The sequence below is a fragment of the Xenopus laevis genome, chromosome 6S (genome assembly GCF_017654675.1).
Source record: "Xenopus laevis strain J_2021 chromosome 6S, Xenopus_laevis_v10.1, whole genome shotgun sequence".
In the NCBI taxonomy this organism is placed as follows: Eukaryota; Metazoa; Chordata; class Amphibia; order Anura; family Pipidae; genus Xenopus; species Xenopus laevis.
Genome location: NC_054382.1, coordinates 39,652,472 through 39,796,650, shown reverse-complemented (window position 1 = coordinate 39,796,650; position 144,179 = coordinate 39,652,472).

The following is a 144,179-nucleotide window of genomic DNA, read 5'->3' as shown; positions in this document are numbered from 1 at the left end:
ATAGCTAGTACTAGTTCTAGTTCAGTGTAAAGAGTCACAGTAAAGGGACCACGGTTACCATATTGACATATTTTAATCTATGGAATCATCTAGCAAAGCCTATGTATTTTATTAACCCTGTTCACAATACTGTGAGGGCTGATATTATTTTGCAGCTAATGCCTGGCTGGATTAATTCTGCAGTCCTTTCCTTCTTTACTTGTTCATAAATGACCTTGTGGTGGACATTGTAAGTTTTATCTCTGTTATTGCTAATGATAATAAATTGCGTAAATTTCATGCAGGATGGTTTGGCTTTGCTGTGAAATCTGACTAAATTGGACCACTAGCAAATAGGTCAATTAGAGTTGATAGATGCAAGGTTATGCAGTTAGTTCAGTCATATTTAATTTGTTGTCTAAGCAAAGCCCACAAACTCTTTGTAAAGAAGAGATTTAGATCATACATATTCATGACTTGACTCAAAATGACATATATTAAACAAAACTGATTCTTGTAAAGCAAAACTGTAAAAGTAAGTAATTAGTAAAATATTATTGTTGTGCGAGAGAGTATATATTGCCATAAATTTGCAAAAACCATATATAAAAAAAACACATATTTTAAGACTGTACTCTAGGAGCCCCATGGCATTAACAATGTTATTCAAAAATGGGACTTTTAAGACCGTAGCAGTAGTGAACACCAACGCCTAGGATATCTGATTAAATTTATAGGGGCATTATAAGGTATTCCATCAAATTGTTGCAATAATTCATGCTATGATTTGTTTTTATACAAACATGTAAACACATTCACAGCACAGTCTGCAGTACATCCTGGCAGATATTATGATTTAAAATTTGTTTCGGTTTCTGTATAAAAGATTCAACATCTTGCATCAAGAGAACAAACTAAGCAGAAAATTGAGGTTTAATTAACAAAACATGAGCCTTAAGTTAGTGAGCTAAAAACAAAATGGATGTCTTCACTGACAGAATGTGAAAAACTACATTTCTGCAGCAGCCTTAACATTATTATTATATCCTGTAGTATATTTTCTAGATGAATGGAATGGTCTTATATAGGATATATGACATGTGCTGTACATTTGACATGTGTGTGTTTACTGGCTGATGGCAGAGGAGGTGAAATGTCAGAATATTTTAAACACCACTGTGAATGTCTTTAGGTATTTTTATGTAGCACACCCATAGTTGGGCCTGAGAAGTGTGTGACTTGCTGACAGTGTACCCTGGATACCCTTAGGCTGTGGGCAACTCCCAGTGACCCCTTTAAACACCTTATCCTCAGGTGGATCCTGGTTGTCTCCTGGTGTACAGGTCAATCAGGTTGAAAGTAACAGTAGTCCAGGATAATTGCTTCAAACAGATAAACTTCTTTATTGGACAATGGAAGATGATATGGCTCACATCAGTCAGGCAGAATAGCTCTCCAAATACAATCACAACACACAGTGGTAAACCTTCACACTTTCTGATATTGCCAGTAGATCCCTCTCAGGGGGTAGTGCAAGCCTGTCTTGGTGATTTTCCCAAGCACTAGGGATCCCATGGGGTATCTTGCTCCTTGACACTTTCCCTGAGCTCGTCCACTAATTTCCCTGTCTGGCGGCTTGAACACTGCAAGGGTGCTAACCCCAACTACTCTCCTTGTTGGAGCCAGAAAGCTGCTCACTAAAATAATCTGCCACTATCTTTCGCTCCTATAACAAAAACTCCTACCACTAAATAAACTTTCCCCACCTTGTGGCTTGATACTGTCCAGACCCACCTCCCCACAATGTGGGATCCAGGAAGAGCCATGAGCATATGTGTGCTCTCCTTGTTTCAGTTGGAGATGAAACGTTCTGGGCATTAGAAATAAAAACAGAACTTGGACTTCGTAAATATGATTTAATTGTAGAAGTTAAAACCAGTTAAGATATTAAGCCTTGTATCCAATAATACTGTCAAGATAAGGAATAAAAGTAAGGGATGTATCTTCATAACCCTATATTAAACTGAATGCCATAAGGTTAACTCATGCAAGTCAAACTCATTTATGATGAGAATAAATAAGAACCAAGTGAATAAGACCATATATTGTTGTATATTACTAATTGTTATGCCTTTATAAAGGCAAAATCTAGTTTTTCCACTAACGTTGAGCAAACAAAGCCTAAGCTCCAGCCTTTGAGCATTGTCAGGGGTTTCCTTATTAGTTCTTCAACTACTCTTTGGGACAGTAAGTGCTAAATTGAAACTGGTTTAGTGCAATGACACATGGAGCTACTTGTCAGTGTTTTGTCATGACTACAAGATGCAAAAAATGTACAATATAGACAATATAGACAATACTGTGAACTGTTTGTGTTAAAGCACTCAAATTGTTTAATCCCTTAAAATGCCTATGTAGGCACTTTCAAGCGATTATGGGATTTGAGAGTTTTTAGCAGAGACAAGTGGTAGTCATACGTGTCGGACATGGGCGAAAAAAAATCTGTGTGTGCAGTCTCTAGTGAGGGAGCATACAAATCATATTTCGTTGGTACTATACTCCTACACTTATCAGCAGATTTAGGGGAACTCAGATTTTCCAGTTTCAGAGGGTGTGGGGCATGAGAATCTTCTTACATACTGTACATTCCCTCTCCTCCCTCTCCTTCCATCCTTCTCATTTTCTCCCCTCGCCATTCTTCCCAGCTGATATATTATAACCCAGGATGTCCCAGGCGGTGACCAGATAAATTTAACTGAACTCTATGATATGAAATTAGATTAGGATTAGAATGAGATTACCTGGATACATGCAATGCTTCAAAATTACAGTTTCCATGAATGTGAATGGCAGGCCTTCCAATTGTATCATCTCAGCACATCCCATTTCTATGGTGGTCCTCCTATTTTTTTGTTTCCTTATTGTGGGGACAGGGGCAACCACTACTGTTTCATTAACATGCTGTGTCTAAGTTACAAATTGCTTAAAAGAAACATTAAAAACGTACCTGCAGCTGCAGCTTGCTATTGTTGTGTAACTGCATCAGTTGACCTCTAATTTAAACAGTTGAAAAATGACTGAGAAGGTGACAGACTGAAAATTAGAGGATACAACCTGAAACAAGTCCATATAACAGCCAGTAGTCAGGGCATGAAGGTTTCATTTAACTGAAGTCTTTTCTCTCCAGCAACCGAGAGAATTACTTTAGATTTTTGACTGGGCTGTTGAGAAGGACATGCCTTTATAATAGATAGATGACAATAGACAGAAAGTAATATGTCAATACGTCTACCGCATATCCTTGAACTATCCTCTTGGGGGGGGGCTAGGAGGAATCTTACAGTTAATCTGAGAGACTGGAAAATAGAATCTATTGTATTTAACATAATACAAGATAGATGTATTTAAAAAAAAAGAATCAACTAAAGGAGAACTAAACCCTAAAAAATGAATATGGCTAAAATATCATATTTTACACACACAACTTATTGTATAAGCCAAAAGTTTCAACTTCTCAATAGCTGCAATGATCTAGGACTTCAAACTTGTCACAGGGAGCCACCAGCTGGGCTCTGAGCAGCGGTTGAGAAGCTAAGCTTAGGAGTCCCTGCAAATTATCAAGCAGAAAATGAGGTTGGTCTGTAATAAAATTCTGATGCTACTTGCACTGGTTTCTGTGCTGCCATGTAGTGATTATCTGTATTAAATACTAATCAGTCCTATATTGTGACATTTATATTCTATGTGTACTGTATATTTTGAGTCAGTTCCTAAACTCAGTAAGTGACAGCAGCACAGAGTGCAGTGACTTAGCAGAAAAAAAGATGGGGAGCTACTGGGGCACCTTCAGATGCACAGATCTTCCCTTCAGGGCTGTGGTTGCCTTGGTTGGTACATAATGTACAACATTTTTTAGCCTACTTCTTTTGGTGGACTTTAGTTCTTCTTTAAGTCTGCCATCATTGCAGTTCCAAGACTAGCTGGAAGATTACTAGCTAGCAATTGCAGTAAAATTCCCCATGCTCAAATCATGAAAGAATAAATGTACAGTAGAAGAGATGGTAATCATCCTGAGTGACAGACTCCTCTTTTTTCTAGATGTCTGCAAAACGTAGATAAAAAAAGTATCCTGTAGCTCAAAATCCATAAAAATCCAGTTTTATTTAATTAACATAATACAATTGTTTACATACTGTCCCCTCAACAGGTGGGATAAGGGATGCTTTTTTTGTAAAGCACGCAGAAGTGGTGCCTTGGGAACTGGGGCAATATCCCAGTAGCATATTGCCCAATATAGACTGGCAAATGTATTTTCCCAAATTTCTTTTGAATATATCTGCAAAACTTAGAAGCTCAATTGTTGTATTATGTTTCTTATATTGTCTTGTGGGTTGATGACTTTTCTTCTGTTGAATTTTTTATCAGGAGTCTGTTTCATCTCAAACAATATCTTATAACTAAAACATGTGTCTTCGGTGAAAAAAACAAATAGATCAGAATTTTGGAGACCTGACAAAAGAGTGGAGATGATAAATGGCAAGACTGAGAGGTTTAAGTGAATGGGACGCAAGTTCTAGGTATTTTCTAGGGTTATTGGAATATGTTAATATGGTACCAACCAATTGATATCTGTAATTTTATACATAATTGTATTGTAAACTTGCTCGATCCCCACCATACTTTACAGTGCTTTCTTTTAAGAACTGAACCATTTCAGCAAGTCACTGACTCTCATTGTCAGTTCCCTCTTTTTAATCATTGCTGCACTTGGAAGTTTTCTTCAGTGTTAATTTCCTGGGAACCACACATTTTGGCTGAACAATTTTCAACTTGACAGGGAGGAATTTTACATGAATCACCATTATTCATATCTCCAAGTATTCTATGGTTAACACCAACACCAGTTGTTTATTCTCATCAATATATATATATATATATATATATATATATATATATATATATATATATATATATATATATATATATATATATAGTATATTTTGACAAAAGGAGTTGCATTTTAAAGATGTCATGGCTAAGATCTTTTGGAACATTATTTCATTAGTTACTTTGCAGAAAGAGAAAGAGTAATTGAAAAAGAGAGAGAGAGAGGGGCTCAACATAAGAAAACTCTTCTTTAAAAACACATTGGGGTGGGCACTAATTCAGCAAGTAATGAAAACATACATGGGATATATCCAAGGCAACATAAGTATGACATGGGCCGACTGGAGTGACTAAGATTGTATATTAATCTGCCACTTCAGTTAAATTAAAAACCACACTTGTAGCTGATTTAATATGCTTTGTATCACCTATAACTATTACAGAACAATCTAATAGTTGCCTGAATACTGTCCCCCTATACCAGTAGTTCTGCAGGCTACAATTACAGCACCATGAATGTGTCAATATTTTCTGTAGATACATGTAGCCAAGTCTCAGAGGAGTTACTCTCATTGGGATTTCATTGTTGCACTCAACCATCAAGTGTATTGATCCTGGTAAACTAATTTACCTCATATCTGCAGGTCCTGTCTGTAATAACACAAATTGTGCTCTGAGTCTTTCATACCCAATGACCAAAAGAACTTAGATATGGCAAACCTCTATAAAATGTAATATATTTAAATAACGAGAAGTTTAACATATGCCTGATTTTAATGGCATTTTGTTATGTATAACAGCCAATATATTAAGCATAAAGATTAAATTTGAGATTTTTGCTTGGTGAGCAAAGTATTTTTTATGAATGAAATCAAGTGCTTCAGCTGTATGTAGAACTAGGGACCATTTCGTTTTTGCATGTGATACCATAGAAGTGATGCTAGTTTTCGCAAGTTCTTTATAACAAATAAAAACAAAGGGCTGATTTATTAACTTTTTGAGTATGAATGTTGCCAAAAATGGCAAACGATAAAATCCCAATCACTTTTTTTTATACAAATCATGACAGCTCAATGTCTTAGGTTTTTTGTTGACTGCGTTTTTTCTAAAGTAAACTGGAAAAACGAAACTGCGATAGTGGGATGCAATTTTTGCCTTTATTTGCATGAATTGTTGCAAAATGTAATATTGAGCACAGTCTCTGCCTTCCTCTGTAAAAGCAGAAAGATGAGTCTTTTTGCAGAATAGATTACTCTTATTTTATTTTTACAATTTCAAATTCAACATAGAATTCTACGTAAACTGTTATTAAATATTAGTATGATGCAGCAAGACCGCTGAGTTGTGGTTACAAACATGGCTACTTGCACCAATTGATAACACTTTTAAAAATAAGCAGTTATGTGTCTCCTCATTTTCCAGGTTTGGCGCCATCCTCAATGATAGAAAACACAGGTTGCTATACATTTATAGATAAAAGTCCACTACCATGTAATTCTTACATCCTATTGCATCCATAGATAAATGCACAAAAGCATATAAAAAAGACATCCACCAAGATCTGCAAATTAAAGTAAAAGTTTAAAACAGAAAATATCTTCTGTATCCATAGTCTTATTGTGTTAGTAAACCAAATCTGCCCTAACCAGTAACCTACAGCAAGCAATCTTTTTTATGTACAAAATATTGTAAATAACAAATATGTTATTGTGAGTAAAATTGTTTTCCTTAAAACAAAAAGGCACATTTAAGTGTTTTCACAATCTGTTCCTTTAAATCTTTAAAATGTCATAAATGCAGGTCCTTTTCTTCTCTGCTTTTAAAATGTGCACAGTTCACTGTAACAATCAATCAATTACACAATAATAACAAAGTTAGAGTAGAAAAGATGGGTGAAGATTGATCCTGTACTAAAGTGTTAGGAAATATATAGCAAAAAAGAATGTGAAAGGTGATGACCAAGTGCTGTACAATATTCCTGGAGCCAAAGAGGCAATAAATTATTTGTCTCAGATATAAGGAACAAAGAGATTTATATGTGCAATCATTTTTTTTTTTTTTTAAACCTCCACATCACATCCGCAGCATTAAAAAAAAGTGTTAAGCTGAGGGATACTTTTTATTTTTAAAAGCATTTATGTAAAAAAAAAATAGTGTCCCAATATTTAAGTGAATAAAGATATGGCCAGCAGAACCAATGGCTTCTAGGAGTTGTAGGTGTATAATTCTCCTCATGGGTCTTAATGGATTGAGGGATCTAAAATGATTTTGCAACAATAATATTAGAAACAATTCAATATATAGACTATTATCGATGTAATAAATGTTCCTAACACAAAGAGAAAATGAGAACTAGATCAAGTGAATCACTCACAAAGTATAGTGTGTATATGTGTGTGTTTATATATATATATAAATATCTGCCCATGTGTGGGGGCTACCGACGGTATCAGGCCAAAAAGTGGCCAAATATCGATCGGTCAAGTTTGATTTTTTTTGTACGATCCAGGACCGCATCGGCTAGTTGATGCGGTCCTGCGACCCTGTCGGAGTCCATTTGGATTCATCCGATATTGCCCAGCCGTTAGTGGGCATATCGGGTTAAGATATCGGGTTGCTAAACAAGGGGATCTTATAATGTATGGCCACCTTACCTTACTTTGTGTTTTATTTTAAAGGAGAACTAAACTTAACAAACAGGCTAGTGATGCTGCACATTATATTTTGATGTTCTGTACCAGCCCAAGGTGCTGGGGGGTCGTTTTCCCAAGTTTTACGTGACATGTTTTCAGTTATACTTCGCTATATTTATAATTGCAAATTACTTTTATAATCCCTTCATTAGGTTATCAATTTGTGTATTTTAGCATAGATTACCTGTAAATGTCTGGATCAAAAATAGAGCTTCAGCACTGAATTTATTCCTCCACCATTAACATTTTTAAAGACCTGAATAATTTATCAGTAGCAAATAATTATATAAAGGTACACAATGCTGTTCTCTCATGGTAAATTTTAATGATATTTGTCTAAATGATATTGAACCATTTGTTAAGAAAACATAGTAAAAATAAATAAGGAGACAGAAAAAAAATTAAAGAATCTCATTGGAATCCAGTTTTCCTCCTAAAAATACTCGAATTTTGTACATCAAATTTTTTTTTTGCAGTGCGACATCTTTTTCTCCCATTGGAGTCTATGGGGCATCATTTTTACAGTGGAAAATGAATTGGCAAAAATTTGGCTCATCACTGCTATTAACATTTTCAAATAGTTCAAGGGACCTCTGCCATTGACTTTTACATGAACTTGGCAGGTTTTAGGGGGGAAAATTCAAATTAGAACTATTTCCAGGGTTGAGGAGTGATAAATCTGACATTTAAATTGAATTTTAAATTTGAAACTGTCGATTTTGACCTAAATAAAAACAGTCTCTCCTTCTCTTGAATCTCAATAGGTAGGGCTCTCTCTTTTGTGAAGCTATTTCTACAAGTATAGTAATGTATCCCATGTGTTTTGTATGGCAGGACCAAGAGTGCATCATATTTCTTACCTTTTCTTTTCCCCTGTTTTTGTTCCCCCCTTCCTCATCCCTCTTGTCTTTTTTAAGGATGTTGTGCAACAACGCTTATCTTACATTGTTGTCACTTTGATATTCTGAAATGATAAAAATGAAAGTTAAAAAGAAATTAATAATATTTTGCGATATTTTTTTTTCATGACAACAGGAACAAATCAGTGGCCTTAGTACTGTGCATTGTTAAGAATGTTCTCAGTCTGTTGGCTCCCTGCAAATAGCCACTTATACACTCAGTTCTGTTTATAGGATAAATCTCTGGTGTCTACCTCAATTGACTAGAAAATCTCTGTAGTTAATTTCTTTGAAACTCCAGGGAAGCTTAACGTTCCGGTGCATCCTTAATCCATTGCTGTTTTGCGAGTTGTGAGTTGATCTCATTTGCTTTGTAGCCAACATTTTTGCTCAGTTTGATGTAGCAGAAGTAATTATTATCCTCTAATGCAAGATAACCTGTGGAACCTTTAAAGAATTATGATTGGGGGACCCAACATGACACCTTACCTGCATTTATTTTTTTAGTAAATTATTTATATTTTCAAAATTTTGGGGAAGGGACTTACAGAAGGAAAGGGTGGGTAGGGTGTGTGTGTGGGGGGGGGGGTAAATATGCATACATATACTTAATTTTTTGATGACACAATTATTCGCAAACCAATTATCATGAACCATTCCTTTTGCATATCAAACGTACATTCAATATTCTTAATATTCCATCCCCTAACATGGGGGTTAAGTAATTGTATCATCTCAGGGGTTGGGGAGGTAAAGGGGATTACCTGAAATCTGGATAAAATGGGGGGAAGGGGGGGAAGAAAAACAAAAGAGGGGGGGAGAGTTCTCAGTGCATTGTTCACAGTTTTCTTTTACTAATCTCCTTTATATGCCTCACTACTTTCTCTTCTTTTTACCACTTTTTTAATATAGTTCACCCATGGTTCCCAAATGCTTTTGTATTTATCATAAGATCCTTTTCTCATTGTTCTGATTTCCTCATATTCCTCATATTTCTCCTCCATAGCTGCTAACCATTCTTGTAGTGTAGGGGGTAATTTGCTTAACCATTTCTTGGGGATTAGTGCCTTAGTTGCTTGGATCATAAAAAGAGTCAGATGATTTGTTACCACCCATTTGTTATTTCCATTATAGTGAAGAGCCACCAGGGAAGGAATACACACTTTATTTGCTATGGGAGTCACTGTTTGGATTGCCTTACCCACCTCTACCCAAAATTTTTGTGATCACCGGACATTCCAACCATATATGTACTATTGATCCTGTATGCTTAAAACATCTCCAGCACTTGTCTGACACCTTAGCATATATTCTACTCAAATTTTGCAGGGTATAGTACCATTGTGTTATCAATTTGTAGTTAGCCTCTTGGGTTATGGATGCTACGGATCTTTTTGCGGTATTTATACAAATGGCCTGTAAATGTCACTGTGTTCATACTTATACTGTGCATATTTCCTGGTAGCTTAAAAGTGAAAGTGAAAGTTACTGTTGGGTAATGCCTGCATGACTCTGCTAATAAAGCACTGTTATACTCTACTCATCCTCAGCTACCCAAAACATAACAAATGGCGACGAGGATGGGATCTCTTTTACCTCTGCAGCAGCCTGCACCTTTTCTTCCAAACCCTGGTGAGCCTACCATACCTTTTACTGCTTGGATCCGTATGTTTGAAAATTACATTATTGCTGCTGACCAAGGGGAGATTTCTGCTGCTAGAAAGCGTGCTTTACTCATTCACTGCCTGGGAGCAGAGGGACAGCGTATATTCTATACATTAACTTTACCTGATGATACTTATGAAACTGCTCTTACTGCTATAAAGAACTTTTTTGTGGCAAGAGTATATGTGGTTGCTGAAAGATATAAATTCTGCCAATGTGGACAACGTAATGGCGAATCCACAGAACAATTTGTAGCTGGTTGTTACCTGTGAGTTTGGGAATCTAACAGATGAAATGCTAAGAGACCAAATAGTGGGAAAAACAAACTCACCTCGCATTAGAGAGAGACTGCTCCTAGAGCAGGATTTAAACCTTGCAAAGACTATTAAAGTTGCTTGCCAAATTGAAACAGCAGTGGCAGAGGCTACAACTCTCAGCCAGGGAACTTCTGGGAATATACAGATTGTGAATTCAACACTGTGGCCTAATAATGCACAGGCAAAATACAGTGCTAAGGAAAGGGATTTACCTACACTGCAAAACCGTGCAGCAAATACAAATAGAAAATACTGCTTTCGCTGTGGTACAACACACTGCAAATCATGTCACATGTCCTGCAAAAGCTAAACGGTACCGTAAATGCACAAAAGTAGGAAATTTTGCTAAGATCTGCCGTAGTTCTGCTAAAGATGTTCATGAAGTCACTACTACAAACGGAAAGTATTTACAACAGAGTTCTTACATAACTACTGTCAAGTATTGCTGGGATTCGAGCCGGGGACCTTTGGGTTTCTGGCTTGATGCCTTGACCATTTGGCCAGGTGAGCAGCCTGTAGGGTTGCTCGCTATGTGTAACCTGGTCTCTCCAGCCCCAGCCCAGCTGCCGCCTGATTGGCCTCTCCAGCCCCAGCTCAGCTGCAGCCTGTTTGGACTCTGCAGCCCCAACCCAGCTGCTGCCTAGTTTAATCAGCCAATCAGGGCTGACTCTTCCCTATTTAAGGGCAGCACTTAGAACACTCCTTGCCAGAGCATTGCATGGTTTCTCCCTAGTACTGTGGCAGTGCCCCTAACTAGGTAGTTCTAGCTCTTGCCCCTTATTCCTCTTTGCCTTGTCTGCCTGTCCTTGTCTTGTCTTGCTTTACCTTATCTTGTACCTTCCCAGCCTTGACCTTGACCTGACCCTGCCTTGCTTGTTCCTGATTTCTGTTTCCTGTTCCACCTTGTACCTTGCCCTGACTTCACCTTGTACTGACCTTGTCTCGCCTGTTCCTGATTCTTGCTTTCTGTCCCTACTTTGTACCCCTCTCTCTATCCTCGGGTCCTGTCTTGCTTATCCGCTCCGGTCCTGTCTTGCTTATCCGCTCCGGTCCTGTCTTGCTTATCCGCTCCGGTCCTGTCTTGCTTATCCGCTCTGGTCCTGTCTTGCTTATCCGCTCTGGTCCTGTCTTGCTTATCCGCTCTGGTCCTGTCTTGCTTATCCGCTCTGGTCCTGTCTTGCTGCTCCGGTCCTGTCTTGCTTATCCGCTCCGGTCCTGTCTTGCTTATTCGGTGCTGTCTTGCTTATCCGCTCCGGTCCTGTCTTGCTTATCCGGTCCTGTCTTGCTTATCCGCTCCGGTCCTGTGTTGCTTATCCGCTTGGCATTTTGATAGGGAGCATTTGCAATACAGATATAATCTTTGGTAATAGTGTAATTTTGATACTACTGTATCTACCTAATCTCCCCAAATCTGCCCGTGTGTCTTTACCCTTAAAGTAGCACTCTTCCGTGGAAAATACAACAATAAATTGGACTATTCCATCATTCAGCCCCATGATAAGCTAAAGCTACACCAGATGCAAGGAAACACCAACATTAGTATTATCTTTATCATGCTTTATCTTTGTATCCTTGATAAAGCCAACTGAGCAAAACATACTTCAACACAGATCTGTTGAATATAAAGCTAATGTATGATGTTATTTTTCCTCTAGAGCTGAATTCTGACTGTGCTGAGGTATATTTCTTGTTATAGTATTATATTTATTTTTATAGCCCCACAAATGTAGGGAATGCTTTACAAGTTGTAAACACAAACAGGAGTATAGTTTATATACATGAAATAGTGACAATAAATAAAATAATAATTAATAGAAATAAAATAGAAATACTGGTACAGTTAGAATAAGGTCCCTGCCCTAATGAGTTTACGACCTATTTATAGGCACACTTCATAGTGCAGTGTAAAATTGCACCTAATCTATCATTTTTTGATTTGGTTCAATATTAAATTCTCTACAAAAGATTAGGCCAAATAACTAACCAAATCAGTGTCCCATTTAACATGAAAACTCTGTTTGCAGGTTTGTAACTGAATATAAACTGGACAGATGACAACCCTAGTCTGAACATTTCTATTGGGTTTAATGAATCTTCAAATAATTTCTTAGTAGACTTAAGCAGTGACTGAACTACTGGGGAAGTGTGATTACACCTGGGCCTGCACCCCCTAGGGGCACACTCAGCATCAGACTGGGCCAGCGGGATGCCGGGGCAAAAACCCGGTGGGCCCAGGCCCTCATGGGTCCTGCCGGCCCATCCCCCTCCCCCCATGGGCCCCCAAATAAAAATGAATCAATGTGCCGGTAGCGCATGTGCGTTGGTGTTCATGCATGCGCACCGGCGTTTTCGCACACACGCCGGCGCTCGCCCAGCCGTTCGTGCATGCGCGCTGGCGTGTGCCAAGAAGTTTGCATGTGCGCGGGTGAGCCTGGAGTACAGTAACCCGGTGGGCCCCCCCATGTCCAGTCCGACCCTGGGCACACTGGTGGTTCATGTGCATGCAAATCTGCTGCAGAGATCACATCAGGAGGGGTGGGGGTCCCGGTTGCATGGCCTGCACCTGGGCCTGGAGATAGGTAGTTACGTTATTGGAGGTATTTTGGTATATATTTTGAGATCTAAATTATGGACCCCTTATATGGGCAACCCCACGTCCCGAGCATTCTGGAAAACTTGTCCCATACCTGTAATACAAACAAAATCATTATAAATGGTCTGAAAACAATGCTGGAAATGAATGGTTGCTTCTGGTATCTATAACTAAAGTTAGTGCAACATATTGTAAGGTTGACACTAGAGCAAGATACAGAAGATTTTTGATAGTCAAACTCAACAAAGGTATTTTTGTGAATTATCGCTTTTTATTAACAATAGTTGATCAAAATTGTTAAGTAAGCAAGGGAAAATGAAGAGAGCTGGGAGGCAGTATTATGGTGCAAAATGTACATTTATTAGTACAAGACACTACGGGGCAAATTCACTAAGCGCCGAACGCTAGCGTTAATTCGCTAGCGTTTGTCATTTTCGTCACTGCGCAAATTCACTAACGAACGCTGGCGTAGTTTCGCTAGTGTTACTTCGCACCCTTACGCCAGGCGAATCGCTAGCGACGTAACTACGCAAATTCACTAACTTGCGCAGTGTACTGAACGCTACCTTTTACGCTAGACTTCCTTCGCCACCTCAAACCTGGCGAAGCGCAATAGAGTAGATAGGGATTGTTTCAAAAAAAGTCAATTTTTTTCTAAGTCCCAAAAAACGCTGGCGTGTTTTCTACATGATGGGTGATAGGCTGAAAAAGATCGTAAATTTTTTGGGGGCTCCCCTCCTTCCCCCCTACATTTCCTGACTCATGGCAACTTACCTAGACACTGGGCACATGTGTAGGGCAGAATAAAATTTTTATTTGCTGATTTGAAGGTTTTCTAGGCATTTGTAGTGCTGATACGTATTCCTCCATTGAAATTTGAATTTCGCGCCGTATGTAAATTAGCCTTCGCTAGCGTAACTTCACTTTACATAGCGAATCAACGCGAATCAACCTTACGCTACCCCTGAGCGCAACTTCGGATTTTAGTGAATTTGCAGAGCACTGGCGAAACTACTGTCGAAGTGCGGCGAAGTTGCGCCTGGCGCAACTTCGCATCTTAGTGAATTTGCCCCTACATGTTTCTGGCTCACTTGCACTTTTACAAATTAAATATATGTCTGCATTCCTTGGCCTCAGTAATATATACATTGGGTGATGAACTTTTTCCTAGAGAATTATTTGAGTCCACAAAGCAACTGCAGTCAAACATATTTCCTCTGCATATCCATCAACAAATCTGCAATAAGCTAAGCAAATTAGCCCAGTTATCATTTTCCCTAAAACAATGAATCCTTTTCTGCATGTGACCAGATTTTAGATAAATGCTTCAGTATTTCCTTATCTTTTAATTCTGAACATTTCCAGGCATTTATATGGTTTCCCTCTATGTTTACTTGGCTCGATCATCAAACATTTTAAATAATTAACAAAAATATGCTGAATGCAGGAAATTAGCTATTCGCATTACCACAGAGACAGGATATAGCTTTATAAACTTGAATTGTGCAGATTGTGACATGGCATTGGAACATCTTTTAATGAAGTTTGCTGAATCATCTTTGAAAAGTGCTCAAGTTAATTTATTATATTTAAAGAGAGAGTGAAATACACAGTGTATGTATTGAATGCATCTGCATGCTGTCAAACAGTTCTGTAAGATCAAATATATATAGGAGATGATGGGTCCAAAGAGTAAAGTTCAAAACATGGGCACAGTTCACAATGCTTTGTACCCACATTACAAGATTCATACTCAGAATTCTAGGGTAATTTTGCCCACTGCAGTGCAGCTTTTTCTGCCAGATATTAGAGAACCTTTATTGTCTGCGTGTTATGAAACTGGGCAGAAGTGGTGGCATGAAGGGGAAATAGCCAAACACTTACACTATTTCACAATCCTAAAGAAAACACAGACCCAGTAAATAGCACTTAGACCATCTTTACACAGAAAAAACATCTTCCATTTTTTTAAAGTATCTGGAGAAAACAACTAGTCCATATACAAGAATAACTTTGCTACTATCCAGCCTAAAAACATGTTACAGTTACAGCTCCGTTGAGCTGAAATTGCACTCTAATGTTTACATGACTTACTGGTAAAATCGCATGACCCATGCACTTTAAAGAAATTCAGAGAACTTTGGATGGAAGCAATCTTTATTATCAGCAGAGTTATGGGCTTGAATGTTTGCTTATTTATGAAAAAATCAGAATGCCAAAAACTCAAATACAATTGCGAGAAAAAACAAAATTTTTTGAATCTATAGGCTTTCAATCTCGAATTTGTGACTTTACAAACTCAAAAATTAGAAATTTAAAAATGGCTTGAATTTTGCCTACATGAACGCGTCAACTTTTAGATGCAGATTTTTTTACATTCGAGTTTTACTTGCTTAATAAATACCAGATATTCAAGTTTTGAAAATACAACTAGAATTTGGAAGTTTTTGGGCAAAAAAATTAAAACTGTGACAAAAATTATAATTCGAACCTTAAGAAAAAGCCTTCTTAATTGAAGGTCAGGAAGTGCACCTCACTGCGCTTATAATTAAGGTTGCTTCCATCTGTGTAATATGACTGCACGATAGTTAAAGCACTGGAATATCACTGGATTTTGGTGGACACATGTATAGTGAGTCCATATTTTCAAGTTATATTGTGGTTGCCATCAAGTACTTACATGCTACTAAAGGATAGTTATATTTACATTTGTGTTGCACTAACTGTGTGTAAAGATTCTATGGTCATTGATCCTAGTATGCAATTCTTCGTATTACATTACATTGATGGACAGCACTTGTGTAGATGTGTTATCTGTCCTGGACTTACTGTATGTACCGTTTGTTCTCAACTAGACATTGATGAACTAATTTCTACTGGTTTAATATCCAGGGTTAGGGTAACAAGTACATGACATTCAGCTTCATAAATGTATACCCTAAACAGATTCTATGAGTACAACACATGTTTTTATGGTGGATAGTAGGATAGTTATTGTTGTACAAGGACAATTTTTTCACTGGATGCTCATAAAGATGGAGCATGATCTGAGTGCTATATATTGGGTCTAATTTGTCTTTAGGTTTGTGTACTATTTAACTGCTAACCCAGTAGCACCATCATCAGCATTTTTTGAGCTACACTGTATATGTAACTATTTAAATCAATTTAAGGAGCATGACACTAATAATATTCTTATGTTACATAGATTCATAGTTAAGTTGGGTTGAAAAAAGACCAAAGTCCATCAAGTTCAACCCCTCCAAATGAAACCCAGCATCCATACATACACACACTGACCCCTCCATACACTCACATAAACTAAATATATACTTATACACTTTTATACTATAGATTCTAGTGTCACTATAGCCTTTAATATTATACTTGTCCAAGAAATCATCCAAGCCACTCTTAAAGGCATTAACAGAATCAGCCACAACATCACAACATTAATCAGCAGGGCATTCCACAACCTCACTGCCCTTACCTTGAAGAACCACCTATGTTCAAATGAAAGTTCTTTTCCTATAATCTAAAGGAGTGGCCTCTGATGCAGTGATCCATATTCTGGAAAAAAAGATCTCCTGGTTTTTTTTTTGTCTATAATGCCCTCTAATGTACTTATAAAAAGTAATCATGTCCCCTCTTTTTTTCCAAAGAGAACAACCCCAACCATGACAGTCTACCCTTATCACTTGTACAAATAATAGCATTAGAGAACATGGATATATTTCCCACTGTATTCTTGGTAAGTAATTCCCGCAAACCTCAACTAGAAGTTCAGCACATATCATATGAAATCCTCAAGTTTTTCAGGGTATTAATTATTTCAGTGCATTACCCTGTCACTAAGATGTTCCTAGGTTAGGCCTTTTCTGCTAGAAGAATCCACTGCTACAATAAATGCGATGAACTCAAACACATTATTGATGTAGTAGCCTCTTGCAAGAAAACAGCTTACAGGCAGACCGGGGGGCACTGGTTGCTGACAAATATCTTAGTCACACAATATTGGTTCATTACGCACATACACAACATTCTTCCTTCTGAAGCCTCCAGGGCGCTGTCATGTAAGATGCATTGGCAGGAGTGTCATTAGCTTTACAGGGGCCCCCTTTTGCTAAGGAACTCTTACGCCCGATTGTCTGCTGCAACCTCAAGTGTAATGCCCAAGCTTCTTCCATAGGCTCTCTACTAACCTACACCTGAATGCTCAATTCCCTATATCTGGTGCACAATCACCTCAGGGCTCTAGTCCAACTGTTACTCCTTGTCATGTACTGTTATTCCTTGTCTGTGCTCGCAAGCCCTCTCTACCTTTCACTCCTAAAGTAAACTCACTTGCCACTGCTATATACTAGCTAGCCCTAACAATGCCAACCTTCCCAAGGGTCTGGCCACTCCGGTCTGCTGCTGCTGCTGCTAGATATTTCAGGCCAAAAGAGTAAGTGCCCCAGTAAGGCACAGTCCTATATAGGATCTCAAGTGGACTTGGCACCACCTGCTGGCTGCACTATAGCATAGATAAACTATTTACATGATAAAGATAAATTCTTTATTTTTACCCCTTTACATGCTCATTAAACACAGCAACATTCATTATATATACATATAGTCACAGACAGTCTTGCATATTACACTGAGCAGCTACCAAACAATCCTGTTGGCTAAATCTGGCAATCTATACATGTGCTGATATTTCTTTCTGACTCAGCGGTGTACCTAGCCCCTACAAAAAAAATCTTCAGGCCTGGCACTCACTGTAGCCGCAGCCCACCCTCCAATACTCCCCACCTACTTGCATCCTCCGCTCCCAGTCAGTAAGAGAGCTGCTGGTGAGACGGATTTTTGTACATCTATGAAGTTGACCTTCATATTCAACATCTGACCAAGCCACATGCATATATTGGTCAGAGAAACCTCATACACAAGCCAAAAAATCACCGACTTGTTCAGGTGTGGAGAAGTCAGAACAGGGACATAACTATAGAGCAAGCAAACACCGCAGTCGCTGGGGGCAGGAAGGCCCAGCCCTTGGGCTCTACTTGCTCTATTATTACGTTGCTGTTCTGATTGGTTCACAACTGAAAAAGTTGGTTATCTTTTGGGTTGTGTATGGAGTCTCCCTAGCCAATATAAGTTTGGAGCTTGGTCAGATATATATATATACATATAATATGAAGACTGGAAAATCTTGTTGGACCAGAACTGCTTAGGATCAGTCCTTTCCGACTAGGTCTGCACATTTCCTCCATGTAATCCTTATACTAACCTGGGGGGGTCAAATAATCTGCAGGGTTTGTAGTGTTAATCGTCAAACAACTACCTACATGTAACCTGAAGTGTAGAGGAGGTTTGCCATTTGCCTCTTTCCACTATTCCTTAGCCAGGGAGTAAGGTTCATACTTGGGTGTTATACAGTTGCTCTCATGCGGTTTTGCTTAGCTATTACTGAATAAACATGAAACTGCTGCTCTCTAGCAGGTTGGCTAAAACTGTTTACATTTGTATCTCACAACTGAACTATAAAATAGGGGTTATGTAGTAAATGGTGCAAAGTTTGCTATGGGTATGCTATGGGTCTATTCACCTATAGCAGCCAATCAGCAGGTGGAGCTTACAATATAATAGATATGGGGAAAGGCTTATAGCAAATGTATCAATTTCTCTGCAGGCTTTTTTTGTTTTGCTTAAAACCATGGTACATTTTTAAAGTTGAATATCATAAAAAAACAGTTTCACGTTTATCCACAAGTGGGCAAGTGGGCCCACACTCTCGGTGCAGCTGTTTATAATTGTTTGGTCTAAGTGGTTTTATGAAAATAGTGAGAAATTTTAGTAAATAACACCCTATAAATACATTTTTAAATATATATATTAAAATTATATTTTTAAAATATAAATATTTGCCTGTAAATATACAGGAAATGGAAATAGTAATAAAGTTGGTTTTAACTTGACCTTCTAACCACAAAAACATCTCTTCAACAGAAATTGGGTCATGAACTTGAGTGACAGAGCTGAGCCAATTATCTCTTGCCAGATACAGTATCTAAAGACTGAGAATAGCAGTTCCTAAAGACAAATAACACGTCTAAAAAAATTATACTAGGCTGAAGAACATTTCTCTGTAGTGCCACAACAATGGTTTCTTAGATAAAATTGGTTGATAATGCTCTGCCATATCTTAGGAAGTACTTTGAATAAATATTATGAGGAAAACATATCACTCTAGTTTTATTTGAGTGTTATTACTAGAGACAGACATTAAATTTAAATTAGTGCAATAAAACAGGGCATTAAGCATAACAAAAAAAAATTCATGGATCTTGTTGACATTGTACATGCATCACTGTAATTATAAACTACAAATCTTTTCTTTGCTGTAAGCTAAGGCTTGTTAAAATCTGATTGTTTAGGCCTCGGAAAGACATTAAAGCAGCAAGGTGCAATTATATTTGTAGCAAAATTGGAACACTTGACTTTTTATTAAAGGGAACACTTAGGGGTCTTTGTATTAATCTCACTGTTGTGTCGCACTGACATAGGACTGATTCCAAGACAATCAGAGATGCCAAACTTTACTTGCATGCAGTATGCTGAATGGGCTAATATAAAAAACAGAATGATACAGAGATGCTTTATTTATTACTTTAAATACTATAACTGTGCCTAGGAGGAATATCCAATAGACTTGAGTCATCTTAACTTTTGATATTTTATTTAAAATGCAGACTGAACAATGGAACATAAATAGGGATGGTTTCCTACTATTTTAATAAGAGTGAATGCTGGTTAAAAATTATTTGATTATAAATGTATTTTTTATGTTTTCATTTTGGGACACATACAGGGCATCGCTGCATGGGGGAAGCATTTCTTTGTTATTTGTCTATCGAAACTAATTAGTATTGTTACAATAAGAAAGTTCTGATTTACAATACTTATAAGTTTTCATTCATCCCTCTTGCATTGTTATCAAATCATTGCAATGGGGGCTACTGAGAGGGATTAAATTCAGCCATAAAACTAGTCTTACATAAAAGCGCTTTTCTTAATCTTGCAAAGCTAATTTTAAAGAAAAATATCTATTTCCATTGTTAATTGACATCATAAATGACTCTGCTGAAATATCAAATAATTACTTTACAACAGATGCTGAAAGCCGGTATTGGAAATATAGAGAAATGCAGGGAGAAGAAATCTGTGTGCTAACAATAATGAATTGCCTAACAAAAAATTAACCAGTGCTGCAAAGCAGGAATAGCTACAATGGTTCAGTTGTGGCATAGTCTTAATAGAGCCCAGAATTACATTTTTACGTGTACATATATGAGAAAGAGGGACAAAGAGTGAGATGGAGGGCGAAAGGGAGAGAGAAGAAAGAAAAAGGTTGCACTCCAAATAACCAATTGATGCTTTTTGCAAGCGCAGGTAGAAAAATAGTAGAAAAATGCTCTGAATACCTTCATAACAGTAGAACAAAGCTCTCTATATATGGAATATCTATGATTCCCTTATTTTGAAGCCCATTATCCAGAAAGCTCTGAATTACTGAAGGCCATTTCTCATAGAGTTCATTTTTAGCAAATAAACATTTTTTTTTAAAAATGATTTATTTTTCCTCTGTAATAATAAAACAGTACTTTGTGCTAGATGGTAACTAAGCTGCATGAATACATACTGGAGTCAAAACAATCCTACTGGTTAAAAAACAAAACCGTGGAGGGCTATAGCTGCTATTAGTTCTGCCAAGTTATGACTTGGGGGTGAATATTTATGCAACCAACAAATGACTAAGTTTTGTGGCACATTAAAATATATTTTGGAGCTATGGAAGAGGTAAGTATTGTGTATAAATCAAATGGTAGAGACAATAAATTGTAACACAACAAATATGGAAATATCCAAGGAGTTGAAAAATTATGAAAGGCACTGTACCGGTACTTTAGAAAACTAAGGGGTCTAGTACATATTCCATATAAGTATATGGTTAAAATACCTGCATTTGCTAGATGAATTTCAATGCTATACTGGATGAGTGTAAAGTAATTGGGCATGCAGCTGTTACATAACCATTTCCTGCCTCCTCACTATATTTTTTAAATCATCAAATCTGTTCTTAGATCAAGGAATGTTTTTGTGAATTATGTATGAAGTAAGCAGGAAGATCCAGTGGTCGTTTAAATTATAAATAAATCTACTGGGATCTGGAAAATTGCTATAAAATGCAGAATTTGGATTTTTTTATAAAAATCTGCTCAATGCTGTTGCATGTGGTAAATATGTTAGGGTTAACTCCTTGAGATGCACAAATATACATAGTAACATAGTAACTTAGTAAGTAAGGTTGAAAAAAGACACATGTCCATCGAGTTCAACCTTTTTTTTTTGTTTTTATTAACTACCTATCTGCCAGTTGATCCAGAGGAAGGCAAAAAAACCCATCTGAAGCCTCTCCAATTTGCCTTAGAGGGGGAAAAATTCCTTCCTGACTCCAAAATGGCAATCGGACTAGTCCCTGGATCAACTTGGACTATGAGCTATTTCCCATAACCCTGTATTCCCTTACTTGCTAAAAAGCCATCCAACCCCTTCTTAAAGCTATCTAATGTATCAGCCTGTACAACTGATTCAGGGAGAGAATTCCACATCTTCACAGCTCTCACTGTAAAAAACCCCTTCCGAATATTTAGGCGGAACCTCTTTTCTTCTAATCGGAATGGGTGACCTCGTGTCAGCTGGAAAGACCTACTGGTAAATAAAGCATTAGAGAGATTATTATATGATCCCCTTATATATTTATACATAGTCATCATATCACCCCTTAAGCGCCTCTTCTCCAGCGTGAACATCTCGAATTTGGCCAGTCTTTCCTCATAGCTAAGATTTTCAATACCTTTTACCAGCTTAGTTGCCCTTCTCTGTACCCTCTCTAATACAATAATGTCCTGTTTGAGTGATGGAGACCAAAACTGTATGGCATATTCTAGATGGGGCCTTACAAGTGCTCTATACAGTGGAAGAATGACCCCTTCCTCCCTTGACTCTATGCCCCTTTTAATACAGCTCAAGACCTTATTTGCCCTTGATGCTGCTGACTGGCATTATAACTCACAAATTTGTAAACTTCATGTATAATAAGCACCAACTAGATTTTTAAGAAGAAAGCTAATTTTTCCAAGCACTTTTAATCAACATTAACTAAATAAAATGTTCCTTTATAGAAATTGTTTTTGCATGTGTTTTCTTTATTTTTTGTATTAGAAACTATTAATTGAGTTTTCTTTTGTTCTAACTCTTACTAACTCAACCATCCTCTTCCTGGAGTGTAGAAAGTAAGGCTAAGCATCTTGGAACTTCTACCATGGCATGAACACATGCAAACTTGTTATTTTTGTCCAAAACCTGGTTAAAATAAATGCTGATTTTGAAACCCATTTTTCAGCAATCCAAAGCAACCACCATAGGCCTAGTGTTTTTATATGGCGCCTTCTACTATCCTTTACTTAACAGGGAGTATTCCCTATATGAGCTACAGTTTTGGTAATTTTCCTGTAGACCAAACTGTAAATTACAGTATATACTTATGATGTCAGAATACACAGTTAATATGTTAAAGACACATGCATGTCTCTTTTTGTGTCTCTTTTTGTTTCCCCAACTCACCTCATCCCCCATTGCCAACAGCACTATTCAGGTATCCACCGCTCACTGCATATTTCAACTAGTCGCCTCCCAGCCTGCCTTTTCTGGATATGCAGGGGGGGGGGGCGATCTCTCGCTCTCTCTTAGTGGCTAAATTAACAGAAAAACAGTAGATTTATTTGACTTAAGTCAGTGCTAACTTTTTAGGTAAAGTGTATTTGCTGTGTTAAAGGAACAGTTCAGTGTGAAAATAAAAACTGGGTAAATAGATAGGCTGTGCAAAATAAAAAATGTTTCTAATATAGTTAGTTAGCCAAATATGTAATGTATAAAGGCTGGAGTGAACAGATGTCTAATAAAACAGCCAGAATCCAACTTCCTGCTTTTCAGCTCTATAAATCTGAGCTAGTCAGCTTGGGGGGCTTCAAGTCAAGGGGGGCCACATGGTACATATGTGTTCAGTGAGTTTGCAATTGATCCTCAGCATTCAGCTCAGATTCAAAAGCAACAGATATGACCCATGTGGCCCCCCCTCAAGTCTCTGATTGGTTACTGCCTGGTAGCCAGGGTAACCAGTCAGTGTAAACCAAGAGAGCTGAAAAGCAGGAAGTAGTGTTCTGACTGACATGTTATACAGTACATCAAATCACTCCAGCCTTTATACATTACATTTTTGGCTAACTAACTATATTAGAAACATTTTTTATTTTGCACAGCCTATCTGTAAGGAACTTACCCTGGTGGTCTAGCGGCAGCGGGGTCCACGCCGTGTCCTCGGCGTGGACTGCCGTCGAGCTGCTTCCTTCTCTTGTGCCGGCTTCCTCTAGGGCACGCGCCGCGCGCACGTTCGTCATTTAAAGGCGCAGTCACGCTGGCACAATTGGCGTGAAATTCAAATGTATATAAAGCCCATTTAGATTACAGGACCTTGCCCGTTGTTAGGTTCAATTAGCTTGTTCCTGGGTGTTATTACTGTGATTCCTGTCTTGATCTACTGTGTTTGACCCTTGCCTGCCTACTACTACTCTGACCTCTCTAATCCTGACCTTATATTCCCTTGTCTGAAACTACGCTGATCTCTCCAATCCTGAAACCTTTGCCTGTCCTCTGACTATTCTACAATCTCTATCCTGATTTTGGCCTGTCTGACTATTCTATCTGCTTGTGCTCGCCCGGCCTGCCGGTTCCTGGTGGCTTCCTATCTTCCCGCATCCTTGTAAACAGTCGTGCCCCATTGCCTGCCAGAACTTACGCTTTGCACCTCTCGTTAAGTCCAGGTGGCATCTGAGTAAGCCGAGGGCTCATCCCTAGGCCAAAGGCGGTCACTTAACTGGTGAAGTCGAGCCGAGAACAGGGTGCTTGGCATCTGTTCTGGTGTTGGGTGCCGAACGTGACACTATTTTCTATTTACTATTTTTCTATTTATCCAGTTTTTACTTTTACACTGAACTATTCCTTTAAAATTAAAATACATACATCCACAAGAGGTAACCACATGTGGTGGGCAAATGACTGGAAAACCTTTCCAGATGAATTGAATGGACACTATTTAGTAATACCACAAAATATTCACAGCTATCAAAACCTGAAAAAAATAAGAGTGGGAGACTAGCAGCGGCAGCTCGAAAAACTATACTCAGGGTCGGATTTAGTGGGTGGGCACCCCGAGGCCACACGGTCCTAGCGCCCTCCCGCTTACTCCCAAACTTGGCTGCCCTTGTAGCCCCCACCCTTCCCAGCTATAGTTGATCCCACTGGTGTCTAATACAAGGGCAGCCAAGTTTGGGAGTTTTACTTTGAAAGCAGCTAGTAAGTTTCAGGTAAAACTTAGTCCCTTTGTAAAATGTATAATTAAGCAATTGAATTCTTAATGAATCAGATGAAAATTGAGCGTAGGACTGGCCAGATATGGGATGACTTTGACGTAGTTGGCCAGCTTAAATATATTGCAATATATGGACAAACAATCCCTGTGTTGTTTAAAGGGTAAGGCATTTTTCAGTAGCAGTATGCACAAAATATCTCAATGTCTTAAATATATTGATAATGGGTTGAGTGCAGAGGACTCTTGTATTTGTCTATATGTATTTTGTGGTCACAGCCTCATTGCACCCCAGCCTAATGGTTTTAAAAATGAGTGGTGAGCACAACTTTGCCTTGTTTGTTATTGTTTTTAATTTTGCCTTGTTTAAACCTTATAAAAAATATTTATTAAACACTTTATATGTGAAATTTTACACTTTATGATGGTTAGACTATATCAAATAATGGTTTTGGGTCTTGCAACTGAATAATTAAAAGTAAACGTATATCAACCAATAGCAAAGCTTTTCTATGCAATAAAGTGTCTGTGAAGGTCATCACAGTGAATGATTAATTGAACAAGTTAATAATACAACATACAATATGAAATGATTCATGCACGCTAAAACTTAAGGAAATGATTTGAAATTAATTTTTAGTGACTTTTCATGTAAACAATTTTGATTGAAGACATAAAAACTTATATACAGCTTAAAGTCATACAGTTGGAAGGACAATAAATATGACAGATCAAGGTCTTTATAGCTTGAATGGTTGAAAATAAAATTACTTACGCAGCCTTTCTTTGGCTTAGCAAAGCATCAAGTAAATATGCGTGACAAAAGATAGAGGACCAAACTCACACACTACTGTTGCATTCTTTAAGCACAATTACTTGCTCATGAAGAGGAACAAACAAAAATCAATGTGATTTTCATTTCTGTGTTGCAAAGCAAGTTGTTTAGAAACATTGCTATAAAAGCTGCTCAAACTTTACAATATTTTTCTTAAAGCAAGAATTAATTAACATAAATAATCTCAAGCAATGATCTGTTGTGAGCCATGTAGGGAAACTTAATTTACAAGCAGGACTAATTATATTTTATGTCACCTTAAAGGCGGGAAGGTAAATTGAATAGCAGCATGCTATAATCAATTAGCTAGTGTTTGAGTTCATAAGAATCTGTTGAAAAGCACAATACCATACACAGTTTTTTTGATCTTTACAAGGGATTGTGAAGGAAATATGGATTTATTATCTCATAGTTAATTAGACAAGACTTTGTAAGTTATACGTACATTATGTAGATATTTATTTCAATAATAAATTACGAAAATATGTTTTACTACCGTCTGTTGTTAATGCGTAGATCATTTGGATTAGTGCAGTCTTTACAAACAAAGCTCCAAAATATTTAATCACCTGGTTAAAAACTATTTAGGTGTCCCTGTTTCCGACCATCAGACTGTCAAGTAACTGACAAGTAAGTTACAGATTTGGAATATAGTGTATATCCACCAAGTCAAGGAAGCTAGAAATTCCACAGCATTTCTGCATTTCTACTAAATATTAGTGCCCACTCCCTAAACCTAAACTCCCTGCACTTACAGACCCTGAAAAGTCATATATGCACAGACTGCATGCCTCCCTTTAATACAAGTAGCTCACTTGCACCTCCACACTCCTCCCCTAGTCCCACTCTTTTTGCTTCTTATTCCACCACTTTTTCTTTCCAGTACAACACAATGAATTTATGCATATTAATCTTCACCAAATATTTCTGGTTTGCTAAAGGTCAAAGGAGTAATAGGAAGGAAATCCTTTGGGCTATACCAACACGCATACCAAGATTTGCAATGAAAACTTGCTAATGCAACTGTTTATTAGGACCAATACAGGTTACATATGGTTTCGGACAGAAGCTAAACCTGATTGTTGTCAGGGGTAGGTAGGGGGCACTAAGGAGACATTGTTAGGAAAGGTGAGTCTTTAAGGCAGTTGCTGATGCTGTGCAGACAGGAACAAGGTGATGAGGGTATAGAGACAGGGCTAGGCAGAACAGGACAGGAACAGCGTGATGAAGGATAGAGGCAGGATTAGGAAGATTAGGACAGAAACAGGATGATGAGGGCATAGAGAGAGGACTAGGCAGGACAAGAACGGGATTTGGCAGAGCAGGACAGGAACAGGACTAGGCAGAGCAGGACAGGAATAGGACTAGGCAAAGCAGGACAGGAACAGGACTAGGCAGAGCAGGCCTGAAGCAGGAGCAGGAACAGGATAGAAACGAGGCAAGGCATGGTCAGGGAACAGAGTTAGGGACTGTGCCTCAGTGCTCAGTAAGGCCAATGCTCAGGCACTGTGATGAGGAGGGCTGGCCTTATAAAGGGCAGGGTGAGCCCTGATTGACTGATCCCAACCCATCAATAAGGGTGCTGTGGTGAAATGGCTAAACTTGAGACCCAACAGAAGAGCAAATAAGACCATGCTTGCTGCTTTCTTGGCCCGGTGGTTAGGGTGAGCAGCATACTTCAGTCCCCATTCATCTCCTACTGCTACGCTGAAACCCCCTCTTCATTTCCCTCCCCCCCCCCGTGTCATCCAGCATTCGGATCAGTATGTGTGTGTGTCCTTGCCACAGAAGCTGCTAGAAATGCATTTGGTTAATGGGGGGCTTTTACGTCATACATTAGTCTTTAGCCCACTAAAGAGCTTTTACATCATACATACGTTTAAATAAATTTACATTATACATTTCATAGCTTTGGGTATACCAAGAGAACTGATGAAGTACGAAAAAAATGATTTTGAATATTGTCAGAAATTATCCAGCAAATGGAATGTAGTGGGGAAAGAGAGTCACCTGGTTATTTAGGAGGCTCATCTGCTCTGGTAGGAGCTAAATCTAAGGATTCTGTACAGAGCAGAGCAGGGTTATAGGAATGGTATCTTTAAATGCTGGGAGCCAGGTGAGGCTAAAATGACAAGTGAATTGTAGACAAAGAGATGATCGATCATAACTGGGATCAGGAAGATTGGGGTTACTGGAACTTTCCCTGTGGCATATTAAGGGGTTTTCAAAGTGAGGGTGATCCAAAAAGCAAAGATAAAATCCAGACAGTGATGGGGCCTTGTAAGGAAACATTTGGAAACAACTTTTCTTTGAGAGTACTTGAATCCAGTAATCTGAAATTGACCTGTGAAACCAAGATCACATTTTGATCTGTCTTTATAAATCATTCCTTACTTGATGCTGCAAAAAAATATACTAGCACTGTGGTTAAAGATCTTTGTCTGCCTCTGGGCCCAGTTCAAACAAGCCTGGTAGAACAAGTACCTAAAATCTCTGAACTGCTGTGTTTATGACTCAGCAATCCCAGACCATTTCAAACACCACCTATACAAACCCAGAGATAATGCAAAGGGAAGCAAATCTACTCCTCCAGACAACAAACCTAAGCTGCACTCACATTTATCTTCAGGTCAATGGTTTCTGAAGGTGCAGCTATTTTTCTTTTTTCATTGGAGCCTCCAGTTTCTTTGGTAGGAGGAACAGACTACTCCCCAACTCATAGTCAGTGCAGTCAAGAAAGCTATCAGTATGGGAATTCTTTATGGATTTTTATGGACATTTATTGGAGTTAGAATTTGGCAAGAGAGCCCACCCTCAAATACACCAGTTTACTGAGGTAGAGGGAGGACATGGATTTGAACTCTGGTTAGTGGTGCTCATATGTGGCCCCAGAAGTGGGTTTACCTTGATTACAATAAAAACATAACATTGCTTAAACGCTTTTCTGTTGAAGTGGCAAGTAAGTAGCATTTTGTTCTGATGAGCATAGTTTCAGCAATTAACAACCTCTCATCTAGCTCCCAGTACTCTATGTTAAAGGGATCCTGTCATCAGAAAACATGTTTTTTTCAAAACGCATCAGTTAATAGTGCTACTCCAGCAGACTTCTGCACTGAAATGTGTCTCAGTGGGACATGGGTTTTTACTATTGAGTGTTGTTCTTAGATCTACCAGGCAGTTGTTATCTTGTGTTAGGGAGCTGCTATCTGGTTACCTTCCCATTGTTCTGGGGGGGGGGGAGGGAGGGGGGTGATATCACTCCAATTTGCAGTACAGCAGTAAAGAGTGATTGAAGTTTATCAGAGAACAAGTCACATGACTTGGGACAGCTAGGAAATTGACAATATGTCTAGCCCCCATGTCAGATTTCAAAATTGAATATAAAAAAATCTGTTTGCTCTTTTGCGAAATGGATTTCAGTGCAGAATTCTGCTGGATCAGCACTATTAACTGATTCATTCTGAAAAAAAAACATTTTTTCCCATGACAGTATCCATTTAAGGAATCTAGTTTCTCAAGTTCTAGTCTAGAATACAGGAGAGGTAAAACATGGATGGAATTACTGATACACTGTTTAGGGGCAACTTGACAGTGTTTTATAGAGTGGCTCCTAACTTTCTTAGATTACCTTTTTCTAGTAAAATATCTCATTAAAGGGACTGTTCACCTTTCAGTTATTTTATAGTATGTTATAGAGTGTGCTATTCTTAGCATTTCTTATAGGGGACTTTTCTTTGCCAGACTTCCGCCAGCCAACACTACCAGTGCAACAAAAAACCTTGCTGCAGCCACTTGGCAAGCATAATTAAAACACATGCTGGGGGATATAGTAAACATTTTTAAATTTGTGTATCTGAGTTATTTCAAGTATAGAAAAATATTGCTACAAATAACCCATTTTTTTGCATGTCTGCAGTCTAAAAAATGTATATAGTACCATTTCATGTTTTATTAGAATCAAATTGTAATTATTCCTCATTAACAACTGCTTTAGCATTAAGTTTATATTGTAGAGACAGATACAGTACAACTAATTTACAAGGTTACTATAAGATAATTAAATGACCTTTCATTAAATACATTATAACAGTGAAACTATTCCTCAGGGGGGTTCAAAAGAACTACAGTTAAACATCCATAGCTTTATTTCAAATAAAATATCACACCATTTTTATAAGAATTAATTGCAAGTATCCCTAAAAATGTTTTTAAAACAAATACAGGCACTGTAAAGTGATAATTAAATTAAAATTTGATCTGTAAGTGATAGTAACTCGTTTGCTATTATGCTGTTTGAAAGCAAACATATGATTGGTTGGACTGAGAGCACACTTTGGGGCAAATTCACTAAGGCGCGAAGCGCCGAACGCTAGCGTTAATTCGCTAGCGTTTGGCATTTTCGCTACTGCGCAAATTCACTAACGAACGCTGGCGTAGTTTCGCTAGTGTTACTTCGCAACCTTACGCCAGGCGAAGTTTCGCTAGCGACGAAGCTACGCAAATTCACTAACTTGCACAGTGTACTGAACGCTACCTTTTACGCTAGACTTCCTTCGCCACCTCAGACCTGGCGAAGCGCAATAGAGTAGATAGGGATTGTTTAAAAAAAAGTCAATTTTTTTTCTAAGTCCCAAAAAAACGCTGGCGTGTTTTCTACATGATGGCTGATAGGCTGAAAAAGATTGAAAATTTTTTGGGGCTCCCCTTCCTCCCCCCTACATTTCCTGACTCATGGCAACTTACCTAGACAGTGGGCACATGTGTAGGGCAAAATAAAATTTTTATTTGCTGATTTGAAGGTTTTCTAGGCATTTGTAGTGCAGATACGCGTTCCTCCATTGAAATTTGAATTTCGCGCCGTATGCAAATTAGCCTTCGCTAGCGTAACTTCGCTTTATATAGCGAATCAACGCTAGCGCAACTTCGCAACCTTACGCTACCCCTGTACGCAACTTTGGATTTTAGTGAATTTGCGGAGCCCTGGCGAAACTACGCCTGGCGAAGTGCGGCGAAGTTGCGCCTGGCGCAACTTCGCATCTTAGTGAATTTGCCCCTTTGCATCTGTTATAACACTATTGAATTCACTATTGTATGGACCCTGGGAACATATTATATTTGCAAAAAAACCTTGCCGTATTACCTAAAATATAGAATCTCAATTTAAACAAAGAGCAATTATTAATTGCTTAGTCAAAGTGCTCATGTGAACATCACTGCCATACTGGAAAACTCAGGTTGATATGGTCAATACAGAAGAACTGTAGATGTTGGACACCAAGCAATGCATGTGTAACTCATTCCAGCATAGGTTAGGTAGCAATGCTATTCATTAGAATGGAGGAGAAGTCCCTATAAAACAAAATGAAAAGTAAAAAGTAAATAAAAATGTGCTCTTCATGGGGATGGAGGAGGAGGTCCTAATATTGAAAAAATACTTGAAGGGTCTTGTATAAATGCAGTGGTGTGCAAAATACATCTTTTAGATGAAATTGCCTTATTGTTTAATAAAATGTAGCATTTCCCCCAGTATTTTTTTTTTTTCAACTTTCTGTTTATTGAGGTTAACACAAATATTTGACAGAATGCAATATTGTGTCCTGCTATTTCCCCCAGTATTTAAACGTGATTGCAATCATATGGACAGTTTGCCCTGCCAAAATTGTATCTGAAGTTGTATCAAAATGAAAATAATTGTGAGGGTTTTTTTGGTTAAACTAATCCCTCTCATACGAATAAAGAATAAAAGTTATTATTGGTATTATTGGTAATGTTGGGGAAATTTACTGTATGTTCCCTAAAATACAGTAATAAGACTAGATCTCCATTCTAGGGTCCCCATTGTCTACCAAAATCCACAGTGCCTGACAGTTTCTGGAAAAAAACACACACAACCAACTCCTCTGCAGAGAACTGCACTATCCTGTGTTTTTTATTAGTGCACATTTTCTCTTTTTATCTCTTACTTACTTTCAGAGTTAATTTACACTGGCAAAAACTGATAAATATCATTGGTGTCTGTTTAAATACAGATAAAATGTCTACAGAGATTTTTTTCTCATCCAGAGAGCATTCATCCTAACTACATAGCTAAAGACTGTCAGCTAATTTAGGAATATTTTGTGCTGCTATATTTTCCAATTAAAAAGGCTGCCACGTTACGTTCTGCAGAGAAATGCAAATGAACAAAGTTAATGAACTCATGTCACTTAATAAGAATATTTTCAACTGCTAATGCGTTTGAAGAAGACATTCAAGAAGACACCAAATGATTTCAAGCAGTTAGCATACAGGAAGTACAGCGCTAATGTAAGAGGTGCAAACTCCTAAAATGTACAGAGTTGCCCAGATGCACATAGAAGGTGCACCAAGGTTATATGTTTACTGGAGATGTACATGAATAAGTAGTATTTCAACTCAAATTATTGCAGTACTGGAGCTTAAAGCTGGAAACAAATTGCCATTTTAAAACGTATACATTTAAGGGCTGATCATGACTCTTCGACAAATTCTGATTTACTTTCTTTGCCTCTTAGCAGAATAGCACTCCTATAATATATTTTATTAGGTCAGAAAATATGTGACAAAAATTGGAGCAAAATCATTTGGGTGAAATTTTAATCTTAGGTAAACCTTATTCTCTTAGGTACTCATATCTTTAATGCTCCTCTAAATTTATAAACGTGCATCAAAATGCTGGTTGCTTTCCTTTTTTTGAATAAGATGTAAGCTGCAAAGTATTGGGTGCACTGACACAATGGAGGCCTGGAATGTACGTCTTGCATATGATAGAACTGACTTTGCACACTAATGCATTTTTTGCCATAGCCTTGCTGGAAATGAAATTTTGCACATCCACTGATACCATCAAATGTATGTACGATTTACTGATGTATATGTTTTTTAGGGCCTTATTTATCAAAATCCAATTTTTAAGTTAAAAAGACCACCCAAACTAGAATCCATGACTAGACCTTATTTATTATTAAAATTGCACAATTTAATCAGATCAGGGACAAACTTGATAAAATCGAGCAAAAACCTGAATGCAACGATTTTTTAGGGCTTTTTCCCGAAAAGCCCAAATGTTTAGAATAGGGGACCTCTCCCATTGACTTACGTATATACAGTACAACCTTGGCAGGTCTGAGATGCTGGATTTTTGGATTTGAACTTTTTGCAGAATTGGGATTTAATAAAAAATTTAATTTTATAGAAAGAAAAACTATAATTTTTTTGAGTTTTTAAAGGACAAGGAAAGGCTAAAATTAAGTAAGCGTTGTCAGAAAGGCCTATATAAATACACTAGTAAACCTTCAAAGTAATGCTGCTCTGAGTCTTAAGACACAGCATTGCTTTCCTCCTGTTGTGTACACATGGGCTTCTGTATAAGACTTCCTGTTTTCATCTTAAATCACCAGGGCAGGGATTGAGCATGCTCAGTTTGCTCCTCTCCCTGCTGTAATCTGAGCCCAGAGCTATCAGTGAGCAGGGAGAGACACAGGCAGGAAGTGATATCACACCAAGCTAATATGGCAGCTGCTATCCTAAACAAACAGAGAGAGCTTCTAGAGCTGTTTAATCAGGTATGGTAAAGAAAGAATAAATATAGTGTTATAGCTTGCACTATTGTGGCTAATCTATTGGCAATAAACTGATCCGGTAGCTTTCCTTCTCCTTTAACATACGAACATTAATAAACAACCCCCTAAGTGTCCATGATGGCCTCATATGCTACTTAACAGGTCCCTGCAATATGCATGAATTTTGGCAAAAACACTGCTTTGTAAGTTTAAATATTGGTATTTGTGTGCAATATCTCTTTAGCTCATAATGGGCATGTCTATAGCATCTGTCATTAGCTCATGCGAACACTTAAAAAAATACATAAATATTTATACAGCCCTGCAACAGCAGTATTTGCTTTCTTGCAAATTGCTTTATGCAGTTGAAATTGCTAATATTTTTCATTCTGCATTTTTACAGTGTCTGCTACAGCTAGTGTGATTTTTAGTGATGATTTTTCTCCAACCATGGATTCATGGCGAAATTCCGCATTTTACCATCTGCAAATATGCAAAAAAAAGTCGTCAAGACAAAATTGTTGCTGAGACAAAATTGTCACCATAAGAAAAAATGCCCTTTGACTTTAATGCATTTGGAGTGAGAAAAAGTTGAAAGCGTAAAAAAATTGTAGCTTGTAAAAAAATGTTGTCGCTTATTGACTTCAATGCATTTCCTGAAATTTTTGGCGTTTCTAGAATTTTTTGGTGAAGAGAAATAGGACAGATTCGCTCGTCACTAATGATTTTAAATACTCTTCAATGTAATGACTGCAATTAATCTAAAACTCTATTTTGTTGATTTTCATGCATACAGCGATACTTTTAAAAACCACTATATTTCTATAATTCATAAAAGTAGTGATTTCACTGGACATAACTAATGTGGTGTAATGGTGAAATAAAAAATCAGTAATGTTTTTTAAATTAAAAAAAAATCTTAAGTAAATACAGCTCTGTTAGGAAAAAATGAATCCTAAAGAAGTCAGCCTTTCATGCCAGCAGCGTATTGGTAAAGATGTAACGAGACTCAGAAAACTGGCATTCACTGTGTAAACTGCCATACAATAAATAGAATGCAGTTTTTGTGACAATAAACTAGCAGTGAATACTGTTAGTGTATTTCTTCATGAAACATGTTTATGTTATAGTCTACCATTTTTATGGCTGACATTTATCAGCATAAGGTGCATTTCATGACAGTGGAATAACTACATTCAGTTAGAGTTGTCGCCATGTGCCTTTGGTATCAAGACACATGCTGATTGTATCAAATACAGTTGACTGTCTTAGTGCTGCAAATAGACAAGATGATTACATTGTTCCTCCAAGATATGATGTAACATTATTCTCATTGCAAGGAACTGAAGGTCAAGGTTGTCAAAGTAGAGGAAAAATATGATGTATTTTAAACTCATTGTAACGTGATGAACATTGTGAGCAAGGAGAAAATGACTCAGGATTATGTTCATAAGGTTTCCATTTGAAAACCTAATGTAAAATCTAATCCAATTTAAATAGGATTTGCATAATGGTAAAAATCAATATTTCACAGTTCAGGTTGCATTCGGAAATGAATCACAAACAATAACAGATGTAATGTGCAGTGCAAGAAAATATTACAACTGTTTTATATGCCATTTTCTATATACAGCATATATTTTAATTAATATTATGAATTGTTACAAGCTACAGCTCACAGAACTGCTCCTGAGACTTTGTACAGAAGCAAATTAGACCTAGGTTTAATGATGCTTGGCTGCAGTGGGAGGCCAGCCTCCTAAAATGAGACAAGTTAGTAATAGCATTGACACAATTTAACTGCCTAGTCCCAAATCGGTATAACAGAAACAGAGGTGACCCCTACTCGTTGATAATTTAAAGAGGTATAATCTACTGTTTAAAGGGGCAGCAGTTGCCCAAACTGTTAAAAGAGAAAGTAGTAGTGTTGCAGACAAATACCTCTAAGAAATAAGATAAGGATTTAGAAGCTGTAGATCAATCAATATTATAAAAAGGGTGCTTTTACTTGGTGTACAATCATACAAGGCTAATGACTACTTGACATTTAGAGGCTACAACCAAGAGAAGAGAAATCAATCACACACTAAGGGGGTTATTTACTAAACTCAAAATCCTGAAAAACTGCAGATTTTTTTTAATAAAATTTGACTTTTAAAAAATCATGAATTTTTCGCTGGGTTTTGTACAATACCCCAAAGTTTTCAAGCAAAAAAGCATAAGAAATCTGAGTTTTGGGTGAAAAATCTGAAAAATCCAAAAAAATCGTGACAACTTTTCTGAAAACATTTAATAGTAAATAAGCATCAAAAACCTGATCAGAGTTTGTAGCAGAAAATGTTGAGATAAAATCAGATAAATAACCCCTAAGTAGGACCTGATGGCATTGTTTTTTTCTGCAGAATTGCCCTTTAAGCTGTGAGTCTAACTTTTCCCAAGGGACCTGTTATCCTTTATTGTTACAATTACTTATTTTTTTAACTAGATTGCTTACCTAGATACATTTGAATTGTTACAAATGGATCTTATCTTTTGCTGTGGCTGTTCTGGGCTCTCTGTCAAAAGCCGATTAAGTTAGAAACTTTGCTCAGTGGTTATCATTTGTGAATCTGTCACTGTGCCTGTCGTCCTGCTATGAGCTCTATGGTATTTATACATGGAATAGTCTCTGGGCCATTCTGCTATGAGTTCTGGGGTATTTATACTGTACATGGAATTGCAACTGCATTCATTCTTCTAAGTGTATTGGGTATTCCAAATAAAATAACCATGCATGCATCAGTTACTTTGCCTGCGAATTATGTGATTTATACTTTAGCCTAAATTTGACAGGAACAGGAGGTGATTGCTGTCCCCCATACTGCGCAGCACTTGTAAAGGTGGGGGGCCCCAAAAGCATTACCCTGCCTAGGGCCCCATCTGGTCTTAATCCAGCTCTGCATTCATTTATGCAGCCCCTTCAGTGTCCCTCCATACTTTTCACAATTTGGATTTATTAAATAGTTGGATATATTAAGCTTCAGAGTTGTAGGCACACACATTAGGATAGGTGCTTTCATTTCAGTATAAGTTCCTAAAAGGTCCTGAAACAAAATTCATGTCACGGCATAGATATTACAACCTGTTACAGTTCTAAGCTCATACCAGGGGCGTAACTACAGAAGAAGCATTTTTTGCAAGTGAAGCTGATATAGAGACTGCCCATAAAACATCTTCTTTATAGTTAGCAAAGCGATAATAGTATAATATTGTCTGTAATGTAATAAAAGATTTGGTCCAGGTCTTGTAACCATTAGCAACCAATGTAAGTTTTCCTTTCAGACAGCAAATCAGCAGCTGCCTATTAGTTGCTATGAGTAAGTAGAACTGCAGGAAACCTTCTACCTGTCACTCAATGCCCCAACACATTTCAAATCCATTGGCTAATGCAGTTAATGCATTTCTGCTGGCAACGTTAACATGTAGCAGAGATCGTTATGAGAGAGAAGAACAGAGCTATTTAACATTCCTTATACTAATTTGCCTATGCAAATTAGTATAACGAAGGGACTGAATCTGTGTGTTAAAAAATGTGTAATTTCCTTCATCGTGTTACCTAAAGTCACATGATTTTAATGGCTTGGATTCATTTCAGCCAGGCACTTGACCAAAACCAACCTAAATGGCACACTAAAAAGGAACTTTGGAATTACTTGTAAAGTTGTAATCATCTTAACATAAGGTAGGGTTACCTTACAATTCTTTAATCATTTATTTTTATATAATTTATAAAGATAAATTATGTCAGAAACAGAATTTTTGCCCTTCACAACTTGAAACAACAGCATTATGGAGTTAAAACCTAGAGCTTTCATAGTGGTGAACTGAAATGATAAAACTGGATTTAATAACATGCTTCCTAATAAAGTAATTTATCTTTCTGCACCGGTCAGTCTTATTATGCAGTTGTTCAAAAACCATGGGTATTTGTGCCATTGTTCAGAAAGGTTAATGAAAGAGCACATCGACGGACACTTTGGAGATAAATGGGCTAATTAGATGGAAATTTCACAGTTTAAATCAGTAAACCAGCTCAGTTGCTCTCATTCTTAAGTGGAGGAAAAAAACTATTGATCAGTCATGTAGTGTTTTATCTTTTCAGTTTGCTTTAATTACAAGAGTTCTGCTGCCTGAACAGTACAGTATAGAGATTTTAATATTATTGCTTACATTTATTGGTTAACCAAAGATTCATATTATAATTAATATTAATATTATAAGTTACCCAATGAGGTCTCTTCCTTTATGCAGGGATTGATACACATAACTTAATCTCCTACTCTTAAACACCAAGCAAGGCAAAGTCATACCTGAAAGTGTTATTGTACAGGAGCTCATGTTTATGTATATTTATAAGGAATCCTGTTGTTTTTCACCCATATGCATTTATAAACATGCCCAACTGCAATTGGGACAATTGAGCACATTTAAAATTACATGTATGGGACCTATTACCCAGAATGCTCAGGGCCTGTAGTTTTCTGGATGAGGGATCTTTCTGTAATTTGGATCTAAATAGCTGAAGTCTACTTAAAATAATTCAAATATTAAACAAACCCAATAGGATTGTTTTGCCTTCAATGAGGATTATTTTTATTGGAGTTGGGATAAAGTAGAAGGTACTGTTTTATTATTACATGCCATCCTACTAAAAATCGGAAACCTGGGTTACTGGGTAGGGCGAGAAGGGCTGAAAGGAGCCAAAAAGCCCTTCACAAGCAATTACATGCAAAGTGAAACCTTCTGAAATCAAATTTACTTGTCTCATGCCATATACACAGCACTGCTTAGATACCAAAAATGAGAGTTTTGATTCTCCAATAAGGCATCATGGGCTTCACTTTGCATGTAATTGCTTGTTAAGGGGTTTTTTTCAGCCCTTCCCACCCTAACCAGGTTTGGTTTCCCATTTCACTACTCTCCGAGTCCTACCCCTGAGAAGCCATGTTCCAATATCTTGCACTGATGAGATCTAACAAGATAGAAACAGGTTGTCTGCAAATTTGGATATATGGCTTTGAGCTATTAGGCTGTATCTGTGCTATAAACCAGCGGTTCTGGATGCATGTCTCTGCCCATGATGCCTTATGGGAGAGTCAAAACTCACATTTTTTGTATCTAGGTTGTACTGAGGGGCACATTTACTTAGCTCGAGTGAAGGAATAGAATAAAAAATACTTTGAATTTTGAAGTATTTTTTTGGCTACTTCGACCATCGAATTGGCTACTTCGACCTTTGACTACGACTTTGACTTCGAATCGAACAATTCAAACTAAAAATCGTTCAACTATTCGACCATTCGATAGTCGAAGTACTGTCTCTTTAAAAAAAACTTCGACCACCTACTTTGCCACCTAAACCGAGCATCAATGTTAGCCTATGGGGAAGGTCCCCATATGCTTTCTAGCCAATTTGTGATCGAAGGAAAATCGTTCGATTGATGAATTAAAATCCTTTGAATCCTATGATCGTTTGAACGAATGAATTGCGGTAAATCTTTCGACTTCGATATTCGAAGTCGAAGGATTTTACTTTGACGGTCGAATATCGAGGGTTAATTAACCCTCGATATTCGACCAATAGTAAATGTCCCCCTGAGTGTATGGCATGAGATAAGTAAGTACCTTCTGATTTCAGAAGGCTTCACTTTGCATGCTACTAAAAAATAATGTAAACATTAAATAAACCAAACAGGATTGTTTTACCTTCAATTTGGATTAATTATCTCTTAGTTGGGATCAAGTACAAGTTACTGTTTTATTATCAGAGAAAAAATTAAATATGTTTTAAAAATTTAAATTATTTTGGTTATAATGGAATTTAAGAGAGATGGCCTTCCCATAATTTAGAGTGTCCTGGATAATGGATCTCATACCTGTACAATTTACAATTAGCGTTCTAGATTGATTAAAAATGGCCCCATGTGACTATCTAAGAATCCACGATTTTACCTTACTTATTGATAAAAATAGCACGATTTAATCGGATCAGAGTATAACTCGATAAAATCGAACGAAAATCCGAATTACACTATTTTTTCTGAGATTTTTTCCAGAATCACTCGATTTTTTCATGTTTTTTCACCCGGAAAGCCAGAATTTTTCAGATTATTGCCCGAAAAGTCATATTCTATTTCTTCCATCCTCAGGATATAATACATCTTGAAAAATTTGACTTTTTTTCCAATAAAAATTTGGATTTTATAGTTACATTTTTTTTTAATTTTTTGAGTTTTTGACATTCGAACTTTAAAAAACAACTCCCCTAGTGTTAGATCAGCTAAGCACCCTCACACCAGCCTTGCTGACTGTAAACTTCACATATAACACTGAATGACAGATGAATTGACAAAACCCTATAATGTTTTTTATCTTTTTGATGAATTTCACTCTTTGATAGGTTTCCTAAGCTTTTCCAAACAAACCAAATGTACAAAAACCTCCAGAGAAAAATAACTGTTCATTGTAGAACATCTTAAAGTAAAACAATAAGTAGCAATATTACTACTTCGCTGAGGCATTGCTCTACCTGATGCTGCTATTATATGAATCATTTCTGTCCTACAGTTACCGATAAACTGATTCTTTGTCTTTCTGGAAGAACACTAAACGCCTGAAGGGATTAAAAAAAAAAAATGCTTAAAATAGCTGGTTTGCCATTCCCAGGAAAGTAAAATTGAACCACTATTTTTTTATTGGAAACATCTTTTTCTCATTGTCATAACTCTGCCTCACCTTTAAAGTTTAATTCGGTACATCTATGAAGAACATTAAATATGGGGCAGGCAATAAAATATGTACAATAAGTATGCATTTACATATGTAAATTTATAAAAGGCTATATTGTAGGTTTTCTGTAGACTAATCATTTTTAGGGAAAAAATTATGCCTATAGACTTGTATGGCGTTGTGCGTCAAAATAAAAAAGACGCGTGTCAAAACAATTTCGACACGTGGCTTTAATGGGCGTCGACATTTCGCCGGCGGAGACTTTTTGGTGAAACAAAACGAGACAAATTCACCCATCCCTAATCGTTTTTGCAGTTGGGTAAAGTAGATCTCTTTGATAAGTGGTAAAGACATATGCTGTACACTTTTATCCTGCTGATTGCTTACATAGGGTACTGGGAGTTCTGGAACAGAGTTCTTTTTCTCTGCCTTTTAGAAGAAAGAGGTAATGCCTTACTAATATAAAATCATTCTCTGATAGATTCATAAAAAAATGTCCATGTGACAAATGAAATATAGTACAGGTATGGGATCCGTTTTCTGGAAACCAGTTATCCGGAAAGCTCCGAATTACGGAAAAACTGTCTCCCATAGACTCTGTTTTATCTAAATATTTAAAATTTTAAAAAATGATTTCCTTTTTCTACATAATAATAAAAGAGAACCTTGTATTTAATCAAAGCTAAGATATAATTAATCCTTAATGGAAGCAAAACCAGCCTATTGAGTTTATTTAATGCTTACATGATGTTCTCGTACATTTAACGGATGAAGATCCAAATTACAGAAAGATCTGTTATCCAGATGACCCGAGGTCCTGGGCATTCTGGATAACAGGTCCCATACCTGTACTGATGTACTGGTGTAGAAATTGAAAATGTGAGCATCAACAGCAAAATAAAAAACAAATATTTGATATGCTTCGTGTTAACTTATTGCCCTGGTTTCTGTGGTACAGTCAGGCTTCCCATGGAAAAAAAGTGCAGGGTAAAAAGTTGGGGATTGGGGAGCAACTCACAGGGGCTCTATTAAAAACACTGGGCAGTTTTGTAACTGTGCAGTAATTCACCAAATTGTCTACTGCAGGTTAGAAACCAAAAGCAACATTCAATTGGTTGCTTCTGATTGCAGCCTTCTTCCAGAATTGGCCATTGTTAGAAATGCCAGTGGTTGTGGGTATTCACACAACAACATGTTTACACAGAGGTGAGATATGGGTAGAGATGGGAGCCTTGTGAATGAAGTCATCCCCTTACCAGTTCATTTTCCTGAAATGCAGATCCTACACTGAGATTGTGTTCTCGATTACATTTTTACATTAAAGCATTTTGTGTTTTTTTAATGTAACATTGTTTTACGATAGAAAAAATAAAAAAAACTAAAATATGTTTTTTTGAAAAAGCCCCTATGTATCTTAAATCACTTTTGCAGAAACAATAATGGCTTCATACCTCCCAACTGTTCGCATTACAGTATTTGATAGCTCCTTCTGCAGTACCTGGTTTATTACTGAAATGTCCCAAGATTGGCGTTGATCTCTTGACGCCAGAATAAGATAAAACCTTAATTAAATAAGAGGCTTTTGGCTTCATTATTGTTTCTACTCAGCACCTGTACTTTGATACAATTGTAACTATATACGATAAACAGATCTTTTTGGTGAACTGAGACTTTCAGCTGAAAGGACAATTCACCTTTGTTTGCAAAACTGTTATAACACATAAAACATGATTCTAAAACCCCCAGAAATGTGTTCAAAACATGTGTCCATATACTGCAAAATTTTGTAAACTGAAATGGCCCTAAGTCTTTTCTTAGACTGTTTGGGAGTAAATGTGGCCCATTTTTCCTGGCAGCTTTTATTCATGCCATTTACTTTAGTCAGATGCCACTTGTGCACCTCATTTTTCAAGTCATCCCACAGATTTTTAGATGGATTGAGATCAGGATTTTGAATATTCCATTGCAAAACATTCACCTCTTTTGAGCAATTCCAATGTTTCTTTGACCCCTGCATTAGACCCTGTATGTGTGGATTTCCAAAAACACACACACACAAAAAATACAAGCAGGTTTATTGGCTCTTGATAAAATTGGCCGTAGCCTGTGTAAATATGATTGGGAGTTAGATTGTAAGCTCCGCTGTGGCAGGGATAGATATGAATGATGTATAAAGTCAGTCAATACATGGCACATTATAGTATAATTATCTCAATGCTGGTATTTGTGTCAGTAAAGTAGCTTAACTCCTACACACCATAACATGTGGTACACACTATCCATGAAAAAAGAATCCATTGATGAGTGCAAAGTATCTCCCAGGTACATCTATGATAAACTCTCATATAATGAGATGAAGTATACTTGAAATTAGGGATGCACCGAATCCACTATTTTGGATTCGGCCAAACCCCTGAATCCTTCACGAAGGATTCGGCCGAATACCGAATCTAATCTGAACCTATTTGAATATGCAAATTAGGGGTGGGAAGGGGTAAACATTTTTTACCTCCTTGTTTTGTGACAAAAAGTCACGCAATTTCCCTCTCCGTACCTAATTTGCATATGCAAATTAGGATTCGGATTCGGTTCGGCCAGGCAGAAGGATTCGGCCGAATCCGAATCCTGCTGAAAAAGGCCGAATCCTGGCCGAATCCCGAACCGAATCCTGGATTCGGTGCATCCCTACTTGAAATATCGATAAAGAGGTATAAAGTGGATGAAGTCTCCAGTATATAGGGTTGCCACCTGGTCTGTATTTTACTGGCCTGCCCGGTAAAAATGATGGTTATTAATGTTATTAATAGGGAAAAAAGATAAATATATAGGAAGGCCGGTAGTTTTTTTCCAGAAAAGGTGGCAACCCTAGCTGTATACCTGTATTTTTCCTTTCCTTCCATGTATCTAGTGTGCACAGTTGTTAAGCATCAGAACCTAGGCTGTCCTCATTAGCTTGTCTAAAAGGATAAAATTCAAATCTAATAAAAATGTATTTCAAGAGTGGGGCTGTCCAAGGAAAAAAAATAGCTGGGAAACAAAACAGATGCTAAAAATGCATGTGGAGAAATATTGGAATTGTCTCTGAATATTCTCACTACAAATTAGATTTAGTTGCCTTAGGCTTGACTGCCACTGTACGAAACAGTAAATTTGTCAAAACAAAAAAATCCTGGAAAACAGTAAAAGAAACGATTGGTGGTTAAACCGTAAAACACACTGGTACAAACTAATAAAATGCTTATTAAATTAACTAACTGTCTGCAGGTCCTTTTATCACTTGTTTTCAAGTTTAGTTCTGATCTGTTTCACATGGTTACTTTTTGTTGAGTTATTCCCTGGGCTATTGTATTTCTCATGTTAAAAGCGTTATGATGTTATGGAAGAAACTGTGCGCTGCTAGCTTCCCTTTTCGTGCTGGTCTATTTCAGATGTTCCCTATGGTAAAATATTTTAACAATTGACAGTTAGATTAAACCAAGGGTGTTCCACAGCTTCAACAAGATGGTTGAATGGCCATTAAGCTCCACACATCTGCGTGCACAAACTGCATTTTCTCACAAAAGCTGGGATGGGAAGACTTTCTAAAGCTGCCGTTGTCACATATGTCAGCTAAATAGAGAAATATTGACTTAGTTGTTCCTTGTTGAGGTAGCATAAGGGTAAATCCGACCTTCGTATATGTTTAAGCCCTGAAGCAGTGTCATTCCATTTGCTCCTCTGATCACCAGAGCAGTCATAAAGCAAGGGAGGGCTTGATCAATAAAGACTTACATTTAACCCCTATCATCCCTGACCAGCATTAAAGCTAAACCCCAAAGGAAGGGTTCACATTAACTGAAAGAAGCAGACGTGATAGAGTAGAATTAGTTTTTTTTTTAGGGATGCACCGAATCCCGGATTCGGTTCAGGATTCGGCCAGGATTTGACCATTTTCAGCAGGATTCGAATCCTTCTACCCGGCGAATTGAATCGGAATCATAATTTGCAATTTGCATATGCAAATTAGGGCCAGGGAGGGAAATCAAGAGACTTTTTGTGACAAAACAAGGAAGTAAAAAAGGTTTTCCCCTTCCCACCCCTAATTTGCATATTCATATTAGGATTAGGATTCGGTTCGGTATTCGGCAGAATCTCTCGCAAAGGATTCGGGGGTTCGGCCAAGTTCAAAATAGTGGATTCGGTGCACCCTAGTTTTGTTGTGTAGATATTTGGTTCTTTGCAACTAAGTATATTTAAAGGGTTTAATGGAATTATTGAGGTGTCAAAAGGTGAACTTACTTTTGCACACAGGAGTGGCTTAAGGTATGTCAAATAGGGCATTTACCCTGGCCTCCCCACTCACAAGGTTTTCTTGGGAGAATAAACACAGTTAAAAACACAAAGGACATTATACAGTAGATGGTAATAAGAGTTTGCTCCATAGCAAGTTAAATGCTTGCTTTTAAACAGGACCACTACCTAACAATTCCTGATTGGTTCTAATGGGTTATCATAACTGGCACCAAGTTTTCCTGTGTTATGATATTACCCTCCTACCCTGGCTCAGACTACCAGCATCAAGACACAGTTCAATCCAATACAAAAAGGCACATTGAGGGGCGGTTCACCTTTTAACTTTAGTTATAGAATAGATAATTCCAAGCAACTTGACCTTCATCTTTTCTTTTTTTTAATATTTTTAATTATTTGTCTTTCTTCTGACTCTTTCTAGCTTTGAAATTGGGGTCACTGACCACCATGTAAAAACACATGGTCTGTAAGGTTAAACATTTATTGTTATTGCTACTTTTTATTACTCATATTTCTATTCAGACCCTATCATATTTCAGATACATTCATGGTTATCATGGTAACTTGGACCCTAGCAACCAGATTGCGTAAATTGCAAATTGAAGAGCTGATGACTATAAATTAAAGGCAAAAAAATACAATCCCATTTTTACTTTCTTTAATGAAAAAGAAACCTATCTCCAATAAACTTTAATTAAAAAATGTGTACCGTTTTTATAAGAAACCTGACTGTATGCAGTGAAATTCTCCCTTCATTTACTGCTGTGGATAGGAATTGTCAGACGGTCACTAACTGCTGAGCAGGGAAACAATCATACTTATGAACAGCAGGGGGAGCCCCCGCTTACTTCCCAGCCATGCAGAACTCAAGCAGCTTTGTTTATGACGATCCCTAAGCAGCCCAGACCACACTGAGCATGTGCACTTAGTCTTAGTCTTGCAAAAATGTTTAACAAAGTTACAAGATGACAGCCCCCTGTGGCCAACTTTGAAAGCATAAATCATTTATTTGATTAGGCTTTGTGGTGCAGTAAGTTCATGTTAATGTTTAGTATACAAAATACAGCATTTCTACCCTTATTTTAGACTTTCCTTGTCCTTTAAATTAACTCAGAAACCACCAATAATACAAAATGAAAACCAATCGCAAATTGTATCAGAATATTACTTTCTATATCATACTAAAAGTTAATTTAAAGGTGAACAACCCCTTGTATAGGGTTGCCACCTTTTCTGGAAAAAAATACTGGTCTTCCTATATATTTATCTTTTTTCCTTATTAATAACATTGGGATCAACCATCTTTTTTAACGGCCAGGCCCCCCAGCAGAATAGAATCTTCAGGTAGGGCTGGCAATCCTTGATTAGTAATGGTACCTTGTAAACTGCCAGCGAGACAGAGGTTGTGTTGTGCCAGACAGCTTTCATATGTCAGAGAGAGAGAAAGAGATTGTGAACCCCGTTTTATACTTCTGGGCTACTCTTCCAAAAGGCTGTACAGTAAGTTGTGTTGAAGAGAGCTGAAGCACAACTGAAATGTATGATAACGTGTGACAATGGGATTTGTTTTATAACTGTAAAAAAGGTGCTGCAATAAAGAAAACATTGCTGGTTGTGCCCCCAGTGACACTAATTGCTTACTGTTTACCATTTTCTTTTTAAAAAGCGCAGTGGCCTGGGGATAGTTTTCTTTAGGGCATGCCTAGTCTTCCCATGCAATTCTTTAGACTTTAGACACAACTGTTTGGGAAACACTGGTTTGGGATGCATTTTATTTATATATTTTCTTAATTAATTCTACAATATTATGTAGCATTGAGATCAAGGGCAGGCCTGTAACTAAACCTACAGAAGACTATGGCCCACAGTTGAATTTGTGATGATGTTGGGAACTGTAATTCTGAAACATAGAATCAAATATTGTCTGTGCATTAAAATGCTGCCATATTCATTTTAAAATGTAACAATTGTGGTCAAAGGCTTTCATGCAAAAGCTGTGTGAGGTTAGATATATTCATCAGCTTTAATCTTGGAAACTGGACTGTACCACATCAGAATCTTGTTGCTATAATCAAAAGAAATAATTGATTTGCTCTTACAGCTCTGACACTGTTTTGCATTTCATCCTCTAGTTTGCTCTTGCTTGCAAGCCTTCCAATGTGACTGGGATTGTACCAGAAAATGAAATATAAGGAATACATATTTCAATACAAGGCAGCAATTCTATATTTTTTCTTGTTTCTCTGCACTGTCAATTCACTCCACTCACTTCTAATTGTACTCTGAGGCTTGTCAGTTTTCTGTATCCATATCTTGCTTAAAAATTGCATTCTCAGAATTGGAAGGAAGCCTTTGCAGCATATGAGATGAGGAGGACAATTACAGAGTCACAAAAGGACAAATAGTTCTGGCTGCACATTTTCCTAGGCAGCAGAATTTAGGAATATTACTGAATGAATGTCGTTCCTCCAAAGTAACTGACTATGCAGGCACTGGTTAGAACTCCAATAGGCACTCCCATTAGCCCCAATAGGCAGCATATTCTTTGCTGTCTTGCATATTTACCAACCTAATGTCCCTCTAGATAGCCTATAGTTAGTATGTGTAATTGTAATAGGCTACATGAAATTGCTGTAGTAAAGACCTACTGCTGAGAGATGACAAAAAAGGCTTTTTATGACTGCTGATCTGGTAGAAATTTCACTTATTGTAGTTAACTGCTTGTTCACAATTAGATGCTTACTGATTAAGCCTGTTTGTTGAGTCTGATTATACACTGCATAAAATGGCCACTTAATGGTCTATGTTTAAACAATTAGGGTGATGGGTGCATCAGCAAAGCAACTAAACACATTCTGCTCCATAAAGTTAAAAATGCAAGGGACGGAAAAAGCAAACTTCATATCCACAGTGAAGGAAGTATAATAATGCAGATTAACAATATGATTCGGCCACAGGAAGCTCCATAGAAGGAGAAGCAGGGAACGAGGAGAAAAACAATAAAAGCAAAATTATGACTCCAAATTCAATATTGGACAATATATCCTATAAAGTATGTAGTTATAACCGACCACACAGGGGTATAATGTTGTCATAAAATGCTATAACAGTTACTGTAAACCTTATGATGAGCCATGGTACTTCTGGGCATCCAGTATTGCAGCTTGTGGCAACACCAGGGTCTGACTGGACTGGATATATATTACATGATATCTTGCAGGTATATATTTAAACAAGAGGCTGTTTTTAACCAGCTTTTGCTGCAATTGCATTCTGTTTGCAGATGTCAATTGTCATCTTTTTATGGAATTTCAACATTTATAGCACTTTTAAAAGAAAGAGATTTTTGGACCTGGTTAGCAACTCTTCAGAAACAGGCAGGTTTCCTTTACTATAAAAAGACAAGAAAAGATAAAAAACACATAGTAAAAGCCATGGTGTATAGGATGCATGTGGGTATACAAATAGTGCGATACCATGGCTCAACATACCAGCTTGGCGTAGGCTGGCTCCATAATAAACAGGGCAAAGTTTATAACAGTTCTATTAAACCATAGAAACCAATCAGCAACCAACATGTATTTTACCTGCTGTTTGACAGCAAACATTTGATTGCCTGCAGTGAGTAACTAGGCCTAGACATAACTTTTACTTTTTTCTTAGCTTTTCTTGCTATATTGCCTTTAATCTATGTGTGGGGATGTCATTCAGGTGTACCGGGAGATTCTGCAGCAGTTAGCTTTTCCAAAATGACCTGACACAAGTGCACCTGTAATAACAGACACTTGCCCTTTGAATGTAAACAACTGTCCTTGGTTGCTGACCTAGCTGCCTCGCACCTCTCAAGAGAGCTTCACTTGCTTGACTAGCATGATTATATAGAAAGCTCAGAATAATGGGAAGACCATCTCTCACAAAGTAAAGCCTTTGTTTTTCAAGATGTTTAGCAGCAATACCAACATCAGACACCCAGCATAGTAAATGGTGAATTTACTTTTGCAAAATTAAATTAAAACCACCATTAAGTTATTATTCTAGATATTTTTAAATCAGCTCTATTTTACCAATTTACAAAAGGCAGTTGGAGCCATCTTGTGGTTGAGTCTACAACACGTTGGGATACAATTCTTGTGCATTGATCTGTAAATCAATGATCATCAAGTATTCTCATAGCACAGAACTACAAAGTATTGATTAACTAATTCACTAAAACTAACTCACTACAATTAGGTGACACTATCACTTTACAAATACATTTCCTATAAGCCCCAGTTGCTATGTCTCTAAGTGAACACTTTAGATGCAAAAGTACAATTTAATTTGGAAATTCTAGCTTTTACTGTACTGTGGAAATGAGAAGCTAGAAGCCATAATTTGTCAGCTCATGTACCATTATAGACTATACAGGTATGTATATATATATATAACATCAACATCTGGAAGGATATTCTGATACACCATGGTAGAGAGAAGTTTTACACATATAAAGATTAAAGGTAATATTCATCCTTAAAATATATGCATTCATGTTAGATTTTATTAAGCTACTGTAGGCTACCCAATGAAGGCTAGTTAAAGAACTTTCATTTATATTTTCAGTATTTTGTCTACTTTCCATGATTCTGTTTAAAGCTTGTCAATATCACCTCCCATACATTATGGTGTTATTCACATTTGAAATATTTATGTCAGGAGTTTTGGATTGCGTTTTACCCTACTGGGTAAAAAATCAGAATTTGACATTACTGGGATAATGTGATCATTCATATTTTTTTTTTACCGATTATATTATAGACTTGATTGGGTTATGTGATAAATGGTTTAAAACCCTATTTTATGGAACTGTGGGCAAACTTAACTTACAACATTACCTGAAAAGTCATAGTGGGGACTAAAACTTCATGGTAGAGTCCTGCGCAGAACCAATTTCTAAGACCCAGACCCGAACCCGTACCTGCAACCCTGGTTGCACAGGTAACAAAGGTTGGGGACTCCTTGGGGTAAGGCATAGGTAAATGTTTTTATAAACTTTAGAGAGAGAGGGACAGATCAATATCATTAATAAAATAAATAAAAATGGTCTTTGGCAGTGGTGCTGCCCACATGCCAATATTCAGCACCACAAGCATGTTTATCTGCCAGTGATCCCCCTTTACACAAGTTATTTTAGGCATATAGAGAGTGCCATGAACAAAAGCCAGTTGGCTCAGTGGTAAGAATGAATATTGTGAGTTTGAGTCTGGACAACCAGACACACTGCTGCTGATTGTACTACAGTGAGCAAGGCTGGACTTACATAGCAGGCGTCCCTAGGTCTGCTGCTGGTCATTGCCCCCGTCCCCTCCCTTTCTTTTGTGCATCGAGTCTGGAATACTGGGCATTGGTGCACAAGAAATTTTAAAAAACGATTGTATCTCCTGCAAATCCCCAGTGCTTCCAAACCAATGTAGGTGTGGTTGGGTGGCATGCTGCCCCCCTAAAGTTATGCCACCCTAGGCCTGGGCCTTTGTGGCCTTTCCAAAAATATGGCCCAATCAGAAGGAAGGACTTGCTTCTGGCCCTGTCAAGTCAAAAAGATATGTGGAGTCTGCACATTAGTACATAAGAGAGCTGGTCTGGGCTTCCTACTTCTCTCCTGCTGATCTGTACCAGTAGGGATCTAGTACAATTACTAGCTGTGCTCTGTGCTCTGACCCATAGTCAGAGCACAGAGATTAAGGTAATCCTTTTCATTCAGGGATCATAGTAAATGGTAAGTGCAGCTGCTAGAGCTATTGCTAAGGGTAATAATACAGTAGCCTCTGTGACCCTGCAGTGGATCTTCTCAGGATTTCAGGAAGCCTCTCTCTACCCCAGCATTTCAAGCTCAGTGTGAATTAAAGCCAGACTCCTTCCCCACATCTGCTCTGCTTCACAGGATTCCTTCTACTTTTACTTTCACTGGGAGTTGGCAAGACAGTTTGCTTTTAAACACCCTGGGGTGCTTCACTTTGACGTTTGCAACATATGCAGTAACTCTGCTTGGTACAAATAGTAAATCTTTGCAGACTCATGGGGCAAATTCACTAAGGCGCGAAGCGCCGAACGCTAGCATTAATTCGCTAGCGTTTGGCATTTTCGCTACTGCGCAAATTCACTAACGAACGCTGGCGTAGTTTCGCTAGTGTTACTTCGCAACCTTACGCCAGGCGAATCTTCGCTAGCGACGAAACTACGCAAATTCACTAACTTGCACAGTGTAGTGAACGCTACCTTTTACGCTAGACTTCCTTCGCCACCTCAGACCTGGCGAAGCGCAATAGAGTAGATAGGGATTGTTTAAAAAAAAGTCAACATTTTTTCTAAGTCCCAAAAAACGCTGGCGTGTTTTCTACATGATGGCTGATAGGCTGAAAAAGATCAAAAATTTTTTGGGGCTCCCCTTCCTCCCCCCTACATTTCCTGACTCATGGCAACTTACCTAGACAGTGGGCACATGTGTAGGGCAAAATAAAATTTTTATTTGCAGATTTGAAGGTTTTCTAGCCATTTCGTACCGTATGCAAATTAGCCTTCGCTAGCGCAACTTCGCTTTATATAGCGAAACAACGCTAGCGCAACTCCGCAACCTTACGCTACCCCTGTGCGCAACTTCGGATTTTAGTGAATTTGCGAAGCGCTGGCGAAACTACGCCTGGCGAAGTGCGGCGAAGTGCGGCGAAGTTGCGCCTGGCGCAACTTCGCATCTTAGTGAATTTGCCCCATTGTGTAGTTCATTGTCTATTACACTGGGTATAGTAATCTCTGCTGCTGCTGCTGCAGTCCACAGGGAGTTGTATGCCCACCGGTACCTGGTTTTTGCCTTGGGTGGAGGCACTTTACTTTTGCAAACCCTGCAAATTTCCCTTAGTGGAGGCTTGGATTCTATTCTATTAGCACAAAAGGGTTACACTTCTACACATGAAAGTACACATGAGGCCTCATTTTTTGTACTTTGCAGGCTGTGTTCTGTATTGTATAGCTTGCTGCATGACTGTGCTCCTTTTCAGAACACAAAGACCTGAGGCACATTCTGTGGATGGAGCACTGATGGTGATAGTCAGCACTGATTCTAAGAGGCTCAGGCAGTGGTGAGAACCCCTTGAGAACTAAAACAAATAAATAATGATGATACATCAAAAAATATGACATTTAGCAATAACAAAAAATAGAATCATTTCCAGGGTTTAGATTGATAGTCACATGAATACTTAATTAAATCCCCCTTTAAAGGGATTGTTCACCTTCCAAACACTTTTTCAGTTAAGTTGGTTTCAGATAGTTCACCAGAAATAAAGAGTTTTTTTTAATTACTTTCCATTTTTTATTTTTTACAGTTTTTCCAAAATCAAAGTTTAATGTTCCTATCTCTGGTGTTTCAGTCTGGCAGCTCAGTCATTTAAGTGCAGCCTCTAAACTGTTACAATTTGCTTCATTTAGTTGATACAACAAAATGTAACAATTACATTTCTCTGGAGTATTAGCAACTGTTGTGTTGTATTGTAGCTGCCTTTAATGAAACTCAGGGATTCTGTTCAGCCGGACTAAATATAACAAATGTATAGATTAAATGTATCAATTTAGAACAGTTTACGGGGTTTGTGACCCCCCTCCCCAGAGCTACTTTAGAAGGTGAAAAATGACATTTCACATTTCAATATTAGAAAAACAGTCAAACACAGAAAATAGAAAGTAACTGGAAAAGTCTTTGGGGCAAATTTACTAATATTCGTTGTTGCGCCATCGTCCACTTCGCCGCACTTCGCCAGGCGTATTTTCGCCAGCGATACGCAAATTCACTAAAATCCGAAGTTGCGCTCAGGGGAAGCGTAAGGTTGCGAAGTTGCGCTAGCGTTAATTCGCCAAGCAAAGCGAAGTTACGCTAGCGATGCTTAATTTGCATACAGCGCCAAATTGAAGTTACAATGGAGGTATATGTAGCAGCACTACACAAGCCTGGGAAACTTTCAAAACAGCAACTAAATTTTTTTATTTTGCCCTACACATGTGCCCACTTTATAGTTAAGTTGCCTTGAGTTAGGAAATGTAGGGGGGAAGGAGGGTAGCCCCAAAAATGTTTTCGATCTTTTTCAGCCTATCACCCATAAAAAAAGAAGAAACGCCAGTGTTTTTTGGGACTTAGATTTTTTTTTTATTTTTTTTTAAGCAATCCCTATCTACTCTATTGCACTTCGCCTGGTCTGAGGTGGCGAAGGAAGTCTGGCGTAAAAGGTAGCATTCAGAAAAATTTGCATGTCAGCGAATTTGCGTAGTTACGTCCGTTGCGCAAATTCGCCAGGCTTAAGGGTGCGAAGTAACACTAGCGAATTTACGCCAGTGTCCATTTTAGCGAATTAGCGAAAATGCGCTACGCCAGCGAATTAACGCTAGCGTTAGGCGCTTCGTCCTTTAGTGAATTTGCCCCACTTTCTTTCTAGTGAATAATCTGAAACCAACTGCACTGAAAAAAAGTGTTGGAAGGTGAACAACCCCTTTAACTGAAAAGCTTTTACCTTACTGGGAAAGGGACTGATGTGAATGATGTATTCTCTATGAGAAGTGCTACAGAATAAGTCAGCACTATAAAAATAATGGATAATAATAAACAGTGAACATCTTTTGCCTACCACATTGCTATCTGCTGCACTACTGCTTGGTCAGCTACCTATATCTTGTGTTAGTACTGGTGCACCACCTGCTGGTGTGTTTGAAAACTTCTACAGATCAACTACACTCACACTGACTTATTTTATCATCTGCCACAAAATTAAGCAATATCACAAAGAACTTTCACTTTTATTTTTTACTGCTCAAAATGCATAGTATTTTACCCTAACAAACAAAAAATAAGCTTGGGGCATTTTTAATGCCTGTTATAGGCAGTGGCATAATTTGACTTTTTCAGGACTCCTGACACCCTTCACTGCTAAATTGCATGAGACCCAGCCCTGCACAGATGGTTTGTATAGGTGACGGCAGGAGGAAAGGTGTGTGGGAGGGGTGTGCAGATCATTTGGTTCCAGCTATCTCCCTTCTCTCTTAGTATTCTTGTGCACAATTCATCAAACTTACTTGATGGGAGCAACGGCACTTGCCGAAAATATGCCCAAGTGCAAGTCCAGTTTGCAATTTCAGCAATTTGGTTGATAGGATCCAAATTATTCTAGCAACCATGCATCCATTTCAATAAGAGACTGACATATGACAGTTTAAGAGGGCCTAAATAAAAGATGAGGAATAAAATGTAGTAATAAAAAGTAGTAACAAAAACTGCAGCAAATGATGCATAGAGTTAACCCTGGTACTACCACCTGGTCTGGAATTGACAGTAGCTCCAGAGTTTCACAACAGATATATTCGGAAGGAAGGAAGGACTGGGCAGTGCTGAGTGCAGATATATGGAAGTGCAATAGGGTCTGGTTTTGACCCAAACAATTTGGTTTTAGGAAGGGCTGCCTGAGTCAAAATTGTCTGCCTGGCATATTAGGAAAACCAGACAGGACTCTCTGCCTAGAGTTGGTTTTATGCATAACTAACTTGTGGTGAAAGTATGGGGACCACAACCTGTGGACGTAGATGAGTGTTTCCAGGACTGGCTGGGGGTTGCACTGCTTCCACAGTATTGTCCCTCCTTCCTTTCTTACAGTGTTTCTGTACCTAACAAGTAGCCTTCCTTCAGGGTTCAGGCTGGGGTAGTGATCCTGCTGACAAATCAATGCTATCTGGTAAAGTGCACGTGTTCCTCTTGGCTTCTTTGGTGCTGTTGTTTAAAGGAACAGTAACACCAACAAATGAAAGTGTATTCAATTAATGAAAATATAATGCACTGTTGGCATTGAACTTCTAAAATTGGATTGTTTGCTTCAGCAACTCTACACTAGTTTATATAAACAAGCTGCTGGGTAGCTGTGGGGGCAGCCATTCAAAGCTGAGAAAAGGAGAAAAGGCACAGGATACACAGCACATAACTAGTGATGGGCACATTAATTTGCCAGGCACAAATTTGCGCCAAATTTCCGCTGTCAGCGAATGAAGTAAAGTAAATTAAAGTAAAGAAACTGCAATGGAAATTCGTCGGCAAATAATCCATCATGATAAAAAATTGTTGTGTGTCAAAATTATTCGGACGCCCATTGACTTTAATGCGTTTGGACAAAATAGTTCAGCATATAAAAATTATTTTGATGCCCATTGACTTTAATGCGTTTCGTGGATTTTTTACCTCTTCACAAATTTTTCAGTAAATTCCTGAATTTTTAGGCAAAGCAAAATGGCACAGATTTGCCCATCACAACGGATAACAGATAATTGTGAATAAAAAAACCTTGCAGCACAGTTTCTGCGGTTTTATGTTCCTGTTTGTCCACAACCTTAAAGATTTGGCATTTGCATTGCTTCTTATTTGGAACAGAAGCTGTGGCGCAGGAGCTCTATCGTGACACTGGTAAAACTTTTTCTTCTTTCAGCTTACAGATAAGCCCTGTAGTATACAATGTGATTCTACATAGCTTATCGGTTATCTACTATTTGTTTTGTGCTTCAATGGCTGCCCCCGTGGCTATACAGCAGCTTGTTTATATGAACTATAATAGTTTTTCTGATGCAAACACCCAGTTTTACCAGTACAGGGCAACATTATGTTATTTATTCTTTAATTAAAAAAATTAAATTTTTTGATGTTACTGTTTCCTTTCCTGTGACCTGATCCTATAGAATCTGCCCTGTGGTAGGCCTGGTGACATCACACCCACCCCTTCAGTCTTCGATGTGGCCCTTCTATGTCATTGGGTCCCCCAGCATGTCCACCTGATATTATACAATACAAAAGCTGGGAACTCTATTCGTGAGTAGGAACTGCTGAGCATTGTGGATCAGAGAAATGAGTGGTGCCTTGAAGGTGAGGGGCCTCCTAAATTGTGGGGGCTGGGGAAAGCATGGGACACCACCATGTTCTTGAATGGGGGCATAAATGCACTTGTACAGTGTGTGTTCTGTGCCTAATAATTCAAATTCCCCTGGGGAAGGAAATGTATATGATACTAAACTAGTAACGTTTAAAGCATGTTCTTGTTTCCCAGCATCCACAAAACACTCTTGTCATTTAATGATATAGCTTAGCTGGTATTTGGTTAGATCAGCATGCATATCCCTACTGTTTCTGATATACAGCAAGTGTTTAAATATAACAAAGCTGACCGCTAATCTTTTATAATAGAAATTCAGATGAAACCGGGATATATATTAATTTATTTTTCGAAAAAATGGAACTTTATCTTCTAAAAGCCTTATTATGGGATACACACTTTATGAGAATTTTTGTCTTTATGAACTTCTGAGATCTCACATACACAGGGGTGATCCTGGCAGCTTGCTGCTACCACCCCCGCACTGTCACCTTTTTGCGTCAAAGGGGTCGAGGGGTGGGGTCCAGATGTCAGAGGAGGGGTCCCAGGATGTTAGAACAAAGAATGCAACTGTGAAGTTGAAAGTTAAAAGGAGAGGAATTTTTTGCCTCCCTTGGTAACCAATGAGGTGCTGCCACCTAAGCACCCCTGCACATACTATAACATGTCAATAATCCTATGACCAATGATGAGAAGAATAAGCCACAGCAAAGTTTAGCAATTTGCATTCTTCTCACTGTAATAAGAAGCATTGCATTTTAAGCTAATGCCTCAAGACACCCAACAAATACAATATTGCATCTCTGATGTCATTGAATTTAGAAAGAGAACTACATCATGTAACCCTGTTTTGGTTTTAAAAGACAGTTGCCAACTAGAAGTGTGTTGTTGAACTACACCTCAACCGTGCCAAAAACTTTAAATTACAGAAAAGAGTACACCAGGGGTTTGTTGCAAATAAAATAACACAGGCTTTATTCAACAAAAGTGCCACAGGGTAACTCACAGCACATGAGGTAGTTCAACAAATACCAGGTACAATCACAGGTGTAGCGAACACAGACACAATGGCACCACTGAAGGAATAGCAGGGGGTTGAGTTGAAGTATACACCTTCCAGTTTTTCAGTACCTCATGTGGTCCAAATCCCCTACAGTAGAGATGGAACAGGAACAGAACAATAACCTAATTCCCTTTTCTGTACTGCAATCCCTTTACTACAGGCAAGCAGAGCTGGGGGAGAGCCCATCTATCCTGCTTGGTGGAGTCCAAAGCTGCTCTTACTAGCAAATGTTCACTGACTCACTCACTCTAGAGAGTGCTATAACAGTGGCTATCCTGCACACTAGCCAACCTCTTCTGGGGCCTTGTTAACTCCAGGCTCAATTGACGTCCAAACAGATCAACTGCTGTAGGCCAAAGAGGAAGGAAAACCCCTTGCAATGCACTATGTTACAGTGAAGTAAGAAATGGTCATCAACCTAAGGGCTAATGAACTGGGTATGTAAAATAAGTAGAAATGTTTACATGGGTTTTAATCCAGCAACAAGGAAATGAGGCACTGGTAGGGGAAAAAGCCATAGGGGCCATTGATCCTATGAGTCCCTACAATTAGTGCTGTAACTATCTCCCTCTGCTCATTGTCGTTTCTGGGGCTACTGCCATCTGAGGCATTAGTCCCAATGCACCCCCACCTGTTGCTCTTTGACTTTCGAATGGGTAAATGGGGAACCCATCTTTAGTGCAGAAGAGGAAAGTTTCAGTGAAAAACAGCAATTTGGCTCTTATGGTTAAAAGTTACTTTACTAGTAACTGGTGGCTCACTGACATCTGAGGCAAGGTCTTCTGAATGATGGGTGGAAGGAGTAGGGACTCCATTGTGCTTTCCTCCCAACTGCCACTTATAAAGACAGTACTATATTTATTCAGTTATATTCATCTCTGTGCTTCTTGCAGCCATTTTTATCTGTGCAGAGAAAATGGTTAGCATGGTTAGCACGTTAACAGTGTCAGCGAGGATTCTGAAACTTCACTTGTAAATGTATACAGGAAAACAGTATTTGGGTTGCATATAATACAGTATATTATACTCATATTCTACTCATCTGTCAGTGCAAATTACAGTTGGGAGCTTCCTGTTTACATGTGTTTGATTTCCACTTCTTTTGAAGATTTACTTATACAGGCCACGTTGGAATTGCTTGTACATATTAAAGTAATCACTAAAGGATGACTGTTTTTTTTAACAGATGTTTATGATGTGTTATATTGTTCTTGCGCCAGATACTACAAATTTAGAAGTTTTAAACTTTGAACTTCCTGGACATGCTGTTATATAGATTTAACTTGAGATGCTAAACAGTTTCTTGGGAAGAATTAGTAAAACAATTCATGCAGGTTTTTTAAATGTTGAATTGAAACACCCCTAATTACCTCATGGCAAGGCTTCCACCAAAGAAACAATAACAATATATACTGATGCAAATGAATGACAATTCATAATTTAGAAACAGTCTTTCAAATGTGAAACCATACCAATCCACATTCAATGGTTAGGTCACTACACAATCATCAGTAATAATAGTGAATACTAAAAAAAAATAGCAATAAAAAAAGCTGCTTTATTGAAAAGTGTAAAAGTTACCAAAAGTATTTATTTGCTTAAAACAAAATTAGCCAGACTTTTCCAAATTACTGTTTTAAGAAAACAACCTGAGGATGAAGTTGTGCTTGATGTTGCATGTTCTGACAGTCTCCCATCATCTGGCATGACATCACCTGGGAACCTGAGGCAGAAAGCTAAGCATCCATTCTTTTATAAGAATATTGCATAATGTATATAAAGATAAATAGTTAAGAAAATATTTACAAAGTTTCTTGCCAAATATTGATGATGAGCTATTCATTAGCTTGTTAAAAAAAGATCCACCAAATATGCTGTAAGAAACTACAGTATGAATTTCTTCCAAATTATAGGTCATTTTATTATTTGTCTAGACTGTTGACACTGGAAACATGGGGTAGTATTTACCAGACAAAACTGATCTGTAATATGTGAGTGGAAAAAGACTATTAACACAGGGAGAGCTTATATAAGAGCCTCTGCTGCATTATATAGTAATAAGCAATTTTTTTTTTCGAGGGTGCCCATAGACTGCAATGGGTGAAAATAATTTGTTGCACTTCAAAAAAAATGTTGTCACCCATAGACTTCAATCCATTTGTTTTTTTGACGTTTTGCGAATTTTTGACAAAGCAAAACGGGTCACATTTGCCCATCACCAGCAGCATCCAGTCAGAGCCAGAGAGAGGAAACAGAGAGGGTGCCAGTGCTGCTTTGAAAGACTGACCAGGGAGAGCTTGAAGAGGGCTGTGGTGTGCTCTGCTTTGAAAAAATATTTCAGCTTCAGATATTAAGAGAGCACTTTTTCTGTCTCCTGCATGTGGATACATTGCCCATGTTTGATTCCCCAGTGTGAGGACAGGTCTTGCTTGTGCATCTGCCACTTGAAAACAGCTGAAAAAAGTCCAAAGGGAAAGGTACTTTGGGGCAGGTAGCGTTACCTGCAGACATAAGAGCTTTTGGGGAAGGGACAAATTACCAGGAACTGAACTGAGGTAATTTGCATTGGTCCGCTCAGAGTGGAGAGTGGAACTGTGACATTGAAAGACTGTGCCAGGGGCTGTATAGTGACTGTGCCAGGGGTTGTGTCGTCCACACAGATTCCCTAAGGCAGAATTATATTGTGTCATTTATGTTGACAGTTATTGCATTCGATTTTATATAAAGTTATATTTAGTTACTGTAAACTGTGTGCCTGGGTCATAAACATGCCATATTGCTTTCAAAAAATAGACTGCACTCACGGGACTTTTTCAAAGTAAGAAACAGTGATTTATTCAACGTTTCAGCCCTGTACTTGGGCCGAGTGCAGGGCTGAAGACGGCCCGAGTGCAGGGATGAAACGTTGAATAAATCACGATAAAAAACTATAATCAGAGAACCAAGAAATACATCTTAAATAGTGTAATCAATAGTGACATAATCAATTACCAATGTAATATAAAAAGGGAAAGAAATGAATCAATATAAACAACTAAATACTAAGTACTATTAGGAAACTCAACCTGTGTCATTAATACTGAGCAAAGCAAATAGTCAAGCATGTATTCATTTAACTCGATAAATAACATTGTACCAAATAGTGCTGGTTTCCCTCTGGCACCAGGTGGATACAAATGTTTCAATATTATAAGTCCATAAGAGCCTAGCACAATTGTGTATAGTCACAGCTTCTTTAGAAACTATAGAAAAAAGGAAAGTTGTGCTCATCACTACAATTCCAAGCAGGGGTGCCAGGAGCTTCTATAATCTTAATGAATTCAATGAAAGTGAATGTAGGACAGGCCAGGATAGGGGTGACTGATGTAGTAGGCCAGCTTGAAAATATTGTAATATATAGACAAACCATTTTGTTGAGGGGGTGCATTTCTTTTTGCACAAAATGTTCTATTTTGATTAATGTATAACTGGTTGGTGAGTGCAGGGGACCTCTTGCTTATGGCTGGCCCAAAAACCCTGTGCTACACTGATGATGTATAGATCGATCTATATTTGGGATCTGAGGTTAGGGTAGATCATTAATATGGCCAGTGCACATATAATTAGTATATTGTGAATTGGTGTAAAAATAGTTTTTTGTATCCATAGTCTGAAATATAGGAAAATTATCAGTCAAGCAAAGCATTTAAACCAATGACTATTTCAACTACTTTAAGCAAAATGAAATATGAATGCTCACTGGTTTATTGGAAAGTTGTTTAAAAACAAACCCTGCAGATTCTAAACGCAGCACTAGATGGCAGCATAGAAACATCAAAAATATTCACTGTATTATGGACTGCATTTAAAGATGATACAATGAAAGAGTTTGACATGAAATTACTTATTTCCTTATTACCTTATTACTTTATTTTGTTGCTAGGGTTCTAAAAAACAGCAAAGATGTATCTCAGTGTTACCTATTCATCATATTTTTTGCTAACATTAAAGGGGCTCAATGAATAGGGCTTGTGCTTAATAGTTTCTCAGTTTGCCCTGTTATATCAATTATATATGGCCTATTCTGCTCTGTCAAACAACACATCAGTCAATCGAACATTTCAGCAGAGCTGTACTCTCGAGGGGGGTATTGTAGATTTGTCCTACCTTCCACCTTCTAGACCCCTAACTTAAAGCACAAGTTAGGGAGGGCCAACAAACTCAGGCCACATCATAGCCCTGTATTTTTCATGTTCCCTATGGCAGGCAGTAAAAACAATCCTGCTTTGTACCCAGGGCCGCCATTAGGGGGCTCAGGGGGTACAACTGAACTGTGCCCGGGCCTGAAGGGGGGCCGAATGTGCTGTACTTTTCGAAAGAGCCAGGCCCCTTGACAGTGCCGAAGCCGTGCCGCCCATCTGAAGTCCCGAACTGATGAAAAGCCAGGGGGCCCCAAAACTGTTGTTGTACGGGGCCCCGTGATTTCTAATTGTGGCCCTGCTTGTACTTTCCAATGCTGTACCTCATTTCATATTTTATTCATAGCAAGGTGCAGAACACAGCCTGACCCCGAACAAAAATGCTCTCTTGATGTGCACTTACGAGTGTGCTTCTGTGACCATTGTTTGTTTGAGGTCTTTACAAATGACCCTGTACTAGCACTAGCATAACTGAATCAATCTTGCCACTTATGAGGTAGTTCTTCAAACACAGTAAATTACAGCACTTATTGTCCTCCTATATGTAAATAATGCATCCACTTAGGGCAGTCACCTCCTTCCTTTTGTGTATTTACACGTGTAAGGGGGTGAACGAATTAATGTAACTGAGTGATGTTTAAAAGTTAGTCAATTAATGTTAGTTAGTGTGAATGTATTTGTTGAAAGAATTGTAAGTGCAATGTGATCAAACAGTCACTAGATGATGCACAAGGGTATTATTAATTAATTACAATTACAATTATTAACAGGGGCCACACCTTTGGATTGACGTTTTCAAATGGGAGGGAGCTGTCTAGTACGGAAGCCTGGACAAGAAGAGACAAGGAGGTTAGTGGGATAGTACCCCTGTGGATATTCCACGAGATAAGGACCCCAGAGGAAGGGTTTAGGACAGATTGGGTATGGTGGGCTTCGGGGCGGTGGTCTGCCAGTAGTAAAAAAGTAAAGGGGTTCTGCAGAAGTACCAGATTACTGAGACAGGTGGGGAATAGGGACTCCCAGGGACTGGATTTGTTTATGACGATCCCTAAGCAGCCCAGACCACACTGAGCATGTGCACAGTCTTAGTCTTGCAAAGATGTTTAACAAAGTTACAAGATGGTGACCCCCTGTAGCCAACATTGAAAGCATAAATTATTTGTTTGATTAGGCTTGTGGTGCAGTAAGTTCATGTTTATATTTAGTATACAAAATACAGCATTTTTACCCTAATTCTATTTTAGACTTTACATGCCCTTTAAGGCATGATTGGATGTTTCTGTACAATGCGGTTGTGTATGCTGGAAATGAAGAACTGGTAAATAAAACTTTGGAGGTTTCTCTTGCTTGTCTGGACTCTGTGAATGTGTAGGGGAAAAAGAGAGTGACGGCATTTGGTTACCCTCCACCTACACACTAAGCAATCTATAATGAATATAATTGTATTGCTGTATTTCTGCTGTACAGTGCTGCATATAGAAGTATTTGCTATATAAATAACAATACACAAACATACCTACATTTATTTATGTTTTATCATCGTATTGATCCCAGTCTGTTCCATTTATGCATTATTCATAATGTGCAGCACTGCGTATACAAGTAACACTATATGAATAAAAATGTAAACACACAGAAGAAAGACAGAAAGCAGAATATAACGGAGAGCTTTGTCTTTGTAATCCGTCTCAAACCAAAAACACTGGGTTCTTCTCAATATTTTTGATAAGGAGGATGGAATCACCATCAACGCACTGAGCTGACACATTGTCCATCTTACCTGCCTATTCTTCCTTATACTGTTATACTGCAAAAATCTTTGCTGGCAGACTCAGAACTATAGCAATATATAAAGCAGACCTATAACTAAATGTACATTCAGTCACTGGACTGTAGAACACAAACCATTCACTTCTTGAAGGCAGTCAAATTATTGAACCTTTACCAAAGCCAGATAATGTTATAATGTTTGGTTATGACTGAATACTGCCAGGTAAGACAAGATAAAGTGCAATATACGTTTTTCTGGGCCCAGTTTTAGGATAAACCCCTAGATCTGTTTCTATACAACGTGAATAAATTACTAAACCTGTAAAATTTAAGGACCCAAACACTAAATATTTTCTTTGCTAAATGAAAGAAAAAAGGCTACTTTTCAGTATGCTGTATATTTTAATTAAGTGTTTTCACTGATTGTAAAGTTATTTGTAAATTAAATTGCCATTGAAAGCTCTCGCTTTCTCATTTTGCCAGCCTACACAAACAATGTGTCATAAAATCAGCTGTTGTCCAGCCAAGTCTCTGTTTTCAAAATTGCCTTGCATGCCTTTTTTATTCTCCTTCTCAGATCACAGAACATGCAGGAACTGGAAGCTTGGCTGGAGGAGCCAGTTATACAATGTTGCAATAGTTTGAGTATTGGAGAGAAAAGAAGGCATTTTCAAGAGAACATATAGAAACTATTAGTGATGCGCGAATAAATTCGGCTGGCACGAATTCGCAGCAAATTTCCTCGTTTCCCCGCTGACAAATACCTTTGTGAAACTACCGCGAAAATTCGCCGCCAAAAAATTCTGGACGTGCGTCGGAAAAGTCGCTTCCATCAAAACCGTTGCGCGTCAACATTATTCGGACGCCCATTGATTTTAATGCCAGCACCATAGTTGACGCCAGCGTTAGAATTAGCGCCGACATCAAAAATCGTGTTTTGCAAATTGTTTGGCGTTTCACGAATTTTCCGGGAAAAGTCACTCCCGTCGAAACTGTTGCACGTCAACATTATTCGGACACCCATTGACTTTAATGCCAGCATCAAAATTGACGCAAGCATCAGAATTGACACAGACGTCAACATTTGCATTACTCAAATTTGTTGTTTCACAAATTTTGCAGGTATTTTCGCTAATTTTCACTAGAAAGTATTTAAGTTGACTGTGCCTCCAAGTAAAACTCATATCCATTTGTGTGCGCAGCAAAGTTGTTCTAACACGCTAACACGTGTACCTACACACAACTTATTTTAAATGCATTAGGAGATTCATTTTAAAAAACAATATTGAACTCAGCTTGGTCATATGGAATATATTTTATAAATAAACGTCATAAATAACAAAAATGAGGGGCATTCAAGCTGCCTTGCACAAAATTTGACTATAATAAAATATTACATGTCTAAAACATTAAAATACTTGGGAGGAATGACTGCATTTAAATCCATCTAGTGCTCTTTTTTTAGGTAGTGCCAGCACATCTTCTTTGCATATTGAATGAAAACCATCTGGTGAAGATAAAGTGGCGTTCTTGAAAGATCCATAACACTGCAAGGAGAAATAACTAAAATCAGGGGAAGAGAGCATTTGCACACTGAAAGTAGCGATGGGCGAATAAATTTGGCGGGTGCGGATTCACAACGAAATTCCGCATTTTGTCGCCGGCGAATGAATTTGCGAAACTCCAATGAAAATGCGCTGGTGTAAAAAAAAAAAAAGGGCATCAATTTTCGAGTTTCATAAATTTTTCGCCGTTTTGCGCTGGAATTTTTTGACGAATCGAAAAATTCGCCCATCACTAACTGTAAGGTCTACTGTACTGGCACTAGGGCACATCCAGAAAATAGCACTAAATCCAAAAGAGTCTTTAATACATGAATTTGGGTAATCTGATCAAATTAAAGTTCATGGAAAATAATGAAAATAATACTGCTTCACAGTATCTGTTTTGATAAATGTGCCAATTTGTTAACACTTTCTTCTGTTGCTAAATAGGAACATAGATCGAAGTGTTGAAAATCCTTATGGATTCCCAAGTATGTTATTTAATAAATCTGCCTGAGTGTTTGAATGGTGCCTTAATAAAACTGCCAGTTGACCTACTGAGCCCTGTGCAAACATGAGTCCCCTGGCTGGCTGGGGTGATATTACTGTAGAACTATGCTACTGTGTGCTTTGCTTTCGTCTTAACATTTCTTATCCTTGAATCTCTGCTATTGAACAACTGCAGATTCTATTATGCCTTGTCAAAGTACTGCAAGAATTGAATGGCAAACAAAGAACCACTGATTTCACTTTGTACAATGTTATCAATCATGTTTGCTTTCTTTGTCACAATACAGTACAACGGTTTTTTTTAATAGAAAAGAAATCAGATCCTATCGCTACTTGAAAGTAACCTATATATCCGCAAAAAAAAGCAGTCATGAATATAATAGGATTATTTTCATTACTGTTTTTTTGTGGATATATAGGTTACTTTCAAGCAACCTAAATCTAATTTTCACATAATAATAGACCAAATTTACAAATAAACACAAGGACTTTAGTTTCTGCTTTTTGTACTAACACATATAAAGTGATAGACTGTACGGCATTCACAGGAGAATTATTTAGTTCTGCTTTCTATTTCAGGGTAACTGTTGGTTATGCTCTCTGTATAATGTGCCCCTTCCTCACTGGACAGTTTATCTTCCTTATACTTTTAATTATACTTAATAATTAATACTTTTCATTCAGTGCTGGAAAAATATTGAGAACTCATAATCTTAAAAATGTTGAAGCAATGTTCTAAGAGGTATTATTAGTGATGGGCAAATTTATTCGGCAGGCGCAAATTCACGGCGAATTCCTGTGATTCGCCGCTGGCTAATAAATTCGTGAAAACCGCCGTGAAAATTCGCCGGCGTCAAAAAAATGGGGCATCTTTGGAGTCCATTTTTTTTTAGGCCAGCGAATTTTCGTGCCGGTTTCGCAAATTTATTCCCCGGCGGTGAATCGTGGGCGGTGTCAAAGACGAGACACCGGCGACATTTCACCGATTTTTTGCCACAAACGCCCCAAATTCGCCCATCACTAGGTATAATCTTAAAAGTTCTAAAGGAAGAGAGGTCATAATAAAGAGGCCACTCCTTTATACTTGAGGAACAGATTTTCCACCTTAAGTAGTACATATAGCTCAGAAGGCAATGACGCTACATCTGAACGATATAGGTTAAGAAGGAAAACAAAGAAGTGTTATGTTGCTCTGCTCAGGAAAGAGATCAGGAGCCTTGATGGCCTTTTCCCATCTCCTTCCTGAGCAGAGTAACATCAGAACACTTCTCTGTTATTCCTCTGAAGGTATATGTGTTTGACTGTAGAGTTACAGGAATTGACCAGCTGGTGGTGGAGTTGTTTTAAAATTAATTATACTGGCTGTTAATAAAAATCTAATATCAATGTAAACTGCAAAAGTGCTTAGAAAGGCACCATGGACAATTTTACATAATTTTGTTAAGGTTTACTTATCCTTTAAAAGAGAATTCTTGGATAGGCAAAATATAGAAGGTTATAGTAATCTCCAGGGCTACAGATAGTTTTGTGATTATGTGAATGTACTGTTTGTGTATGTATGAGGATTTTTCCCCTGCATTACTAACATTCTACACACCCATAATCTGTTGGATCCTCTGCAATCTGGTTTTAGCCCTGCACACTCTACTGAGACTGTCTTGTGCAGAGTTACAAATGATCTTCAGGTTGCCAAAACCAAAGACCACTTCTATATTCTAATCCTCCTTGACATATCATCTGATTTTGATACAGCTGATCACTCCTTCCTGATGCAGATTCTGTATTCATTGGGAATCCGTGATCAGGCTGCATCCTTGCTCTCTTCTTACCTTTCTAACCAATTATTCACTGTCTCTTATGATAAAACCTATTGGAGACTTTGCATAACACCTGAACTGAGAACTGCCCCTTTTAATGCAGTCTCACTCACTGTACCCCGCAGAACTTAATCTCCTCCTCTTTATGTCTGTAAATTACCCTCTCGCGTAGATTATAAAATCTAGGGGGAAGGGACCCCCTTCATCTGATCTTAATCTTTAATGCAACTATGCGTTGTATTTATTTGTATTCATTTTTGTAATGGCCCCTGTTTGTTCTATTAATTTATTGTTCTGTTCATTGCTGTCTACATACAGATGCAGCCACTTTGGTTTGTCTGTTTGACACAGAATAACTAAACACAGATATCCCATTTATCTCATTTAACACAGAAAACTGTGACACAACATCCCATCTAATTAAAGCATTCACCATTGTGAACAATGGTGCTTTGGTATGCTAATGAAAAGGTTAAATGCATTAAATGAGTTAAGATAACTTTAGATAACACAGTTTCTTCAATTAACTCTGAGTCATGACGCATTTAACTCACAAATCCAAGTGGCTTCATCTGTAAGTAGCACTGTATAAATAAAAATATTCATATATGCATACATTTTATATTCCCCAATGTATGAGAAGGCTCCGCCATTCACAGAAAGAGGCAGGTGGAAGACTTGGCAGTGCATGACAATTTTGTATTACATTTTCAGCTCTGCGCAATCATACTTACTGTATATATATGACCCTCTCACTGACAGCTTGGCATTCTTCACCTTATAAGGGGTGGCATAGCAGCGAGGCTGGTAAAGTCTGGCTGAATTAGTATGAGAAGCTGCCAAATGTCATATGGTAAACATATATTACTCCAGTGAACCTATTTATAAAGTGACCAATAACGCTATGAATAAACCCCTTTCAGAACCAAATATAACATTGGTGAAATATTGATTGTACAAGCTCTGCAACAGCTCCGTATTAACAGTTATGTTAGCAAGTTTGCTAGTTAATAACGTGTAAGTGTTTTACACTCATGCTACTAAGTTTGCTTTCTCTCTACAACGATTATTCTCTTATAATAAAAATAATAATAATAATAATAATTATAAGCACTTTCTTTCTGTTTCATAGACTGACTACACATGGAGTAAAGCAACGTGTGCCTTTGACACGCACCACATTGACTATTACCATTTATAAACAAGCACAAAGTAAAATATTTCACAGCACATCCAATCAATAACAGTGGGAAACAATCCGAGTTAGTTAAAGGGTGTTGTGATGTGTATAACTAGGAAAATAGCGTAGTCTGAAGGAGTGGCCTCTGGTGCGGTGATTCTCTTTATGGATGAAAAGGTCCCCTGCTATTTGTCTATAATGTCTTCTAATGAACTTCTAAAGTGTAATCATGTCCCCTCTCAAGCTTCTTTTTTCCTGAGAAAACAACCCCACCCTTTACAGTTTATCCTCATAATTCAGGTCTTCCATCCCAATAAGCAGTTTAGTTGTACATCTCTGCACTCTCTCCAGCTCATTTATATCTTTCTTAAAGGAAAACTAAAGATTAACTTAAGACATAGGTCAGAAATGTTGTACATTATGTTTTAGGTTTCTGTACCAATCCAAGGTAACCCAGCCCTTTAGCAATAAAGATCTGTGCCTCCAAAGATGCCCCAGTAGCTCCCCATCTTCTTTTCTGCTGATTCACTGCACATACAAAATGTCTCAATGTCTTAAATATATTGATAATGGGTTGCGTGCAGAGGACATTTTGTATTTGTCTGTATGCATTTTGTGGTCACGATCTCATTGCACCACTGCTTAATGGTTTTAAAAATTAATGGTGAGCACAACTTTTCCTTGTATCCTCTGTGCTACTGCCACTTACTGAGCTTAAGGATCGATGCACAATATATTTAATATATATATATATATATATATATATATATATATATATATATATATATATATAAATGTCACAATATAAGGCTGATTAATAATCATCTTATATTACAGGCCAACCTCATTTTCTACTTGATAATTTGTGATTCTCCCTAAGGGTCGGGTCACACAAGCAGATTTCAGGACTTCGGAAAATGTAGCGCCATGTTGCCTTCCCCCAGTCAATTTTCATTCTAGCCGGCGGAGGGCTAGGGGAAGGCAGTTCGGGGAGATTGTCGCCCTGAAGAAGAGGTGATTTGTCTCCCTGAATCTGCTTACTGTATGTGGCTAGACCCTAAGCTTAGCTTGTCAACAGCTGCTCAGAGCCCACTGAGCATGCGAGTGTCGCAGACTCTTTGCAAGATGACAACCCCCTGTGACAAGTTTGAAGTCCTGGATCATTGCTGTTATTGAGAAGCTCAAACTTTAGGCTGGTGCAATAATTTCCATATATTAATATGGCATTTTTAGCCAAATTAATTTTTAGAGTTTAGTTCTCATTTAAGGACTGGAGCTCAAAACTGCACTGCATACTCCAGGTGAAGCCTTCCAGGGACCTATAAAGAGGCCTTTATTGGCCACAAAATGACACTGCCCAGCATTAGACAACTTGTTATCCACAAAACCCCCTAGATCCTTCTCAGTTAATGAAATGGCAAAGTTTACAATTTAGTATCATCAGCAAAAGATAGAAAAATGTCATTAATAAACAAGTTGAAAAGCAAAGGACCAAGTACAGAGCCCTGCTGTACTCCACTAACAACAATGGTCCAGTTAGAAAATGTTCTATTTACAACCACTATTTGTAATCTATATTTTAGCCAGTTCTCTATCCAGGTACAAATATTAAGTCAAAGTCAAAGTAAACTTTATTGTCATCTCAGTAGTATACGAATACACAGTGAGGCGAGATGACGTGGCTCCAGCTAGGACAGAAATCAGAGGTATTCGAATGTGTAAAGTACAAAAGTGTAAAACAAAAGTTCAGTTTACAGTTCAGGTGTGTCTGGAATGTAGTGGGACGGCAGGCAGTGAGTTGAGGAGTACTATGTTCCAGGCCAGCATTCCTCAATTTAACCAGAAACCTTCTGTGTGGCAATGTATCAAATTCTTTAGCAAAGTCTAAGTAGATCACATCCACTGCCTTCCCAGAATTGAGGTCCCTGCTTACCTCATAAAGGAAAGTTTAATTAATCTGCAAGATCTATTACACATAAAACCATGCTGGCACATTGTATTATGATTTGCAATGAAGTCCAGTATCTTATTCCTTAATACCCCTCGAAAAGCTTTACTACCACTGATGTCAGACTAACCGGCCTATAGTTTTGAGGCTGAGAATGGGATCCCTTTTTGAATAGTGGCACCACATTAGCAATACACCAGTCTTTTGGCACCATGCCAGACTTCAGTGAATCCTGAAAAATTAAGTAAAGTGGTTTGGCAATCACAGAGCTAAACTCTCGAGTAGGGCACCAACAAAGTGGTTGGAACTTAGTCAGTGTGTCACTTCTGGTTCATTGATGTCACTGCAAAAACAGACATACAAAGTCTATAGCTGAATACATGGGTAAAATGTTGCATTGTGGGTAACAAACATGGGAATTGCATCCGAAATCAAACTTTTCACACTGCATTTTGGTCACAGGGGTTCTATATATATATATATATATATATATATATATATATATATATATATATATATATATATATATATATATATATATATATATATATATATATATATATATATATTCTTTAATTCTGCAATTTTCTGCAAGTGTTTTGTTCTAAGAATTGCCACAAAGATTTGAAGCAGGACTACTTGCTTGACACTCGGGATTATTTTTTTCCCCCCGTGGTGCACAAAGCACTAACACCCTGGGGAATGCTGTATTCTGGTCTGTCTTGCAATTATAGTGATGGGCAGATTCCTGTTACTACACACAGGAATGATGCAGGGTGTGTTGGTCTTCTCTGTGCCAATGTAAAATGCACAGTGTGACAAGGCTTATTGGAGTAATCATGTGACCATTCCTGCATCTAGTACCAGTACCTGGCCCCCATAGGCCATGCCAACCCAGACCCGATCCCCATCAACAAAATATTGTCTCTGCCCCACTGCCATCTCCCTCCTGATCTCAGAAAAGTAAGTATAAAGAGCGTGGGGGAGGGGGCTGGAGGTGGGTGGGTGAGTGAGCGTGTGGGTGAAGGGGCCCCTACAGTAATAGCCCTGGTGGACCTTGCACACCCCAGTAATAGTTCCTACCAATTCATATCTATGCCGAATATAGGGGGACATATTTCTTGATGTTACTCATAAAACCACTGTATCTGTTTTAAGAAAATCTCCAAAAAAAATCAGTTAGCGTTATTTAATAGCATCACCATTAAATAAAGCAGAAGTTTAGGGCAGCTTCTTCACAAAATTATTTTACTGCTAGAAACCAGAGATAAAAGCTGCTAAGTGCGAAGCCATTTGATACATTTTAAAATTAATGTTCATATGATAGTTGACCTTTCAAAGCATTTTAACTTTTTGGAGAAAAAAATATAAAACTGCCAAAAAATATTAGAGTAACCAATGAATAAAAATGAGAACCTAACTCATTTCTAAACACTAGCATGTGGAATGGATGAATTCTAAAGGGGATGAGACATGGAAAACTCATGACCCGCAAACATGTAAACTGAAGACAGCACTTGTATGTGTGCCAAGTAATGGTAATTTGAGCATCTTTAATAACAAAATAGACCTGGATGGAGTCCAATATCAGGAAACATAATCAGCATACTGGATTTGGCAAAGAATCAACTTGTCTCCTCGTTACCATACGAATCTTAAACTGAATCTGTCAAAGTGATTTAAAAACAAAGTTCAGCTTGTCAAGGCATAACACGGCATGGCAACTGCCGGACCCTATTTGCACCATTACAGCTCAGAACAAGAAAAGTTTACAGTTTTCTAAATCTCAGATGTCTGGAAAAAAATTGGATTTCTAATCAACCCTTTCCTGAAATTAGTCTGTAACACATGAACGTTTTTCTATTTTACTCTTCATGTCCTGAAACATTACACGGCATCAGTGGTCACATGCAAGCTATAATGTCCCCTGAAGGTTGGGTGTTTCCAAAGCAACACTCAGGCACTGACAATGCTTAAGCCACAGATACTGCATGTGTAGATTATTTTTCATGCATACAATTTAAAAAGATGGCTTAAGATATACTGTACAAACCCTTTAGCAAAAAGTAATAGATATTCTACATAATGTTTAAAGTGGCTTCTTCAGCCTGCAGAGTCAATTTACTGACTACTGGCTACTCTCCTTTATTTGTGGAAGACCATATTGTTTTTAAACAATCTGAGACTGTAGGCCTTACCACCACATGCAGTTTATTTATTCTTTCTACTTATAGTTTTATCTGCCACTGCTTCCCAGTTTCAGTTCTCGTAAACCTGGTCACTAACTGTCCACTCCACAGATGGAAGGAAGAAGAAGAAGCACACACATAAACATGCATACCTACCTCTAGCACTAGCAACTCTACTTACCTGCCTAAGCATGAAGCTTGATATTTTACAAATCAAGAACCAACCTCTAAAACAGGAGTGCCCAAAACTTTACTAAGGCAAGGTCTACTTTTAGTGATATTGTCCCATTATGATCTACATCCAGAAAATCATTGTTAGCATTGTGTTCCATGGAACATATTTAATTTTAATTTATGAGAAAATGCATATTGCTATATTTAATAAACATCTATTTCTTATGCAATCTTATGTAATTATGTAACATAATAAATATCTGAATGAAAATAATGAAACAGGAGGGTGATTGAGACAAGCTGTTTGTTGACAGTGTCTTGAGATCTACTGATCACCAGCTAAAGGTCTACTAGTATCCAGATCTACCTTTTGGGCACCCCTGTTAAAACAAATAAACACCCAAGCTAAAAATAACACAATCTTATGCACATGTAGACCAGTCTATCCCTCCAGTGACATACCTTCCACAAGAACATTCACTGGCACACAAGGCAGGAGTAAGCAGGGACAAGCCCTTGCAGGGTTTATTGTGGAAGTGGAATGTTTCGGGGTAACTCCCACAGTAAACCTTGCGAGGACTTGTCCCTGCTTGCACCTGACGTGTGTGTCAGTAAATGTTCTTTTCCTTTATGTATTGGGAGTTTGTCGATCCCTCATTTACTATGCACCAGTCATTTAATTTCTGGAGAGACAGGGTGTGTGAGTGTGGACATATATTATACCACTATCCCCAAACACATTCTACCACTGATGGATATTTCCAAAACCAAGGTCAATCCCATAAATCAAAAACATAAGTCTACAAATGCAATCTGGTACAGTTGAACACATCTACCCCTTCTCCTGGACCCCTAAAACAAGTACCAGCATCCCCTACATACTAATGCAAGAGCATCCAGACCCATCCCACAACATTGCCACATCTGTAAACTAAAAAAAGAGATGCCTATGCTAAAGGAGTGCATTGTAATGTGTGTTTTCTTTAAGGGGGTAATACACTCATTTTGTGTACAGATATACTATACTGATGCTGCCAGAATGTACTGAATTTTATGCCACATTACAAAAGGTATTAGTGCTCACTCTACTCATTATTAACTCTGTTGCGTATTTCTTTACACAGACACATACACAGAGCAGCATATTTCGTAATTGTCATAAGTGACCCAAATTTGCACAGGTAAACAATGTCGGACTGGCCCACCGGGATACCAGGAAAATTCCCGGTGGGCCCAGGTGTCAGTGGGCCCTCCTGCTTCTAATCATTTAGCCAATTTCATGGTTATTCCCTATTTCTTTATGAGAAAAAAATGCACAATAATGGAAGAATATAGTAAGTAGATATAAAAGACTAGTAGAATAAAGAGGTTGAGTGAGGAGAGGAGGAATAATAGTTTGAAAAGCGGGCCCATGGTCTAAGGTTTTCTGGTGGGCCTTTGGCACCCCAGTCCGACACTGCAGGTAAATCCTAAAGCTCAATCTAATAGAAATGCCACAATATCCCAGTACACCCCAAAGGCATTCTTATATGAATCTACCAACCATAGTGCTCTGCGCTCCAAAATGCATTACATAAATCACTGCATCTACAATGTATTACCAAAGCACACTGTGCCACTCGGGAATGGCCTAAGGGCAACACCACACTTTTTAAAACAAGCCCGGGTTTTACCAAGAGGACACCATGACAGGCTCTATAGAACAATACACATGTATTCATTCAGGGAATTGTATTCAGAGGACAATCAGAGCTGGTTTTCTGCTGATGGGTAGACAGAGAATGAAAAGACTGCTCTTGGATTGGTGATTTGGCTGTGGGATTTAGGAAATAAGCACAGGGAGGAAATAGAGATCACGGATTAATTTAGGGAATTCAGTAACACATGACAGATTGACAGGCAGCTGGGGCACTAGGGCTGTGGGGGCCACACAACCTCCCATGTCAAGAAACTACTGTAAAAGTCGCAATAAAGTTAATTAATGTCATTAACTCATGTCACTTCCATCTAAAGATGGTTTTATTATTTTAAACACTAACACTATGCAAATAAGTGTTCTCTGGAGACTAGCAATACCATTGACAAGAAGTATATAGCTGTTATGGAGCATCCAGTTTGTTTTGCAAATATCCGACAAAATATATTTCAGGCTTTACTCTAGAAACAAGAGATTACATTGGACTATAGATCAGTTATTCTTAATATATGGGTTGGAACCCATAATTTAGTCCCAAAGCTGTGTATGGTCGGTCTTTTTGGTGCTGTTAGTAATAAAATGCTCAGCCACAGTAATGAATAAAAATTAAAGTGCATAATTTATTCAAAACCAGTTCTTTAGGATCATAAATTGAGTCCCACATTTTGGAAAATTTGTATGACATGATAAAAAGGTTTTCAACCCTGATATAGATGGAAGAGACATAACATGAACTCCATGGACAGGCTCTGGTTTTGCCTGTGTTTCCTTTAGTATATCTAGTAGTTAGGATTAATATGTTAAACTTATGATGTCTGGTTTTTAACCGGACATAACCTAGGGCCAAAACAAGAAAAGGCAGAAGCCTTGGGTGCCTTATTAAAGGGGGCTTGGCACTGTACCTCGATATATAAAATTGCACATCTCCTTTTGCTTGCCTCTGTCCTGGCACATTCAGCTGCTACTTTACTCAGGTTCACTCCATGCATAGGAAGAGATTATACTGTTTAGTTTACTGCAACATGGTCTCTTCTACTAAAAAAGGAACAAGATCCAACTGAGTGTGCAGAGGCACTAGCATTAAAAAAATGATTGTGTTTTTAATTAATGAATAAATAATGTAGTGTTGCCCTGCACTGGTAAAACTAGTGTGTTTGCTTCAGAAATACAACTATAGTTTATATAAACAAGCTCCTGTGTAGCTACGGGGGCAGCCATTCAAGCACAGGATACACAGTAGATGATAGATAAACTATGTAGAATCCCATTGTTTACTACAGAGCTTATCTGTTATCTGCTGTGTATCCTGTGCCTTTTCTCCTTTTTCAGCTTTGAATGGCTGCCCATATGGCTACACAGGAGCTTGTTTATATAAACTAAGTTTCTGAAGCAAACACATAACTTTTTACCAGTGCAGAGCAACAGTACATTATATTTTAATAACTTAAAAACACAATTTTATGGTGTTACTGTTCCTTCAAAAAGAGTTGGCGTATGGCCATGCCATAATCCAATGCTGTGGTTGGTTTACTCTCACGTCATCTTCAGTACTGATGTGGTTCTGCCCAATATTACCAGGATGGAGAAATCATGCCCCAACTGCTCTTGGCAGGTCCAGAACTAGGGGTAGGCATAAGAGGTTTCTGCCTAGGGCGCAACAATGAGGGGGCAGGTACCTACTGAAGGGTCCTTTGCCTTCTCCTAGTTTGGGTTTGCCAATATGGCCTCTGTCCTGAGTATCCCCCCTCCGAACGTCATTCCACTGTGCATGTGCGCTCACATTAGAACATTCTGTCACCAAGCTCTAGAGTCCAGGCCCTTTTTAAAGCCAGTTTGTCCCCGTTTATATCCCCACCTGTCAAATTAGACCTGGTGACTCCCCCAAAGGGATTTGGACAACTTTTGCTAACATTGCAAGCCAGATTGAAATCAGGGAAAGGCACTGGATTTGACAGCTGTTTGATTTTTAGACTATTTTGGTCCTGTTCAGTATGGCTCCCACACAAACCCATATATCTCCAGATCAAAATCATCATATGTTACCCAAATTCATTTATATTTTCCATTCCATTGCGTGTTTTGACTTTTCCTTTTGACATACACTTCTTTTTCCATGATATGTGGGTAGATTTTTAGCTATTTTATCCCCATGTGGGAACATTGTTTCAATTGGCATTTGATCAGTTTATAGCTTGAAATAAACCTTTTCCACTACTGTTGGATTTTGGTCGGGGGGTTCTAAGAACATGCAGATGTGCACTTTGCCTTAGAGAGCAACAGAAGCACATTGGGGAGAAGGAATTATAGTATGCAGGCAGATTGTGGTATAAAAAGGCACATTAAGTAACATTCTATACCTAAAGTTTGTGGAAACTGATACTAGACATTTTACTGGCCCATTCGAGTTGTTATTAACAGGGACCATGTCTGACTGTGACCTATACTGAATATTTGAAACAAAGCTGTTCTTGCAAAATTGCATAGAGATTTATAAGTACATAGTAGATCTGCCTTTCTTACATATAGTTTTGACCCCAGTGAACCTTGGGAAAATGTAAAATTACATTTTACCAATTTACAATGACAAGTCAAGTTTTGTGCTTAAACATGAACTTTAAATAATCTTATATAGTTTGACTTTTTATTACCAACTTTTCTTATGGTCTATTCATCTTCCATTCTCAATGGCTAACAGCTGTGTCGTCACTAGGGACCAGGCCCGGATTTACGATCCAGGTGTCCCTAGGCCGCCCCCGTCCCCTTCCCCTTTCCCTACCTGTCCACTTCCTTCATGTAGAATGCGCACGCGTATAACTGGTCTGGCACTGGAGACACGCAGAGATTTTCAAATCTACCGCACGCCAGTCTCCAGGGTTTGAATTTGGATGCAGCTGGGCGGCATGCTGCCCCTGAAATTCTGCCGGCCTAGGCACAGGCCTTAGTGTCCTTGCCACAAATCCAGGCCTGCTAGGGACACCATCAACTAGGTAACCACAGAAATTCCAAACTGGGAAGCTAAAGAATAAAACTGCAATAGCTCGAAAACAACAGAAAATAAACAAGGATGGTTAATTGCATATTGTCTTAATATAGCACTGTTTCCAGCATACTAAAAGTTTGCAAACAACCCAGCCAAGATGGTTGTAACAGCTAAACTTTTCACCACCTTAGACTTATGTTCCAGTGGCCTAATACTGGCATAGTGGGTAGAGTAATTACTATCACAATTAAGATAGTGGAGGCAACTTTAAAATCTCAGCTCTTGTGGGAAGAGAACATGCACAACACACTTCTAAGCTACTGTTGTACTGAGATACCAATGGGATTTTTACTCTTTAGAAATTATGAATAAAAGTTATCTTTTAGTGGCAGACTATTCCCGTGTAGTCTGATATCACAATCAGCGCAATTTGGTGCATGGTGCATCACTTCATCGCAGATTTTAAAGGACAACAGCATTCTTTACTGATTTCACTTAGGGCCTTTTGCATGTAAGTTCTTGCAGAACATTGAATTGCTAATAGGAGCAGGCCCCTGTCTCCACTGTTACTTTAACTGGCATATCCATTAAATTTTATAAAAGAAAGACTTCTGCCAGCATTGCCCCTCTATGTGTTTTTGACAAAGCAATTTAGTAAAATGAACGTCAGGCTCCTGTTCAAATATTTTTAATTCTGTCGTTTTGTATTTTTTTTCTTCCTGTATCCACACATGCAATTTTATTTTCTTCAACAGTGCTCCTTGAAAGAAACACCAAGACAATGAGTAAACGTGGTTGGGTGACATGATAAAGCCATTCATTCAACAGTGATATCAATTAAAGGGACTATGCTTACCAGTAGATTATGTGCGGTAAATCTGACTTTAAGTTTCCGCATGTTATCGCTGAGAATATTTTTCCGCCAGAATATTCGTAGCGACTAAGTTTACTAAACAGCGATGCGCTCAGAAGTCATTGCGATCACTTACGTTAACGAACCAGCTTACGTTAGTGGTAATTTTAGTGAGTTGCAAATTTTCTGGCAAAAAATTACGTTTTTGCGAATATTTATGCTATATATTATGCTAGTTATTATGGCAATTTTTACTGTGACATTTATGGCCAGAAATGCATCTTCAAAACTCATAAAATTTATTGACTGATGATTATACCATCCAACAACATTACCAGAGTAACACCAATCAAACATGTCTGCATCATATAAACCCTTCTGCCAATAGAATCATATGAACAAGAAATCATACCAGTCAATATCTTTGCTTCATAGAAATGCACAGTTTAATGTAGCCAATCACAATGAAACCAAAAAAGCGTAGAGGCCGACGAATCCTCGGACTGTGATATCCACTGCCAATAATACGACTCTGAGCTGAAACTGCTGCTATTGCAACAGATAGAAGCAGAAGCCAAAACATCCTGTCAGCAATAGCTACAGATCTCTCTCCTGTCAGCAAAGAATGATGGGTAAAAAAAAACAGCATTATGGGATATTTCCTGCCCCTTGAGAATTTTCTAGTGAAAAAAATACTTTTATGCCACTACATAGGTGGCGGTAAAAGTTTGCGAATATTCTGGCGTTAATTTTGTCTTTAGCACATTTCGGTGTTTAGTAAACTGGCCGTTAATGTGTACGTAGCGTTATTTTCAGCGAATGCGATAACTGGCGAACAATTATTCTTGTACAAGAAAATTCGCAAATTTATATTTACCGCAGGTTAGTAAACTGGCGAGAACATATTTGGCAAAAATTCTAAATATTTTTAACGCACTTTAGTAAACGGACCCCATGGTCTTAATAACTAATGTAATGTTTGCTTGTATTAATGATGTCCCTCTCAACACTTTACAGCAGCTACTCGTTGCATAATTGCCTTGTGTATAGGGCTCTCAGAAAAGCCTGATATTGAAAACTTGTTGGATATTAATGAAGCATGGGTCAGTGAAAGGTCCTCTCCCATAAACAACCACAAAAAAAGTTTTAAAATTTAGGATAACTTAATCAGGAGATGTGAAACTGAGGTTTCACTGTATATACATCTATCTAAAAATAGCTACAGGTATGGGATATGTTATCTAGAATGTTCAGCACCTTAGGTTTTTCAAAACTTTTCATAATTTTGATCACTTCACTTTGTATACTAAAAAATAATTTAAACCTTAAATAAACCCTGTAGGATTATTTTTCCTCCAGTATGGATTAATTATGTTTTAGTTGGAATCAAGTACAAGGTACTGTTTTATTATAACAGAGAAATAACAAATAATGTTAAAAATTGTAATTATTTGCTTTAAGGATACGTAAACTTTTAAAATAAGTGAATGGAAAATTGACGAGGGGGTTATTCTAAGCATTTTTTTGAATGTACATTCATGATTTATTTTGTTTTTATTCCAAGATATTAAGGGATACATGTACTGTTAATATGAATTTGGTGATAACAACGCCACTTGCTGGTAATTTTCTACAACCACAAGTCCCAGTGGCTCCTCGGAGAATATGATGGCAAACCATTTTTAAAAAAGCAGAGAAATAAAAAATAAGTTGTTTGGACTACAGAAAATCATTTTACTTGGCAGACTGATAGACACAATGCTCAGGCACAAACACATTCCAGCAAGCATGTTCATAGTTATTCCGGTCTTTGGCTTTACAATGTGTATTGAGTGACTAACCTCACTGGGGACATCTAGTGGTGACCTTTTGAGTGCGGCTTAGGTTAACTAAATGAGTTATAGTGGGATATTTCAACTGGTTGTAAACAGACACTTTATGGGATAGTTGTATCTCAGCACTTACCCCGGGATAAACTAAAATAACTTGGAGCAGATTGTTCATAATCTTCTTTAGGTCATGAGTTCTAAATCAGACCTGTATAGAAGTAAAGTACAAGTAAACATGGATACGTTACTACTTTGGCATTCCCATTACCCATCAAGCAATAAACATACAGCTTTTTAACCGCAACAAGAGGATATATAGTGAATAGTGTACCATCTATTGTGGAATATAAGCACCTTATAAGTCACCAAAGAGTTCCATGATCCTATAGTAAAAGGATGAGTGTTTTTATACAGGTCATGGAACACCAAGGTGGGTTTGATATCAATAGCCTAACATTATTCAACAGGGGCACATTATATATATATATATATATATATATATATCTTTATATATATATACATATATATATATATTTATACATAAGTTCCAGTAAGTCATGTTTTACAAATCACAAAGCACCAATATTTTAAGGATATAATATGCAGGATCAATTTTAATATCAAGCCCTAACACCAAAATATTCATGCACATTAAAACTTACCTATGGGTCAGAGGGGCCCCTCTGTTCTCTGTCTCAAATAATTATTTGCACAAATCTAATCACAAAGAGATGATAGTAATAAGTACATAACAACCCTCAGTCCAACGGTTGTAAACAGATTTGCATTTGCAGTGTCACATAAGGTGCCTATAAACTATCATGAAACAAACACTGTTTTCCAGTGCTGTAATTATAATAGAGGGTACATTATATGTTACTGCTGCAATACATTAATCCATTCAGTTGTGTTGTTTACATTCATTAGAAACAAAATCACTGGTGGTTTTCCTTGCGTGAGGCCAGATTTTTAGTGTAGCATGTTCAGGACCACAAATTATTAACCTTGAACTAAAGCAAATTGTGCTCAACAACTAAACCATTAGGTGAGGGTGCAATGAGGCTGCAAAGAGACCTTCCACACTTGTCCATTATCAATTACATTGAGACAGTTTCCTAAACTACTTAAAATGCCCTCACTGTTACACAAAACAGGGATTGTTTGTCCATTTATTGGCCAACTATGTCAAAGTTTCTATGTGAACTTCCATCTTTCCTGTATGTAATATGTTTAAAGGGTACCCTTTGCTGTAACTGGGGCTCATTTATGAACACCTGGCAAATTTGAAGCTGGGCAGTAACCCACAGCAACCAGTCAGTGATAAGACTTTTTAATCTAGCTGCAAGTAGAACAAAGAAAGTAAAGATCTGATTGGTTGCTATGGTTTACTGTACAGGTGCAAATTTGCCAAGTGTTTATTGAGCCCTAGTGTTTATTTTAGTGCAACCAACTTGCACATACAAATGTGAATTTACAAGAATATACCTATATACAGTATTCTATGGGAGAGTGTCGTCATACAAAGCCTACTTAAAGGAGAAACAAACCCCTTATTAAAAAAAAACCCTACCCCATTACCCCTTCACTCCTAGCTGCTCCCCCGGGCAAATGCCCCTAACTTTTTACTTACCCCTCGGTGCAGATTCAGGGATCAGAGTTCACGGCAGACATCTTCCTGGTCTTCATGTTTTCTTCCAGCGATTCAGCAATTTCCGTCACTTTCGTTACATGCTCACCGGGAAATTACTCCATGTGCCGACACGCCGGTCTTGTTCTCAGATTACCGAAGACCCAGAAGATGGCTGCCGTGTACTCTTTCGAGCGATTTTTCCTTCGATAATTCGATGCGGTAAATCAAAGTCGAAGGATTTTACTTCGATGGTCGAATATCAAGGGTTAATTAACCCTCGATATTCGACCCTTAGTAAATGTTCCCCTTAATGGTTGAAAAACAAATGTTTGCATTTGCCCACATTCCACTTATTTTTAAAGAATGGTACACTTAGGGGCAGATTTATCAAGGGTCGAATTTAGAGTTCATGGGAGTTTTTTTAAAACTCCCATAAACTCCCATGAACTCTAAACTCGACCAAAATTCGACCAACTGCAATTTATCAAAAACTTTGAATTTTTCAAACTTGGTGAATGGGATTGACCTGCAAACTCGAATCGAATTTGAATTGAATTCAATTCGAGTTTTTTCTCTGAAAAAATACTCTATTTTTAGGAAGGCTGCAAACAACTCCAAATTGATCCCTGGACATCACCCATAGTCTAAAAGCAATCGACAGGTTTAAGGTGGTGAAAATCTAATTTGAATTTTTAATAAAACTTTTAACAATTTTAACAATTCCCTGGTTGGATTTGACAGTTTTGGCCATAAAAAAACTCAAATTCGAAATTCGATTTTGAAATTCAGAATTTTCACTTCGATCCTTGATAAATCTGCCCCTTTATGGGTAATGGAAGCAAAGAATATTGTAAATGCACAGTAAATACTCCACCTACTGCGTCTTGTTGTTTTACAAGATGCATCCAAATTCATTAGGTGCAATATTTTTGCATTCATTCATTGGTCTGATGTCTTTCCCAAATAAAGAACAGGGTCTTCTTAAAGGTGCACTTAACATAGTGCCCACTGAAGGCAAATTACAAGAGCTGCTATGCACAAAAATCTAAAGGGACAAATATACAGCGATACTTGTTATTTCATATATTTAAATCAGATAGGTCTTGTATTTTTAACCGTTAAGGAATCTGCTGTTTAGAAAATATTTGTATTACAAATCAGTTTTTAGAACATGTCATAGATTACATGACTTCAAATATTTATGTTGGCAGATGGAGATATACATTCTGTACTTTTATTAAAAGGTTTGCTTTTTCTTAGATGTATGATAGACATGTTGGCAGGTTTTTCATAAACTGCCATGAAAAGGAATTTCAAAGGTAGTTAAGTATAGTTAATATATATCAAAGCCTATGATTTTACTAATCTATATACAGTGTATATATATATATATATATATATATATATATATATATATATATATATATATATATATACAAAAGAACATAGGCCTGGTGCACACAGATCACTGGTCACTGCCCAGGTGCTGGAACAAGTAATTGTACAATCAATAAGAGGACGGCTCGTGTTTAGGAGCTGAAACATTGAATAAAGACTAAAAAGTTTTTTCTTTTCAACACAAGACCCATGAGTGCGGACTCTTTCATGCTTTATTTTATATATATATATATATATATATATATATATATACGTGTTGACATGTCCGTATGGTCTCATCTATGTAGGTGAAACCACTCAGATGGTCAAATCACGTATATCGCAACATCGTTCTAGTATTAACTTAGGCAATACTACATTACCTGTATCTAAACATTTTGTGGACATGGGTCACACTGTTGATCATCTTAAATTTATGGTGTTAGAAGTAGTGCCTCCCACAAGAAGAGGGGGAGACAGGGAATTAAAATTAAAGAGAAGAGAGGTGCGGTGGATCAATATGCTCAAATCCTTACATCCACTGGGTTTAAATCGTGATTATGACCTGTTTTTGTTCTTATGAATATGTATGTGTTATGATGCTTTACACTGACATGGATACAAATTCTGAGGTCATTTCCTGTTTATTGCCTACATAATGTGATACCTGTGATATGTTGAGAGATTTTTTCTGGCTTGACAAAGGACACACAGGTTGTCCGAATCATTGCTGCTAAGTGATGCACTGATTTTCTAATATATCTTTTTGCAATATACAAGTGCTGCTTCTTCCTTTTACAATTGTGTATTATATGCGGATGTGACGGCGTCTCAGATTGGAGCGAGCACCGAAAAGCACAGCAAGTATACTTTTAAGAGTGCTGGGGCACCCATCTTGTATTTCGTGTATGTGTATATATATATATATATATATATATATATATATATATATATATATATATATATATATATATATATATATATATATATATATATACACTGTATGTAGATTAGTAAAATTATATATATATATATATATATATATATATATATATATATATATGTATATGTATATGTATATATATATATAATATAATTTTTTTTGCATACCTCCAAACTGTCCCATTTTGAGGAGCAGGACAGTCCCAATTTTAACAGCTCAACCTGCAGTCCTGGGTTTGTAACTGAAATGTCCCGACTTTCTCTTTGATCTCCTGCACTGAACAGCAAGAAAAAGATACAAAGTTTCTAACTTAATTGGCTTTTGGTAGAGAGCCCAGAATAGATACTTAAACATTTTTGTAACAACATAAGATAAGAAGGTCTCTTGGGGAAACTGATTTGTAGCATTTCTTTCATAACCTGCCCAGGGCTGGATTTACATAACGGACGCCCCTAGGCCCCGATGTCCTGGCCCCCTCCCCTGATGTCCGGGTCCCCAAATAAAAATGGGTTTTTATGCCGGTATCGCAATGCGCACCGACGTGCGCCCAGATATTCTTGCATGTGCACTGGCATGCGGCCCAACGTTCGCGTATGTGCGGGGGGGAGCAGAGTATAGTTACCGGTGGGCCCCCCATGTCCAGTCCGACCCTGTCCCCAAACCTTTATTCACACAAATTTTCATCATTGAGACCCGAGCAATGCTTCTGAACCAGTTTGGGTTTGGTTGGGCAGCATGCCGTCCCCCTAAAATGTTGCTGCCCTAGGCCTGGGCCTGAACCTGCCAAATTTTGTAAAATGGGCATGGTAATTAGGTGGTGTGGCCATAAAATGGGTGTGATCAAAAAACAAATCTTTTTGTCCCTCTTTCTATTTCCAAAATGTTGGGAGGTATGTTTTTGTTACAAAAAAAGGTAAAGCTCAGTTTTTCACAATAGCTTTATATGATTACATGGAAGGGGCCCAGGCAGACTAGACACTTACAATAGCTCTTGGGAGCAAAGTCCAAAAAAAAATGTCTCAGTTCTTCAAGTAATTCCCACAATGCAGCATTTTCCCTAGAATTATGGTATCATTGTGCCAGCTGTGAGTCAGCTGTGATGTTTTTTTGCGCCTAACCTTATACCCACAAAAAAAATAAGGCCATTATGATCATCAGATATTATATTTTTTAAACCAGTAAACATGAATGGTCATCATTACCCTTTCAGTAGCATTTTGTTCTCACTGCATTACTGAGTAACTAATATTCACGGTTCAGCAAAGCAGAAATGCCTGGTTCTCTCCCTGGTGCCATTGTTAATTCAATGAAGCCGATTGCTGTGTGTTCGAATTTTGTCTTTGGACATTTACATTTTTGTAGTAGCTACACACCCCCTCTCTAGACATAAATGCAGCAGTAATGCAAACAAAGAGGAAGAACAAGGCAGGGTGATAATCATCTGTGAAGCGGAGCAACTAGTTGGCAATTAGGAGACTGGAGCGAGAATGTACTGTAAGTGCAAGTCACAGCATCGCCTTTTTTTAAACACAACGCACAACTGTAAGAGTGATTTTATTGCATTACTCATGTATTAAACATTAAGGATAATTAATGTTGTGCAGAATAGCAGTGTTATGGGGGGGGGTAGAATGGATTTTTACATTTTCAGTGTTATTTTTTTTTTATTAACCCTAAAAATGAATATTGCAAAAAATTTCATATTTTATATTATAACCTTATTGCACCAGCCTAAAGTTTCAGCTTCTCAATAGGAGTAATGATCCAGGACATCAAACATTTCACAGGAGGTCACCATGCTCAGTGGGCTCTGAGCAGCTGTTGAGAAGCTAAGCTTAGGGGTTGTCACAAATTATCAAGCAGAAAATGAGGTTTGTCTGTAATATAAGAAGATTCTACAAGGCTGATTATTAAATTCTGATGCTAGTTGCACTGGTTTCTGTGCTGCCATGCAGTAACCATCTGTATTAATTACTAATCAGCCTTATATTGTGACATTTCTATTCTATGTGTACTGTATATTGTGAGTGGGTCCATAAGCTCAGTAAGTGACAGCAGCACAGAGCATGTGTAGTGAATCAGTAGAAAAGGAGATGGTGAGCTACTGGGCATCTTTGGAGACACAGATCTTTACTGTGGTTGCTACTTCTTTATTTAAGCTTTAGTTGCTGTGGTTGCTACTTCTTTATTTAAGCTTTAGTTCTCCTTTAATGAGTAACCAATACACAGGCTTCGGTAAAGATGGCCAATTCAGTCTGAGGTGCAATTATTTTGGCATTGGTGTGGAGATTTGTAAGTTAAAAACTTTCGTGGTGTGTTTTGGCACTGATGCTTCATTTGAGGACTGGTTTCCTTTGTGCGACGCTTGAGCTGATGTTGGGACATCATTTCCATTTCGGTGCCATTTTGTTCTCGCTGCATTAAAGGACAAAGAAAGCCTTTAAACTAACTTTGTAGTATGTTACAGAGGAGCCCTTCCTGTCCCAGATCGCTGGATTCATTTTCAGAAATACCGTTTATTTAATCTGAGTTCCCCTGTCCAAAATCTAATTTCTCCTTCTATGTTGCAGGTGCCATTTACCCAAAAGTGACATCACTAACATGACTGCTTGAATTGATTCATGCATGTGGATTAAAGGACTGATGAAAAGCACTGTGTTGGGGCTCTTACACACGGGTGGTTTTTCCTCCGCTCCCCTGCGTTGTGCTATCTTCAGTTCAGCCACAGGGGAGCGCAGGAGTAGATGCACTCAAATATTGTGAAGGGGGCTCTACTCACCCAGACACATGTATGTGCCGAACACAGGTGAATTGCTGCGTCCCACAATGCGATGACCTAATTTCTATGAAAACTGTGGCAAAATGAACCAGGAAAGCAGGATCACAGATCGAATCATGCTGTGAGAACATGGTTACTAAAAACTTAGCAAATTTGCGAAGTTACATCCCTTTGCCAGAGCGCAAATTCGCCTGGCGTTAGGGTGCGAAGTATCTCTTGAGTCTAACCCCATCTATTTACGCCAGGGACCCATAGTAAATCGGCGAAGTGGCAAAATTACGTTTTACGGCGAATTTTTGCCAGATTTAGCCACTTCACCCTTTAGTAAATTTTCCCCTAAGTCTTGGTCTGTGTATAGAAGTGATGAGTTGTGTGAATTTTTTAACAGAGTCAGTGTTTTTTAAAAAAAGTAAAGCTGCCACATTTAAACACCATAACAGTGACTGATTTACATGAGCACTGCTGATCTCATTGCAGGTATGCTTATCTACTAAATCTCAGTGTTAAACAGACTTTATTTGTCTTTTAATGATTAACCACTACTTCAGCAAACTCAGCAGGATAAGAAGCCTCTGTCCACCACCAGGTTAAAGCACCTGTCACCAAAGCAAAGCATCTGAAGGTTTGACTACTCTGTTTATGAGATGCCTATTCTTAAACTATGCTCTGTAATAGCCATTTTCATTTTGGTCACAATATATTAACCAGTAACTGATATCCAGGGCCAGGCAAAGCATAAACCCCTGTTCTATCTGTGGTAAAATGGTTAAGAACACTGCTTGCGGTGTGGAGAGCTAATATTTCTTTTTGGATGCAGACTTTTGTTCTTGCTTATCCTATTGATGGCTGTCTGTGAGGCATGGGGACATTTTCTCAAAAAGAACTGTTGCCTTGATGGAAAAAAAAGTATCAGGTTTATTATATTTTTAGACCTTCATAAAAAAACAAAATCCATATTTAACACACTTCAGAGACTTGCAAAGTAAACTATGTTACAAAAAAAAAGAAAACTGAAATTTACAATCACAGCAGCTCTTATTAGAACCAGCACTTCCAACTTGTGCTTTATAATGACTCCATTGTTTGCACATCCCTCCAGTCTTTTATAGAAGTCAAAGCCTCTACATTCACTTTCAATTCCTGGTGCTACTGGCCTGCATATAAGGGCAGAAACACCTGCTCAGATTCAGGGAGATTTAGTCGTCCGGCGATAAATCAACTCTTCTTTTGGGTGATTAATCTCCCCGACATGCCTCCCGCCGGCTAGAATCTAAATCGCACTTAGTTTTCCAAAGTCGCCGGAAGTTTCCTCGTGAGTTTCAAAACATATCAACATATATATATAGATATCCATTGGTAGAAAGCAGCGCACACTGGAATTTTTAAAAGTTTAATTTATTTATTAAATTTTAAAAAATATTTTACATGTATCGACGTTTCGGTCCTGGTCTTGGACCGTTCTCAAGATACAACATATGTTTAAAACCAAGGTTTTATACCCTCCTTTATCACCAAACAGGAAGTGAAATCACCAACACACATAAAATGACTATCACCTTACTAAGCGCCGTTCATTCACTATTTGCAACAAAGTTGCTCATCTGTATCCACTTTTGGCAATATATTAAAGAAACATAATTACACATTTGTATCGGCTCTTCCCTTGTGTTACAGAAACAGCTGCCAAGTAAGGTATTATGTGTCAATCCTAATGTCCTATAAAACAAAAAATCAAAACATGGCAAAATCATATTAAATATAGACATCATCTCTGGTTAAGGAAGCAAGTAAGGGACAACTGTTCATTAAGACCATTAGGCGCCATAGTATTAAGTTTTTTTATCCAAAAACATTCTCTCTGCAGAAGCAATCCGGACCTATCGCCACCTCTCCGGAGGGGTGGTATATGGTCTATGCCAATATATTTAAACGTGGGTAAACGGTGTCCCTTCTCCAAAAAATGTTCTCCGCCGGGTGAATGAAGACTACACCGGCTTTAGAGTCTAACGGTGGCTTACTGGCGAGTTAGTAAGGTGATTTCCTATGTCCGTGTTTGATGTGTTTTGGTGATTTCACTTCCTGTTTGGTGATAAAGGAGGGTATAAAACCTTGGTTTTAAACATATGGTGTATCTTGAGAACGGTCCAAGACCAGGACCGAAACGTCGATACATGTAAAATATTTTTCAAAATTTGATAAATAAATTAAACTTTTAAAAATTCCAGTGTGCGCTGCTTTCTACCAATGGATATCTGAATAATTGACACGGCAGCAGCACCTGGTACTTGATTATTCGAAGGTGTGCGAGAGACTTATTTTGTTTTTTCAACATATATATATATATATATATATATATATATATATATATATATATATATATAACGATCCATGGGGAAGTCAGCACTCACGTAACAAAGTATAAGCGTGCCTGGGTGCAGTGTCCAAAATATTTAGAATAACAATTCAACAAAGAAGGTCCGCACTCTCAGGTCTTAAAAATCAAAAATGGTTTATTATAAAAGACTAACGTTTCGGCCTCTCCGAGGCCTTTCTCAAAGTACAGATCGGTATACAATGAAAGCTTTAAATACCCTAGCTGGCGGGAAAGGTTAATTAGCTGACATCATTCTCGTCATCATCATCATCATCACTACGCGTCAAGTACTAGAAATGTGAAAATACACATATAAAACACATTCAAATTCAAAAACACTTTTATATTAAAAACCCCAATTCTACTGAATAAGGAAATAAAAACATACTAAGTAACAATATTGTTTGTAACTTCTTATTATGCTACGCACAGTGAACCTGGCTGTATTGTTAATGTTACAAAGTATAAAATCTGAGTATAGGTGAAAGGTCTGTTTTTCAAGTTCCCCCAATTGCAATAAAATATAGATACATAAAGTCTAAAACATGAAAACTAAAACATGAATGCAATCCCTTAAGCAGGTCAGGTATTCGTACTATAACTTAATTAATGTAGCACAAGCCCTCTCACTTCAGTATGTCGTTATATTTTTAAAATTAACCCATTGTTAATATATAGTGTAAGTGCCTATAAGATAGCCATTTTCCCATCGTTAAAAGTATGTTGTGTTTCTATAATGTGACTACCAGTGTCTGTTATATAACCCCTAGTGTTGGGGATATTAACCCTTAGTGTGGCCACTCCCCCTGTTTACATTCTATCCCATAGATTTTATGACCGGCCATATATACTAAATGTGTGCATACAAATTAAAAATATAGCGTTACTCGGACTAGATGTGTATCTAGTAAGATATTCAATAGTTATAAACGTGAATAGAGTAAAGATAATTCATCCAAAATACATAAAAAATACATAAAAATAATACCCAAAAGATAAAAAATATATAAATAAAAAAGTCACCATACTGTGTAAAAAATCACCAAAATTAGTGGGACATGTTGTTCAGTCCAAAAGTTCATATAATCATCTAATAGAAATAAATATTTTCCTCTGGGTTATTGTGGTAAGTGGCTTGCACTTGTGGGCGTCGAGACTGTAGTTGTTGCAAGGGTGGATATTAGCACATCGATACATTACATGTTAGCAGATCGAACAATACACACTCCTCGACTCCCGTCACACGGAGTAGAGAATGGACCTCCCGCAGTGCAAGGGCAGCACCGCCTCATCCAACCCGCACCACGGAATTCGAACGCCGCATCTCGACCGGGGAGCAGATGCCAACTGCGGCCATACCGCACAGGGCAACCGGGACCCGGTATAACTGACACACCCAAGGACACCAATGATCGTTGACTCCAGGTATTAGAATACTCACGCGCCATAGTATGGACGCAGCGCTGTAGCGGGATATGTCAATCTGTATCTTGTGGTGCAGTTTTCATGGCTTCCGACGCCATGTGTACGGTACATCTTGTTGTAACACCATCTTAGTAGTGAGTCATGCGGAGCTGTGTCCATGGGTCGATTCCCGTAACTGGAGTACTCGTGTCTGCGGTGCCAGATATTCCTGCTGTGTGTATCTGCTGCGGTTACTTCTTGTGATCTTTAAATGCAGAGGGAGTCTTGTAGGGGGGTTTTATATATCATAGCGTCCAGAAAGTCGGCCATTGTCGGCTCCGACTATTTCCCCGCATACAGACCATTATCGACCTCCAAGAGAAGGGGTAAAAACGTCAGTCCCAAACATGGCCTTGCAACGCCAATCATGGTAGCAGCTTTCATACATAAAAAAGGTCAAAAAACAGACCTTTCACCTATACTCAGATTTTATACTTTGTAACATTAACAATACAGCCAGGTTCACTGTGCGTAGCATAATAAGAAGTTACAAACAATATTGTTACTTAGTATGTTTTTATTTCCTTATTCAGTAGAATTGGGGTTTTTAATATAAAAGTGTTTTTGAATTTGAATGTGTTTTATATGTGTATTTTCACATTTCTAGTACTTGACGCGTAGTGATGATGATGATGATGACGAGAATGATGTCAGCTAATTAACCTTTCCCGCCAGCTAGGGTATTTAAAGCTTTCATTGTATACCGATCTGTACTTTGAGAAAGGCCTCGGAGAGGCCGAAACGTTAGTCTTTTATAATAAACCATTTTTGATTTTTAAGACCTGAGAGTGCGGACCTTCTTTGTTGAATTGTTATTATATATATATATATATATATACACAAGCCTGTAGGAGTGCCCTTGAGACCCATTCTGATAAATCAATCCCTCCTGAATTTCTCATTCAATTGTTAGAATTGACCTTGACCAGGAATTATTTCAGATTCGAGAACACATACTATTTGCAAATATCGGGCACAGAAATGGGCAGTGCCCTGGCACTGTCCTATGCTAACTTCCTACCCTAACCTATTTATGCTGCAGTATGAGCAAGAAAACATTATAAAGAATTATAAAGATTAGGCACAAGCCTATATAGGAAACCAACAGACTGAATCACTGTAACATGCCGCAAGTGACTATTCACCCACCACCATTAGGATTATCTCTTACTCACAATTTCTGCATACCATATGAAACAATAGTGATCCTGAGAAAGCACAGATACAACTAAGGGAGACCTTTAATAGTTTTCTAAATAGGGGCTACAAGTGGGAGATCCTGCTTCAACAACTCAAGAGGGCACTGACACACTCACAAGCGGACTTACTTATAGGGAAACCCAAAGATAACCATCCACATACACAGATGATTTTTACCACAAAATACTCACACATATCGAGAAACCTGAAAAAAAAATGTGCAAAAGAATTGGCCGATTATTACCGTGGACAATTCCTTGTCTTTGTACGAGTCCCCACCCCCATGTTCGGTCACGGAAAAAAACACAATCCAAAAGACATTCTTGTGAAAACTGATTTCATTAACAAACCCCAAATTGGTTGAGTGGACAACAGAAACATGGCTTCTATCGATGTCCCGACTGCACGACATGCAGATCTATGCTTACAGGGAAGGACTTCCCTCACCCACATACTGGCAAACGTTTTAAGATACAACACAGACTGACCTGTACCACATTATTTGTGGTTTATATTGTTACATGCCTGTGTGATTTATATTATGTGGGCAAAGCCACTTCTCCATTACATGACAGAATTGCGATTCGCAGATCAGCTATCAGCAAGGCTATCAAAGAAAATTCGGCCCAACAACCGGTTTCTAGGCACTTTACGCTGTATGTCGATAGATTTTCAACCCCAACTACCGTGCGGCGGTAACAGAGACTTGGCCCTGCTTAGACGAGAATCCAAATGGATCTATCGGCTGTATATTGTGACTCTTTTAGGGTTAAATGAGACCTAAGTACCCTGACTACTCCGAAATAGTTTATGCTAGTTGCCCCAGCAACGGTTAGGTCCTGCACAGACGGGGTACGGTAGCTCCAGTGCGCTGAGGCGCATACCCTCCTCTATACCACTCACGGATTGGGTAATTAAGGTGCTGCTTCAAATCCAATTGGATACTTGGTTTCAGCCCAAATGGGGTAGCGATAATCTGGCACGCTGGTAACCCCTTTTCTCCTTACTGGTTCTTCGATCTAAAAATCTGCTCCTTCATGTCTAACTAATCTACCGCTATGCTCTCTACATGTTCTGCTTCTTCCCTCTATTCCACGTACACCTATATGTTCACTTACTTGACTAACAGTTCCCCGTAAATGGTGGTTGCCTAGCACGCACTTTGGCGCTGAAAAAACGGCTGTGGGTTTAAATTTTGGGGTTGTTTGTTTGTAATCTCCTGACGAAGATCCCCGCGAGGGATGGAAACGTTGAGTGGAATAAATAACTTCTTTGCTTGCATCAAAAAATTGTGAGTGTCGCTATTCCTTGAGCAAATGTTTACATATAGATATATATATATTTTGCAACATCTCGCAACAGAAGATTATGATACCTGCTAGCACTTAAATTGCACATTTTTATTCTTATTTGTGCTCTTTGCGACTTTTATTACGTCCCCAATTGGTTTCTTGTGCTTTGTTCATTTTTGTATTCATAAAATGTTGTGTTTTCTTTCAAGTGTCTCCTCCCCAGAGAGTACATTCAACCTTGATAGTATTTCCTCACAATTTTATTTCTCAAATTGGTTACTGGAGAGATGTCTCTGTTTAACTCTTTCCTTTATCTTTCCTATGCAAAGGCACACAGAACTGTACTGCATACTCATGGGGAGGTCATACTTGAGATCTACAATGAGGAAAAGGTGCCTACTTTTTATACAAGATTACACTTTATTATTCGGACTATTATTTGTACTATTTTCTGTTAAACCCAAATCATGTATTAATTAAAAAGGCCCTTGGCACAGAGAGAACATTTAATCTCTAATTAGATAACCGTTTGTAGGGTTCAGACATAACCAATGCAAGAGCTGGTATAGATATCCTCATTCATAGTATTTTAGTCACACACTTACAGTAGATTCAACATAGTAACATAGTAACATTTGTAGTTGCTAAAGGAACAATAAATAAAACTGTGCCAACCTATAATTTGCATATTTCCACTTTACTTCACATGTAAGTTGTAGAAATAAACTTTTTGGGGAGTTTTAAGAAAAACACAGAAGTGCTGACAATCTGTCTTTTTCTACTCAAACATTACAATACCTGGAAAATACTACTCTGTGTTTCCAGTGTCAAGAGGCCTGACCAGTTAAAAAGGAGACCCATAAAACGGTGGCAGTTAATTTTGTTGTAGCCTCTCTTCTTACAACATATTGGACACCCTAAAAGTTATTTTTTTATAATTAATAAATAGGTCATCAATATGTTCACTTACTTGACTAACAGTTCCCCGTAAATGGTGGTAAATGGTGGTTGCCTAGCAAGAAATACACTTTTAGACATATGTGAATATTTCCCTTTAAAACATGCTAAAAATATATACAGTACATTTATACAGCGCTCTTACAAAGTAGAGGATGATTTGCTTTCTGCCTCAGGGTGACATGATGTCATGCCAGATGCTGGGAGACTGTCGGAGCATGCCATGTCAAGCACATCCTCAAGTTGTTTTCTTAAAGTAGTAATTTGGAAACTTTAGGCTAATGTTGTATAATGTTCATTAATGCTTTTGGCGTCTTACACTTTTTTTAAAATTAATATTAGTATTGGCCTTATTTGCAAATTAGACTGCAACTCACTACAAGTCGATTCATTAGTACCGTGGTTTGTGTAATGACTTAACCATGTTGAGTTCAGTCATGTGGTTTTATATTCCATTTCTAAATTATGAATCTTGATTTGAATTTATGTACTTTGGTAATTGTGGTGCCTTATTCTTTATCATTTCTGCTGTTTATCCCAATAATCTTGCTGCATCATTATGTATCATCACCATTTTTCCTGCGACCAGGAATAGTAGTAGTAGTACAGACATAGTAGTACAGAGGCATTGCACTTAGTAACTAACTTCACTCGTGTATGCTCTCAACCTGTGACACAACTGGTTGGCCACTTTGTTGGGTACTTATCTCCAATCACCTCTGATTCCCCAATACTGTGTCCAGAAGTTAGGGGGCAGACTTGCCTAGGAGAGTAGTGACGCTTGCATCTAGCTTGAAGTCCAGTTGGGGTGAACTTTTAGGAGGATGCCAATTTGAACACCTTGATACTTCTAAAGACCCAACTGAATGATTAATTATGCTGAGATTTGGTGTCCTATATATGGATGCTACAACATTGCTTTCATAAATTTATAACACCAGTCTAATGTAAAGGGGACCCTGAACAAATGACCATAATTCAGCCACTTCATTATGGGCAGAGCAGAGCTTGGAGGAGCAGCGCTGGTGTGCTTTTTTTTAAATTAATTATTCATAAGTAAGTCTATTGCTTCTTTTTCCACCGGTTTTCACAAAAGCCCAATCTGGATACCCACATAACTTCATGCTGGTGGGGATCTTGTCTGCTCTGTGATGTAGAGTTTCGATGACCCCCAGTTTGTGATCTAGTGGATGGTGGGAGTCAAACAGCAGGTACTGGTCTGTGTGGGTAGGTTTCCTGTAGACCTCCATTTCCAGCTTTCCACCCTCTCTGACTCTTACCAAACAGTCCAAAAAAGCCAGTGTGATGTTGTGGTCCACAGATTATGCTGATTGGAGCAACATTCCAGAGGATATATATTCTCGAAGGAAGATGTACAAGTTATTCTGAATTGAGAAAGCCTTTTGGATGACTGGTGAAACATCGTCAAGGAAAAGAACACAGCAAGTCCATGACTTATTTCTATAGATATACCATGACCTGGATGAATGAGAATCTTCACAAACATGTTCATAAGTAAGGTTTAACCAGGGGTTTAACAAGAAGATACAAAAAAGAGGGGGGATTGATCACTGCACATTCCCTGGCCCCCTGTCACATACGTAACCTAGTATCTACTGTATACTAGTGCATTACAAAAACAGGGGTTTTTAGTTACAAAGTTATGATCATAACACTGGTAAGCCACCATACCTGATCCTTTTGCACATAAAGTTCATATAGCTAATGTTTCCAGACCTAGTTTCCTCTTTAAACCTTTCCTTTCACAGTCCTTGTTTTGTGAATATATTTATCTTTCTTCAATGTCTAACACCTTCACCCAATACTGCCTCTGCATAGAAGCACAGCCATTTGAAAACCTTTCCGACATCCCCAATATCTGCCGTTCCTACTTTTACTCATTGATGGTCGATCTAAATTCTGATCTATGCAACATGCCCTGTGCTAGTAACATAACTACCTGCCCCCCCAGTAGAGCCTGCAGGGGGCATCGAGTGCACTACAAGAAGACACAATGGTAAGAGTCTGCATGTGGCGTGTGTCCTGGCAGGGAGAAGACTGGGTAGGGGGACAGGAGCAGTTTTTACACCAGGACCATTGTCCCCTAGTGTCACCACTGCTTTCACCCTTGCATTACATCCTCCTTTGTTTAACCCCTTTCACATTATTTATCCCTCCTAAATCACCTTTCCTCTTCCTACATTCCATTTTCTTGTGTCCTTCTCAATAACTGCAATATGACATTTGCTTTACTCAATGATGACTTGTTTTATATAAAGTAATTTAATCTCTTGATCTTGCTCTTTCTGTCAATACCTTATGTTTAGGAAATCCCATTCAAAAACTGAATACCTCTACTATAAATTTCTCATCCTGTACCTCAGTTCTGCCCTCTGCCAAATGAAAGAAGGTTGCAGTAGTATACTAGTACAATGATACATCCTACTTATAATGATTATTTTGTTATATATGGTACCCATCTATATTTCTCACTTGCATAATCACTTACCTTTTTACATTCCCCTCAGGACTTTGCCAACATGTACTCCATACTGTGTCCACAAGTAGATCTCTATCCTTAAAAACAGTCAACCAAATGAGCCATCCCTTCTTGAACCCCATGCATGCACAGTAGAATGAGAAGCCGAACTTTAACTAAAAAGTCAGCTATTTCGTTCAACTGTGCATGCGTTTGCCCTGGGAAATTTGAAGAAAGAAGATGGCGAAAAAGGATCGCTCCGTGGTGCTCACTGGTATAACCCTGGGACGGTGCAGTTTTCAGCTTATAGGAGCAATGTCCCGGGGTTTCAGGTAAGTAACTACAATCACTTGGGGGTGCCTAACATTTGGCTTTTCCTTCTCCTTTAAACACCGCTTTAAAAACCTCTGAAATTCAGACCCTTCCTCTACACCTTCCTTTTATTATTTCTTATAACTATAACTACTTATTACATATAAATACTAACCAACCACCTAGGCTTTCACCTCTCTTCACTTCAGTCTATCTTGAACTCTGCTGTTGGAATCCTCCAGCACTCAACTAGGAGAGAGCTTGCTTTTCTATTATATACTGCAATGGCTTAACCTGAAGCTGGCACTCCAGTCTCGCTTGGACCATGTGGTGGTGGGACCTTAAAATTTTTCACGGGGTAAAAAATAAAAAAAAAAAAAAAATTTCTGCTGTGGGTACTGAAATTACAACCCTGACTGAGCAAGCGGAAACATTCCAGGACAGCCACAAGGTATAATTGTGAAATCCGTGAGCATAGTAGCATGGTTCTCAAGAGAAAAGTTTTTGGCTGGTGAGTTCCCAGGAGTGCCAATTTACTTGGCACTCTCCAAGTTAATTATGCTTTTCTTGTTCTATAAAACCATTGTTTTGGCTCAAATCTTACAAAAAGTGCTACCGATCATACCTCAAAAAAAGGAAAATGGAGAAAAAAAAACCAAGAAAAAATATAGTGTACTGTTCTTGATAAATTTACGGCTCAAAGTGATTATATTCACACATTATAAGTTTTTTAACCCCACCTCAAAATTTTAGTGAAAGTGAACTTAGTCTCATGTGTACTCAAAACACCATCAAATATAGTGTGCTTGTGTTAATTAGTGGAGAAAAGGTTTTTAAAAGGGGGGTAGGTACCCACACAGTTTCAACCCTGTTTCTGGTAGCTGATTATACTCACAGACGTATAAGTTGCTCCTCGATTCCTTCCTGCTCCGCTCAGTGCTTGCCCGAGTTCTCCCCGCCAGGAGTCAGGAAAGTGAGCGGCCGCTGAGCGCTGCTGGGGAGAGCGTTTACGGGTACGATCAGGCGAGGTAAAGTCAGGAACATTTGAATTTTACTAGAGATTGGAGAGACCTTTTGCCACTACTGAACTGGAGAGCACACTCAGTTTCGGACTTTAATTATCCCTAAATTTTTCTTTAATTTGGCTCCCCATTAAGCTTATAGATAACTTATAAAATCCTACTCTTAATTTTCAAAGCCCTTCACTCAGTATCTCTTTACTTGCATCTCCATATTGTCCCAGTCATCTCTACTATTCCAGTCAGAGCCACTGCCTTTTCACATCACTAACATCCACTGCCCTGTGCAGGGTTAATGTATTAAAGGGCTCAAAGCTTAGTACAGGTCTAGTCACCTATAGCAGCCAATCAAAGTAGCATTTACTGGTCACCTGTGTTAATGCAAATATCTTATAGGGTTACTACAACTGGGCAAAGTTTGCACCTCTTATTACATGGTTAATCATTTATCTTCTTCAGCCTCTTCAAAAGGTAATGCAAATCATACCTCCTGACCATTTCTGGGCAAATGCTCCAAACACTGAAGTTGGTAAAATGTATTACCCTCCTATTTTTAAACCAGAGGTGTATATTCAGTATATTTTATGCCCAAAGTTGTGCTCTGACTATATATTAAAAAAAAAACATGTACTGTAAAAAATTAAAATTCCCTCCAGCCAAACACTGGATATGTGTGGACAAAATTGGAGGTGGCCATGTAATGAAGGGTGGTATATCTGTTCTTTTGTGATTAGCAACTGTGCAAAAACTGTACATTTAGGGATGGGGTAGATGGAGGTGGGAGAAGGGCAGTGTCGGATACAAGTTACCTACTTACTGTATATTATAAGCTTTACAGGCAGGGCTACCCTTTTATTTTGTTTCCTAACGCATGGCATGTAAGATTTGCAATTTTGGAAATAGGGTGTAATATAGTTATATTGCTTTTTACCTCTGCCTCTATTATTAATGTAACTTGTAAAATGTAAAAAAGTCCAGCACTGCATATACCAGTAGTGCTATATAACCATCTTCAAATATACATAGATCACAAACCTTAAAAACGGCAAATCCCCAGGTCCAGATGGATTGGGGGCAGAATTTTATAAACTATTGTTACCTGAAACGACTCCTTTACTTACATCTCTATACAATGATGTACTACAAGGGAACCCATTATGGGACAAAGCGGCTGATGCCAGAATTATTTTACTACATAAGGAGGGCAAGGACCCTACTGATCCATCTTCCTATCGACCAATATCGTTATTAAATCAAGACCTCAAAATTATGACGAAAATTATGGCTACTAGATTACAACGCATTCTTCCCCGTATACTTACCTCTAATCAGATGGGCTTCCTCAAGGATAGGCATCCGGTTCGGGCTATCAGACAAGCTATTGCCACGATCTACCACTGCAACCTAGAGAAAAGAAGACAGGGATTACTGATAAATTTAGATGCTGATAAGGCCTTTGATAGGATCTCCCATGCACACATCCGTAGACTTCTAAAATTCCAACATTTTGGAATTCATATGCTTAACCTATTCAAAACCTTGTATGATGCTCCTCAGACTTTTATTACAGTTAATGGCTACAATACAAAGTCTTTTGAAATTCAACGAGGGACTAGACAGGGTTGCCCTCTTTCACCCCTACTGTTCAACATTGCCTTAGATCCCCTCATAAAACATCTTCTTTTAAATGAAACATTTGCAGGCATACCACTCGGACGTCTTAGATATAAAATAACTGCCTTTGCGGATGATATTTTGCTGTTTATTCATCACCCTCACATTGAACTGGCTACGATTCTAGACACCATACGGACATTCAGTACTTTTGCAGGCTTCCGGATCAATCTTAATAAGTCCGAAGCATTGGAACTTGGGGGCCCGGGGATTGCGACACTTGGGACTGACGAATTCCCTTTTAAGAGGGCTCAATCCCATATAACATATCTGGGTATCAAACTGGCAAGAAACCATACGGAGCTTTATTCACTCAATATTAGACGTACTATTGACAATATTCAACAAGATTTGAATAAATGGGGCTCACTAAACCTATCTTTTATGGGGAGAATCCACCTAATCAAAATGATTTTATTTCTTAAATTGCTCTATCAACTACAAATGCTACCTTACAGCATAAAACCATCCGACTACAAAAGGTTATCTAAACTGTTACGGACTTTTATCTGGCAACAGAAACGTCCAAGGATAAGTTTATTTAAATTACAGCAGACTAAAGCCTTAGGTGGGGTTAACTTTCCAAACATTCGGGAATATAATGAAGCAGCATTATTACGTTTTGCTGGGGACTGGATATATGATAGAAGCACATATACCTCAACAGAGCTTGATCAACTCCTGACAGGAGGCCTCTCCCTTAACTTTCTTTTGCATTCTCCATTAAGGGATATTCCACAAGATCTGCGCGACCATCCCTTATTTATTGACACTTATAGAACATAGATTTCAGTGAGGCACAGGTTTAAATTAACACCTTCTTACTCCACCTATCTGTCTTGGCTTGATAATCCCACATTTCCGATGGGGACACATAATAACACTCTAGTGGAATGGCATAACCGAAATTTGAAAACTGTTAAAGATATTGTCGATAACACTTTTACAGTATTACCCAAAGACAAGCTTCTCCAGAAATTCCCATTCCTAGCGAATGATTATATGTTGCTGAACCAAATTGTCCACTATGCCACGAAGGTGTTGAGGCATCTTTCAGCGACAGATAAAGATAATCCAATAAATATACTGTGGCCCAGATATAATACAGTCAGAAATATTTCCCAGATTTACCGCTTTATTAAGACCTCACTATCGATTGAAGCACAGAACAAATCTTTACTCAGATGGGCTTCTGTGATCCCACAAACTGACGCCTCCCAAATACTTCAGTATCACGCAAAAGCGATGCAAGCTATTTCCGTTAGTAAATATCAAGAAATGGCTTTACAAATATTGCATGGCTCTTATCTCACTCCTCTTAGGAGGCATCATATGGGTACCCTAAATTCGGATGAATGTCTGAGATGTCATCAACCCCGGGCTGATCTTGTGCATTGTCTTTGGCTATGCCCTACCATTCAACAATTATGGGGGAGGTGCAGATATACTGGAAGTCTCTGACTCAACGAGCAGACGTTTTTACGCTACCATGGGTGATTTTTGGGATTCCCCCTCCACACCTGAAACTTTCCCACTCTGACAGACAGCTGGCAGAAAGATTAATGGCTGCTACTCGGAAAACTATCCTACACCATTGGCTTTCCCCATCTACGCCCCCACTATCTCTGGTCAAACAAAAGCTACACCATATATTTCACATGGATTGGGTGGAATCCACTACAAACAAAGAACAATTTACTGACAAATTTTTTTCGACATGGATGAGCTACATCCAATCACTCCCGATTCATACTAGACACCTAACGATGTATGCGTTTAGATACACTACGTGGTATGATACAGAACTTTTACTCAACAATACTAGTGTCCATGAAACAGATCAATATATTCAAGATCTCCTCCGCTCGCAGGAACAAATGTCACGAACGCCCCCCAGGAACCACCACGTAAATCAGATGTTAATAACGAGGTATTCTTAATTGCTTTTCCCTTCCTTTAACTGATCTGTATGTGGGAAATAATGTTGTGTATTATAATACCTTAATATATTCTACATTGTGTCATTAAGAGGAGATTGCTGCTCTGGCTGTCGTTTGTATCCGCTCGAACTGTATTACCGATGGACTTACCCATCATTCTTTCTTTCTGTAATTCCAAATTCCTTTGTGTTTGTTTCTTTTATTTGTTATGAAAAATTTTTTCAATAAAGACATATTTGAAAAAAAAAAAATATACATAGATACATTATTTTTGTAGATTGTGTAGTCTACATGATTTACAGTGAATTTACAACATATGCTGTTTCTAAATTATATTTTTCACATGATGGTTATGCACATAGTGCAGGAGATGGCAGAACTATAACAATTAACACATGGATGCCAGGTTATAGAGTAGAAGATTAGATTTGTTTTACTCACTGTTACTTTCACTTGCTCAGCTCCTCCTTTTCTTCTTGAGTTAACTATTAGTATGATGTAGAGCGCGATATTCAGAGACATTTTGCAGTCGGTTTTCATTTTTTGTAACTTGTGTTTTTTTGAGTTATTTAGCTTTATTCAGCAGCTTTCCATTTTGCAATAAGATACTGGAATATGAATAGTAGAGGGTCTGACTAGAACGAAGGGCAACAACAAGCAGCAGCAACAATAAGGGGCCGATTCACTAACTTCGAGTGAAGGATTCCAAGTAAAAAAACTTCGAATTTCGAAGTGTTTTTTGGGCTACTTTGACCATCGAATGGGCTACTATGACCTTCGACTCCGATTACGACTTCGAATTGAAGGAATCGAACTAAAAATCGTTCGACTATTCGACCATTCTATAGTCGAAGTACTGTCTCTTTAAGAAAAAACTATGACCCCCTAGTTCGCCATCTATAAGCTACCGAACTCAATGTTAGCCTATGGGGAAGGTCCCCATAGGCTTTCCTAAGTTTTTTTGATCGCAGGATATTCCTTCGATCCTTGGATTTAAATCCTTCGAATCGATCGAAGGAATAATCGATTGCACTATTTGCGCTAAAATCCTTCGACTTCGATATTCGAAGTCGAATGATTTTAATTCCCAGTCGAATATCGAGGGTTAATTAACCCTCGATATTCGACCCTTTGTGAATCGGCCCCTAAATGTGTAGCCTATTTCTTTTTAGATGGGGGTCAGCTACCCCCATTTGAAAGCTGGAAAGAGTCTGAAGCCCAATTGAAAAAAAATAAAATAAACATTAACAGAAAGGCAAACCACTTCATTAAAAGAGCAACTTTGTTGTTTATGAATTGATGCCCAAGAATAGAATGGAGCACGAGGAACATTCTACTATACTATATTCATTACACAAGCATTACTATAATATAAAATATTAGGTAATGCACCCAAACGTGGAGATAAAGTGTGCCCCTGTTTCATATTTAGTAACAAGTGCTAAGCTTTCACCAAGCTTTCACCAAGGTTGCTATGGATTGTAAAATAACTTTTTAAAATCCTTATTGCAGTCCTCCCTTTCTCTTTACCTCAGAAGGCGTTTGCTTACAATAAAAATATGTATAATGAGAAAACAAGCATTGTCTCTTTCCTAGCATATACACGTAGTTACGGTTTGTATTTAAATGAGACATTTATGACTTTATGACTAAACACACTCTCAATGTATCTGTTTGAACAAAAAAAATGTAAAAGTAATAAAATGATGTAAAGTTACCAAAAGTGTGCATGGTATAGCAACTCCATGATAAGTAACTTGTATGTAGGTACATATCCACAGTGAAGCAGAGTATTCATGTTCTTCTCCCTGGTAGAAGTCTGAAAGAGGCACATTTCAGTTCTCTCATTACCCCCAAATCAAATTATATAAATAAACATAGGCCTAGCTATTTTTTTCCAAGAACAGCACACTTCTCTGGCACTTTGCCTTTAGCTGTCTATTTGCCTCTGAGTTTAATTAAATAAAATGTAACCTTCATCCTCTCACCAGAGTAGCAAGAGATCTTTGGCACGCAATGCTTTGAAGGCCAACACTGTCTGGTTTGGTTTCTGGAAACCTTTTCCTCCAATCCTACATCAAGAATTGAATTGAGTCACTCTACTGGGAGTTACAAGGGGTGGCAGTTGCCATGCCTGTGAAAAGTGGTCAGCTTCTCTTATGAGGAAAGGGACAGTTTAAAGGAAGTCCAAGTCCAGTATTCATTACAGTTACATGATTGGGAACAAATGTATATATAAAGGGCAACTAAAGCTAAACTAAAGAGACAGGTTCTTATCAAAGTTAGGAGGCTTTCCAGTACTATAAGAAATAGATAATAAAGAGTCAAATCTGTTGCTGACTTGGAGGTGATGTGAATTGTAAGATAGAGAACAGTTTACATTCTGCCCCCAGCCTGGTCCGACATCGCCTTACACCACCCTGCATAATGTAAATGACTAGAATTTAGAACTAGAAACATAAAATATACAACATTCCAAACGTAGTACCTTTGTGTCAGCATTGTAGATACACTGTTCTAATGTATGCAAACAGTTACTTTATTAGAGCCAATCTTTTCTCTTTGCCATGTGCCCAAATAACTGTGTTTCTCTGAAGAGTATTATGACAGGAAAAAAATTTCATTACATCATATGAACTGTTTAGGGTAACCAGTAGAACTCCAAAGTGATTCTATCAACTGATAGGAACCCAACAAATTGTCACGCACAAGATTTATTGCAGGACTGCAAGCAAACCTATAGCTTATTGGCTGCCTAGGCTGAAATAGCACTTAATACCTTTTGTTCTTTCTGACCCCTGGCAATTTCAAAGGGTCCTCTGTAATAAATATCTAATATTCAAAATAAATGACCCCATAGAAAGAGATTAGATAAAATGTAAAATTCAAAACAGCAGACATAATCCTGATTGACCAGAGCTACCCATTATAAATATATCCAGCTGTGGAAGCTTTTCTAGTGCATATCTAGAAATATTTGGGTCACACCTAGGTAGAGACCCCCATGTTATAAAAGGCTGTATTTTGTCAAGTATTCTGATATACCTTTGCTGCTGAATCTTGCACACTCAGGCCTGGATTTGTGGAAAGGGCAACAAGGCCAGGGCCTAGGGCGGCAGGATTTTAGGGGGGCGGCATGCTGCTCAACCACACCCACATTTTTTCAGAAACACTGGGAGGCACAGGAGATATGATAGTTTTATAAATTTCGCATGCGCCAATACCCATTGCTCTGGTCCCAATGACCAAAATTTGGCCGAATAAAGGGGAGGGGGGGGGTGACGAACGGCAGTGGGCCTAGGGGTGCCTGCTATGTAAATCCGGACCTGTGCACACTTGAAGCAAAATTGAACTATATGCGCCGCTCATTTTTCCTCTTTTTCTATTGCTAATATTGCTACCTGGCTAAAACGTGGCTATTTTTTTTGTATTTTTACTACATTTTATTTTGTATTTTAATAACCAAATGCATTCCAGCATCATCTGGTCTTCCAGTTCCCCACTCTTATCTGCTTATCTGGCCAGTTCCCCACCCCTTTACGTGAAAATGCTGCTCATTTACATCCATTTCTTAATTTTGAAAAGAGATGTTAACCCTTTTCATTATAGAATCGTTTTCTTTAAGGAGTCTGTTTATTAAACTTGATTTTTTTTCTGGTCGAGATTTTAAAGGGGAAAAACTCAAATTCCTCTGAAACTGCTATAAATTTGAATCTAAAAATACTCCAGCTAAAACCTGTCAAAATCATGTAGATGTCAATCACAGATGGTCCCTTTAACAATTGGAACATGATTTTAACCTTCAGGATTCCCAATATTTTCAGACTATTTGTATTGGTTTTCAGTTGATAATCCAATAAATTTGAGTTTTTCAAGCGACAATTTGAAAAAGTCAAGTTTTCTGCACATCAACTCGCAAGATTTGAATTGACGCTCAAGTTTGTCGCAACTTTTTTGTCATGCTGATTTTTTGAAGAAGTACAGTATTATTGGTAAATCAAAGGGGATTCAGGTTTGGGAGTTTGGTCAAATTATTTTTTAAATAAAGTGAGAACAAGTTGAGTTTTAGTAAATAACCCCAATGTTAGGCTATGGGGAAGGTCGATCGAACGATCGAACGAATATCGGTAAATCCTTCAACTTCGATATTCGAAGTCGAAGGATTTAACTTCGAGGGTCAAATATCGAGGGTTAATTAAACCTCGATATTTGACCATTAGTAAATGTGCCCCTGCATGTTATGCCTATGACTACATAGCTTCGATATGAAACGCGTCAGGATTGTGATGTTTTTAACCTGCTGAAATAAAGTTGAATGTTTTACCCTACATGTAGATTACAGAGTGCTTGGCAATTTTTGGTTTTAAATGCACATTACTTACAGCTACGGGTTCGGGCGATGCACCCGGGCTCGTCTACTTTGGTGAATGCAGATTTTCCTGAAACCTTTATGCATTGATAAAGTGTGTGCGAGCCTAGAAACGTGGGACCTGGAGTATGTACACCCAGGTCATGGAGATTAAAGGGTGAGTACGATTGGGGCTTCAAGGAGGCTATTTGCTGTTCATAATCATATAAATTTCAAGAGTGTGATAGAGCTTCATTTCTCAGTTGTTGGATTTTGCCATATATGATATATAAAGATCCTAGCTTTAACGTGTTTCTTTCTTGGAAGATTAATATAAAAAAAACCCCTTGCAGTAGCACTATACCTACATGTAGCACAAGGGGTTTTCTATGGAGAAAATGCAGTTCCTTCTTATAAACAGTGCCACACACAATATTTTAGAAATATGTTGAAATAAAACACTTTGGCTGATTAAATAAAAGAGCCTTTATACAATTCCAAAGCAGAGACTTTTTTTTCTTTTGCAGATAAAGAGAATTACAGAGGAGTCATTTGTTCCTGCAGCACTGGTAAAAGGATTATTCTTTTATAGAATCAAAATATGTTCTCTGTTTGTTTTTTTTCTTCTAAAATTTAATATAGTTAATTTCCTACATTCAGGGACGTTTTTCGAGACTCTATCATTTTTATTTCTCTTTCAAAAGAAAAATAACCGTATTGAGAAATTTTAATGCAAAGAACCCTCTGTACTGTATATACAAGTTATAATAAATTGTCCCATTTATACGTTTTCCTGATTACTTTCAGTGTGAGACGGGGTGGGAAGGTTCTGCTACTTCTTTTTAACTCTCCATAGACCCATGTTCTGTGGCACAAAACAATTAAAGGAAAACTATTCCCCAGAACAGAATAAAAATATATTGCATAAAACAGCTCATATGTAAAACCCCCCTTCATGTAAATAAACCATTTTCATAATAATATAATTTTTTTGTAGTATGTGCCACGGGTAATACTAAATAGAAAATAGCATTTTTAAATAATAAGGGCCGCTCCCTGGGATCCTAGGATTCACAGTGCACGCAAACAAACCAAACATGTTAGGTCACGAGCCAATTAACAGACAGAGTTCCGTTGCTTCCACACTTCTTCCTTTTACAGTTAGAGCTGCAGTATTTCTGTTCAGGTGATCTCTGAGGCAGCACATAGACCATCACAAAATGGTGGTTCAAGGCAAGAGATGTAAAAGGGCAATGTTTACTTAAATAAATATTCCAGTTAGGTAAGATTCTTTAAAGGAAAAGGAAAGGCTAAAATTAAGTACGTTTTATCAGAAAGGTCTATATAAATACACCAGTAAAACCTCAAAGTAATGCTGCTCTGAGTCCTCTATCAAAAGAAACACTGCATTTCTTTCCTTCTATTGTGTACACATGGACTTCTGCATCAGACTTCCTGTTTTCAGCTTAAAGCTCCAGGGCAGGGCTTGAGCATGCTCAGTTTGCTACTCCCCCCTCCCTCTTCCTCTCACTGCTGTAATCTGAGCCCAGAGCTATGAGTGAGCAGGGAGAGACTCAGGCAGGAAGTGATGTCACACCAAGAAAATATGGCAGCTGCTATCCTAAACAAACAGAGAGAGCTTCTAGAGCTGTTTACTTAGGTATGGTAAAGCATACTACAAAATAAATAGTGTTATAGCTTGCACTATTGCTTAAGTTAAGAAACGTTTGCTACAAGTACCTTATAGGGATGGAGTCAATAAATTCAACATTTGCATCCTATTGCACTTGCAACAGTGTTCTTAAATGCCCCCAATTGCATATTAATGCTTATATCTATATATGTATTCATTTCTAAGCATGTGTGTTGCGTTACTGCACTGGTTTTCCTTATAACCCTCAGAAATAATTCCAAATTTCCTTTTCCCTTTCATTGGGTTTGTCAAGCAAAATAAACTTTACTTACACTATATACTGTATATTATTTAAATCTTGTTTCCTTCAGTCTTGGAATTACACAATCACAGCAAGCAGCAAGGGTCCTTTTTGTGAACACTATTATGAAGGAGAGCTTTGCATCATGCCAAAATATTATGTTACAGAATTGGGGGCCTGATACCTATGCAATGGCTACACATGTAGGAATGTGTACAGTGACATATAGGAAGTGCAGAATGGAAAGTGAAAGTAATTGCCTGCCCCACCTCTATGCCTAAGTCATAAGGGCAGTGCAGGCAATATGACTGACAGCTTAGATTTTTAATAACCTTTAATAACAGGTATGGATAGTGTAATTTTTTTTTTAAAAAAAAAAAGGATTTTGTTTTTAATTTGAAGAGGGTGTTTATTATAAAGCTTTTTATGTCTTGGTGATAGGTCCTCTTTAAATGTTCTGCTTACTAAATTAACCCCCACATGTAATAAAAGGCACAAAGTTTGCCCAGGAGCAGTAACCAGAAGCAACCAATAAGATGTTTGCTTTTAAACATGTGGCCAGGAAATTCTACCTGCTGATTGGTTGCTATCGGTTACTGCCCCTGGGCAAAATTAGTGCCTTTAATTACATAACCACATTAGTCTGTTAGCCTTTTGACATCTTGCCAGTAGGTGTCAATGTTTCATTAATTATTGTATCTAAAACACATTTTATATGCAAATTTAAGAAGACCAACATTCCCTCTCTCTGGGAGAAGAATGGGGATTTAGTTTTAGAAGAAAGGTCAAAAAGAGTTTCTACAGGGAGCAACCATTGAAATCTTCAACCTGCATAGTGGTAATTCCCCTAGGGGAATCCTCTTAGTCCCTACCTAGGATTAATAAGATTGTACTATAGGCACGGGGTAGCACCCACTTAGTACCAGCCAGGGTAGTTGAGTATCCCAAAGCACCAACAGGAGGTTAGTGGGTTAGTACCCTAGTTGTACATAAGTTTATGCCTGGCAACCAAGCATAGAGGCCTCAGTTATAATGAGGGCATTTCTCTATTGATAGCAGGGCCGGAGAGAGAGAGATAGATAGATAGATAGAATATATATATTTTGAAACCTTATATTTTAAAACAGCATTGCCTTACTTCACTATATCCATGTTGATGAATAACATAGCAAACATGTATTTGTAGAATGAATAGGGAACATAGTTAATTAAAAACTTGATCCAAGTCCAAAGAGGACAAAACAATTAATCTGAGGAGTCAGAGAGAATTTAATACACATGGCAGTTGTATATTTAGTTTTGTTCAACCAACAACATAAGATTGCAATACAGCACAAAGGTGGGTTACCGAGCATGAGTACAGATGAAAGTGGTAATAATAAGAATAACTTACTGCTGCGGAGATATACAGTATAAGCCACTGAGGGTTAGGATCATTACTACAGAACATATAGACCAGAATCCAAGTAGTAATAAAAACAAATGTAAAGGTAAAAAAACAGGCTACAGACATCAATATAAAATTATTGTATATATTAAATAAAAATCTCAACTATTCTTGATTTTATGAATTACAATTAATCCATTTATCAATAAAATTAAAAGCCTCAACCTGATAAAAATCTGCAGCCTCCATAAATAAAACGACTTTAAAAAATACTACAGTACCTCATAGTCATGTCAGTGTGCTCTCACGCTGCTAAACATTTGGCCTATGGAATAATAGATTATAGAATGTAAAGAAAAGAAACTAGGGTTGAGACGAAGGGTTGTCCAGACCAGTTGAATCCTTCCTGTCTGGATTTCCAAATTAGGCAGTAGCTGATTGCCATGTCATCAGTCCTGCCTCCGATGTGACCGATACCTCCCGGATAGCCACGGCCCTGCCCCCACCATGCCTCTGATGTTATCTGCCCTTCCCGGTTTCCGGCCCCAGAAAGAGCGCTATTCCTGAGAGTCAGTGCAATAGTTTCTATGAGCAGGCAAGCAGTTAAAGAATATGCCTAGTGCTCCCCCACATGGCAGCCTATGCATGTGCCTCCTCTGAATACCCCGGCCTTCTCTGAAGTCCGGCCCTGCTCTCAATAGAAAAAATGCCCTCCTTATGAATCTTCCTGTCCGGATTTCCAAATTAGTAAATTTGGACAGGAAAATAATGACATGGTGATCAGTCAATAGCTGATCGCCACGTCATCAGCCCCACCTCCGATGTCACTGGTTCCACCCAGACAGCACCGGTCCTGCCCCGGCCATGCCTCCAATGTTATCTGCCCCACCCCCCATCCAGTTTCCGGCACCAGAAAGGTGGCAACCCTATTCCTGAGAGCCAGTGCGGTAGTATCTATAAGCAGGCAAGCAGTTAAAGAAATGATTGCAAGTGACCATCAGGCCTTGCTGTGAGATAATTATGGGTGTATTTCATTTAAAAACCTTGCAAAAAACGTGGTCCATATTCTTCTCCAGAAACTGTTTAGCATCCTGTGTTTAATCTATATGACAGCTTTACCAACAAGTTCAAAGTTAAAAACTTCTGCATATGAAGTAACGAGTCCTGTATAACACATTGTGCACATCTGTCTAAAAAAAGCCAAAGACCATCCCTTTATTGCTGACATTCAAATGTACATGTGATTGCGACTTGGACTCCATAAAGTAAATCTTCAAAGGAAGTGGAAATCAAGCACATGTAAACAGGAAGCAGAAAAGAACATACTTCTCCTGCCTATAATTTGTCATTAAGTGGAGGCACTGACAGAATGGGTCGGACTTAGTGTTTGCTTTGCTTATACTGTTTCCCTGTACATTAGCAAGTGAAGACTCAGCATCCTTGCTGACACTGTTACTGTGAAAAGATATAGAAGTTACTGCAGCTCTAGCAGATGTGATGGGACTAAAAGAGGATACGTACAGTATATTATTTATGTATAACTTGGTATTTTCTAAAAATATATTTTATAGTCACTCAGAAGCCAGACATTTCTAATTCTATGTCCCCATCTCCATCTCTCGTGTTTGTTTTAGCTGGACGTTTTAATTAAATAGATAAAAACGGTCTAAGAAGATTTATATGGGATTGAATGCAAATCTATCACATTACCATATTGAACTGTTTTGATTTCCATTCCATCTCAGATGATTCCCAAGACAAGCATTTTTTGTGGATTGAAAACAGTTAATCAAAAACTTGATACAACTCCAAAAGAGACCAAGCAGTTAATTCCAAGAACTCAAGAACCGACTTCTCATTTCATACATAGCATTTCTTGTTTCTCTAAATACAATATGATTGCACAGGCCTGTGAAAAGCTCCGTGTCAGTCCTAGGTTACTGCATGAATCCATATTGGTGGCAAAACAAGCCAATTGGGTTTATTTAACGTTTAAATGTTTTTTTGGCACACAACATGTGGTGATCCAAATTGAGGAAATTCCCTTATTCATAAAACCCCAGCTCCCAAGCAGATTTCAGATAATACACTCTATATCTGTACAATGAACTGTTTTATTATTACAGCCAAAAAGGATACTTTTTAAAAAAAAAATTAGAATTATTTGGTTAAAATGGGCTCTAAGGGAGAGGGCCTTCCCATAATTCAGAGATTTATGGATACTGGTTTTCTGTCGATTGATTGATACAGACGCTACTACTGCTTGTGCTAGGTGACAGCCTGCTTGGATATCATCGAGACACTACAGATTCAGGACCGACAGCAGTGCTGCTGAACTTCTCTTATGGTGGGAGATGCTACTGCTGCTGGTAGCAGAGTTTGGAGCCATCCTCTGTGTAGGCAGAGGCTGCCTAATACTTAGTGGTAGTGATGGGTGAATCTGTCGCATTTAGTTTTGACTAAAATTTTGAAAAACTTTTGAAAAATTTGCGAAACATATTGCAGTCATTGAGCGTCAAAATTCTTTTGACGCGAGTGTCAATTTTTGTACACGCGACTAGTCATTGGGCGTCCGAATAATTTGCGGGGGACGAAACATGGAAATTCGTCGCAAATCCATGCATGCCGAATAAATTTGCCCATCACTACTCCACTCCACTAGTGGTGGATATAATGACATAATGCTGATCTCAAATGGCAACTATAGCAGTGAAGTCAAGTCTTCAGTAAGGAACTTCAGAGCACATTAGTGATCCCTTATGGAATTCTAGCTTTACAATATTGCCTTTGGTTAGGCTGGCAAGGCCCAATTTAGTTTATGAGAGCACAAGTCACATGACTGGGGGCACCTGGGAAACTGACAATGTGCCCCATGTCAGATTTCAAAATTAAATATAAAAAAAAAGAGTCCCGGATTTGTGGCGAGGCCTTCTGCTGAGGAGCACTGGGGACGTGAAGCTCCCCAGCGAACCGGCGCGCATGCTCTCGCTAGAGCGGTGCGGGCAGTGGGCACTAGGACCTTGTGCCTAGTGGCGCCCACTGCTGAAATCTGGCCCAGTGCAGAAGTCTGATGGAGCAGCACTACTTGCTAACTGATACATTTTCATGTTTTCCCATGACGGTATCCCTTTAAGGTATGTAACAATGGGGGTCAGTTGGATGACTGAGGGCGAAGGATCCATTGTGGAGTCCCCTTGCCATATTTGACTAATGACTGGAACACTGGTCACTGGAATGGATGTTTTTTAGAGTCTTTGGTATAAAAACTTCACAGGCCTTCAATGTTCCGGTGCTTGGGTGTTCAGCTAATTCATCTCATTAACCAAATTGGAATTTTTGGGTATGGGTGTTGACTTAACTGGTCTATTTCTTATTTATTTACATTGTACTGGTGGTGCTTTTGGTATCTATTGGACTTTTGCCTTTTTTGTCCTTTCTGCACACCTATAGTGCTACAGTCAATCTGTAATTTTGTACTAATCTGTTTAGGATATTAATTAACCAACTGTTTAGCATAAGACTAACTCCAGACTACATTCACAATTGGAGTCCTACCCATCACAGGTCCAAATATGCCCCAGTCGCTCCCCATCTTCTTTTCTGCTGATTCACTGCACATGCTCTGTGCTGCTGTCTGAGGTTAGGGACCCACTCACAATATACTGCCTATAAATAACATAAATGTCACAGTATAAGGCTGATTAGTAATTAATACAGATAAGTACCACATAGCAGCACAGAAACCAGTGCATAAGGTCATAAGGATTTAATAATCAGTCCTCTTGCATCAGCTTATATTACAGGCCAACCTCATTTCTGCTTGATAATTTACTACAACCCCTAAGCTTAGCGTCTCAACAGCTGCTCAGAGCCCACTGAGCATGTGAGTGTCACAGACACTTTCCAAGATGGTGACCCCCTGTGACAAGTTTGATGTCCTGGATCATTGCTGCTATTGACAAGCTGAAACTCTAAGCTGGTGCAATAAGTTAACAAAAAACAGTATAAGATAAGATTATTTTAGCCAAACTCATTTTTAGGGTTTTGTTCTCCTTTAAGGATAGTCCTGATCTTAAATTCTGTGGGAACATTATTGCTTTCATTGGGTGCTGTGATGCATTAGCCCGAACAGCAAGAATAACTGTCAGTGTAAAGTGCTGAACTTTGCCGTGGCTCATTCTTCTCACCACTGCTCCCAGGGATATTAAAATTTCATTATGATGACTGCAGGGAATGTATGTGAGATATAAAAAGTACAGCATGACAGAAGGAAGGATCATGTGCGTATCTACTGAATCCCACTCAGAAAGAAAAAAAGGTTTTAAAAGATGAAGTTATATATTTTCTAGACAAAAATAAATATATAACCCAGATGAGTCATAATTTATGTTATAAAAGATTAGCTGTCTCTGTAATGTTTAATATTTTTAACTATTCTGAGTCACATTTGGTATATATCTTCAATTCGGCTTCGTTTCATACAGAGAAACAGTAGGGATATGCATGCTGATCTAACCAAATACCTGCTAAGCTACAGTATATCATTAAATGGCAAGAGCTTTTTGTGGATGCTGGGAAACAAGAGCATGCTTTGAACGTTGCTATTTTTATATCATATAAATTTACTTCCCTAGGGGAATCAGAACATTTTACAGCAGGCACAGAACACACAAACCTGAAATGGAGAGATAAAAGCACTCTCTCTCAAGAGCTTATTCTTATGTTCATCTCAGGGCTTTTGATTCAATAAACAATGTTTCCAGACCTGCACCTCATACCATGTAGTCATTTTTATCTTATTTCCTAAATAAATTGATGTTATTAGAAAATGTTGATGGACAGTAAAAAGAAGGTTATCCACCAGTTAGTTATGAAAGCAAAATATGAATCAGCTATTGCAAATGCAAACATGCTAGCAATGACCCCAGCATAAGCGTTGGCATAAACCAATTTAAGGGGCAGATTTACTAAGGTTCCAGTGAATTTTCGAAGTACAAAAAGTTTGAATTTCGAAGTAATTTTTTGGATACTTCGACCATCGAATGGGAGACTCCGACTTCGAATTTACTTCGACTTCGATTCAAAGTAAAAATCATTCGAATATTCGAGCATTCGATAATCGAAGTACTGTCTCTTTAAAAAAAACTTTGACTTCAATACTATAATACGCCAAATTAAACCTGCCGAAGTGTAAGCCTATGGGGACCTTATACAACCATTTTCTAAGTCTTTACACATCGAATAAAAATCCTTTGATCGATCACTGAAATCCTTTGAATCGTTCGATTCGAAGGATTTATTCGTTTTTATTCGACTGCAGGATTGCCAAATTTCCTCAAAAAACTTCGAATTCGATATTTGAATTCAAAGTTTTTTAATTCGATGGTCGAATTTCGAAGTTTTTTGTACTTCAAAATTCGACCCTTGATAAATCTGCCCCTAAATGTGATTATTGGAATTACAAATACATAAATAAAAATCCTGAAATGTACTCAGTCCATATTGATTCACTCAGTATGTTGTTCAGTACAAGTAATACACAACCCAAAAGGAATTCTAGCCTGAGGTAGGATGAAATAAAACGACTTTAGCAGACTAAATCAGGTTATGCCTTTCTTTATGTGACAACCTAAGGCAGATGTAAGGTCATTTACGTCATCAGATGCACAGCTGTTCGGCTGAGTGTCGCCTGCTGGGTATTCAAATGTTCCAGCAGTCAAGCATTTATATTGATATTATCTGTGTTGTGGTTTTCGGAAATATGAAATTATAAAAGAAACAACTTTTTGAACATACAGCACTGTAGTTCATTAACGAGAATGCAAAATGCAGCAAATGAAGGTAGGGACTGTAGGGTTAAGTCATAAACTAACACCATATTTAGCTAAAAAAAATTAATTAACCAAATAACTAAATGTTATTTATAGTTGGATATCTAAAGGGGTTGAGTAATTTCCCTACAATACAACATTTAATATTTTGACAAGGGGAAAGGGCTCTATCATGTTGCACAAAGTGTTCCAACATAAAGGTTTTTTAATTGACAGGCACAATATCATTGGGCACATGAATTTGTTTTATTCACAGGCTGTGAAAACATAGTTCATTTGAAACCATTAGAGGTTTCTAGTAGCCTGAGCAAAAGCCCAATAGCCCACTAACCAGGGTCAAATTGGCTACAGGAACATTCACTGGTAGTCCATGATCAGAGGTGGACCCTTCTAAAAAAATAATTATACAAGGTGCCTGGAGGAAGGCAAATCATTAAAGGAGATTAAAATAATATAGGAAATAGTTGTTTTAGGAGTCTAAGATGGGGTTAGGGAAAAGAGATATGCCAAATTTATTGCTGCAGAAAATCAAGAGAATTTAGGCCTGTTAATTATACTAGGCTGGCAGAGGGTTTCAGCCTTGAGCGTAAATAGAAATCTTTGGACAAGTGATGAGAGAAACTGGCCTCTTTCTAGAGAATGGCACAAAATGGCACAATTTCACTCAAATGTTGCTACATAAATCAGAGCCAATGGGAAGGCATCTGCATTTGTTTACAGTGCAAAAAACTGCATTAAATAAAATATTAGTTAAACCAACCAAATATTCAGCTCCTCTTGAAAATAAGAAGACCAGAATAACATCTTACCTTTTATACACACAGTACATTATTTAATCCTATTTAGAATAAGATTTGTGTGTTATAAAAGTATATACACTATATTCTGCTGGGTGACCTGCCTGACCACACAAATGCTAGCATTGCTAGTATCCATGTGAAAGTAAATACATGATAGAAAAACAGCTGCAGTGTAATACATTTAAACTGAAACAGGTGAAGACCCTTTCACAGAAAAGAACCAGTGAGTGGGTAAAAGGCACAGGAAAATTACTGACCAAGGAATTGACATCATATACTTACTTACATTTCATGTGATGAGCATGCCATTGTGTTTTATTATTATACCTGCATTTATTTCCATGCTAGGAAATTTAGAATGTGTAACTCAAAAAAAGCATGTAGACAGAATGACCTTGTATTAGATAACTTTCTGTTTTCCTGGAAAAAATGGGTCAGCTATTAATGTATTAGATAATAGAGATATTAACAAAGAGATTTTCATACAGTCACTCAGACAATAATCCATGTATTTATGGGATAAATGGTAAAAGAACTGCTATTATCTTGAAATGGAGTTGGAAGTTATCTAAATATGGAATATATGTCATTTATAGTATAGTGGTACAAGTCACACCAGAGCTTTTATTCTAAAGTTCTGGTATCATGTCATGATATTGAAAATTTTAATTTCTGTCCATTGTTTTTAAATAGATCAATCCACTAGTGTAGCCTGAATTTAAATAGAAGCAGGGTCGCCATTCCTGTTTACACCACTTCATAAAATCATAAAAGCTAATTGGATTTTGACTCTATAGTTCTTCCCAGCAATGTAAGGAGCTGCTGGCAAAAATGGGACTGCTCATCCCAGATGATGGTAACATGTTGTCGGAAGTAATTCTCCAGTGATATATATAAAAAAACCTTTACAAATTTGCTCAATTTCTATGAAGCATAATAATTTTAAAGGGGTCGTTCACCTTTCAGTTAATTTTTAATATGTTTTAGAATGGGCAATTCTAAGCAACTTTTCAATTGGTTTTCATTATTTATTTTTTATAGTTATGTTAATTATTTGCCTTTTTCTTCTCACTCTTTGCAGCTCTTAAATGGACGTCGCTGACCCATTCAAAAAAGCAAATGCTCTGTAAAGCAACAAATGTATTGTTAATGCTAATTTTTATTATTCATCTTTCAAATAGGCCTTGCCTATTCATAGCCCAGTCTCTTATTTAAATCAATGCATGTTGCTAGGGTAATTTGGATCCTAGCTACCAGACTGCTTAAAATGCAAATTGAAGAGCTGCTGAATAAAAAGCTAAATAACTCAAAAACCTTAAGTAATAAAAACTAAAAACCGATTGCAAATTGTCTCAGAATATCACTCTCTACATCATACTAAAAGTTATCTCTAAAGTGAGCAACCCGTTTAAGTATGCACCTATACACACCTTAATAATATTCTTCCTCTCTCTCTCTCTCTCTCTCTCTCTCTAAAATAATATGAATCACAGTAAGGGGCAGATTTACTAAGGGTCGAATTTCGAACTTCGACCCTCGATTTGAAATCCTTCGACTTCAAATATCGAAGTCGAAGGATTTTTAGCGTATTCGAACGATCAAACAGATCGAATAGAAATCTTACGATTAAATCGTTCGAAATCCAACGATTCGAATGATTTTTAGCGATCAATCGAAGGATTTCTATTCAATCAAAAAAAACTTAGAAAAGTGCTGTGGAAGGTCCCCATAGGCTAACATTGCACTTCGGTAGCTTTAATTTGGCGAAGTATGAAGTCGAAGTTTTTTTTAAAGAGACAGTACTTTGATTATCAAATGGTCAAATAGTTGTACGATTTTTACTTCGAATCGTTCGAATCTAAGTCGAATGGTCGAATATAGCCTATTCGATGGTCGAAGTACCCAAAAAATTCACTCGAGCTTAGTAAATCTGCCCCTAAAAGTTCAAATATGAACGTTGATAAATCATCCTCTAAATTGTATAATAATCAGTTCTTTATTATATGCAGCCTGTATTTTGTTCTTTTGTGTGATTACACATATGCAAAATGTTCAGCAGGACCAGAAATAGAAAGATTGTAAATTACATTGTTTTGCATCTTTTGCATCTGTATTCTTTTTCTTTTATTCATTTAATTGGCTCTGTTTCATTATGGCAAGCAAAGATTCTAAATTTCAACCTTACCCACAATTCTTAGCATAAAAAGTATTTCTTTCACGGTCAGGAATAAAATGAGTTAAGAAGCAAGTTCCACAGTTCACATTTAATGCTGAATGAAATATTATGTCTAAGAAAAGCACTGATTTAGTTGTCTCACATCTTACCACAAATACCCAGAGCAGTGGAGATGAAAAAAAGAATTTCCTCTCTAGAGGATAAACTGTCAACACTTCAAGAAAACATCACGCAACAAAAGGAAGCCATCCGCTCTCTAAATGGTAACATGGAATGCCTGGAAAACATTAACAAAGCAAGAATAATTGGCATCCCAGAGAAAGAATAAAAGATAGAAACCTTCTCTATACACCAGATGAGTTCCTGCCACATCACTTACAGATTCAACAGAATAGGGCTTATTTCTAGGTTGTATTTGGGCCAAAGCTCCAATGTGACCATAGTATTATAGGAGACTAGTTTTGGTTATCATGACCAGGGTGCAAAGTATTTGCTTCATTTACATTGTAAAGATGTCTTTCAAATGTTTCCATCCCTCTGCCATCTTACCTACGGTTCTCTTATGAGTCAGGAGTCTTTTTAACTCAAAAGGTATAACACCCCAATAGTTTGCAGAGCTACTGGAAATATAATACAATTGTTTATGTCCCTAATATCTTAAAGGGTCATTAAAAATGTATATCGAAAGCCCGTTTCAAATTAAAAACATGAAACCCGTCCCAAAAATATCTGCTCCTGTTTATAGATCTTGGCTGTAAATCATTTATTGTCTTCCCTGCTATTAGCATAGCAATCACATCACAATGAACACGCCCCTGAGGTCACTGCACTCCTTACATTTCCCCTTCCTCAATTTGGTTGTGGGCACTAATTTAATCAGTCATTTTCTTGATTAACAAAATGTGGAATTATTTCATAGGGTGACAGGTATACCTTAACTTTATTTAAATGCATGGTCAGGTATAGGATCATGAATCTGTTATCCAGATAGTTCCAAGTTATGGGAAGGCCATCTCCCATAGACATCATTTGAATAAGTTATTTTTTTTAATGTTTTTTTTCACTGTAATAATAAAATAGTACCTTGTACATTATCCCAACTAAGATATAATTAATCCTTATTAGAGGCAAATCAATACTTTTGGATTTATTAAATGTTTAAATGATTTTTTAGTAGACTTAGGGGCACATTTACATAGGGTCGAATATCGAGGGTTAATTAACCCTTGATATTCGAATGTCGAAGTTAAATCCTTTGATCGAAGGAAAATCCTTCGATCACAACTTTGTTAGAAATCCTATGCGGACCTTCCCCATAAGCTAACATTCGGTAGGTTTTAGGTGGCGAAGTAGGGGGTCAAAGTTTTTTTTAAAGAGACAGTACTTCGACTATCGAATAGTCGAACGATTTTTAGTTTGAATCGTTCGATTCAAAGTTGTAGTTGAAGGTCAAAGTAGCCAATTCGATGGTCGAAGTAGCCAAAAAAACACTTCCAAATTTGAAGTTTTTTTTATTCTGTTCCTTCATGCGAGCTAAGTAAATGTGCCCCTTAGGGTATAAACATTCAAGTTACATAAAGACTTGTTATCAGGAAAAAAAACCCAGGTCCACAGCAGTCTGGATAACAGGCCCCATACCTGTATGGCATATAAATGATAAGAATGAACAGGCCTGTCAGTAAAGGCTCTTTTCTCCAAAAAAAACCTTGAATGTCAGGAAAGCTAATAACATCTTCAAATTGGTCTCCCATTGACTTGGCAGGTTTAAGGTGGCGAATAGCCAAATTCAAATTATTACCAGGGTATAGGTTTGATAAATCTCGAAATTCTAATTTGAATTAAAATTTGAGTTTGGATAATTCACAATTCTAATTCTGACCAAAACAAAATGTAAAAATTCTAATTTGAATTTACTAATCGAACCTTAATAACTCTGCCCCTGTGTGTTCTAGAGGCGATAAACATACAAGTTGGCAGCACAATGTTTACACTGCTTGTAAGCATTAAACATAAAGCTGAAGCTGCAAATAAAAATAAAAAGCTTGATTGGTCCCTGATCACATTGGGCCACTAGGCTATAGCCTAAGGTAGCCTGTGCATTAAGTTGGCACAGAAATATTAACACCAACAGAACCTATTTAATAAAATATAGGTGTTTTTAAGCAGTCTCTGTTCTATGTTCTCCTGATATTTGTTTATTTACCATTATATGCAATATTTTGTATTTTATGCTCAAATATGTGCAGAATAGGGATCAACAAAATTGAAACAATTGCTCAACTTTGTGCACATTCCTCAATTTGTTGCATTAATGACATTTACAAAGTAACACCTTTCAGTGCATGTGTAGTTTTAGGGTCAGGCCACACGAGCAGATTCGGGGAGATTAGTCTCCCCAGCGACAAATCTCCTCTTCTTCGGGGCGACAATCTCCCCGAACTGCCTTCCCTCTGCCCTTCGCCGGCTAAAATGAAAATCGCCTTGGGGATGTCACACGCGGCGCTTCATGAGGAAACTTTGGGTGACTTCGGAAAATGAAGTGCCGCGTGTTCCTTCCCCCAGGTGATTTTCATTTTAGCCGGTGGAGGGCAGGCATTTCTGGGAGATTGTGGCCCTGTAGAAGAGGAGTTTTGTCGATGGGGAGACTAATCTCCCTGAATCTGCTCGTGTGGCCAGACCCTTAAACACTTAAATATGTCATGAACATGCATTATTTATATCTTAGCAAACTGAACGAAACTGATTATTGAACATCTCGATGTACATATAACAGTGCATAGTATTTGGCAGTGCATGTATCATAACCCTGGCTGTATTTTGGGACTTGCAGAAATGTTGAGATCTGTAAAGGCAGTTATCCAGTAAATGATACTAATGGCATACAGAATTCATAATGTGCTGTGTAATGTAAATAATTACACTATAGGATTTGAGTTGTGCATTAACTCACATTTACAGCTAATAAATGTTATCAGAAAAAACATCACTTCCAATGAAACATTAGCAGTTTAATAAATCAAATGATAGTTTTTTGGTCCTCAAACTGTAATAAACCTATATGATGTAATCAGTGAACCATTCCTTTCCCTTCTAGAACCCAACTCTGTTTTTATGTTAAAAGAATCTTCTCTTTTATAAATAGGGTTACTGTAAAAGCACAGAATAGACGTGCTTAACATAATTGGAACTATAATCTGAATGGGGCTTCCTTTAAAGGGGTTGTTCACCTTCCAAACACTTTTTTCAGTTAATTTGTTTTCAGATTATTCACCATAAATAAATATGGAGCAGGCACTCAAATGAAGGTAATCTTTTTTGACCTTACACGGAGATAAATTTGGACTTTGATAAAAAAAAACCTTAATCATAGGCTGAATGTACAGAGCTTAAACACCAGTATTTAAACATATGTGCACCAATCACAGCATCAATCATCAAGTGATCCAATCCCTAAATTTACCAATCCGAATTTATCTCAATATTTTCTGCTACAAACTCAGATCAAATCCGCTTGGTTTTTTTGTGCTTATTTATTATTACATTTTCCCAAAAATTTGCTTTGTGGGATACAATCAGATTTTCACGATTTTTTATGATTTTGTTTTGATTTTCCGCCTGAAACCCAGCTCAAAAACCCAGCGCACATCAAAAAATCATTGGGACTTCTCCTATTGACTTATATGCAACCTCGACAGGTCTGAGATGCTGCATTTTCTGATTCAGACTTTTCCATCCTCTGGTTTTAATAAATTCCAAAAAATGTGTGATTTTTTTAAAAGTCAGATTTTATTTGCTTTGCGGTAAAAAATCTGATTTTCACGTTTTTTTTTGATTTTTCCCTGAAAACTCAGAAAACTTTGAGGTATTGCATGAAACCCAGTGGACATCAAAAAAAATCATTGGGACTTCTCCTATTGACTTATATGCAGTCGCCCAATGTTGCCTCACGAGGAAACTTCGGGCGACTTTGGAAAACAAAGCGCCGCGCAGGGCCAGAACTAGAGGTAGGCAGAAGAGGCATGTGCCTAGGGTGCAAAGGCAGAGGGGTGCCAGGCACATTCCTCTTCTGATGCCATCCCCTGCTCGGACCCTTGTTCCCTTAACCTGCAGCATTTCTGTGGCCTTAATCTGCAGCAGTACTGAATAGTGAGTGTGCGAATGCGTGCTCCCATTTTTTGACACATGCACACTCACGGGTACTAGGGCTCTTTCACACATGCGCACTTATGTTGCCTCAGGTCTTCCGCGCATGAGAATGCATCCTCGGCGAGAACGGTGGGGAGGCATCGCAGTGAGTCGGGTTGCCTAGGACACCCGGCCGACTTAGCCCGGCACTGGCTCCCCGTGTGCAATGCCGCAGACGATTTTTATTTTAGCCGGCAGAGGGCAGGCGGAAGGCAGTTCAGGGAGAATGTTGCCCCGAAGAAGAGGAGATTTGTTGCTGGGGCGACTAATCTCCCTGAATCTGCTCGTGTGGCCAGATCCTAAAGAGTCAACGACCCCCCCCCCCAGAGCTGCTTTATAAGGTGAAAATTGAAACTTTAAACTTCGATATTAGAAAAACCGTCACAAATAGAAAATAGAAAGTAATTTATGGTGAACTATTTGAAACCAAGTGAATTGAAAAAAGTGTTTTAAAGGGGAACAACCCCTTTAATGTTTATGTCACTAGGTAGGCTATTGTACTGAAATCTGTGGAAAAAGACCATAGCACAAAATAGCAAAGCATTTAATCCAATAGAAAAAGTTTGATAGTAGTGTATTTAAATAAAGTGATGGTGGGATATGGCGAATCATCTGCATACATTGTCAAATACCTAAGCCTTTGCACTGTGTTTGTGGGACTCAGGAGGGGTGGAAGGGAATAGTCAAATGTACACTGGTCCAGAGCAGGGGACAATGGGATTGTACAGTCCAGAACTCACTACAGGTCCCTGTATTTACAACTCAGCTGAACCAGGAGTAGGCTGACTTTGCTGCGTCATGCTTGCTAATAATATCATTATTTGTTTGCTTCTAATACTAATTACAGAATACATTCCAATGAGTGCTCAGAATACTTATTCATGATCTACTGGACTATTGAGCTGTTCAATCTCCTGCTCATGAAAGGATTTTGGGCTCCCATAGATTCATATTCCATGGGCAGCAATAATACAGCCAAATTCCTCAAGATATTTTAGAAAATCTACAGTAAGTACTGTGGCTTGATGGCATTCACTTTAACATATACACATACAGTGTATATATAATAAATATAAAAGTGCAATTGCACTTTCTGCGCTAGCCCCCCTGGACCCCCGTCAGCAATCTAAGCGCAGGGGTTGGGGGGGCACCCCTGGTTGTTGGGATAATTTTAACTCTTTTGCCATAAAAATATAAAAGGTACACACAAAAGATAAAACAAGGAATGATGTGCTAAAAAAATACCAAAAAAAAAACCAAAAACCTATAAAACCTATAAAATGTAACATTTCTGGAAAAATCCGAAAAATAAAAAATAGTAATAAATAATCTGAAAGGCTTAAAAAAAGTCCAATAGTATCAGCGCAGGTCCCATTGACTTCTGTGGGACAGCTTTTACTTGATGCAGTTTTGAATTTAGAATTTTTTGTGGTTTATACACTTCACACATTGTAATAGAGTTTTAGAGAAATTAAAAAAAACAACACATTTTTAGAGAAAAATGTGATTCATGAAAAAAATTGAAATTCAAATGTTAGTAAATCGGCCCCTTACTCCTGTCATTTATGGAGGTGATAAACAGTACAGAAAGTTAAGTACAACACTAATTACCATTAGAGTTGAATTATGTAGAACCTCAACAGAAGTTCAAGAGTATCTGCCCCTCGTGAATACAGTGCTGCAAAAACTGGCAACACTGTTATCATAAAGGGAATCCAGTAACTATTCTACCTGTAGGGCAGGGTGAAAAGTATAAAAAAAATTACAGATTGTGCTGTTTTTTGCACTTTGCACCCTGCCTTAATCATAGTAATTGACCCCCCCCCCCTTGTCATTGTTTCTTGATACTGGGGAAACCTGGCTCTTCTGTGTGTTACCTCTTTAGGCTTTTATACAGAAGCACTTTTCCTGCGTTTTTTATGCATTTAACCCGCATTCAAACACAGGTTTAAGCACAAAAAAATGCATTCGCTAATTGACACTATTATATTCTGCCTGGATGTACTCATGAGCGTTCTGAGTTGTGTTTTACCCCATTTGTGTTCCTGTGCATTTGTTTAGATGCATGTTGCATTCTCTTGCGTATGATGCACGATCAGATATCAATAGAATATAGGGCTGCGTTTGGAATGTAAAAAAAATGTGCTATGCTGCGCCAAAAAATGCATTTTTGCCCTCGGCATTCGTTTAAAAAATGCAGGAAAACACACACTTTGTGTGTCAGCCACTGCACATTTCATACTATTATATGTTATATAAATATTTTGGTACTCTCAGAACTGTGCACATACAGTATGTTGGCGCTCTAAAAAAATACAAATTAATAAAAATAATAATGTCTTAGAAACATTATTGTATTATTATCAATATTATAATTCAATTATAAATCACCAATATGAATCTGTGCCCTTTCCAGATATTATACATCATTGATATCGGTCCAGTCACTAGTGAATCTTACAGTCTAAGGTCCCCATCACACACATTATGGTCAGCTTGCCTATGTATTTTTGGTGTATGGGAGGAAACCAAAGTACCCAAACTAAAAACCCCACTCAAGCACAGGAACAACATACAACTCCTCTTGTAGACTATATCTTCCTTATTTTTGTTCCGCCAAATTGTTGAGAGCTGAGTTTTCTTTAGTCGATTTCTCTTTCTCATAACATCTGAGAGATATGATCCATCCAGATGCATTTTATTTACCAGAATCTGCCACTAGTTTAATCTCAAGCTTCGAATAAATTTGGCAGCCATATCGTGTTTTCTGTGGATTCATAACCTTAATGTATAAATATATATACTCTAAAACTTTGGAAAGCACATTGCATTTATGTACATGTGCATGATTTACATTATAGTTAAAAGCAAACAATCTTCTGAAAATCTACAACTGTCTTACAGTATTTAAATGAGCAGGACAAATTGCAGCCTGCAATTAAAAACAGACAGCGCAACCAGATTTAGTTAACTACATGATCAATGGGGGTGTCAAGAATAAAACATAAGTTGTGAGTGTCCTAAATTCATTTTCTTGTGTTCGTGTCTCCTGTAATTCAGTAATCTCACACAATAAAGGAACTATATCAGATGTCATTTTTACTTGTTACTAAAGTCACATTGCAGGGTTATACATTACAGGGAGATTCATATCTTAGTCTATACATTTCTGCTTGATATGTTTACTATTTTAGTCTCAAAAGTTCTGTTTGACTTAAAAGAAAGTCTCAAAAGTACATTGAAGTGTCTTGCAGACATAGTTTGAATGCACCACCCACCTAAAAGTGATTTGCAGTTCAACAATAGCAGTGTGCTGTGTAATTAGATTCACATTTTGCAACAGAAATTCAAAAGAGAAAAGAAAACCCAATGCTGGCACATCCCCAATCCATGATTTCTAGATACTTATTGAAGAAGCAGAATTTAGTGCTATTAGATATAACTTTTAAGGCTAGGACTACACGGCCAACATTGATGCGATCCGACGCTGGGCGACTAAACGCACACGTCAAGTCAGATGCGACAGGAACAAGGTAAGTAAATATAACGTCGGATAGTGTCGCAACGGTGACTTACATTGTTTGCATCCGACAGTCGTGTCGAGGTGGATCACCGTTGCGACACAATCCGACTTTACATTACTTACCTTGTTCTTGTCGCATCCAACTTGACGTGTGCGTTTAGCCACCCACCGTCAGATCGCATCAATGTCGGCAGTGTAGTCCTAGCCTAAAAACCCTGCTCCAAGACACAAATCATGTGCGGACCAATTGCGGCAGTGTGCTTTGGTGAGCAACTGAGGTAGTGTCAGATGGGCCCAGCCTTACCTCTATCTCTGCTTCAATCTGGGGAAACAAACCAGGACACCAATACAACTCTATTCTCCCATAAGTACCACGAGCAAAACGTGTGTCCCTCTGAGGGGGTTATTAGGGTTGCCACCTCACCCCCTTTAAAACTGAACACATATGGAATCCACAGCCTGCTAATTAGGAATTCATTTAGATGCATGCTGCAGACGGAACTGACTTATATAATGGGAGTTATAGAAAAAGTGCAGGTATAAACTACATCTATCCGACACGACACAACTGTCAGACAGGGTCAGACTAGACGTTGGGGGGCCCACCGGGTTACAAACCTCTGGGGCCCCGCGCGTATGTGTGATCTGTGTCGCGTGAATTGGGCTGTATGGGGCAGGCAGAGGTGTCCCACTGGCCCAGTCCAACCCTGCTGACGGATGTGAACGCCGCATGCTGCATCTTCATCTGACAGTTGTGTTGTGTGTAATTTGTTCCTGCGATTTTCAGTCCTAATATATTCGGTGCCTGAGAATTGTAGCCTGCATTGTGTCGTAGCACGACGGATCCGACAAGAATAGTTAGTGGAGTGCAGCCCTTATAACGAATTGCTAATTTGCCATGCGGGGTGTGGACAGGGACGGATTTCGCAAAGTAGCGCCAGAAGGTCGCATGGTCCCAGTGTCGGCCGCTTCTTGCACGCACGCCCCCCCAGGCCGCATGGTCCTAACGCCAGCTCCGTAGAGTACACTCCCTGCGAGTGTGATCTCAAGCCCCGGAGCTTTGGGAGCATTTGAGTCCCCAGTGCTCCTTAGGGATGCGGCTGGGCGGCATGCCGCCCCTAAACTTTTGCCCCCTTAGGCCCAGGCCTTTGTGGCTGTAATTTATGGTAAGTGATTTTTTGGAGTGGTTGATTATTTTAAACTAGATAGTAGGGATGCACCGAATCCACTATTTTGGATTCAGCCCGAAAACCGAACCGAATCTGAATCCTAATTTGCATATGCAAATTAGGGGTGGAAGGGGAAATATTTTTTATTTCCTTGTTTTGTGGAAAAAAGTCACACATTTTCCCTCCCCACCCCTAATTTGCATATGCAAATTCGGATTCGGTTCAGCTGGGATCATGCTGAACCGAATCCTGGATTCTGTGCATCCCTACTAGATAGTGTAATTACATGATCAGCAGGCACTAGAAAGTTGCTGCACAGAAAAAAATAGGAATGCAAGCTTTGTGTCTGAATAGTGCCATATAAGAAAGCAAGTCCATATGGTCACTCTGGTTGGTAAACTGAATATTTTAGGGAATATTCTTATCCTTGTGGGCTTTTCTTCAGAATCTATATGTCTGTTATACACCTACATATGTAATTTTTTCTAAAATACAGGTATATTGAAAGGTATGATACCTGGTGGTACCATAAGTTAACATACAGTATATAGCCTGTAAGATCAGGGTATATTATGTTTATCTTAAGTCCTGCGCTGCAACATCAGGAATATCGTTTCAATTTAGACTCTTGGGTAGCACACGGCATAAATGGATACTGATTATTAGATGAAAAGACACGTAAAAGATAGTTATTATAGTGGTATAATCTATTAATATGAATAGTTTTCTAACCTGGAGGTATCAGTAGCTCAAGGTAAGTTCCATTTTTTCATCTAATATCTCTTGGTGTCTCCTTGTTATTTAGGTTATTTTTGGCCTACCTTACAGAGAGTAATTGCAGGGTAAGGACACCAGAACAGGGCTGACAATTTTGGAGACCCAGTCAGACCCAGTCATTAAGTATCTCCAGGTCTGAAAAGAAACCTAAATAAATAATCTTCACTATTTCTAAATTGAGTTCAGGATTTTGGACCCCATCAATATATGGCATCTCCAGAGGATAACCATGAGCTTTAGTATGATATAGAGAGTGATATTATGAAACAGCTTGCAACTGGTTTTCATTTTGTAATATTTGTGGTTTTTGAATTATTTAGCTTTTTATTCAGCAGCTCTACAGAAATCGGGTTGCTAGGGTCCAAAATATCCTAGCAATCCTGCATTGATTTGAATAAGTGGCTTGAATATGAATAAGGAGAGGGCCTGAATAGTAATAAATAATAAAAAGTAGCAATAACAATAAATGTGTAGCCTAAAAGAGCATTTTTTAGATGGGTCAGTGACCCCCATCTAAAAGCCAATGAGAGAAGAACGCAAATAATTTAAAAACTAAAAAAAATTTAATGGAGACCAATTGAAAAGTTGCTTAGAATTAGCCATTATAACACATACCACATACTAAGGGGGTTATTTATTTAAGTCCGATTTTTTTCTGGTTGTACTTTTAAAGGGGAAAAACTATTTTTTCTGTAAAAAAACTTAAATTAAACTCAGATGGTGTAAAAAGTACAAATAAAAAAGTACTCCAACTCAGACCTGCTGAGTTCATGTAGTCAATGGCAGATGTCCAGAAGATATTCTGGGTTTCTGAAAAAGTTACGGTATTTGGATTTTTTCACGATTTTTGGGAACATTTATTGTTAAATTGGGAAAAACATCAGTGCGGATTTGGTTGGAGTCGTTTTCAGAAAATTGTGAGAACGTTTTGGATTTTGATAAATAACCTCCTAAAATTTAACTTAAAGGTGAACCACCCCTTTAATTAAGAAAACTGCTGCAGGACAAGAGCATTAATTTTACTGGATTGCGGCTCAGTAAAACTTGGGTTCAGTCCTATGTGTAATTCCTCATGACCCTGCACCCAAGGATGGCTAATGACTAGGACTGGAAATTCAGTTGACTCTCTGCAGGATAATTCATATAATACACCATAAAGAACATGTCTATAAATGTCTGTGGCACATAAATAAACACACGGAATAAGAAGAATGATCTGTTAAAGGATACATTTGAGTAAATCCACATAGCATTTAGTAAGGGCTATAAATCTGCTAAGAGGATCTGAAGGGATTTGTTTCACTGTCATAAGAAACTTAATGATGTGGGATTCAGCACTGCGAACGTATAGATGGAACATGAGCAAGAAAATAAAGGCTTCTTTGAGCAGAATATTGATATGAGAACAAGAAAATATAATGCTGAAATTTGTTAGGGAAACTCTGGAGTAGTTAGACTTGGCTTTGCTCCAAACTACACACTAGGCAAGGCCTGAATTTTATGGATTTGTAGAGAATACTGCCTTAAGGTGGCCATAGACGTAACAATTACGATCTTTCTTTGAAAAGATCTTTCCAAGAAAGATCGTTCGTTTCAATACACACGTGTAGAGCTGAATCGGCAGATATACAGGTAGATATACGGGAAGAAACAATAGAATTCTACCTGTATCTGACGATTCAGCACTAACAATGGCCGATGTTTCGGTCCCTTCAAAGGCACCCGATCAAAATTTTCCGTCCAGCCCGATCGACGAGCCGACCGATATCCAAGTCTTTTGCCGATATCGGTCGGCTCTTTTTCCACCATACACGCAACGAATATCGGACGAAAATTCGTTTCGTACGATATTATCTGTGCGTCTATGGCCACCTTTACTGGAAAGTGACAGCGTAGCTAAGCACATTTTATAGCAAATAGCAACAGCTCCTCATTCAAAAATGATAACATTGCAGCCTTTCTTTTTATTCCTTTGTGACTCAAGCTGGGGAGATTCCACAGAATGTAATAAAGATGTCCTATAGAGCAGGACTGGAATAAAAGATCCTAAAAATCCTTATGGTATCATCCTACTGCTGGCTTTGGTTGTGCAGGAGGCTTCAGCTCAAACCACTGCTACAGCAAATGACAAACTGTTGGATATTTGTTTCACTTCAGCAGTTTATTCAGTGGGTTAAAATAATAAAGGTTCTTTTCGTAATTTAGATCTCCATACCTTACATCTGCTAAAAATCATCTAAACATTAAATAAACCCAGTAAGATTGTTTTACCTCCAATAAGGCAGTGGCGTAACTACAGTGTGCCGGGCCCCCCTGCAAAAAAATCTTCAGAGGGGTCCGGCACACTCCGATCACCAGGGCCACCATTAGAAATCACGGGGCCCTGTACAACAAAAGCCCAGCCCCCAAGCCCCACCCCAGATCCCACCCACACCACAGTTAAAAGACCACACATACATCAGCGCTAAAAAAGGAAATCCCCTCCCCCAAACACACAAGTTATAAAAAGCTATTGATAAAAAAATATGTGGCACCAGGGCCCCCCCCATAAAAGTGTTTTTAAAAAATTGGTGGTCAGGGCCCCCACTTGAAGTTAATAAAAATAAATGGCACCAGGGACCCCCCCATAAAAGTCCAGACTCCCTGTTCCCCCATGCCCCCCTCTACTACTGTGTCTGCTTCCTCTATAGTTACGCCACTGCAATAAGGATTAATTATAAATATATAGTTTAATTATTGAAAGAAAAAAAATAAATCATTTGTAAAAAATGTAATTATTTGATTAAAATGTAGTCTATGGGAGATGGCATTTTTGTAATTCAGAACATTCTGCATAATAGATTTCCAGATAAACTATACCTGAATCTACTTTCTTTTACTGAATACTGCTTTAATACATTCTGTAAATGTACATCAATACAGTAAATTTATTGATTAGCTATAAGTGTGTCTGTGGTTCACCCCCAGAAATATAGATCTTAGGGCCTCTTTACAGGCATCCTCCCCTCCCCTCCCGCCCCTACCTTGCATGTGTCATTTTGAGGCCCAAGGTAGTTGCGACAAGATGTTCAGTCGCATTGGGGCCCTGTCCACTGAGCTCTGGCCCTGGCACTAAACTCTTAACTGAGTGCCAAAGTTTTTATTGGGAGCTTAGTGCAGAACACAATGTCCAGCTCTTAACTATACTATGCTGTGCCCAATACATTATACTGAGGCATTAAAATAACAATATTGATTTTTTTTTTGTTATATAATATGACTATAACATTTTTTTGATTTTTTTTTATGTATAAAAAATGCACTGCATTACCTCCACCTAATAGGTGTTCTAAATGATCATGTTTTTACCAAGATCATAATTACAGATATATTATTTTGCTAAACTCTGGAAAAATCCTGTCTTTTTTGTCATGTGGTTGGAATACCAGTGGTCTGTGCTGTTCATTTGAATACTGGATGGCTGCTCAGAGCAGTCAATGCAGCCAGTGACATCAGGAGTAAGGAAAATTAATGAGATCTGAAAGGTCAGTCATTCATTACATTTGCTTTGTAGGGTATAAATTCAAACCTTTCTTATAGTGCAGATCTTGCCTTTTCCAAACGCACTGATAACAAGCATTGCTGCAGTATTAACTATTGTGTTAATTTCTCATTTCTGAACAAATACATTTTTGTAGCAAATCTGGAGCATGGCATTAATGGCTTCCTTTGTCTTCTAATTTTAAACAAACAAAACACGTAAAGCATACCCAATGGCTTGTGAGATAATCTCTCTGGATACCTCTGGATATCTTGGAAGAATTATTTAGAAACATAAACATTTACTGAATTCTTTAGTGGATGTACCGTATGCAAGACATTAATCTAATGGCCTAAAAAGAATATGTTTGAAATTGTCGTACTCTATAAAATATACTTGTTGTCCAGAAAAGATTCTGATCTTTTAAAAAAATGTCAACTTGATTTTTGATGAATCAGCCCCTTGGTTTAGTTTCCATCAAGTACAAGGTAATATTTTATTTTTACAGAGAAAATAGAAAATTACCCACGGCACACAGGCTGCTGCAAGCAAGGAACCCCTTGCACGTTTATTGCGGAAGTGAGCCAGGCTTGAAAAAGGGGCGTGACCCCGAAACGTTACTCACTTCCGCAATAAACGTGCAAGGGGTTCCTTGCTTGCAAGAGCCCGTGTGCCGTGGATCATTTTCTAATTGAATGAATTGTGAGGTGGCCGAACCTCTACCATTGAGCACCAGACATTGCATTATATATTGGGTGTGCGAGAGCCAGCTTTTGTTTTACAGAGAAAATAGGACATTTTTAAAAAATTTGAATTATTTATTTATAATGGACTCCATGGGAGATGGTCATGATTTGGAGCTTTTTGGATAAGGGATCTCATACCCGGACTTTCCTGTCAGTTTGATAGATTCTCCATTGTGTAGCAATTAGAGAATGAAAAAATCATACCCTTAAAAAGGAACTAAAGTCTAAAATAGAATAATGCTAGAAATGTTGTATTTTGTATACTAAACATAAACATGAACTTACTGCACCAGAAGCCTAATAAAACAAATTCTTTATGCTTTCAAAGTTGGCCACATGGGGTCACCATCTTGTAATTTTGCTAAACATCACTGCAAGACCAAGACTATGCACATGCTCAGTGTGAACTGGGCTGCTACTTAGGGATTGTCATAAATTATCACAAAAACAAAAGTCAAATTATTTCTGCCAGAAGCTGATACAGCAAGACTGATTCAGGAGATCAAAGAGAAAGTTGGGACATTTCAGTAACAAATCTGGGACTGCAGGTTGAGCTGTCGAAATCAGGACTGTCCCTCAAAAAATGGGACAGTTGGGAGGTATGTCAGACTGTATGGAGTGAAATTCTCTCTTCATTTACTTGCTCTGACTGCTGTGGATACGAATCCTACACAGCCGCCGACTGTTCTTCAGGGAAACAAACAAAACTGCTTGAGTTCTGCACGGCTGGGAAGTAAGGTGCTGTTTGAAAGTATGACAGTTTCCCTGCAATGCAGTTAGGGACCGTCTGACAATTCCTATCCTCAACAGTCAGAACAAGTAAACGAAGGGGGAATTTCACTGCAAACAGTCAGGTTTCTTATAAAAACAGTAGAGTTTTTAATTAAAGTATATTGGAGATAGGTTTCTTTTTCATTAAGCAAATTATTTAAGCAAAGTTTTCAATCACGTTCAAGAGAATGAATTAAAAGTTGTATGCCTTTGAGCAAATTAAATATAGTTTTTGCCAACCCAGAAACTGTCCACTTCCGACAGTGAAAGAAAGATTGTGAATGATATTGTTTGCTTCAGTGCGTAGTGTTTGTAATAAAACTGGCTAATGAAAAAGTTGTTATGTTTGCTCCAAAGGATTACACACTTTTTAAGCACTTCTTAAAAGTGCACAATTAAAATTTGCAATACAATAACAGTCTAAGGAAAAACATTACATTGTGAAATGCAACCTTTTGTTCTTAGTTGTGCAAATAGCTTTTCTCCTTGCAACTTTTATTACATTTCCCCCTTAATATCTCTCTAACTGCACAGTAAGACAATATTTTTTCATAGAGAGTCTAGTTTAATTTGTGCTTTACTTGTGAATAGCAGCATCCATAATGAATGAGCTGAGACTGTATATGAGTGTGCCCTCTAGTGACCTAATTGTTAGAAAAAAAATGTGGAACATTTACTCAGTTTTAACAAACAATAACTACCGAAGTGCCTCAGAGATTGTTAAACACCTGCAGGTACAAGAGACCCAACATATTGTAAAAATCACCTGATTAAATCTAGCACTACTGTTTCTAAGACCTGTTTGTCTTTACAATATTTGTCTGTTTAGGGTCACTAATCTTTCATTTTTTTTTTAAAATACCTTTTGTATTTGTCTGATGTAAATACAGAGTGTGACTAGATTATCATTTTAACTTCGAAGCTTAAAATAGCAAAATAAATGGGACCTGTTATCCAGAATGCTTGGGATCTGGGGTTTTCCGGATAAGGGATATTTCTGTAATATTGATCACTGTACGTTGTCTACTAAAAATAATGTAAACATTAATTAAACCAAACACATTGTTTTACTCTCTTAGTTGGGATCAAGAACAAGGTCCTTTTGTATTATTACAGAGAAAAATAATGTTGTTTGTAAGAATTTTAATTATTTGATAATGTGATTATGTTTTCTTACAGACGGTACAAAGATATACCACAAAAGATGGCAACTGTATCAGCATATAAACATCCTTGTGCTAATCACAATTTGTTTAATGTGAAATGCTTTTGCTGTTCTCCTGAGCTCAAGATCTGACAGACAGTAGTGCCTTTGCTCCTGCTTCTTATTTTGTGACTAATGTAAATCTGTGGGTGAAATCAGCACAAATGTATTTGTTCCTTTTCACAGAGTAAAGTACACGTAGCTTTGCACGCATCTAGCTAAAGTTAGAAGATGCAGACACAAACACCAACCACTTCCTCTCCAACTAGCCATAAACCCAGCTTATCTCATGTCATGTTTCGTGTGCTCTGTCTGCTTTTCCCACCAGCAAGATAATGTTACTGCACAAATTATGCCCTTAATTATAAATATTGCTGAATCGGCTTGAAGACAACCCTTCACACGACAGACTTCCTAACACTTAAAAAAAACGCAACTAAAACTGTGAATGTGGATTCTTCTGTGTAAGTTAACAAGCAGACGAGAAAGTCAAACAAGAAATAAGCAGTGCTAGAGACATAATAAAATAAATCTGGCAACTGGTTTGTGACTCATTGGATATCCTATTGGATCTGCACAACACAAGGAACTTTATAGTACATCTGACTCCTTTCCTTACCACAAATTTCACACTAAAGGGCAATCTTTAACGAAGACTAATAATGTCTGCTTATTCAAAACAGGAAATCCAAGCACAAGCAGTTTCCTTCATTCAGTAACTGTAAAGACAAAGGCAAACATGGTATTTTGTCTTTGTGGTTTTTTTCTCAGAAGCAATAGGCAATGACAAATTACTATACAGTACGTGCCATTGGCCATAAATTCTACCCGGTGATACAGCTGGGAAACTTGACGATGACTTGGATTTTATTAAGTAATCCTTTTTAAATAGATGTCTTCTAATACTGTATATTTAGATAGCTCAAAAATAATTATACTACGTAATGCATAACAATATTGTTGCTAGGAGATATCTTCTAACCTTTCCTTCAGAAAACTTTTATCTCCAGAGAAACAGAGGTACACTGTCTATCCCTTCCTACTAAAGTACGTAAAGCTTCAAGTATAGTATATGGAGAGAAAATAAGAGAAAAGATTCTGGTTTACAGGATCATCACAGCATTGTAAATAGCGGGTTACATAGTTACATAGTTAAGTTGGGTTGAAAGTTCAACCCCCCTTATGAAACTTAGCGCACATACCTACATACACCACTGAAACTACATATACCAATATCTAAAATAATAACTTCATAATTAAAAATCTTCCATGCCCTTAACCAATTTAGTTGCACGTGTCTGCACTCTCTCCAGCTCACTTATATCCCTCTTAAAGGAATTGTACAGTATAAAAATAAAACTAGGTACATAGATAGACTGTGCAAAATAAAAAATCTTTCTAATATAGTTAGTTAGCCAAAAATGTAATGTATAAAGGCTGGAGTAACTGGATGTGTAACATAATAGTCAGAATACTACGTTCTGTATTTCAGATCTCTTGGTTTCCACTGATTGGTTTCCAGTCAGAGACTTGAGGGGGCCACATGGGTCATAACTGTTGCTTTTGAATCTGAGCTGAATGCTAAGGATCAATTGCAAACTCACTGAACAGATATGTACCATGTGGCCCCCCTTCAAGTCGCTGACTAACTCAGAGTTAGAGAGCTGAAAAGCAGGAAGTTGTGTTCTACTCTGTTATGTTAGACATCCACAGATTCCAGCCTTTATACATTACATTTTTGACTAACTAACTATATTAGAAACATTTTTTATTTCGCACAGCCTTTCTATTTGCCCAGTTTTTATTTTTACACTGAACTGTTACTTTAAGGACTGCACCACATACTCCAGATGAGGCCTTACCAGGGACCTATAAAGAGGCGAAAAATGTTTTTTACCCCTTGAGTTAATGCCCTTTTTATGCAAGAAAGTACTTTATTTGCTTCAGTAGCCACAGAATTACACTGCCCTTCATTAGAGGCCCCTATTGCCACCTGTTGGGAGTGCTGTTTGCATTAGCAGCCCCATTACATTTATTTTAGATAAACAGTTATTTAGTTTACAAAATACTGTGTGCAAATTAATTTTCCTAGTGGGGCCACCCATAGCTGCATTCCTGGAACTCACTAGGTGGAGGCACTGCGCTAATAAATACCAGGTACACAGGCTCTCCCAATACCACTGTGGAGTGGCACAGGTTTGTCCTGTGCCATCAGATAAGCACTACGCGTGGAGTGTAACATCGACAGAAAGGGTGTCGAAAGGGTTACACCACATTAGCAATTTGCCAGTCTCTCAGCACCCCCATGCCAGACCTCAATGAATCCTGAAAAATTAAGTAAATATGTTTTGCAATCACAGAGCTCGTTTATTACCCTGGGATGAGAACTATCCAATTCCACAACCCCCCAATTTTGTACATATCCAATTCCATAACCCTTATTTATTTTTACATGCTCTAGTCTCTTTTGAATTTCTCCTTCCATGAACCATGCATCATTTGATGCATTAATAGAACCTTACTTGGTATCTCATCTGTGTAGACCGATGAAAAATAACAGTTCAGAATCTCTGCTTTGTTTTTGTTCTCATCAACCAACTGACCCCCCTCTGACAACAAGGGTCCCACCCCATCCTGCTTAATTTTTTACCATTTATTTTTAGGTTCATTTTACTCCTTGCTGCAATACCCTTTTCCATATTGATTGTAGCTTGTCTGACAGCATTTATGTATGATTTAAAAAACTTTTTAACTTGAAAGCCTTAAAAGCACATTTTTTCTTACCCACATCAACACCAGGGATGCTGCGCCAATGAGGCAAGTTGAGAAACTTGCCTCAGGTGCCAGTGCTACATTGGTTACAAAGGGCAGCAAAAATGCTGTTCCTGGTAACGTTAAGAGATGAATTTCCGGTTTTCTGCTCAACACCAATACTTCTGTCAAACCACGGCTAAAGTTTAATGTTTTGGTTGCTCCCTTATAGAGGCATCATTCCTAGTAGGTTCCTGAACGAACTGAAATAAAAAGTTGTCATTAAGCATATTTACAAACCCGCTCACTTTTTCTGATTTGGCAACCTTATTACCTCAGTCAATGTCTGGAAAATTTAAGTTACCCATAAAAATAACTTGACCTAGTTGTGAAGCAGCCTCCATTTGTAATAGTATTTGGGCCTCAAACAAGTCACTTATTCGCGGTGGTTTGTAGCATACACCTATGATAATTTTCTTTCTAGCTTTTTGCCCAGTCAAAATCTCTACCCAGAGGAATTCAACCCCCTTCCCGGTGCCATCAAAGATTATTTCTTTGGAGCATTGCTTTAATTCGGGTTTTACATAAACACAAACTCCCCCACCCTCCTAAAAAGAGTGTAGACATTAAAATTGACAGCCTAGTCACATGTTTAATCCCACCAGGTCCCAGTGATATAAACTGAGTAAGTTGCTGAGTGAAGTCCAAAAGATCTTTAATGAAGCAAATGAGGCTACCTCAAATACGATCACGACTCCCGTTAAGGCTTGGAGGGCTGCATCCAAGATACTGCAGTGTGACCCCCCAATCCTCTCCCCCTATCTGCCACTTTGGTTAAACAGCAACCTTGCCCACCTCAGAGACTTACAAGACTTTAGCTACTGGCCTCTACGGGGCGTTAAGCTGCTGGGGGAGCTGTTGGTGGACATGCAGTTCCCCACCCTCTCTCAAATTAAAGACCAAACCGGGCATCGGGATGTTCAATTATACCGCTACATGCAACTTCGACACGCATTCCGATCCCAGTTTTCGGGGTTGACTATACAATATGTCACTCCCTCCTTCGAACTTGTCCTCCGAAACCCGCAGCGCAAGGGGCTGATCTCCAGGCTCTATAAAGCCCTGCTCAAAACAGGCACTACTCCCTTTGACAGGGCCTTGCCCAAATGGCAAACTATGCTTCCAGCACTAACAGACGAAACATGGGAGGAGGCCAAGGACTCGATCTACTCTGGCCTGATTGCTCTGAAAGATAGACTTGTCCAACTTAAATTTCTGCATCAAATATATATCACGCCAAGCAAATTGGAGAGAATGGGCAGGAACCCGGGAGCCATTTGCCCTAAATGTGGTGGGAGAGGAGCGGACTTTGCCCATATGACCTGGTCATGCCCTAGGATCAGATCCTTTTGGAACTCCATTATACTATACCTGTCTGAGGAACTGGCCTTCCCAGGACCATGTACGCCGGAAGTATGCCTCCTTGGGCTGATAGACGAAATTATTCCTCTCAATAGGTTCAGACTCTTGTTTCGTGCTCTGTTATTTTATGCGAAGAAACTGCTGATGACCAAATGGATGGCCCCCCAGCCACCTACGAAGCAGGCATGGATCCAGCAGACCAACAAAGCACTGCCCCTGATCAAGTTAACATACGAAGCCAGAGGGTGCCCGGGGAAGTTTACTCAGATATGGTCGCCCTGGCTGGAGGCAATGACCTGGTGCTTCCCCTCCTCCTGCAGGGACCCGAATAGGCCGTTAAGCCCCTGACTATTTCCTGTCCCACCCACTGAGCTACCCCTGTTAAATGCCACTACTGATTTTATGATATATGTACTTCTGTATTACTGAGCGATGCAATGTGTGATGGTTCACTACTGCTGTTCTTACTCTCTGTTGTAAGTTAAAATGTATAAATAAACACTTTTAAAAAAAATGAAGCAAATGAGGCTACCTCATCCACAAAAGTGCAGAACAGGGAAGGGTGGTAATTAGAGGCCCAAAGAGAGTAGTTGACCCCAAAGAGTCAAGTTTTTCTGAAGAAATGAAGAGCCCCCTGAATAATGCTGTGGTATGTGGTTTTTCTAGAAAACTGGGTGAGTGCCCAAGGAGGCTTGGGCTGTAAGAACAGGAGATGGGCAGTCCACAGTCCACATAGGAGTTAATCAGAATAATGCAGGAACAAAGAACATTTGTGGATAGGCATATACTCACAGCACTAATGGTCAGTATATATATATATATATATATATATATATATATATATATATATATATATATATATATATATATATACCCAAAGGGCAAGCAAATAGAACTGACAACTTGTATAGAGGCACTCCCAGTTTTCAGGGCTTATCCTAAATGAAACCCAAAGGGCATCTCTAATCACTTGTTCTATACACTTGGACCCTACTTCTGGGTAATGATTACCAAGGAATCCCACGCAACACTGTGTGCTGCTTGGTTTATTAGCCTAATATGTCTATCACTCCTAGTGTGATCTATTAAAGAGAATGCATGTAAAATGCATGTAAAGATGCATGTAAAATAGCAAATGTTGCAATTTAAATGATAATAAGTTATACAACTGAACAAACCATTTTACAATTGTATTGTAAATTGCTTCCTTGCATTTCCAGGGGGTTGCATACTGATTATTTAGGTGTATTTAGGTGTAAATAATATATATATAGAACAGTTAAACCTTTAACACATTTAAGTCAGTGACACCTCTGTTCTCATCTTGTAAATACTGGTTTCCCCACAAACTGTAGACAGTGTCAGACTAGAATGCCAGGGGCCCACTAGAAAACCCTAGACTGTGGGCCCACTTTTCAAACTATTATTCATCCTTTCCTCATTCAACCTCTTTATTCCCCTAGTCTTGTATTCCCCTTTACTATATTCTTGCATTATTAAGCATTTTTTTCCCTATAAAAAAATAAGGAATGACCATGAAATAGGCTAAACGGTTAAAAGCAGGAGGGCCTACTGAAACCTGGGCCCACCGGGAGTTTTCCTATTATCCAGGTGGGCCAGTCCGACACTGACTGTAGATAAATGGATCTTCATTTTCTATAACTAGTTAGTAGGGGTTTGGGCTAACAGTGTTCAACATATCTCTGTGCTGTCTCCCTGTGTCACTTACCACAAGTGCTACTATGTATTCACTTGAACCTGTATTGACCATCTCTGCCCTGTACCCCTGTTCATTGTATGCCGCAATATACTTTATTTTGTATAAAATAATGCAAATTTAAGATTATTATCAAACCCTTAGAGAAGTGAGTTGGCACTTGTATTAGTAGTTGTATCGTGCTTCTAAATTTGAAAGCAGTAACCAGTTTTCTTACAAGATTAACATAATATGCATCTACAGTAACTAATTAGTCTATATATTTTAATTACAACATATCACTGATGTGGAATCTCTAGATGTGCCTTTAGGCTTAGGCCTGTATTCCATACTGACTGAGTTTCTTTTTTTTTAAGACAAGAGAGTTTACAAATGCCACTATATTTCTAGGGGATTATGAAATAAGAAACCTTTGAATTCCTTAACTTCTATGGCTGTGTATATATATTCTACCTGGCCACTTGCCTCCAGAAAATGGGTATTTATGCCTATGGCTGTTTAATATTACATTTAAAATGTTTTACCAAAGAATGTTTTTTCTGATATCCATTATGCTCCAGTAACCCACAACAATCACAAACAGCAGTATACAGCAAACCCACAATTCTCTGGGCCAAAATTCATAGGTACCTAATAATTTCAATACCAACATACAAAAAGAGCTCCAGCCCTTAAGTTGAGAAAATGCAAATATAAAATGATATAGTATTTCAGTATAATAGACACATGGGTGTGCTTACAGTAAATATATAAGTAAAGTATATTTTTCAAATGGCTCCTTAACTAGAAATTGCTGACTTTGATATCCTTTGTGAAAACTTTCTATTATAAAAGAGAATGAGGTTGTCCGGGCATCATATAAAACCCTCTTTAAATTATAAAATAAATAAATAAATAAAATTATATACGTTTCGGTCCTCTTTGGGACCTTTTTCAAGGATTCTGTGTTATGTGCAAAAAACATTTAAATACTCTAATCGTGCCAAAACGCGCCAAAATGAAGTCATAGTGCTAATAGGATTCAACCAATCAGAACACATCTAATTTACATATAATTCATTTAGGTTAACAATGATTGTAATAGTTAAAAAGGTTAAAAAGCGTGCTGTGTCTATAAATATTCACTTATATAGCGTTACAATCCTATTAGCCGTGTGCACCAGTTCCAATTCATATATATATATATATATATATATATATATATATATATATATATATATATATATATATGTATTTAACTAACAATTATAAATAAAAACACAGTAACTCAGTAAACTAGTACAGCATGTAGGGGGTATGATTTTCCTGTATCCTACATCACCTCAGTCCTCATTGCTGATTCTGGTACCATGATAATGTGATTTCAGCAATTGGGGCAGTATCGGACTGGGCCAGAGGGACACCAGGAAAAAACACGTGGGCCCCACTGAACCAGGTATGGTTGCCAGCGGTTAAAGCCGGACAAAGGGACAGATAGAATTTGGGGTGGGCATAATGACATCAAAGGTAGACACAAAGATGTCAGTGAAGTTATAAAGCTGGGCTGAGTTATTGCATCCCTTACTGCATACCAATTGGCTGGATTTCTGTTCAGTTGTCTTAAGTCGGACAGAGCAGACAGCCCTTTCAAAACCATAAGGGCGGTCACCCTATCGCTATCTATATTCTGTCTGATGAGTAAGCCTAATCCTTTATTTACAGGCAGGGTCAGACCCCATAATAGGGGGGGGAGGGGGCCCTGGACAGCAGTCTGACCCTGATTACAGGTATAGGATCTATTATACAGAAATCAGTTATTTCTGTATAATAGATTTTTTGCTTCTGTATTAATAAGAAATTACTGCACTTGATAATACTGTAACTAAGTCATGTAAAGATGAGTATCTCTTGGTATTTATAGATTTTTATTTATTGCCCAGATATTTATTTCGGGTTTCACAAGGCTGCAAAACAAACAGAAAGTTGAGACCTGAACAAACCATAGAAAAACCGAACTGTTTCGGTCAAAACCAAACAGGTGGCAACCATAGACCCAGACCCAATTCCCACATGGACTATCCCGGCTCCCCAGATTCCAGCTGCATACATAATCAAGTAGCAGGGAAGTTCACTCAACACACACACAGAGAGGGGCCATGGCAGCAGTGCGAAGTTGCACACCAGCAAGAAGGCCTTTCAGTTAGTATGGGGGGCTCTTGTCCCAGTCCAACCCTGAATTAGAGCCAGAGGATGCCAGCAATTTTCTCCCCTATATTTTCCTGATGTCTGTATGCCCTTTTGCTTTATTATCCTAGAAAGGGCATCTGGAGGATATCCATTCAAAGCCAATCTCTACTATGGGTCTATCAGTACCAAAAAAAAGGCTCAGCTCAGCAAATACTGTGGTGTGTGTGTGCCCCACATACAGTTTATATTCACATACCACAGACGAGACACAATCTGTCTGTTATAGTTCCCAAAACTTAACCCAGTTAGCTAGAATGTTAGTTTAATAATACACATGAAAACCCACACAAAGCAATGGCTTTATAGTTTATTCTTTCAATGCCCAAAGTGGTAGGTATTTCAGATTGAAGAAGGATTAATCATGCTATATGGGCACTATTATAATTTTTTTTGTTTTGATCTAAAGGAAATCTGACTTAGCATCTGTTTTTGTTTCTTTCTTTTTACAGGTACACCAAAAAAAAGAAATACCAGCAAACCACAACTCAGCGAGACTGGATTCCATCCCATATATTTTAGTTATTTCTTGAATCTATCAATTTGTACTTTCTTTACAATCTGCTTTGCCAGCATTCCATTCACTGAAGTTTCATCACTTACGATCTAATCAATGGAAATGTTTGTACATCATAAAAAGATTAATAGAATAAGTGAATGTTTAGAAAGGTGATACTTTTCTACACAAATTGTTTGGAGTCATGACTAGGAATAAAATGTTATTGATGTTAACCCTTAAGCATCAGGGGTTTGGGCAGAAAACTGTAGAGGCCAGTCGAATTTTCAGAATTTTAGACCATTTTATTTTTAAAATCATTGTTCAACATACATTGCCAACTCCTGGTGATCTGTGTAAATCTGGTAAGAGTAAGAGGCAGCACAGTTTATGCCATGAATCAAGCTATTCCTTGTGAGCTACAGAGATTAATTTCCTGTTCTGTAATTGCAAATTAGGATATTTAGGACAGAAATTGAAATCACTCTCATTAGTGGTGCTTGCGAAGCAAAGCATCACTACTGTTATCTTGCAAACTTATTAGTGGTGCTTGCGAAGCAAAGCATCACTACTGTTATCTTGCAAACTTATTTTTTAGTGGTGCTTGCGAAGCAAAGCATCATTTTTTAGTGGTGCTTGCGAAGCAAAGCATCACTACTGTTATCTTGCAAACTTATTTTTATTCTTCTTCCGTATGAAAGTTTGGCGCGTAACTAGTCCCGCACCGTTTGTCCTAGACCCATGAATGAGGTGTCAAATCGTGCGGCTTAATCGGGAATGGGGTGGTATGACTTTTCTAAGGGGTGGGTGGTTAATTGCCCCTTGCGGGGGCAATTAACCACCCCGAAAAGTCCCATAGATTAACATTGAGGCCAACTTTTGACGGATTCTAGCGCAGAGAGGGAATCTTGTAGAAACGTTAAATTTACCACATTTGAAGAGGTTTGCGACCTGTGTCAGATGATACCCCACACGAGGGTATAAGTTTTACCCCCGGGGCAGGAGAGGTCCCCAAATTTGCCCCATTGACTTATAATGGGGAATTTATCGAATAATTCGTTTGTCGCAGACCCATGAATGAGGTGTCAAACCGTTCAGCTTATTCGGGAATGGGGTGTTGTGACTTTTCTGTCCTATTTTGGGGACCCAAAAAAGTGAGCGGAGCCGCAAACAACCAATCAGATTTTCCCTATTGACTTCAATGAGAAAATGTAAACAGCTGTAATTCTCACAGTAATAAAGCCAGAGCTCCCAAACTTGGCACCGTGGGTCACTGGGTGACTGCAGCCAAAATTTACAAAAAGTGGGCGGAGTCTATAACAGCCAATCAAATTTCAGCCATTCAATTAAATAGGAAAATTTTAAACTGCTGCCGCTCTTAGACGGTTAATGGCAGGGTCCTCAAACTTGGCACAGTTGGTCACTGGGGGACTGGGATTAAAATTAAGAAAAGTGGGTGGAGCCAAAACCAACCAATCAGATTTCTTTGATTGGTTTTAATGGGAAAAATTAAGAAGGCTGCCATTCTCTCAGTATTGATGTCAGGGACCTTGAATATCACAAATGTGGTCGCTGGGGTTTCCACTTCAAGTTTAGAAAAAGTGGGCGGAGCCACCAACAACCAATCAAATTTCATTCATTGATTTTCAATAGAAAAAAATAGAAATGCTGCCATTTTTACACATTAAATGACAGCATTCCCAAACTTTGGTATGTTAGTCACTGAGTGACTGTGGTTCACAATTAGGAAAAAAAGGGGCGGGGCAACAACAGCCAATCAGATTTGGGCCTGAGTTTTGCCACGGCAAGCACCACTCACATTTTCTTCAGGAAATGTACCTCTCTAGTTATATGAGCATATTTGGCCCCTTCTATACCTTAGTACATACACTGGAGCTAAGTGGGTGTATTTAGAGTGACCAGTTGGAATCACTATTAAGCTAAGCATTCCTCTTGCTGACTTATTCAGGGGCAGTATGTTAAACAAATTGTTTAGCTTTAAATTTTTAACTTGACATAAACATTGATATTTTGAGACAATTTGCAATTTGGTTTTCTTTTTGTTTTTTTGTTGTGGTTTTTCAGTTACATATTTTTTTGTCAATGAGCTCTCCAGGTTGGAATTTCAGCAGCTATCTGGTTGCTAGGGTCTTGTTGAACTTAGCAACTGGGCAGTAGTATAAAAGAGAGATTGCAATTTGAATATCACAGGGCCTTTATAGAAAGGTAAGGAATATAAAGTAACAATGACAATAAAATGGCTGCTGGGGTCAGTGACTCCCATTTAAAAGCTGCAAAGATATAGAAGAAGAAGAAGGCAAATAATTCAGAAACCACAACAAATAAGTAATAAAGGCTAATTGCAAAGTTACGAGAAATAGGACATTCTACAACATGCTAAAATTTAAAGGTGAACTACACCTTTACGTCAGCTATATACATACTAATAATATGGTATGAACAAAAAATTGTATTGGTATCAATGCCTTGGTACATGTACATTTGGTAAGTTTATGGTAGCCCACAGATTCCCCATCAATATTTATACACTATGAATATGTGTCAGGTTGGAGATTGGACAGGTTTAAAACGTTGTCCTTTGTTCAGCCTCTTCTTAAAGCAAGGAGTGTAAAGTGAACCACTGAACATACATGGAGCAGCACTGATGTCCATCTGTCACAAACATAGGTGTAGATGCCTTTTCTCTGAAGGCTGCCAGTCCACATAGGTGTGATCAAGAAGCCAATCACAGCACTTTTTTTGTACCACCCAAAAAGATTTTTAATGCTTGTGTTGCCCCCCAATTTATTTTAATTCTGAAGGTTGTTCATTGGTAAAGAAGGTTGGGGACCACCAGATGTGGCTGAATTGTACACTTAAAAGAGCTGAGTATACAAATAAGATGAGATATTCTCTTTAAGGAGAACCTCACATGATATCTGAAAATACTTCTGGGTTGTAGGTGAGACCTCACGGTGGAACGTTTAAGAATAGTGAAAGCACATTTTACAAACACAGCACAAAGTGCATACAGTACTTAGTACTTCAGTTCTTACAGCAGATGCAAATCTACATTTTTTTTACCTACAGTGCAGCAATTTTTCCTAGAATTCTATCTTAATGATTG